General features: G+C 40.4%; 1 protein-coding gene and 1 pseudogene across 10 annotated transcripts; one reads left to right on the top strand and one right to left on the bottom strand.

The window, feature by feature from the left end:
• Positions 1-26,771: 26,771 nt before the first annotated feature.
• Positions 26,772-109,147, top strand: DCUN1D4 (defective in cullin neddylation 1 domain containing 4). 10 transcript variants are annotated; one of them, XM_063663699.1, is made up of 11 exons: positions 26,772-26,845; positions 56,008-56,078; positions 56,241-56,280; positions 66,788-66,902; positions 70,300-70,391; positions 79,054-79,124; positions 84,221-84,312; positions 91,615-91,723; positions 103,376-103,480; positions 105,598-105,700; positions 105,837-109,147. In XM_063663699.1, the coding sequence occupies exons 1-11, from the start codon at positions 26,806-26,808 to the stop codon at positions 105,890-105,892; spliced, it is 894 nt and encodes a 297-aa protein (XP_063519769.1). In that variant the 5' UTR covers positions 26,772-26,805; the 3' UTR covers positions 105,893-109,147. The 10 variants fall into 10 exon arrangements, 8 of the variants coding, with proteins under 8 accessions (XP_063519769.1, XP_063519772.1, XP_063519768.1 ...); XM_063663698.1 differs by lacking the exon at positions 26,772-26,845 and adding an exon at positions 35,589-35,712; XM_063663700.1 differs by lacking the exon at positions 26,772-26,845 and adding an exon at positions 35,591-35,813.
• On the bottom strand, positions 57,653-58,152 carry LOC134739420 (deoxyuridine 5'-triphosphate nucleotidohydrolase, mitochondrial-like; annotated as a pseudogene).
• Positions 109,148-144,179: the final 35,032 nt, after the last annotated feature.

The following is a 144,179-nucleotide window of genomic DNA, read 5'->3' as shown; positions in this document are numbered from 1 at the left end:
ACTCTTTTTGTGGAAACTGCAAAGGGACATTTTGGAGGCCATTGAGGCCTATAGTGAACAACCAAATAGCCCATGATAAAAACGAGAAAGAAGATATCTGTGAAAATGCTTTGGAATATGGGGATTCATCTCACAGAGTTAAACTTTTCTATTGATTCAGCATGCTGAAAACACTCTGTTTGTAGAATCTGTGAAGGGAAATTTAGGAGCCCATTTTGGCCTATAGTGAAAAACTGAATATTCTGCAGTGAAAACTAGAAAGAAATTATCTCTGAAAATGCTTTGTGATGTGTGGATAAATCAGAGTTAAACCTTTCTTTATGTGAAGCAGGTTGGAAACAGCCTTGTTGTAGAGTCTGTCAAGGGACATTTGGGAGCACATTGAGGACAATAGTAAAAAACCAAATATCCCACGATAGAAAATAGAAAGCAGCTATCTGTGAAAATGCATAGCAACATGTGGATTCATGTCACAGAGTTAAATATTTATTTTGATTCAGCAGGTTGGAAACACTCTCTTTGTAGCATCTATGAAGGATATTGGGGACCCTATTGAGGCCTATAGTGAAAACTTGATAACCCGTGATTAAAACTAGAAAGAAGCTATCTGAGAAAACACTTTGCAATGTCTAAATTTATCTTACAGAGTTAAACTTTTCTTTTCACTCAGCAGTTTGGAAACACTCTTTTTGTAGAATCTGTGAAGGGACATTTAGTAGCCCATTCAGGCCTATAGTGAAAAACTAAATATCCCGCAATAAAAACTAGAAAGAAGCTACCTGAGAAAATGCTTTCTGATATGTGGATTCATCTGAAACTTAAACATTTCTTTTGATTCAGTAAGCAGTCTTTTTGTAGAAACTGTGAAGGGACATTTGGGAGGACATTGAGGCCTATAGTGAAAAACTGATTATACCACAAGAAAGACTAAGAAGCTATCTGTGAAAACTCTTTGTCATGTGTGGATTCATCTCACAGAGTTAAACCATTCTTTTGATTTGGCACGTTGAAAACACTCTTTTTGTAGAATTGGTGAAGGGATATTTGGGAACCCTTTGAGGCCTATAGTGAAAAAGCAAATATGCTGTGATAAAAACTAGAAAGAAGCTATCTGTGAAAATGTTTTGCAATATGTGGATTCACCTCACAGAGCCAAGCCTTTCTTTTAATTCAGCAGGATAGAAACACTCTTTTTCTAGACTCTACAAGGGGACATTCAGGATCCCATTGAAGCCCATAGGGAAAAACTGAATATCCCATGATAGAAACTAGAAAGAAGCTATCTGTGAAAAGGCTTTGCCATGTGTGTATTCATCCCACAGATTTAAACTGTTCTTTTGTTCAGGAGGTTAAAAACACTTTCTTTGGAGAATCTACAAAGGATATTTGGAAGCCCATTGAAGCCTATAGTGAAAAACTGAATATCCTGCAATGAAAACTAGAAAGAATCAATGTGTGAAAATACTTTCTGATGTGTGAATTCATCTGAAAGAGCTACACTTTTTTTTGATTCAGCAGGTTGGATACAGTTTTCTTGTAGAACCTGCAAAGTGACATTTGGGAGCACACTGAGACCTATAGTAAAAACAAAGTATCCCATGATAAAAACTAGAAAGAAGCTATCTTTGAAAACCCTTTGTCGTGTGTGGATTCATCTCACAGAATTAAATCTTTCTTTTGTTTCAGCAGTTTGGAAACACTCTTTTTGTAGAATCTGCAAAGGGACATTTGGGACCACATTGAGGCCTATAGTTAAAAACTGAATATCTCATGCTATTCAGAAGATATCTGTGAAAACGCTTTGCAATGTGTGGATTCATCACACAGAGTTAAACCTTTTTCTGATTCAGCAGGTTGGAAACACTTTTTTTGCAGAATCTGCAAGAAACATTTAGGAGCCCTTTGAAGCCTATAGCAAAAAACACAATATCCCACGATAAAAATGAGAAAGAAGTTATCTGTGAAAATGTTTTGTGATGTGTGGCTTCATCTCACAGAGTTAAACCATTCTTTTGTCTCAGGAGGTTGAAAATACTTTCTTTGGAAAATATACAAAGGACATTTAGAAACCCATTGAGGCTTATACTGAAAAACAAAATATCCCATGATAAAATCTTGAAAGAACTTTCTATGAAAGCCATTTGCAATGTGTGGTTTCAAATCAGAGAGCTAAACTTTTCTTTTGATTCATCAGGTTAGAAACACTCTTTTTGTAGAATCTACAAATGGATATTCGAGAGCCCATTGAAGCCTATAGAGAAAAACTGAATATCCCACAATAAAAACTAGAATGAAGCTATCTGTGAAAATTATTTGTGATGTGTGTATTCATATCACAGAGTTAAACCATTCTTTTGATTCAGCAGGTTGGAACACTCTCTTTGGAGAATCTATGAAGGACATTTTGGAGGACATTTGGGAGCCCATTGAGGCCTATAGTAAAAAAACAAATATCTTGTGATAAAAACTAGAAGGAAGCTTTCTCTGAAATTGCTTTGTGATATGTGGATTCTTCTCACAGAGTTAAACATTACTTTTGTTTCTGCAGTTCAGAAACACTCTTTTTGTACAATCTGTGAAGGGACATTTGGGATCACATTGAGGCCTATAGTTAAAAACTGAATATCCCGTAATGAAACTAGAAAGAAGATATCAGTGAAAACGTTTTGCAATGTGTGGATTCATCACACAGAGTTAAATTACTTTTTGCTTCAGCAGGTTGAAAACACTCTTTTTGCAGAATCTAGAAGAAACATTTAGGTGCCCTTTGAAGCCTATAATGAAAAACCCAATATCCCACGTTAAAAACTAGAAAGAAGCTATCTGTGAAAACGCTTTGTGATGTATGGACTTTTCTCACAGAGTTAAACCTTTCTTTTGATTCAGCAGGTCAGAAACACTCTTTTTGCAGAATCTGCATAGGTACATTTGAGAGCCGATTGAGGTCTATGGTGAAAAACCGAGTATCTCCAGATAAAAACTAGAGAGAATCTATCTGTGAAACTGCTTTCTGATGTGTGAATGTGACACAGCAAAAATGCTTTGTGATTTGTGGATTCATCTAGCCCATTGAGTCATATAGGGAAAAACCATTTTTCCCATGTTAAAAATGTGAAGGAAGCTGTCTTTGAAATTGCTTTGCAATGTGTGGATTCCCCTCACAAAATTAAACCTTTCTTTTGATTCAGCAGATTAGAAACACTCTTTTTGTAGCATTCATGAGGGGACATTGGGGAAAACTGAATATCCCATGATAAAAACAAGAAAGAAGCTATCTGTGAAAATGTTTTGTGATGTGTGGATTCTTCTCACAGATTTAAATCATTCTTTTGATTCAGCAGGTTGGAGACACTCTTTTTGGTGAATCTATGATGCACATTTGGGAGTCCATTGAGGTCTTTAGTGAAAATCTGAATATAATGTGATAAAAACTAGACAGAAGCTATATGTGAAAACGCTTTGTGATGTGTGGATTCATCACACATAGTTAAACCTGTTTGTGATTCAGCAGGTTGGAAACACTCTTTTTGCAGAATCTACAAGAAACATTTTGGAGTCCATTGAAACGTATAGTGAGAAATTGAATATCCCGTGATAAAAACTAGAAAGAAACTCTCTGTGAAAATGCTTTGTTGTATGTGGATTCCTCCCACAGATTTTAACCTTTCTTTACACTCTTTTTTTTTTTAGCATTTACAAAGGACATTTCACAGCCCACTGTGACTTATATTAAAAAAGCTAATGTTACATGATAAAAACTAGAAAGAATCTATCTGTGAAAATTTGTTGTGATGTGTGGATTCATCTCAAAGAGTTAAACCTTTATTTTGATTCAGCATGTTGGAAACACTATTTATGTAGGATCTCAGAGTGATATCTGGGAGGCCACCAAGGTCTACAATGAAAAAACAGATATTTGCCAAAAAAAAAAAAAAACACCTAGAAAGAAGCTATCTATGAAAATGCTTTGCAATGTGTGGATTCATCTCACAGAGGAAAATCTTTCTTTTGATTCCACAGGTTGGAAACACCCTTTTTGTAGAATGTGCGCAAGGAAATTTCAGAGCCCATTGTGGCCTAGAGTGAAAAACCAATATCCTGTGATAAAAACTAGAAATAATTTATCTGTGAAAACCCTTTGTGATGTGTGGATTCATCTCTTAGAGTTAAACCTTCCTTTTGATTCAGCATGTTGGAAACATTCTTTTTCCAGAATCTGTGCAGGGACATTTCAGAGCCCTTTGAGGGCTATAGTGAAAAAGCTATATCCCATGATAAAAACTGTATCTGTGAGAATGCTTTGCGATGTGTGGATTCATCTCACAGAGTTAAACCTTTCTTTTGTTTCAGCAGGTTGGACACACTTTTTTGTAGAATCTGCGAAGGGACTTTTGGGAACTCTTTGATGCCTATAGTGAAAAACCAAATATCTTCTGGTAAAACGTAGATAAAAGCTATCTGTAGAAACACTGAGGTTTAGATGCATCTCAAAGAGCTAAACCTTTCTTGTGATTCATCAGGTTGGAAACACTCATTTTTTAGAATCTGAGAAGGGAGATTTGGGAGCCTTTTGAGGCCTATAGTGAAAAACTGAATATCCCGTGACAAAAACTAGAAAGAAGCTATCTGTGAATACACTTTCTAACGTGTGGATTCATCTCACAGAGGTAAACCTTTTTTTTTATTCAAATAGTTTGAAACACTCTTTGTAGAATCTGCAAAGGGACGTTTGAGAGCCAGAATATTCCACAATGAAAACTAGAAAGTAGCTACCTGTGAAAACTCTTCACTATGTGTCAATTTATTTTGTTGGAAATAACACTCAAAATCCTAAGGAGATTGAAAACTCAAACAAAATATTCTTAGCAAAGCAATTTTATTTTTGTGCAGATTTCCCTTGGCCAGTCGCCATGGATCACACCTGAACATTAAAGAATAAAGGATTGATCAGGCATTTGAAGAGAAACCTCATCATATCCCACAACTTTCCCTTTCTTTATTTTTATATAACTCTTTCTCTTCAAATCTTTTTAGCATAATTTGGTTCCGTTGTTCTACTTGATTTTCTAGAAGGAAAAGGTCATTTGAATGAGGGGAGGAGGATCGTAAGAGGTTTTCATGATAGCTTTTTTAATAAATCTTTGTATTAATCCTCAAACACAAGGTATAATACAGCATCCTACAAGAATAAGCAACCCTATTCCGATGGCCAGAAAGATGAGGATTGAGGACACAAGTCTCTTCCATCTACTGAATCAACTTCCCATTAAATTTGGGAAGGGATTGTTTAGTCCAGAATTTTTGGCTAGCTCATTTGATAAGTCAGTAAGACCTTGCAATGCTTTAGTTATGGTCCCACCAGGAGCAGTATTATTAGGGATATAAGTACAGCATTGGGTCCCAATCGTCACACAAACTCCACTCTTCTTTGCTAGTATCATGTCTAATGCTATCCTATTTTCCCAGGCCATTTGACTGGTGGGTCCTAATTGTTTAGCTATCCCTTTAATAGCATCTCCAGTATAATTAATAAATCATTGCTGACTGTAGTGAATGTAATTTATCCAATTCACATTTTTATTTACAGTTAACCACCAGAAGAACATAGATTCAAATCTGGCTGTTATTTGATTTGGGGCTCTAAATTCATTTGGCACTCCTCTTGGGACCCCAATGGCATCTATATAAACATGAGAATCAAAGGACCCATGGGGGGCTTCTTTTGTTTGACGATGTTTGGTTCCTATCTTTTCCAGTTGATGAAATGTCAGAGTGAAAGAAATGGCCAATTGAATTATAGCACAAATTTTGCTCCAGTTACTTGGCAGAGTGACAAGTATTGGTCCACTACAATACCACCACATATTCGCTCGAGGATGGCTAAGGGCTGACTGATAGGTAAGCTCTTGGAAGAGCTTAAGCTCACTACATCCCATTAAGGTTCCTAGGAATGCCAAGTTTTCTCTGTGTCGTGACAGACACGAAGTAAAATTGGCATTGGGAGATGGACACTGAATGGCCTTTGGGGGTGACCCACAGGGTGTGAAACCTCAAGGAAGAGCAGAGAAAGAGCTTGGCGTGATTTGTTGCCCCAGGCTGAGGGTTTTGGAAGAGAGCTACCATACAGCTCATGCCTGGTCAGCTGGAAGACCATCCAAGTGGAAAGGGGACAATCTGGGCCTCTCATCTACCTTGTGCACAAGTGCAATATTCACTTTTGTTTAAAGTGCAGACAGGATATTTAATATATTCCAGCCAAGCATTTGCATCTTGATATCCTGTCTCTAGAGCTATAGTTTGCCTTAAGTTTTCTACCTCCACAACTGTTGCCTTGGTTGGGTCATTTTGGAGATGGGAGGAAGACGTTGGACTCACTATACTTAGTGAGAACATTCGGTTTCATGTGTCTCCTGGACTCCAGGTCTGAATTCCCTTATTATTATTAACCAGTGGTTTAACTAACCTTAGGGAGAAAATTCCTATAGGGTCCTGTCCTTCAATGTCTGCTCCTAACCCATACCGCTTGAATATAGAGGGTTCTTGGTCCATTGTCTGGGGATTATTTATAATCAGCAACAAGGGGTTACAGTGTAATGGCTTACAATTTGGTGGGGTGGGACCATGGACTAGCTGGAGTTTGTTTTTGTCCCCATAACCTGTTTGAAACAGGAGGCTTGGCTGTCCACCCTTTGTACTTAGTGGTCCATCAAACATCTGCCCAGTCACTACAGGGACCTTTTAAAGCTCCATACTTCTACTTGATTGACTCTTTGCAGTATGGACATAGATAGTTATCAACATGGGATAGCTTCCTTTGAGCTTTTGAGCTTGCCCATCTCCACATGGGATGACTGAACAGGCATCGAACTGAAGCGTTAAAAGATGGCTAGCCTGAGTTACATTGATGACAAGATGACCTTCTGTTGAAAAGGGAAAAAAAAACGAGCAAGTGATTATGAAGCTCCTTTTAGAGTTAGTTTGGTGGGGGTAAGCCCTGGAGTGACAGTCCATGATTCTGGAGGTCGTGGCACCTTTTTGACTCAGGTGTGATGAGTACATCCTCTTTCCGCTGTCTGGACTGCAGTCTTGGTAGTTAGAGTCGCCAGGTAGGGACCTTCCCAGGCTGGTTCAAGTTTCTCTTCCTTCCACCCTTTGATGACGACATGGTCTCCAGGCTGATGCTGATGTGCTGGAAACTACCGGGGTGGCACCTGGGCTAGGAGACCTTTAGTCTTAAGGGAAGAGAAAGCAGAGGATAGACCAAGTATACAATTTTTGAGGAACTGATCTTTTGTTTCAAATATAGGAATGTCAGCAGTGGAGTGTTCATAGGGCAATCCAGAAAGCACTTAATAAGGGGAAAGGCCAATATCTCTCCGAGGGGCAGTCCAGATTCTTAATAAAGCAATAGGAAGACATTTAATCCATGGCAATCAAGTTTCTAAAACTAACTTAGTTAAGAGGATTTTAGAGTCTGATTCATCTGTTCTACTCTTCCTGAGGAGGATGGATGCCTGGGCTAACTTCTTAATGACATGTGCATTGAAATGGGTTTCATTATCTGAATCAATATTTTCTACTAGTCCAAATCTGGGTACGATGTTTTCAATTAATGCTTTAACTATATTACTGGCGGTTGCACTTGAGAATGGGATAGCCTCCATCCAGTGGGTAAAGTAGTCTATTATTACTAATAAGTATTTTCATCGACCAATTGGGGGCATTTCAGTATAATCAATCTGGACACTTTGAAACAGTCTTAGCCCTGGATTCCTTCTTCCAAGGGGTGATTTCCTGAGAATCTGCTTATTAGTCCTTTTACATATTAAGCAACTGTCTATAACTTGTTTAGCCAGGGTGTAAATTCCTATACACCCATAAACCCAGAGAACTACATCGCATATTTCTTGGGGTCCCCAGTGGGTCCCCTGATGTAATTGAGACAAGACCTCCCTCATGAGAGGTTTTGACATCTCCCTTTGATCTGGTAATATCCATTTCCCTTCTGCATTCTCTTTAGCTCCTATTCTTATTAACTTCTCTTTTTCAGTGGAAGAGAAAATGGGGGTTGCAGTAGGAGAAGGAAGGCATGGAGTTAAATGAAAAACAGGCATTTTGGAAGAAATGGCAACTTGTTTTGCTATCTGATCTGTGAGATTATCCTCTGCCTCTACTATTGATAAGACCTCTCTCCATACAAATTTTTCCAAATGTGTGTGCCACCCCAAAGGCATACTTAGAGTCAGTATAGATAGTTTCTTCTTGGTTTTGTAAATGTTCTAAAGCTTGGCTGAGTTCAAACAGTTCACATGTCTGGGCAGACCAGTTATTAGGCAGTCTTCCTGATTCTACTTCTTCAAGCGTTTCTCCATCAATCACTGAATACCCATTATGTCTTTTCCTTTCAATTACCCAGGAGGACCCCTCTATGAATAAGTGCCACCCTGTTTTGAAGGGAGTTTCTCCCAAGTCTGGTCAAACTTTTGTATGGTAATCAATAAGATCTAAACAGGCATGCTCTCTTTTTAAGTTTGGATAAAAGCCTGCTGGATTAAGTGAATTATCAGTGGTTAATATTAAATCATCCTTTTCAAGTAGGATAGCCTCATATTTTAAAATCCTTGAGTCAGTGGTCCACCTTCCTGCTTTCTGATTTAAAATATCTCTAACTTGGTGGGGCATACTTACTATCAATTTTCCTCCAAAGGTTAATGTCCTGCTTTCTTCAACTAACATTGCTGTAGCTGCGATGGATTGGATACACTGGGGAAACCCACGAGTGACTAGGTCTAAGGCCTTTGACAAGAAGACCATGGGCTGTCGACAGCCTCCATGCTCTTGGGTAAGCATTCCTAGAGCTACCCTCTTTTTTACATTAAAAAAAAGGTGAAATGGCTTTTCTAGGGAGGGTAGAGCTAGAACAGGGGCATTTATGAGCATTCCTTTTAATTCTTCCATTTGCTGGATATCCTCAGAAGTCCACAAGAGACAATCAGGCTTCTACTGGGCAAGTTTCTCATATGGGAGTTTACCTTTTTGTTTGTTTGAGATGGACTCTCACTCTGTTGCCCAAGCTGAAGTGCAATGGTGCAATCTCAGCTCACTGCAAGCTCCCCCTCCCAGACACATGCCATTCTCCTGCCTCAGCCTCCTGAGTAGCTGGGACTACTGGTGCCCACCACCACATCTGGCTAATTCTTTGTATTTTTACTAGAGATTGGGTTTTACCGTGTTAGCCAGGATGGTCTCAATCTCCTGATCTTGTGATCTGCCTGCCTCGGCCTCCCAAAGTACTGGGATTACAGGTGTGAGCCACTGCACCCAGCCAGAAATTTACTTTTTAATGTATATGAGTCAATCCATGAATGGCAATATTCAATTAGTCCTAAAAATGCCTTGAGTTAGTTTTTAGTTTGAGGCAGGGGTAGGGAAACAATTTTCTCCACTCTTTCAGATCTTATTCTTCATTTACCTGCACTGATTAGGTGACCTAAGTATTTAACTTTAGGTTCTGCATACTGAAGTTTCTATTTTGAGACCCGCAATCCCTCACATTGCAAGTGATTGAGAATATGTGTAGAGAAGTCACCTACTTCCTTTATATCTTTACCGGATATAAGAAGATTACCTACATACTAAAGCAGGCATATCTGCTTAGGGACTGTGACTTTCTCTAGTACTTGTTCTAGGATCTGACCAAAGAGATTGGGAGAGTCTTTGAATCCATGAGGCAAGACAGTCCATCAACATTGTTGTCTCCATCCTGAGTGGGGATCTTCCCACTCAAAAGCAAGTATATCTCAGCTATCCTCAGCCAAGGGGCATGCCCAGAAGGCATCCTATGAATCTATCACTGTAAACCACTGATGATTGTACGAAATTTTGCTAAGAATGGTGTAAGGTTAGGAACAACAGGGTGAGTGGTCTGGACTGTTTGATTAGTAGCTCTAAGGTCTTGCATTAATTGATACAACCCATCTGGTTTCTTGACAGGCAGGATTGGAGTATTGTAAGGAGACATACAGGATTCAAGAAGCCCATTTTCAATGAGACCCTCAATTATAGGCTTTAGCCCTACTCTTCCCTCTAAAGGTATGGGGTATTGCTTTCTCCTTACTATTTCCCCAGGAGTTTTTAGTTTGATAGGTGTTGGAGGGAGTAGGAGTTTCCCTCTATTTCCTTCCTTTGACCAGCCATCAGGAGGAATACATTTCTAATCCACAGCAGTGAGTAAATGTAGTGAAGTGAGGAATCCTTTAGGGCCCACTTGAAGACCTATGCCTAGCATTAACATTAAGTCCCTCTTCCTAATAGATTAGTTTCCACATCAGAAATTAATAAAAATTGAATATGAGTAAATCGATCTTGATATCTGACTTCTCTGCTTTCTAAAATTTTTGTCTTAAATCCTTTTTCTTTTACCCCAGAGACTAAAAGTTCTTCTGAAAAGCAGGAAAGACAAGGTGCAGGGAAACAAACAGAGGAGTGTGAAGCCCCTGAATCAACTAAAAAGGTGATAAATTCACATTTAGGTCCCGCTTCCAAATTTACTAAGGGCTCCTGGTAGGACTCAAAATAAAAAAGGTGGAGCCCCTGACTCCCTTATTGTTCTTCAAAAGTCATGACTGTGAAAGTTTCTCTCTCTTTAGTTCAGGACATTCCCTCTTGAAGTGACCTGTTCTTCCACATCTGTAACACATCCATAACATCTATCTTGTCCTTCTTCCTTCTCAGTCTTAGCATTCTCTCCCCTTGCTCCCCTATACTCCTTAGGGAGCTTATCAAATGAGGGCCTCAACCCTCTGGATGGAGGCTTGGGTCCTCTCAAAGAGGGTTTAGGCCCTTTATAATCTCTGGCCCCTTGAAAGCCCTGCTTAGGGATATATGGATTTGGAGATATCTGTTGGAAGGTGGATAACTAAGTTTTGCCTTTTGTTTTTGTTTTCCCTTGTCTCTTCTTACATATACTTTTTGAGACTCCCTGAGCAGTTCACTTAGGGACGGTCCTCCCAATTTTGTATCTTTTGTAATTTTCTTGAAATGTCTGGCCAACTTTTAGCAATGAAGTTGTAATAATATTCCTTGTCCAAGGAGGTTTTCCAAATCAAGGCCTGCATATTGTCCCATTTGCTCCCTCAATCTATTTAAGAATCTAGCAGGTCCCTCATCTTTTTCCTGTTGAATATAAAATGCTCTAGAAAGATTTGGGTTTGGGGTACTGATTTTTGTATTCCTTTTATTATCATCTCCCTTGGGTCTGGCATGTTTCCCAGTGATTTGCATTGTTATTGTCCCACTAGGGATCGCGAGCAGGAAATTTATAGTCCATAGGAGGAACACTTTGACCAGGAGGGTGCTCACATTCCCAAACCACCATAGCAGCCCTCCAAATCATACTTTGTTCTTCCCCAGAAAAGATGATGCCCAAGATGGACACCAATTCAGCCCAAGTGTATATTTGAGGCCCTAGAAATTTACCAATTTGATCTGCTACTTCATTAGGGTCATCCAGTAGTGACTTAAGCTCCTTTTTAAAATTCTGGACTTCTGAACTAGTCAATGGGGCATTTACAAAGCCAATAGCCCTCCCCTCCCCACACCCATGGTACCTCTTTTAGTGGAAAGAAAGTCGGATCTGGCTCTCTAGGTGTGGAGGGAAATGGAAAGTTTTGAATTTCCTTTTTACATTGCTCTATGTCATGTTGAAGCCCCTTTAATGAGGGATACTTAATAGGTTGGGGGGGCAGGCTCACAAGATGGTAATTCCACAAAGTCGGGATTATAGGGAGGGGAAGCAATATGAGTAGAGACACCACAAGCGGGGGAGGGATCCGCTGCAGCAGTTGGGGGAATAGAACACGGGCAAGTAACACAGGCAAGGGAATGCCCTGAAACGGCTGAGGAGTAACCCGAAACCGCAGCTGGGGGGACGGAAGACACAAGCTGGGGAGTGGCCTGGAATGAAAATGGGGGGAGTGGGATAGGGACAATTGGAAGAGTAATGCAAGATGGGGAAGGGCCTGACACAGAAATGGGAACCAGAGGGGTGGGATTGGGGACAGCTGGAAGAGGGATGCAAGCAGGGGAAAGACCTGAAATGGAAACAGGAACCGGCGGGGGGATGGGGGATAGCCAGAAGAGGGATGGAAGCAGGGCAGTGACCTGAAATGGAAACACTAACTGGAGGAGTGGGATCGGGGACAGCCGGAAGAGGGATGCAAGCAGGGGAGGGACCTGGAATGGAAACTGGAGGAGTGGGGTTGGGGGCACTGAATGAAGGAAGATGATCTACAGGGTCCCATGTGTTAGTGGTTGTAGGTTGTCTAGACATGGGGACACTTTCCCTTCCAGAGAGGTTGGTTTCTGGTTTTCTCCCTCCGGATTCTAAAGGGTTAAGGAGGACAGGCCTCTGCCACCAACAGAAGGTGTAATCCATTTCTTCCCAGGAGACAGGGCTCTTATCATTAACATGCTCAATTAAGAGCTGACAAATCGCTCCTCATTAGACCCAAATTTTGGCCAGAAAAGTCAGGGTTTACGGATGGGTTCTTGAACCCTAATAAAACAATATTTTATCATCTGCAGTTTTCATTTATACTTGGTTCTCTCATTATCTTTCCAATACTTCAGCATAGGCCCCAATGGGCTATCATAAGGAATTTCATCACTATCTAGACTCCTTAGTTTTCCTGTCTTATTTGAAACATTCCCCACCTTAGAGGATATGGGTGGGGGGGCTCCAAACTCTCCTATTAGAGGTGTCTAACCCCCTCTTTCTGTAGGCTCACTAAGGCTTTTAAGGGGAGGTCAAACGTCTCATATTAGAGGTTTCTTACCTCCCAATTTCTGGAGGCTTATTAACATTTTTAAGAGGAGATCCAACATCCCAAGATAAAAACTAATAAGAAGCTATCTATGAAACTGCTTTGTGATGTGTGGATTCATCTCACAGAGTTAAGCTTTTTTTTTAATTCAGCAGGTTGGAAACACTCTTTTTGTAGAATCAATAAAGGGACATTTGGGAGCCCATTGAGGCTTATAGTTAAAAAGAAAATATCCAGCAATAAAAACTAGAAAAAAGCTCTCTGTGAAAATGCTTTGCAATGTGTAGATTCATCTCACAGAGTTAAACCATTCTTTTGATTCAGCAGGCCTATAGTGAAAAATCAAATATCCTGCAATAAAAACTTAAAAGAAGCTAGCTATGAAAACACGTTGCAATGCCTGAATAAATCAAACAGAGTAAAAACTTCTTTTTGATTCAGCAGGTTGTAAAACTATTTTTGTACAATCTGCGAAGGAAAATTTTGGAGCCCAATGAGGCCTGTAGTGAAAAACCAATATCCCGCAATAAAAACTATAAAGAAGCTATCTGTGAAAGCGCTGTTCAATGTGTGGATTCATCTCACAGAGTTAAAACTTTCTTTTGATTCAGCAGGTGGGAAACAATATTTTTGTAGAATCTGTACAGGGCCATTTGGGAGCCCATTGAGGCCTATAGTGAAAAAACAAATATCTTGCAATAACTAAAGAGAAGCAATCTGTGAAAATGCTTTGTGATGTGTGCATTCATCTCACAGAGTTAAACATTTCTTTTGATTCAGCAGGCTGAAAACACTCTTTTTGTAGAATCTGTGAAGGCAAATTTGGGAGCCCATTGAAGCCCGTAGCGAAAAACCAAATATCTGTGATAAAAACTAGAAAGGAGCTCTCTGTGAAAAGGCTTTGTGATGTGTGAATTCATCTCACAGAGTTAAACCTTTCTTTTGATTCAGCAAGTTGGAAACACTCTTTTTGTGGAAACTGTGGAGGTACATTTGGGAGCTTACTGAGCCCTATTGAAAAACCAAATATCCAGCAATAAAATCCAGAAAAAAAACTATCTGTGAAAACACTTTGTGATGAGTGGACTCATCTCACAGATTTAAATCTTTCTGTTGATTCAGCAAGTTGGAAACACTTTTTTTGTAGAATCTGCGAAGGGACACATGGGAGCCCATAGAGGTCTATAGTAAAAAACCAAATGTCCTGCGATAAAAACTAGAAAGAAGCTATCTGTGAAAACGCTTTGCGATGTGTGAAGAAATGAAATTGTTAAACCTTTCATTTGATTCAGCAGGTTGGAAACACTCTTTTTGTAGAATCTGCGAAGAAATATTTGGGAGCCTTTTGTGGCCTATGGTGAAAAACTGAATATCCCGCGATAAAAACTTGAAAGAAGCTAGCTGTGAAAACGCTTTGCAATGTGTGAATAAATCAAACACAGTTAAACCTTTGTTTTGATTCAGCAGGTTTTAAACACTCTTTTTATACAGTCTGCGAAGGAACATTTAGGAGCCCATTGAGGCCTGCAGTGAAAAACTAATATCCCATGATAAAAACCATAAAGAAGGAATCTGTGAAAGTGCTGTATAATGTGTGGATTCATCTCACAGAGTTAAAACTTTCTTTTGATTCAGCTGGTTGGAAACACTCTTTTTGTAGAATCTGTGCATGTACATTTGGGAGCCCATTGAGGCCTATAATGAAGAAATGAATATCCTGAGATAAAAACTAAAAAGAAGCAATCTGTGAAAACTCTTTGTGATGGGTGGATTTATCTCACAGAGTTAAACCTATCTTTTGATTCAGCATGTTGGAAACGCTCTTTTTGTAGAATCTATGGAGGGAAATTTGGGGACCCATTGAAACCTGTAGTGAAAAATCAAATATCTGTGATAAAAACTAGAGAGAAACTATCTGTGAAAACGTTTCACAATGTATGAATTCATCTCACAGATTTAAACCTTTCTTTTGATACAGCAGGTTGGAAACACTCTTTTTGTAGAAACCATGAAGGGACATTTGGGAGCTTGTTGAGGCCTATAGTGAAAAACCAAATATCCGGTGATAAAAACTGGAAAGAAGATATCTGTGAAAATGGTTTGCAATGAGTGGATTCATCTCACATAGTTAAACCTTTCTGTTGATTCAACAGGTTGGAATCTTTTTGTAGAATCTACAAACGGATATTTGGGAGCCCATGGAGGCCTATAGTGAAAAATGGAATATTTTGCGATAAAAACTAGCAAGAAGCTATCTGTGAAAAATGCTTTGCAATGTGTGGATAAATCAAACAGAGTTAAACCTTTCATTTGATTCAGCAGGTTGGAAACACTCTTTTTGTAGAATCTGTGAAGGGACATCTGGGAGCCTACTGAGTCCTACAGTAAAAAACCGAATATCCTGAGATAAAAACTAGAAAGAAGCTACCTGTGAAAATGCTTTGCTGTGTGTGGATTCAACTCACAGAGTTAAACCTTTCTTTTGATTCAGCTGGTTGGAAACAGTCTTTTCCTAGAATCTATAAAGGGACATTCAAGAGCCTATTGAAGCCTATAGTGAAAACCGGAATATCCCATGATAAAAACTAGAAGGAAGCTATCTGTGGAAACAATTTGTGATGTGTGGATTCACTTCATAGAGTTAAACATTGCTTTTGATTCAGTAGGTTGAAAACATTCTTCTTGTAGAACCTGTGAAGGGACATTTGGGAGCCCATTGAGGTCTATAGTGAACGAATATCCTGTGATAAAACTAGAAAGAAGCTATCTGTGAAAATGCTTTGTGATGTATGCACTCATCTCACTGAGTTAAAACTTTCTTTTGATTCAGCATGTTGGAAACACTCTATTTGTAGAATCTGTGAAGGGACATTTGGGAGCCCAGTGAGGCCTAGAATGAAAAACCAGTATCCCACAATAAAAACTAGAATGAAGCTATCTGTGAACATGCTTTGTAATGTGTTGATTCATCTCACAGAGTTAAACCTTTCTTTTTATTCAGAAGGTTGAAAACCCTCTTGTTGTAGAATCTAACAGGAGCATAGAGTCACGATGATAAATAAAATGGGCTTGAGATGTTAAAGACATGGGAGAAAGACCTTACAGATATCTTTGAGAGTGGATGAAATAGGATTGGCAATTCATCTAAGACAATTGAGAGTGATATCTCCTTCAAAATAAGCCAGCTGACAGAAGAGGAAGCAGAATGAACTGTATATCTAAAAATCACACACTTACATAACAATCCATTCACCAGTATGTGAAACACAGTGGTGGGCATTTAGTTGAGAATTAAACAAAAGAGAAATAGTAGTAATATTTTCATGGGAGGGCACTTTATAGTGTCTTGACACAGTTAGATATATATTAGTAGGTTATTTATATCGTAAATGCCTATGTTTTAATGCTTTATTATGTTTTGAGGTGAAATTCACATAACATCAAATTAACCATTTTAAAGTGAACAATTCAGTGTCATTTAGTACATTCACAATGTTGTACAATCACCTCCTCTATCTAGTTCCAAAACATTTTCATCACCCTACAATATAACCCTGTGTCTGTTAAGCAGTTACACCCCATCCCTCCTGACAACTACCAATCCATTCTTTGTCTCTATGGATTTACCCATTCTGAATGTATTATATAAATGGAATTATACAATATGTGACCATTTGTGTCTTGCTCCTTTCACTTAGCAAAATGTTTCCAAGGTTCATCCACATTGTAGCATGACCTCATTCCTTTTTATAGCTGATAATATTCCATTGCACGTATATATTACAATTTGTTTATTCATTCATCCATCCATGGACATTTGGGTTGTTTCTACCTTTTGGTGATTGTGAAAGTGCTGCTATTCATGTAAAAGTAATTGCTTGAGTGCCTGTTTCAAATTTTTTGGGGTATGTACCTAGGAGTGAAGTTGCTGGGTCAAATAATAATTCTATGTTTAAATTTTTAAAGAAATCCCAAATTATTTCCCACAGTGGCTGAATCATTTTACATTCTCACCAGGAAGAGATGAGGCTTTTAATTTCTTTACATCTTTACAAACACTTGTTATTTTCTGGTTTTTTTTTTTTTAATTATAACCATCTAAGTGGGTATAAAGTTGTATCTCCTTGTGGTTTTGATTTGCCTTTTCCTAACAACCAATAATTTTGGGCATCTTTTCACTTGCTTGTTGGTTGTTTGTATATCTTTCTTAGATAAATGTCTATTCAATTCCTTTGTCCATTATAAAATCTGGTTGTCTTTTTGTTGATGAATTGTAAGAATTCTTTATGTATTCTGGATACCAGGTCCTTATCGGATATGATTTGTAAATATTTTCTCTCATGTGAATTGTATTTTTTCTAAATAAATTAGATAGATTTAAAATTATGTTTATATTAACATCAATTTCACTCCCTTGTATTCTCATATTCTTGAGTGGAGACTTGGTTAGGGCCCTGTATACATAAAAACTTATGCTATATATGTTGCAACACTCCTGATCTTAATAAGTCTTTAGGAACAAGTTACTCATGGGAACATAATTTTTTATGTGTATTAGGACAGAAAAATGATTGAGAACCACTTTTTTAGACCAAGTGTCTAGATTCAAGAATAGGATTATGTCTTTCTTATTCCTGGGTCAAAAACTGGTACAGAGGTATGAAATAACGGCAATGAAGGATACCAACTAACCTAACATGAATAGGAAGTCTCCTGTAATTAAAAAGATAGTATTTGAATAGCCTTCAACACATCCTGCTGACATTTCTATCAGAAGTTAAAAGTATTAAGGGAAACTACTTCTGTAAACTTAATGGCTTAAACTACATTGTTTAAGACTGTTTTTTATTGCATTAAGACTCTTAAATCCCAACCTAATGTACTAAGTTCTCAATTATTTCATTTGGATGCAGTTTCATTCTTTCTATCTCTTGGCTCTACCCTCTGCTGGATTGACTCTCTTCTTAGACAGGTTTTCCTTCCTAAGTGCAAGATGGCTCAGGTAGCTCTTCCAGGTTTAATACAGAAGGAGAGATGAAGACTCCAGTACCTCAAATACATGCTGGCTCTGACTGACTTGACTTCAATCATGTGCCTGTCACTGAACCAATTACAATGGCCAAAGAAATTCAATGAGCTCATTGACTTAGGCCCAGGTCTAAGAGGAATTACAGGGGCATATGATAACTCTATGTTTAAACTTTTGAAAACTGTTTTTTAAAATTTAACTCTTATTTTAAGTTCAGAGACACATGTGCAGGTTTGTTATATAGGTAGGTAAACTGGTGTCATGGGTGTTTGTTGTACAGATTATTTCATCACCCTGGTATTAAGTCTAGTACCCACTAGCCATTTTTCCCAGTCCTCTCCAACCTCCTACCCTCTACCCTTTGATAGGCCCCAATATATATTATTCCCCTCTATGTGTCCATGTGTTCTCACCATTTAGCTCCCACTTCTAAGTGGGAAGATGAGGAATTTGGTTTTCTGTTCCTGCGTTAGTTCGCTAAGGATAATGGCCTCCAGCTCCATCCATGTCCCTGCAAAGGACATGATCTCATTCTTTTTTATGGCTGCACGGTATTCCATGTGTATATGTACCACATTTTTTTATCCAGTCTACCATTGATGAGCATTGATGGTTGTTTCCATGTCTTTGATATTGTGAATAGTGCTGCAATGAATGTACACACACAAGTGTCTTTATTATAGAATGATTTAAATTCCTTTGGGTATATACCCAGTAATGGGATTGCTGGGTTGAATGATATTTCTGTTTCTAGGTATTTGAGGAATTGCCACACTGTCTTCCACAATGGTTGAAGTAACTCACACTCCCACGAACAGTGTATAAGCATTCCTTTTTCTCCACAACCTTGCCAGCATCTGTTATTTTTTGATTTTTAATAGTAACTATTATGACTGGGGTGAGATGGTATCTCATCATGGTTTTGATTTGCCTTTCTCTAATGATCAGTAATGTTGAGCTTTTTTTCATATTACTATTGTGCAGAAGCTATTTAGTTTAATTAGATCCCACTTGTCAATTTTTGCTTTTGTTGCATTGCTTTTGGTGTCTTTGTCAAGAAATCTTTTCCCATTCCTAGGTTCAGAATAGTATTGCCTAGGTTATGTTCCAGAGTTTTTATAGTTTGGGTTTTACATTTAAGTCTTTAATCCATCTCACGTTAATTTTTGTATATGGTGTAAGGAAGGGGTCAAATTTCAATCTTCTGCATATGGCTAGCTAGTTACCCCAGCACCATGTATTGAATAGCGAATCCTCCCCTCATTGCTTATTTTTGTTGAAAATCAGATAGTTGTAGGTATGCAACCTTATTTCTGTGTTCTCTATTCTGTTCCCTTGGTCTATGTGCCTGTTTTTGTACCACTACCATAATATTTGGTTACTGTAGGCCTGTCGCATAGTTTGAAGTCAGGTAGTGTGATACTTCCAGCTTTGTTCTTTTTGTGTAGAATTTCCTTGGCTACTCAGGCTCTTTTTTAGTTCCATATGAATTTAAAAATATTATAGTTTTTTTCTAGTTCTGTGAAGAATGTCAATGGTAATTTAATAGGAATAGTATTGAATCTATAAATTGCTTTGGGTACTATGGCCATTTTGGTGATATTGATTCTTCCCATTCATGAGCTTGGAATGTTTTTCCATTTGTTTATGTCATCTCCGATTTCTTTGAGCAGTATTTTGTAATTCTCATCATAGAGATCTTTCACCTCTCCAGTTAGCTGTATTCCTAGGTATTTTACTTTTGTGTGGCAGTTGTGAATGGGATTGCATTTCAGAGTTGGTTCTCAACTTGACTGTTGTTGATGTGTAGGAATGCTTGAGGTTTTTGCACAATGATTTCGTATACTGGGACTTTGCTGAAGTTCTTTATAAGCTTAAGGAGCTTTTGGGTTGAGATCATGGGGTGTTCTAGACTTAGAGTTATGTCATCCGCAAATAGGGATAATCTGACTTGCTCTGTTTCTATTTGGATGCCATTTATTTCTTTCCCTTGCCTGATTTCCTTGGCCAGGACTTCTAATACTGTGTTGAATAGGAATGGTGAGAGAGGGCATCCCCATCTTATGCTGGGCTTCAAGAGGAATGTTTCCAGCTTTTGTCCATTCAATATGATATTGGCTGTGGGTTTATCATAGATGGCTCTTATTATTTTGAGGTCTGTTCCTTCAATACCTAGTTAATTGAGAGTTTTTACCCTGAAAGGTGTTGAATTTTATTGAAAGCCTTTTCTGCATCTATTGAGATAATCATATGGTTTTTGTCTTCAGTTCTGTTTATGTGATGAATCACATTTACTGATTAATGTATGTTGAACCAATCTTGCATCCTGGAGATGAAGCCTACTTGATCATGGTGGGTAAGTTTCATGATGTGCTGCTGGATTCAGCCTGCCAGTATTTTGTTGAGGATTTTTGCATCGATCTTCATCAAGAATGTTGGTCAGAAGTTTTCTTTTTTGTTGTGTTTCAGCCAGGTTTTGGTATCAGCATGATGCTAGCCTCATAGAATGGGTTAGGAAGAGTTTTTCCTTCTCAATTTTTTGGAATAGGTTTAGAAAGAATGATACTAGCTCTTCTTTGTAAATATGGTAGAATTCAGCTATGAATCTATCTGGTTCCGGGCTTTTATTGGTTGGTAGGCTATTTATTACTGACCCAATTTCAGAGCTCATTACTGGTCTGTCCAGGGATTCAATCAGTCTTGGGAGGGTCTATGTGCCCAGGAATTTATCAATTTCTTCTAGATTTTTCTAGTTTATTTGCATAGAAATCTTCATAATATTCTCTAATGGTTGTTTGTATTTCTGTGGGGTCAGTGGTAATATCCCCCTTGTAGTTTCTGATTGTGTTTATTTGAACCTTCTCTCTTTTCTTCTTTATTAGTCTAGCTAGTGGTCTAGTTTATTAATTTCTTTCAAAAAAACCAGCTCCTGGATTCATTGATCTTTTGAATGGTTTTCTGTTTCTCAATCTCCTTCAGTTCAGCTCTGATTTTGGTTCATTCTTTTCTTCTGCTAGTTTTGGAATTTGTTTGCTCTTGGTTCTCTACCTCTTTCAGTTGTGATGTTAGGTTTTTAACTTGAGATCTTTTAAGCTTTTTGATGTGGGCATTTAGTGCTATAAATTTTCCTTGTAACACTGCCTTACCTGTGTCCCAGAGATTCTGGTATGTTGTAGCTTTGTTCTCATAGTTTCAAAGAACTTCCTGATTTCTGTCTTAATTCCATTATTTACTCAGAAGTTATTCAGGAGCAGGTTATTCAATTTCCATGTAATTATATGGTTTTGAATGAATTTCTTAGTCTTGATTTCTAATTTGATTGCACTGTGGTCTCAAAGAGTAGTTGTTATGATTTCAATTCTTCTGCATTTGCTGAAAAATGTTTTCTGCCCAATTATGTGATTAATTTTAGAGTATGTGCCATGTGGCTGAGAGAAGAATTCATATTCTACTGCTTTTGGGTGGAGAGTTCTGTCGATGTCTATCAGGTCCATTTGGTCCAGTGCTGAGTTCAGGTCCTGAATATCCTTGTTAATTTTGTCATGATGAGCTGTCTAATATTGTCTGTGGGGTATTGAAGTCTTCTACTACTGTTGTGTGGGAGTCTAAGTCTCTTTGTAGGTTTCTAAGAACTTGCTTTATGAATCTCGGTACTCCTGAGTTGGGTGAATATATATTTTGTATAGTTATATCTTCTTGTTGAATTGAACTCTTTGTCATCATGTAATGGCCTTGTCTTTTTTGATATTTTGAAAAACTGTTTTCCAAAGCTGCTTTATCATTTTACATTTTCACTAGCAGTGTATAAGGGTTCCAATTTCTCCAAGATGTGTTGGTCTGTAACACTTTTGCCAAGACTTGTTATCATTTGTCCTTTGATTAGAGCCATCCTAGTAAGTATGAAAGGGTATCCCACTGAGGTTTTGAATTGAACTTTCCTAATAAGTAAGATACTGGGAAACTTTCCATGTGCTTATTGGACTTTTGTGTATATTTTTTGGAGAAGTGTTTATTCAGGTCCTTTGCCCATTTTGAAATTGAGTTACTTGTCTTTTTAAAGTTGAGGTGTGAGAGTTCTTTATATATTCATAACACCAATACCTTGCAAGATATATGATTTGCAAATATCTTCTCTCATTCTGTGCATGGCCTTTTTACTTTCCTCATGGTGTCCTTAGAAGCACAAAAGTTTTTAATTTTGATGAAGTTCAGTTTATCTGTATATTTTGTGTCACTTAGGCTTTTGGTATTATATCTAAGAAACCATTGCCTATTCCAAGTTCACAAAAAATGTATGCCTATGTTTTCTTATAAGCCTTTATTTACAGTTTTAGCTGTTACACTGAAGTCAATGATCCATTTTGAGTTATTTTTTGTATATGGTGTGAGGTAGCAGGGCAAATTTATCCTTTTGCTTGTGGATATCCAGTTGTCCCAGCACTATTTATTGAAAAGACTATTCTTTCTCTGATGAATTGTTTTGTCAGCCTTGTCAAAAATCAATCAACCATAAATGCTTACATTTTTATTTCTGTGCTCTGAATCTTATCTTATTGACCTACATGTCTATCATTATGCTAGTAACACATCATCTTGATTACTGTAGATTTGTAGTAAGTTTTAAAATCTGAATGTGTGAGCTTCCAAATTTGTTGTTATTTTTCAATATGTTTTGGCTTTTTAGGGTTCCTTGAATTTCTATACATGATTTTTTATCTGTTTTGCTAATTGCTGTATCCCTAGAGTCTAGCACAGTGCTTGGTACATAGCAAGTGCTCAACAAGTATTGTTAGAACACATGAATGCATTGTCATAAAACAGCAATAATAATTACAAAGTGACATCTTTTAAAAAATTTCCTGCTCAGCATTTCTTTCCTCTATTCTTCTGGAAACAGCCTCATGCCATCTTTGGAGTACTGCCCCTTCTTTACTAACTTTATGTTGTTCCTTTGGGGCTCCCAATCATAGTACCCAATGGCCCCAGAAGAAGTTATATGATTCAGTCCTGGCCAATTCTATTCCATCCCCTACTGTGCCATAGGCTTATATATAAGCACATAATTTAAGCCCTGCCAATCAAGATCCTGAGATCACACATTTTAAAGAGTGACCCTAAACTGCAAGATAATACACCCTTACCAAAATGAGAAGTGTGTGAAACCACACACACAAAAAAACTCAAAACCACCATCACAACCAAAACAAGTCAAAACATACATAGAAGTGGAAACAAGACAGTGAGAGGAATCCCTTTGAGTTCTAGTTCCTGGATCAAGTTGACCCTGAGACTAGATTATGTCTGCCGAACTTGGCAAGATTCTTGGTTGCACACAACAAAAGTGACTGTGGTTAATTTATACAGATGATTCATTTAGTGGGAGAGCACTGGGGAGTTCATAGAATGCATGGAAAGTTTGAAAACCCTAGCTTATGCAAGAACCAAGCAGTTTAGAGCATAATTTAAGTCCTGCCACAGAGATGGGCCACTTAGGATGCTACCACTGGCACCAGGCCAGTGCTCCAGACACTTCCTGCACAATGTTGGACTTTGCAGCTTCTGAATTCTCTGCGTTGCTGTTAGACTCTCAACTTTGCTGGAGTCAAGTGACTATCTCTAATATACTCTTGTACCTTTGCACCACGTTGTAAAAGTGCAAAGTCCTGGGCAAGAGTATCTGCTTTTTTTTTTTACATGGTCCCAGGCAAGCCACTGAGGCCCCTCTCTCAGTGTCAGGGCCAGTGCTCAATAAATAAATTTTCTTCTATTAGCCTACCTGTTTTGCCTTGTTTTGATTACTCCTTCTTTACCTAAGCTATGCAGGTTGAACTTTTATCATTTATAACAAAAGTGATCTGACTAAAGGAAACAAAAATAATAGTGAAAGCCACAACAACTTATGAAATTTTATCAGGTACCTGAATAAATGTTTTACATGCCGTATTAATTTCTTATGACTGCTATAACAAATTACCGCAAATTTTAGTGGCTCGAAACAGCACATATTTATTGTCTTACAGTTCTTGAATCAGAACTCCAAAATGGCTCTCATGGGATTAAATCCAGGTGTTGTCAGGGCTGTGTTCCTTCCAGAGGCTCTAGGGAAAATCTGTTTCCTTGCCCTGTTCAGTTTCTAGAGGTCACCATGTTCCTTGGCTCTTGGCTCCTGGCTCCTTCCAGCAATCGCCTTACTCTGACTTTATCACATCTTCTTGTCTGATTCCCTCTTTCACTTATAAGGACACTTGTGATTACACTTGTGAGGCCCACAGTGAGAATCCAGGATAATCTCCCCATCTCAGGGTCCTTAATCACATCTACAAAGTCTCTTTGCCATTATTCTGTCTTTCCCATTATGCATTGTCTGTTTGAATCCCCACAACAGGCCTGTGAGGCAGGTGGCGCTATTGGGTCATTTTAGAGACAGAAAATCTTGCCTGGAAAGGCCGTATTACAATGTCCTCTGTTGGGTGGAAGAGCCGAGATCAAACCTTGGCTATTTCATTGCAAAATGCAGGTGTAGCATCTTTTTGCAACTCCCACCACCTGGTTTTAATAGATTTGCTGGTTCTATAGTCTTGGGGGAGAAAGTGTGAATAGAGTCTGATGGATGCATTGTCTTCATGTTTATCCTCTTATGAGATGAATTGTGAAAAGAATGACAGATACTCTCGAAACCCTTGGGTCCCAAGATTCTGGGAAGATTAGCAACCTAATTCTATGATTCTTATGCCCAAATATTGGTTTATTCAGCAGCCTCTGTAGGCCAGCCTGGGTCTCAGCCAATAGAGTCTGGCTTATTAAAAAGGGACATGAGTCTCAAATACCAGTTCAAATACCAGCCTCAAATACCAGCCTTTTTAACAAAAAGCCTCAAACACCAGCTTCTTTAACAAAACTAATAGCAATGGTGGTGGCAGCAGCAGCAACAGCATGAGATGCGGTAAGAAACTGAAATTCTTCAGGCCCTGGAGTTGCAGGGGAAGGATATGCCGCAAAGAGTGATTGCCTTTAATCTGAGAATAATACAGAGACCAATAGGAAAGCAGACTGTTGTTGGATGACAAAACCACAGAGGATTTCAAGTTGCCTGACACCTCTAGACAGGGCCCTAGCAGATATTAAGCACAGAGTGAAAGTCATCTTTAACATTCAGCAATAGACTTTCAGATCTGAAAAGCACCTTAACCTAAAGGTGGCCCACTGGCACTCAACATACTGAGACAGAATAAAAGCTGCAGACTCTTTTCCTCATGAAATCAACCACTCTAGCTATCCATAGACAAATTCTAAAGTCATCAGACTCAAATCAGAGTCATCTACTAACATAAGTATAAGCCCGAGACTGCGTATAGAAATATTACCAGTAGAAACCTGTGGATGAACTTGGAGGGTGATGAGAGAAGTACAGAAAAGCCAACCTATCCCTCAATACTTTACCACATCGTCCAGCCATGGTGGACGAAATGACTACTAGCAAAGAATTTGTCAAATCTTGATTTGTGAAATGTTTATTGAGTTTCTATTATCTGCTAGAGACAGTGCTAAATCATCAACAATAGAGTTCTTGCCCTAAAGGAGAGCAAGTCATACAGAGTAGAAGTTTCTATCATGGAAGGATGGGGTCTGGTAGAGATAATGGAGGCTCCCTGGACTTGGGAGGAAGGAGAGTTGGACAAGCTTTGCTCTATGAGCTGTGACTTTCCTGGTTTCAAGGGACAGAAACCTAACTTGAACTACAGAGGGGGATGGATTGCCATGAGACCAATGCCCTGGAAGGGCAGAGAATTGGCCAGGCCTTGGGAGTGATTGAAACCAGGGGCTAGAAAGTCATCAAGACAAGGCCATTGCAGAGGCTGTTCCCTGTGTCTGGAAAACTCTTTCCTCCAACTTAGTTTATCTTTTGCTCATTGTTCATGTGATTCCAGTCACCTCCTCAGTGAAGCCTCCCCCTCCTACCACTCAACTCCCTGACCGGATCACACCCAGATTCTTGGCTGTTCCACTCAAGTGTTTGGGGCAAATTAGAAAAAGGTGATCCCTTTGGCTAGACAGTGCCAGTATGTGAAAAACAGAGTGCCCCTTTTTCTGAGCAAACACAGCTTCTCACCAGGGCTCTTGGCTTGATGAGCAGAGTATGACATTTCAGCCCACTTGGCCCCTTGGCTTATGCTGTTTTGTGCAGTGCACAAATTGCACAACTGTATACAGCAACTGAGCCAGATTCCATAGCTTTCAAAAAAAAAAACTGTGCACTTTTTCATCTCACTACTTGTTAAAATGGTAGTTTTACTTTGCTTACATGATTATTTAAGGCAAGCCCCATGAGGGCAGCAACTGGGTCCATTCTTGCTCAATGTATAATGCCTAGAGCCCAGGACAGTGTCTGACACATTGAAGGCCCTGGATAAATAATGGTTGTTTCATGAATGAAATGAATATGTAAGGAAATGAGTGTTTCTGCCTATTTCTCTTAGACTAGCTTTTTCTATGAGGTGGGAGCCATGGTTGTTGGTACCTATGAACTCACAGCCAGAGAAGGCTGCTTCTCCTTAATTCTAATTTTTAGAATTCCAGGGAAGGATGTTCATTGGTCCAGCTGAGATCACATACTCTCTGGGAGTGGGAATCTCCCTGACTGGCAACCCCTATTAAAACTTTGTTGCATAAATGGTGGAGTAAACAGTTTCCCAATAGATGAAGGAGTCCTTCTCAGCCAAAGACGGGAGGGCTAAACAGAAACAACTCCAGATGTCCCCCAAACAGCCCTCTGATGCCCACAGGCTGGCCATTTATGTGTCTTCCTTTCCTCACCTGTGAAAGGAGAGAATGTGCTGAGCTCACCTCTGAGATTATCTAGCCCCAAGATTCCATTCCCTTTTGTTCTGGTTCTGGTTCTGGTTCTCCTGAAAAATTCTGTTCTAGTGCTGGAGGCAGTAAGTGGAAAAAGACATGACTGTGGGGAGCCTCAGTCAAGGAAGGCTTAATGGAGGTGAGCTTTAAGCTGTGGCATCAAGGTGGATGAGGATTTGTATACCAAGAGCAGAAGTGGGGAGATTTTGCAGAGTGGGAGCCTGGCTTGGGGAAGTATTTTAGGTTTTGGTGTTGAGCCATTTGTTTGTTAGGAGTCTCTCTCTCTCTCTCTCTTCTTTTCTTCTTTCTTTTCTTTTTTTTTTTTTTTCGCTGTAAATCTGTTGGTAAGGGGTAATATCTTAACTCATCTATATTTTTCCCCTAACCGAGAACAGCAAGCCAATCATCCACAAGGATCTGAGGGAATGAGACGTTGGAAAAGCAAGTTTTGATAAGGGCAAGTTAATCAAAATAGGTCCTAAATACAAACATGTCTAGGGTGTCTGAATTAGGCTGATTCCCTTGGGGTCTATACTTCGTATGTGTGCTGGGGGTTTTGGGGGGTGGTAGTTTGTGCTCCAGTAGCACAAACTGAGAGCGCTTCAGGGAGGCAGGCAAGAAAGAAGCATCTCCATTTCATGATGCTAAAAGGACATGAGGCTTTTACACACCCAGCTGGCCCTATACCCTTCCCTAGATCATTAAAATAGAATTATCTTGGTACTCATCTATTCTCCTTCTGAGTCTTCAGGCTCCTTCTCCATGGCTTTCCTCAAGGATGTTGTTCAAGCTCTTTTTAATCTTCTTCAGCCTATTCACAAGTTTAGGGAACAAAGAGTGAAGTTTGCCTTTACCTGCTGAGAATGGGCCTTGTCCGGAAAATGGGAACAGTCTGTCCAGGAGGGCCACCCACCAAGAGCCATGGTCAGAGGCCCTGGGTACCTGGGACAAGAAGCTGGAGAGGGGAGAAGAGGCTCCCAAAGAGGATGTGGGAGAATGGGAGCAAATGACGCACTTCTGATCCATGCACAATGGCAATCCTTTAAAGTCGCATTGCTTGTAACTACACTCTGCTACTTAGGGACCTACTCTTACATATGCCAACTTGTGGTCCTGTTTCCAGATCCTCTAATCTGTTTATCAAGGAAGAGAATAAAGGCCCATACCCTGATATTGGGGAAACTGTGTTTCATGTTGCCCGTAATGGTGGGCAGAGAGAACACAGGAGATTTGCCTTGGACTCCAAAGACTATGCTAGGTGTCTACTGATGCTAGAAAAACAAGCACAGCTTTCACATTAAAGAATTTGGAATCTGTGTTGGGGATGCAGGTAGTGGGTGGGCAAGCAGCCCTCTGTAAAATGTTATCAAAGAGGCAACATAGCACAGTGAGTAAAAATACCGGTCTGAAGCTCATCTGCTAGGATTTCATTCTCTGACTTCCACCACTTACTAGCTGTGTGTCTTTGAGAAAGTTACTTTACCTCTCTGTGCTTCAGTGTCTTCACCCATAAAGTGGGTTTTACAAAAATATCTACCTTTTGGGATTGTTGGGAAGATTAATGACTTAACATGAGTACTTGAGACAGTACCTGGTACAAAGTGAGTGATACTTAAAATGTTTGCCAATATTTCTATTCCCCAATCTGTTATCTGTGGATTTGAAATGTTTCTCAAAGCTAAAGTTATAAAATGTGAATGGAGGTTTAGGAACCACTGAGGTTGTGGTGATGGTGCTTTGAAGCCAAAAAAAGTGCTTGTGAGATGGAAGAGTAAAGAATAAGAGAGAAGCTATTGTGCGGGCCCAAGGCTGGACTTGTAGGCTAAGACTAGCCTGTGGGGTGGGGACAGGGCAGCTGGGAGGTCTGGGGAATTTCTGGGGCTTGAGGAGCTGCTTGGGGCCTCGGGTTGAGGGTGAGGGAATGCCATGATGAGATGAGAGAGATGGCAAAGGAAGACTGTGGGTGGGGGTACCTGTGTCTGGGTGTGGGTGGCCGCACAAGAAGCAGTTCTGACTAGACCCCTGTTTGGAACTGTAAGTGGGTAAAATTTGGAAAGAGATAAAATTTATTCTTGGCATTTCGTCTCCAAGAGCTGTTCACCTCTCTTGCTTCATGTAAAGTACCTTCCCACTGCCTTAAAATACTGCCCCCCCCTCAAGCCAAGCCTTCCACCTCCCACTGCTCCACAGCCTGAAACTGTTCACTTCACCCACCAGCCCCCTAAAAGAATTCCCATCATTTGAGTGCAGGCTCAGATGTCAACCAGACTTGGGAGAAAAGCTAACAGAGTGGAACTAATCTCTCACTAACAAAATTACTGACAGCCATGAATTGTTCCCTAAAGCCCCTGGCTTTTAAAAATAAAATACTTGTTAACTTGAATGTTTAATCTAGGAATTCTTAACTCAGGAGCTGGTGGGGTAGCATGAGCAGGTTGCAGGCCTTTGATAATCATCATTGTGAATGATTAGTAAAAGGGGTCTGTGACCCCTAAAATGTTAAGGGCCATTTGCTTTAACCTGTCTTGGCTGAAGCAGTGTTAACAAAGTAAAATGTAAGCATTTGGGTTAGATGGAAATAAATATTTTTCAATGGGGTAAGCTAGTGGTTTGCATGTGTTTGTGTGAGTGCCTGTGAATGAACATATGTGTGTGTCTCCAAATTTATTTCTTTTTCAATTTTGGAACCATAGATTTTTCTTCAATGCTTTGATTTATTGCATTCCTCCCACCAACATAGCCCCTGTGGTAGATTCAACTGGGGGTTCAGATCTGAGTGTTGGGCAGAATGGGGTGGCTGAGGCGGCTGTAACCCGGTTGTAGGGTCTGGAATCTGCTTACTCATGGGTTTTTGACATACCGCATGCTCTTCCCCCCTAGGACAGGAAGTTCTTACTTCCATAACACATTATCATCACCAAGGAAGTGAGCACATATTTTCCACAGCTCCCGTCCTCCTCTTCCCTCCCCCATTTCCTATTGCTGTCTGCCTTCCCCACCCACTCTCCCAGAATGCTTCACTTTGCCATAGTGAGATGCTCAGCTGCCATGCAGCCGCCAACAACTGGAGATGGATGGGGTCTCCTGTACTGCCCTGAGAGGGATGTTAGAAAGACACTGTATTCATGCTAGCAGGCTAGAGAAGGCAAGGAGAAATTAAGAGCCTGGCAATACACAGAAGCCATTTATCCAAATAAAATGATTATTCTTTCTGTCCAGCCCCTGCTAGCTGGAGTAATTGAAGCAATGCTATATTTATGAAAAACATCATAAAGGTCATGCTTTGTTTAGACTCAGTTGGAAAATTGCACCTTCTGAAATCAAATTTAATGCAGCATCATTAGGACTTGATTAGCTCAATGCAGAATAAGGTGAAAGTACTCAATTCAGAGAAGAACATGTGGTAATGAATGAATACATTTTTATTCAAATACTTTTTTATTTCCCTAGGCAGGTGTGATTTCCATAAAATAAAAGGTCCTGAGTAAAAAGGAAAAGAGTCAGTTTAAGAATTCTATGGCTGTACTGGAATAAAATATTAGCAAAAAGACTTACTAATGCTACCCTGATAGTGATGTGTTAAGAAATCTTAGAAGTTAGAAATAATTTACAAATAAATGATATTTTCTGTATATCCAGGAGAGGCAAAAAAAATCATAGATAAACGAAATTAAAATTGAAACACAGATGTCAAATATAAGTATAATTGGAAAATTCTTAGCTTTTCTGAAAGATTTCTAAGATGGCTGCTTCATAAAGAAAGAAATCAGGATTTTCTAGAAAATTTAAAAGTATAAGGCCAGGTGCTATTGCTCATACCTGCAATCCCAGCACTTTGAGAGGCTTGACGCGGGCAGATCACTTGAAGTCAGGAGTTAGAGATCAGCCTGACCAACATGGTGAAAACCTGTCTCTACTAAAAATACAAAATTAGCCGGGCATGGTGGCACACGCGTGTAGTCCCAGCTACACGATGAGCCACGAGAATCACTTGAACTCAGGAGATGCAGATTGCAGTGAGCCGAGATCATGCCACTGCACTCCAGCCTGGGTTCTCAGTGATATATCGAAGTCGAGAATTTATAACATTCAGCAGAGCTTCATTAGACACTCTGAATAAATAATCTCATTTGCTGTGGGGATAAGGTCAAAAGGGTAAAATAGATAAGAATTTAGTAACCTGGAAGTAATCCTTCTGACCCATACTTTCATCATATAGATCTGTAAAAGGAGCCTGAGTGGCTAGATGTTCATCCCTAGAAAGAGGCTTGGTTTCACTTTATTTATTTATTTATTTATTTGAGGCAGGGTCTCATTCTGTCACCCAGGCTGGAGTGCAGTGGCGTGATCTCAGCTCACTGCAGCCTCCACCCGTAGGGCTCAAGGGATCCTCCCACCTCAGCCGCCTGAGTAGCTAGGATTACAGGCGGCTGCCACCACATCCAGATAATTTTGCATTTTTTTGTAGAGATGGGGTCTCCCTGTGTTGGCCCAGACTGGTATCAAACTCTTGGGCTCAAGTGATCCACCCACCTCAGCCTCCCAAAGTGCTGGGATTTCAGGCATGAGCCACCATGCCCAGCCTGGTTTCACTATCTTTTGAGAGCACGTTCACATCCATATTATTGTATGCTTATAAATAATCTCTGAGGTATATAGGGACATATATTAACCTGATTAAAAAGAGAAGGAACTGGCCAGGTGCGGTGGCTCATGCCTGTAATCTCAGCACTTTCGGAGCTGAGGCGGGCAGATCACCTGAGGTCAGGAGTTTGAGACCATCCTGGCCAACATGGCAAAACCCCGTCTCTACTAAAAACACAAAGATTAGTCAGGTGTGGTGGCATGTGCCTGTAATCCCAGCTACTTGGGAGGCTGAGGCAGGAGAATCACTTGAACCCAGGAGGCAGAGGTTGCAGTGAATGGATATCCCACCACTGCACTCCAGCCTGGGTGACAGAGTGAGACTCCGTCTCAAAAGAGATAGAGAGAGAGAGAGAAAAGGAAGGAAGAAGGGAAGGAGGGAAGGAAGGAAGGAAGGAAGGAAAGAAGGAAGGAAAAAGAAGGAAGGAAGGAAGAGAGGAAAGAAAGAAAAGAAGGAAAGGAAGAAAGAAAGAAACTAAAGCCCAACACAGGAATATTAAAAACACGGAGTCTGGCTACTTAGGGGCATGTTTACTTATTAGCTGGGTGGCAAGTTACCGAAGCTCTTGAAGCTTCAGTTAACTTACCTGTAGATTGGGGATACTATTAGTTATTAGTACTCCATTGGGTTGTTGTGAAGTTAAGTAGATTGTTTTACCAGCACAGTACTATTAGAGTAGTGCCCATCACATAGGAAGCATTAAGAAAGAAGTTGTTATCACTTGGGACAGCAAATTCAGTTGGTCATATTTGGAGAAAGAAAACTATCCTGCCCTCTATGGATAAATTCTCCTTTTGGAAGGGGTTTATTTTCATTTCCAAATACTAGAAACCCACCTAGCCTGACTTTTTATTACTAAAGGAGTTCTACCAACTCTCTCACTGTAATCTAGGGCCAAATTAATTCCTCCCTGTCCTGTGTTCTTTCTTATTCTCTTTAAATCTTACCAGGGACACATTTATCTGTTTGTGCAGGCCCAACTTACTTTCAGTCTTGAGGACTATGCTATTCTTCCTCCTACTCCCAATCCCAACACATGCAGGAAAAAAGCATGCTACAGTGGGCTTAGCAGAATTTAGGGGAAAGCTTAACATTTGATTGAAGAGCTCTGCTGTTTTTTTTTCTCTTACTAGACTTCTCCATATCACATTCTAATCTAGGCTTAGGGCATTTCAAAATATATCTGATTAAAATTAATATTGTACGACTAATAAAATAGAAAAATTCCAATTAAATTAGGTATCATTAACATGAAGTAACTTGCTTCAATATTACCTTAAAGCAGTAACTGGGTGAAATGAAATGGCATAAAGACTGCATCTCCAAATATCTCTACCCATCACAGTCCCAAGATATTCAATTATTAATTTTTTTCTCCAGGGATTCAAATATAAATGTACAGAAGTATAACATTATTATCTCAGTAAACCTCTCCATGGGGATCATGTTCTTTGGGAATACTACAAATGAGTAAAAAAAAAGTGAAGTATTGAATTACATATTGAAAAAAATCCTGAATGAAATACATAAAAAAGAAGGCAACATTTCCACCATGAAGCAGACTTGTATTAGATTGGCATAGTAACTTTCAGGAGGGAAGGGAGAGTAGTTTACCTATCTTTGGAATTTGAAGCTTTGATATTAGACAGTGTGGTACAGGGGATAGAGTTGAGAAACCTGAATTTAAGCCCTGTTTTGTTATCAACTAGCCGAGTGACTCAGATTAAACATTTAACTCCTTTGGACCTCAAGTCTCATATTTTTAAAACGAGGATGTTGGATTTGATAATCACCAATGTTCCTTTCCAGATCTAAAATTTCACTTACAGTAAACATTCATTTTAAGGGGTATGGTTAACCAGTGCCTACCACACTATTTGAAAGCATTGTACTAGGTGCTAGGCAAGTAAAAAGATAACTATAACAAGTTTCCTGATCTCAAAGGTTTATATGGTGTAGATTATTTAAATGACTAGGTAATATTTGCAGAGCATTATGTAGTCATTTTATTATACTTCGTAAAACGTGGGGGCAGTGAGGGTCAGCTAGCTAGGAATGAGCTTTGCCTCTCAATCCTTAGGCTATAGCTGACTCATTATAAAGATCTGGGTAAATTACCTCTAAGTCTGTTTTTTACTTGAAAATAATCATACTGACTCAACTGAAAGCAATGTTGAGAAATAACAGAGGCTGTACATTCTACAAATTTTTATGGACACCATGCATATGCCAGGCCAGTGTTGGGAGCTGGGGCAAAGCAGCCAACCCATCCTTCATCCAGCTTAACTCCTATACACATTATTATAAAGTATACTGCAAACAAATTAATAGAGCAAATGGCTAGCTATAATTAATTGTGGGCTTATTGTAATTTAGAGGTGTCACGAAGGAAGCCCTTTTCTGTGCAAAATAACATGTGTCTCAGCTTTTGAAGTACCATAGTAAACGGTAACAAAAAAAAATCATAAATATTACACACACAAAAGATTTGAAACTTGTATTAAATGACATATAATTTATTATTTCCTAGATGTAGATTAAGCTGAAACATAAATAGAATAAAGAATGCAGGAGCAGCTTCCCTGCTCAGAGTAAGGGTGGATATTCTTACTGCTAGATCTGCCCAACAAGCAATCCCCTATCTCAGAGTCCAGAGGTACCTACCCATCACTGTGGGGCCCCGCTGAGGTACTGTCATGATAAAGGTGATCAATAAGGATGTTCTATGAGAGATTCTTGTCTTGAGAAGGAACCTGAAGTAAATAATAAATAACTTCAGGTACAGTTCTGAGATTCCATAAAGTGATTCATAAATGTTTGAATGATAAAAATATTATATAAATAGTATTATAAGGATGTAATTTATTAAACAGAAATTAGCGATTAAGATGGAGGGAGCATTTTACCATGGGAGTGCTATGGGACACAGAAACTGGTTTGTCTGAGCCCCCTCCAAATAGCATAACATTTGTGTCCTGATTTAAAATCTAAATTTCAGAGCCTCGAAACCCAAAAGCCTCGGCTGTAGAAATCTAAAACCAAAAAGACCATGCGTTCTGTTACCTGTGATTTGTGGTGTCACCTACTCTTTGAGGCTCCCAGATGGCGCAGGGCCTTAGGATATGGGGATGTCTTGTAGGTGTGTTGTTGTTGGAGTTGGTGGCGGGGATGGGGGTGGAGGCAGGGTAGGGTTGGGGTGGGTTGGGGTGGGGGGAATCCTCCGTTAATATCTCGAAATATTGTTCTGTTACCATAATGCGGTGTGATAAGTTAGTTTCAAGTATTGAAAAATCAGGGCAGAACTCATGGAAATGGTGCGAATTCTTGACTTACGGTCAGAAGAATTCACCAAAATTAACGTCTCCCTCTGCCAAATAACAACCAGTTTCCATTTCTGGACGGCCTCTCCGCGGGAGTGACAGGTTTTCTTAGATGCCGCCGGGGGTCTTCCGCGGGCTGGTGGTCTGCTCCCTGGATTCGTCCATGTGTCAGGCTCAGTCCGCAGCTCAGAGCGCGGCCCTGTATTTCTGTCTGATGTCTGGGGCATACAGATGTGTGTGACGGACAATGCTCGTGGCATTCGAAGCCTCTTTAACAGACATTTGTGACTAGAGGAAAGAAGTGTGCGAACTCTGCGAAACAAGTGTGCGGACTCTGGAAAAGAAGTGCATTTCGAAAGTGGGGAGAGGATGGATCTTCGTAGGAGAAATGGAAATTGCTCCCCACCACAAGGTTTGCTGGAAATTAAGACGCGGCAATTCTTAATCCAGTTTCCTGCGGTAGGAAACAGCTGGCAAGAGAAGTCCCAGTCCGAGTTCGGCGCGAACTGGACAAGTGTCGTGGGACAAGTGGCGGGAGACCCGCGCGCTAGGGACGGACGCACTTCCCTACTTCCAGCAGCGGGTACGAGCCGCCCCCAAATGCGCTGCCCTGCTCTATTCTTTGGGAAACACTTCGCATGCTTTGTTTCAGACGCCGACCCATCTTTCTTGGTGGGTCTCCAGCTCCACCAATCCCGCCCGCCACTGGGCGGGGTTTCAGGGTCAAGGTGGACCAATTTCCCAGCTTCGCCCCTACACGCGCTCTAGGACCCCTGGGGGTGACTGACAGCAGCCGGGCCCAACCCGCTGCTCCGGAGCATGGCCTCCGCCAGGGCTTTACGGAGACAGGGACCCAGGACCAATCGTATTGGCCCGTGGGGGGCGAGGCCGCGTTGCCAGCCCCAGACCGGCGCTATGGGCACTCCTTTTGTCAAATGAGAGACGCAGCGGGGCGGCCCCTCAGCCGCGGTTTAGCCAATGGAGAAGGCGAGATGGGCGGGCTGGGAGTGCCCGGCGGCGGGTCCTCAGCTCCTAGCCGAGGTGCAGTGAGCTGGTGGGGGGACCGCGAGGCGAGCGCGGGAGCCTGGGCGGCGAGCCGGGTGTTAGTTGCCTGAAAATGCACTCGGATGCCGCCGCTGTCAGTGAGTAGCGGAGAGCCAGCCAGCGGGCCGGGGCCGGGCGGCTGCCAAACTCACCACTCGGCTCCCGCAGTCCCCGCCCCACGCCTCGGGTCCCGAAACGCGCCGGGAGCCCCTGCCTGGGAACCACCCCTTCCCCTCCCAGGGCCGGGGCGGGCGGTAACGCTGCCGGCGGCGTGGGGCGGGGGCCGGCGTGGGGCGGGGGCCGGTGTGGGGGGAAGGGACCGGCCTGCGGGGAGGGCGGAGGTGAGGGGGGTGGGGACTGGCTCTCTTTCAGTGTTGGGGGAAGGGAGGGCTGGACGTGCGATGAAGGGCCGAGACCGGAGTGTCCGGGGTGCATGGAGGTGGAGGCAGCGTTGGGCTGTAGCTGGCAGGGCCGGGGGTGGGGGGGGGTGGCACCGGCGGGGAGAGGGAGGGAGCGAGCGAGCGGGGCACATGGGTGAGGATTTCCAAAGGGCTGAGCGGTGCGGGCGGCTCCGTGAGAGAGGCGGGTGAGTGCGAGGGGGGCCCGGGGGCGGGGACAATGACAAGAAGGGCTGGTTGGCTGGGGGGGGGGGGGGCGCGGCGAACAATGGGGTGGGGGAATGGGGGCAGCGGCCGAGCGGGGCAGGAGGGCGGGCGACGGGACGAGGGTTGATGTAACGGGAGAGCGAGGTGGTGGGAGGGACTGGGGTGTAATGGTAGTTGGGGAGTCCGGCGGGGCGGGAGGGGCGTTGGAAGGGCGGTGGGTAACGGAGAGTGGTGGGAGGGGAAGATGTTGGGGTAATGGGATGGGGCAGGTGTGGAAGGGTAGGGCGATTGGGAGGAAGAGGAGAAAAAGGTGGGGAGGATTTGGGGTGGCAGAGTGGGGGCAGGGGTAGAGAATGTGAAATGGGGGTGAGGAGCTAGCTAGTCGGGGAGGAAGGGGAGGTGGGGCGGAGTTGGGCAGGAGTACTGTCACGTCCAGATTCGGTCCGGAGCCAGGCTAAGGGGGTGTCAGACTGTGCTTAGGGGAGGTGCTTCCTCTCCCTGTCGAGGCAGGGTCCCTTGAGGGGGGAGTCCAAGCTTCGGGGTGCGGAGAGAGGAGGGGGCGGGGCTGAGGTGGAGGAGACGGGGTAAGTGCCCTAAGGTTGGAACTCGCCGTGGTTCCCCCCGGACGGCGGGAAGCGAGGTCAGCGCTGGCGCGGGCTCTGGCAGCGGGACTAGGAGGCGGGGCAGGGGTGCGGGCTGCGGGCTTTCAGCCCCGGGAGCCGGAGGGGTCGGGCCCTGAAGGCCGGGTCGGGGGCTTGGCGCCGGGGAGGTGTCGGGGTCCCTGGAAGTCCGTGGGTTTGGTAGTCTGTGACGCAGTTGTCTAATTTCTGGCTATCAGGTGTGGGGGGTTGGTGCCATGGAACCCGCTTCCTTAGAGGTATCGCCGGGCCCTAGGCCGCGCGCCACGCCCGGGGGGCGCGACTTTTCCCAGGCGTGCTGGGAGGGCGCTTGAGGGGTTTCCTTTAGGGTTTGTCTCCAGTCAACGGGTGTGAAGGGGAAAGGCGGTCCTGTGGAATTCTGGGACTTGTAGTCGCGGCCGCGCCGGGCCGCGGTTGGGTTGGGTGCACGTGGGTAACTGTGGAAACGAGTCCCGGCATGCAGCGCGCCCTTGGAGCCTCCCTGCTCGGCGAACTCGTGCTTTATTCCCTGGCCAGCTCCTGCGCGCTGTCGGCAGGCGGTTGAGTCCCCAGGGACGGAGGGGCTCCCCAGCCCTTCTCCCTTGCGAGAAGGAGAGCCCACGCCAGGCGCAGCCCTCTCACACTTAGGTTCTTGGTCCCCGAGTGAATTTTCCCCTGCATTTTGTGGCCTTGTGTGGAATAAATGAACCATCATGCGCACAGGCTGTGGGAAAGCATTCAAGAAGCAACAGAATGTAAAGCAGCCTTTGGAATGGTGTATTTAATTATGGCATCCAGTGTGTGTAAGCACTGGGTTCCCACATTGCTTTACATAAATAGGAGAACACAGTGGAGGTACATGTAATCCTTGTAAAGATAATATAAACTGTTGGTATTTCTTGGGGTGTTTGAAAAAATAACTGTCTTGAAGTGAGTGATGGAGGTGGCTTAATGGAATTTAGGGTGGAAATGTGAAGGTGAGCAAAGGTAATATGTGACGTCTTCAATTTTCGAAGAAGCTTGGAAAGCAAATGAGAATAGAAGAAAACTGTAAAAAGTGGAGAACCTTAAGACTTTTTTTGCTTGCTTGTTTTGTTATTAGCTGCAGGCTGCAATTCCTTCTCTCCTTAATATTAGAAACCTTCCTCTCCATAGGTAGACTCCCTAAACATCACATCTTTCACCAGTTCCCTTTACTGTTTACAGGGAAGGGACTCCAGAATCTGTAAGGTAGAAGGCTAAGCTTAATGCAGAGATGATAGATTTTTGTATGTAATATATAAGGTATTATGAAACTACTGGCAACATAGTCATTAGAAGAATATTGTAATTTTTCTGATGATAAAAATATTACCAAGAAGTCCTAAGATTTGTAAACCTTTTGGTGTGGTTACAAATATACTGAACTTGGATACTTGATTGTTTGATGGTTCTTTTCATGATGAGTGAAAAATTGGGCAATGTGTGTGATGTTCTTGTGGAGATCATTTATATCTATCTGTCATATTTTACTTAATCGTGTGGTGAAATATCCAGGAAACTCTTGGTAATATATAAATATGTACAAAAATGTGCATTTAACTCTGGAATTTTTTCTTGCAGAGGGTAAAGTGATGAGGTTGAAAAACATGCAAGAGCTATAATTGTCTTCAAAATGGTGTTTTTGAAGAAAATATGAAGCTAGTCATAGCTTTCCCTTTTTCTTTTGTTCTATTATATCCCAAAGGGCAGGTGCTTTTTATACACATACAGCCCACCTTCCTCCATTCCCCGAAGTCCTAGGCTCCTACACACTTTCTGCTCTGGTTTTTAGGTTCCTTTTTGATTTTTGGCACTCGGGGAGGTCCTTTATTTTCTTGTGAACCTAGCTGCGCATTTAAACAGATGTTTCTTACACGTTATCCAGAATTTTTGACTGTTTCATATTAAGAAGGATTTTTAGGTAATCTTGCCTGTAACATTGCCAGAAAAGAAGGCCTGCCTCATTTTCTCTTAGTGAACTTCACTCTCTTCTTCCTCTGTTCTTAACTCGATGTACCCCTACTGGCACTTAATCAAATTTTTTCGAACTTTATCATTATCTCCTTTTCTGTTTTTATGTTAAGTTGCTCCCAGCAGCTCTTCTTGGCTTATTACCTTCTTCCTGGCTACATGTTTACATTATTATCTCAGTCATCATCTGCTAATTATGACTAATAATTAATAGCTAATAATCCTGCTAACTTAGCAGTATAAAAATCAACCTGTGAGAAGCTGACCTCATGATGATCTCTGTTGTATCAGTTAGGATGCCTTTGCCAATACAATGCTCAAATTAATGGCTTAAATAATAGGGCTTATTATTGTTCGGTAGCAAGAAACCTAGAAGTAGTTGGTTCTAAAGCTGGTGCAGTGGCTTAATGATGTCATTAAGGATCTAGGTTCTGCATCTTTTTCTTCTTCTATTAGTGTTTTAGCTTTTATTCCTCAGGCTCATTTGCCTCATGTTTGCAGTATGGTTGCTGTAGCACCAGACGTCATGCCTGGATGGGAAAGCAGGGAAGGAAGGTGCATATTTCCTTAGAACTCCCTGTTAACAGAGAAGTCTTTTGCAGAAACTCACTTTGGAGAGTTCCATTTCAGTGTCATTGGACTGAACTGATCTCATGCCACTGCTAGCTGTGAGGGAGGCTGAGACAGTGAATGTCTGGCATTTACCAGCATCTCTTGTAAGATATGGCCTTTCATAGGGTGGAAGAAGAGTGAGAAGAATGCGCTGGGTAGGCAACTTGCAGGTTATATCCCTGAACCAGCTACTTTGGCCAGCTGTCTCTGCCTTGGTCTCAACCTTTATGTTGATTTATTTTCTGCCTTATTATTAAAGAATTAGGGGTGACTTGCTAAATATAGATAAAATCCTGTCAAGAGAAGAAAAATTTATATATAGACTTGTAAGGTACACCGAAACACTTGCCATATGTTAGAAATATTTGGCACTGAGCTTCTTAATAGTCAAAGAAGAGAACAAAACTAATAAATTTTATTCATTTGGTAAATGAAACTGCAGTAATTTTAATAACCCACACTGAAATCCTGGACATTTCTTATCCTCTTCTTCCCTGGTCAGTGGCAAAGAGAGATTGCATCTCTTCCCATGCCTGGCCTCTCTTTCCCATACCTATTGCCATGGCCTTATGTCTGAGACAGCCTTTCTTACAGTGTTATAATAACCAGCAATACATTTTTCTTTCTTTTTTTTTTTTTTTAGAGGTTGGGTCTTGTTATGTTGCCTAGGCTGGACTCGAACTCTGGGCTTCAGGGGTCCTTCCACCTCAGTCTCTGAGTAGCTGAGGTTATAGGTGCACACCACTGCACCCGGCTCCAGCTGCCCTCAGTGCTACTGTTTTAGAATTTTTCTTTACTGTGCTCCCTCTCTAGCAGACTCTCCTTCCATGGAATCTCTGAAGCAGTGCTTCCTTCTGTTACTCAGTTTTACGTTACATAACAATAGCTGCTTGTTTACTTTTATTTCCCCTCCCCAATTAGATTATTACCTTTTTGAGATCTGGGACCATGTCTTACCTAGTATCCACTTTAGCATCTAGCATGATGCCTTGCATAGCTACCCAAATATGTATTGAATTGAACTTAAATGGTCAACTATTGAATAACTTGTGCATTATCTAGAAAAATTAATTATTCCTGCTGCTGTTGTCTTTCATTATCTTTAGATTTTTCTTCAAGGAACACAAGCTTTCACCTATTCATTCTTTGCATTTTTTAGACAAAGTCAGTTGTATGCAAACTAATTTAATATTTCTTTTTCAAACATGCAGATAACAGTTTTAGGGAATGTGGCATGGAGAAATTCTCAAGGAGAGTAAAATGCTGGTGATGTGCTGAGGGAACAGAAGGAGTGTTTGTGAATGTGCACACGTCCATTTCTGGTCTCTCGTGTCAGCGTCCTACCTGCAGAAGGTTAAGGCAGCATTAACAGCTCTGATGTTAAGGGGCCTAGAGTGTTTGTCCTTTTCCCTTCTTTTTGTTTTATATCCATATTCTGGTCCTAAGGATTTATTTCTTAAGTTAACAATATAGTGAGATCGCTGAAAGTCTTTCTTCAAGTTTACAGAGTAAAATTTTCTTTGATGAATCTGACATAAATGCTGGTAAATTTTTATAGTTGGTCAACTTGAATTGGTGTTAATTCTTCTCATAGCTTGCTTTTTTTCTTTTGAAATTTACATTAGGAGAAGTACCTCTTGAGAAGTATTCTAAGCAGAACATGTATTTTAAAATGTGTTTTAAGAAGGAAAACATTGAAATGCATTTTAAATAGAATTAGGTATTTTAACAATCATTGTATGACAGTTTTAGATGTAGCAAAGTATCTGCTACTTCAGGTTTGAATTGCTTTTAATCAGAAAATGCTGTTAATGAGTTATGTTCAATCTAGGAAGATAAGCTTGTCATTTGTAACTAATGCACTGAATAAAACACTACATATAAAAAAGACCCCTGCACTCCTCAAATAGCATTACCTGTGGTATGATTTATTTTAGTTCTGCCTTGGAGGATTTTTTTTTCCTTGTGAAATTTTTTGCTGGCCTGTATCAGTAGATTTGCAGAGACAGGGAGTAATCCATTTGTGCTTCTCCCCCTGCCCCACCACCACAATTGTTGGCTTTTAACATATGTCATCTTAGGCCTCCTCCATATTAGTTTATGATTAGTGTCTGTAATGGACACTGTCAGTCCATTGACTCTTGGTCTGATTGGAGAATTCTTACCTTAGCAGGCAGATCTTCTCACACACACTCACCTGAGACTGTGAACCTGAGGCTGGAGGCAAGGAAAGAAGAGTAGTCCATGTGGCCATTTTCTGGGGGGATGCACAGTGGTGGCTGCTGTGCTGCTTCTAGAGGCAAGGTCTAGTTGTTGCTGCAATGATGATGCAGTCTGTTGTGTGCCCTTAGGCATTGTTATGGCCAGGGGGAGATTCTGTGAACTGTCTAATAGCTGCCCCCCACCTTTTTTTAAATCACTTTTCTGTTTAAATTAGCTAGAATTAGTTTCTGATGCTCTCAACTAAGAATTCTGATACTTCAGCATCCAGACTTGTCACTGTCGCTGGTCAGATACGTGGTAGAAGCCCTTGTGAAGAGCAGTGATGTATCTTTTTCATCCTGGCTGCCTGTACACTCTGGTCAGAGGTGACAGAGGACTGGAGGAGGACACAGTCGATATCAGCTGTGGGTTGTGGGAGCTGTGTTTGCTGGTGGTCGGGCAGGACTCCCGAACCACACACTAGCCCAGCCCACTGGGTCTCATCATGTGCCACTCTTTACTGCTGCTTTTTCCTAATTCTTTGTCCCCCAAAAGTTGGGATGCCTAGGAGCTAATACGTAACTCCTTGTGCATTTTTTTTTTTTTGGCTCTGATGTGGGAATATTAGCTACAGAAATATGTGTGTGTGTGTGTGTGTTTTAGTGGAATGTTTATTTTGTTTAGCCAAAAATTACATCTGATGCACCAAATACCTTTTTAGTCAACATTATTTAGGTATAATTTTACATATTATAAAATTATACTCATTTTAAGCGTTGTTTGGTGAATTTGCTAAAGATATAGAACATTTCATTACCCCAAAAGTTCCCTTGTGTTCCCTTGTAGTCAGTGCTTCTCCCCCTGCCCCACTACCACAATTGTTGGCTTTTAACATGTTACCTTAGGCCTCCTCCATATTAGTTGATGATTTGTCACTTTGCTGTTCCTGAGGATTTTACAGTATAATAAAGGCATGATAAATCTCGTTTTTACTGAACTATGAAATCCAAAGAAAAACTATCGGTGCTGTTAAATTATCAATCTGATAAATAATACTTTGCTGCACAGAAGTGTCTTGAGTTAGATGACTTGTTCTGGTGAGCGGCTTTCCAGTGGATGGCTTTTCTGGCTTCTCTGTGGCCTGTAGACATGCAGGGGTCGGGTTTTCTCCCTGGATGTGATGATGTCTTTTAATTGTTATCTGGGTCAGGTTGGGAGGCAAGAAAGCCAAAATGGCTGGATTCAAATCCTTGCTCTGTCATCTCCTAGCCAAGGAACTGGAGTAGAGTTATCCAGCTGCTCTGTGTGCGCTTCAGAGCCCTCACGCCTAAAAATTGCCTGTTGAAGGCTGTTCAGTCACCAAGTGTTTATTGGGTATCTACTATGTACCAGGCCCTGCTCTTCATATTTCATGAAGTTTTACTTTTAGTGTAGGGGAGGGGGCAGATAATAACAAGTAAATTGTGTAATATGTCAGATGGTGATAGGTTCTGTAGAGAAAAACAGAGCAGGGAAGGGGTGCATGCAGGCACCCCTGTGTGTGGGCATGAGGTGGGGTGGAGGGTGTTGTAATTTTAAATAGCGGAGCCAGGAAAGACTTCACTAAGGAGGTTTTAAGCTAAGCCCTGATGGAGGTGAGGGGCCATTCCAGGCAGAGAGAACACAAATGCAGAAGCTCAGAGTGGGGAGCAGGCCTGTATTTGAGGAACAGCAGAGGCTGGGGTGCTTAGAGTAGAGTTGTGGGGGAGGGCAGAGGGAAGAAAGTAGGAGGCAAAATCATAAGTGGTCCAAAGGATTAAATGAGATGAAACACATAAAATGTGTTTGATGCTTACAATTACTGTGTGATGACAGTCTCCTAGGTAGGCTTTAAAAAATAACTCTTGAGAAGAAAAGGTTATAAGAAAGAACAGAACCAAATGAGGCATTCCCTCACTCAGCCATTCAGCAAACATTCAAGGGGATTTTTGCTGCCAGGTGCTGCTGTCACAGGCAGGACTGTGTGGGGGAGACTGGGGCTTCAGGAGCTTCCTTCAGTGAGTTCAGTGTGGAGACAGAAAGAATGGATGCATGGGACGATGATGCCTGCTAGGTTAGATGGATGCCCAGGGGGGGCTTTGAGAACGTGGGGAATGGTTAGCAGTTGTCATGTGAGTTTTAGCTTTTGAAGTTGGATTATGTGAAGAACAGGATCTGTGTGCATGTGCAGGTGGCGCATGGGGTCAGGTGGGAGCTTTCCATGCCCAGCGACAACATGGCATGGTGGGGACAGAGAACTGTGGCAGGAGAGTGGGTGTTTGGTAGGCTAGAGTGGAGGGGAAGGTGAGGTGCAGGGCTAGGCAGGAGCTGGTGGCAGAGGTGGGGTGGGGGTCGGTGGGAAGAACTCAAGAGGCACCAGGGAGAGTGTATGAGTGGAAAGGAACTGAGAGAAGGAAAGAGAAGTCTGAGGTGGGGCACAGGGAGGGAGGAGGAGCAAAGGGGAATGGGGAGGGAGTAACACGAATTCAGTGATGAACTTGGATTTGCTTCAACTGCTTTGCCTGCATTAACTCATTTAATCCTCACAGCAACCATCAATAAGTTAGGGACTGTTATTATCTCCATTTCACAGATGAGGAAGCTGAGGTGTAGAAAGGTTAACTCACCTTCTCAAGGTCACACAGCTTATAAGTGGTGAATTGAGATTCTAATTCAAGCATTCTGACTCCATGGTCTTGGTAACCCTCTACTGCCACTGAAATCATTCTTAACGTTTTGTTTGTGCTTTTCATTGAACCCTGATTGGAACACTGCATGTATATTGGAATTCTTTTTTTTTTTCTTTTGTCACTGGCCTGTGAATGATGATGACAGAGCCAGTTGATGGCTTATCTCTTGGTTCTTTTCTTCTTGGAATGAGTCTCAGCAGGATCAGGATCTGGGATTTCTGAGTCTCTTCTTTCCCATTCTCCTTCATCCCCTCTCATTTTTGCTGGTTTGCTTACAATGAGAGTAGGCATTTAAAAACTGATTTTAAGTGGGAAACTGAAGAATTGTGGCAAAGTATTTGCATACTCTTAACTAATGAAGTAGTCATTTTTAGTCTTCTTAGATTTTATTTAAATAGACTTGTTATTTTTAAATATAGGAGATCTCAACAACATTGCAGCAAAACTAGAAAACAACTACTAACATCATTTTTACATAACATTTTTGAAATTATTTTTCTTTTTTTTCCTGTAGGTTAGGGTAAGTTTAATGTCTTGTCCTACATATGCAATTCCCAAAATTAAACCACAGATCACTTCTTAATTATTAATTAAACAGGAAATGGGATAGTTGTACATGTAAGTCCAATAGCTAGTGAATTAGTAGTTTTAAACACCATCACCTTGTGATCTCTTCTGCCCTGTCTTTTTGTAGTTCTAGGTTCAGTCTGTCTCAGTGTCTTCTACATTCTAATAATAATAGGGATGAAAACAATTAACGTTGATTGGCACATAATATGGACCAGCACTGTGCTAAGTGCTTGACACGCACCATCTCATTTAATAATCCCCACAGTAGCCTCGCAAAGAGGGTTCTGTTATTTCGGCTTTATGGATGAGGACACGGGCACAGTGAAGTTTGGAAGCATGTACAGGGGCAGTCAGTTAGGACTCAGTTGGAGCTCTGATTCCAACCCAGGGCTTTATGTTATCAGAGCTGATTGACATTCTTTAACCAAAATCTGGGCTCATTCAACATTAGTGAGATGAAAGGATTTTTACTGTGAACTACCCAGTGATTCTGTGTTCTTCAGTAGGTAGCACAGATTATTTGTGCTCACCTTCAGTGGGTAGATGGGGTGAGGAGAATGAAGCTAGGGCCCTTTGTACCATGTCACATTGGGAGTGCAGCCAGACCGGGTGTCCTGAAGTGACTGAGTCCCTTGGGATAGCACCAGCAGGCACAGGCAGTGTGGTGGGCGATGGACGGATGCTGCCTCCCTTGGGCGGATGGTTTCTTCTCCCAGCCCCTTTTTTGAGTCCTGCAAGAGGAAGAAAAAGCCGGCAGCAATATGCTTGGATAGCTTTAACTTTGGATCTGTGTTCAGTGAAAATGCTGAGTCACTTTGAATGACCCGTTCCCTTATCAATTGCCTTGGCTTTTGGCTTTTGTGCCTAGTAAATAGCAAATATTTATTGATGAGGAGAATGAAGTTAGTTAACACCTTCCTCACCTGCTACTTTCAATTCTTTTGGTTTTTACCCTGCTTTTCGGCTCTGCAGTCTTTTTCCTGGACCTTGGCCTTTTCATCGTGTGCTGATAGGGTATGGTGAATGAGTTAGATTCCTGTCTAGCGGTGCTGAGGTTGTTCCAGGAGTGGATTGGCTGCTGTCAGGCCAGGGATTGAGTTGAGAGTCGGGGATAGAATCTACTTCTCTGGTTGCATGTTAGAATCACCTGGGCTGCTTGAGAATTACATGGTGCCCCACACCCATTTTTATTTAATTGATCTGGATTGGGGCCCTGGTATTTGATGTTTTTAAATCTTCTTAGGTGATTCCACTGTGTAGCCAATGGTTTCATTTAAATATTAATAGCTTAATTAGGAAGCTGGGTTTATTTTGGGCTGTGGAGATGGGGCTCAAAAGATGCAGTAGGTCCCCCATGGGCACTGCACTGGGCAGATCGTGCAGACCCTTTCTGCTCGCCTATGACATAATAGCCAACTCTTGGTAGTGCTTCCCCTGTGCCACGCACTGTTTGAAGCACAGTGCAGCATTAACTCATTTAATCATCACGATATCCTTATGAGGCAGGCACTGTGATTATCCATTTTGTAGAAAAAGAAATTCCTACTTGTAGCCATGAAGGACATGTAGTATGAAACTGACCCATAAACCTAGGTTTTGGTTTTTCCTAGATTTACAGTATAGAAAACATTTCAGATCTTTGTGTTTTAATAATTTAGCCTCAAATGTGAATATATTTGTTTTTACAAATGAAACTGAGACCTGTGCCATGTCATATAGCTAGTGACTATCAGTTAGCATACAGAGTTGTAAATTGGTATTGTAAATCATTTAAAACATTACTTTTGTATGGTTTTGACATAGATTTTACTTTATGGTACATTTTATATTTCAGGTTATTTGAGATGTACCTCATTTTTAAGGGGATCTTTTTTACTTAAAATTGCATTTTGTACTTTTTAAAAACGTATGTACTGTGATCTTTGAGTGCATATTAGATCTTCACTGACTTGTGATCTGACCTGCCTCTTCACATTCTGGCTACTGTAACCCTCCAGGATACTAAGCAAAACTAATAGCAGCATTTTAAGCATGCTCAAGTCCTGCCGTTGTAAAACCCAAACTCAGCACTCCTTCAAACCCGCATGCATTTCTAGTCTCCCCTTTATAGCCAACTTACTGAACAAGTTGTCTTTGCTTGACATAGTCTGTATTTCTTCATCACTCATACGATCGTCAGCCCACTTTGTTCTGGTCTCAGTTCTGTCATTGCAGTCATTGAGGTCATGGAGTAACCTCCATGTTGCTAAATTTAGTAACTATTTTTAAAGCATTTATTCCCCTATTTATTGGGACCTGCCTTGTGCTAGGTTTGTGCTGTTGTAGGTACAGGTCAGATGTCCTTTATCTGAAAATCTGAAACCCAAAATGCTCCAAAATCTGAAACTTTTTGAGTGCTGATATGACACTTAGAGGAAATGTTCATTGTAGCGTTTCAGATTTTTGGATTAGGAATGCTCAACTGGTGAGTATAATACAAACAACAAAACCTGAAGAAATCTGAAATCTGAAATGCTCTGGTCCCAAGCATTTCTGATAAGGGATACTCCAAAAGATATTGGGATCGAGTAGTGAATAAAGCAAAAGGAAGTCCCTATCCTCATGGAACTTGGGCTCTAGGAAGAGTGACAAAGACATAAATAAATATTTAATATAATGTCAGGATCATGAAAAACCTCCTGTTGTATGACTCCACTGATATAAAATGTCTAGAATAGGCAAATCTATAGAGACAGAAAGTAGATTAGTGGTTGCCTAGGGCTGAAGAGGGGTGAAGGGAGAAATGGAGAATGACTGCTAATAAAAAATGTTTTATTATTAGATTGTGGTGATGTTTGCACAACTCTGAATATACTGAAACCATTGAATTTTACACTATAATGAGTGAATTGCATGCTATGTGAATTATATTTCAACAAAGCTGTTAATATCAGGAAGTGGTAAGTGCTATGAAAAAAGTCTAAATCCACTGGGAAATGGAGGTACTGTTTTGCATAAAGAAGTTAGATGAGACATCTCTGATGAGGTGACATTTAAATAGATATTTCAGGAAAGATAGCTGTTGGGCCTGTGAACATCAAGGGTCATGGAGGCTGAGGAGCACAGTAAATGTAAAGGCCTTGAGGTAGGAATTCACTTGAATATTCACGAATTGTGTGGCTAGAATGGAGTAGGCAAGGATAATGGAATGGGATGACTTAGGTCAGATCGCGTAGAGCCTTGTGAGGACTAGAATTGTTTTTCTTTTATGCTGCAATAGCCAATACAACATCTCAGTGATTCAAGTAAAAGGTTGTTATGCATCCTTTGTGGGTTGGAATGGGTCTCTGCTCCACATCGTTGACATTCCCATCCCTAGTCTATCTGAAACCCATGGGAAAGAGGGCATGTGTTTCTAGAAGGAGGGAAACAAGGCAAATCGAAACAGTGGCTCCCAACCACAGTGCAGCCTTGGCTTTAACAATTTTTGTTTTCTTTTGCCATATCACGTGGTAAAATTGACTTTTCAGGAGGCTGAGCCATGTGACCCATGGCTTGAAACACCCTTAAGCATTCCCTGGTGAATCCCAGTTAGAGAGGCAGATCCCTGTACCTCAATCGTGTTCTTGCTCTGTTCCAGAGACATTTAGATGAGTGCCAAGGTTAGATGCTAACCTTTAATTTTGTCCAATTTTGTTTTGCTTTTTTTCAATAACATGGTCACTATTTTGCCCTTTCCTTCTGCCGCCTTTACAGGTTTATTTCATCATTTTCATCGTCATCGAAAAGCATTTATTAAGAGCATAATACTGTTTAAAACTTTTATACCTGAGAGAATTGTTCAGCTGTAGTTTAATAATAAAACACTTTGATGATGCTTTAGTGACCAGAAGAGTGAATTGTGCTTAAAAATAGAAAGTTAACACTGGTGTTAAATCTTTTCTGTACCATTATTTCCCTGGGGGAAAAATGGTGAATTGTTTTAGATTCAGCCAGTTTTAAAATTTTTTTCTTTAATATTAAATTACTTTAAGTGTGTGCTTGCTTATTGACAGCTTTGGTTAGGAAATGCTGCTGCTTTTTTCCTATTACAGAGTATAAAGATAGATTAATATTTTTGCTTTTGTTGGACATAATTTAGAATGGAAGAAGTAGCCTTGGATTGGGAGTTAGAAGATAAGAGTTTTGCCCAGCGTGGCCATAGCTAGCTCTCTGACTCCACTCAAGCTAATAAAATGAGAATTGGACAACAGAACATGAACCATTGAGTGCCTCACTCACTCTCATCTCTCACGTGCAATCCTGTTAGTTTTTCCTTACACTGCAATCACATTTTATATAGAGGTTGGTTCTAAAGTCCCTATGTAAGGTGAAGATCATTGGTGTTAAAAATACCATTGGAAACACTTGCAGAAGATTCCCCTTTGGAAGCTGTCTCAGAAGAACCCAGCACAGCCCATTCCTTCCTCCAGCACTGGAATAGATCTCTGCCTGTTTATTTGAGCACCAATTGAAGCATCTGGCCTCATCTTCAACTTCAGTTTAGGGACCATGTTTTATGAAAATACATCACTTTAAATACTCGACTCATACCGTGTTGTGAGATGCACAAAATCTGATTGGCATGTGGAAACTGAGACCAACGGAGTGACTATTCATGTGTCATGTCTCGTGCTCATTAAGTAGAAGTGGGGGGGGGTGGGCAGTTAGTGAGACAACTGAAATTTCTTTTCATCTTGCTTCTTCCTTTTTATTTTTTTTACCAAATAAGAAGAGTTGAATTTGTGTGAACTAAATGTCTATTTTCTACAACTCCAGTGTACTCAGAATCTCTCCTCTCCACTTTTACAGCCAGTGTCTAACTTAACGGCCCTAATGCTTTCCCACCTCAGTCACTTCTAGTCATCTCCATAAATGGCCACTCTAGATTCAGATCACCCATGATCTTTGCTGCACACTTGTCCTAGAGTGATCTTGTTAAATAACTCTCCTGATCAGAACACCTCCATGGCACCAAGACTCTCACAGGAGTGCTTCTCAGACTTCCCACCAATGTTTTCCTGTACAGAGTTTGGTGAAATAAGTTGTTTTAGGGTCCTGGGAGCACAGCGTGATGTGGGGATTATGTTTGTTTTCATGTAAGACTGTCATATTATTGCTGATTAGAATTGATGCTGCTGGAATGTGCCATTCCTGTCATTACGTTTGCATGGTCTCTGGTGCCCCTGTTTGAAGTACAGATCCTTAGGAGATTAAACACTCAAGCAGGATTCACAAGTTCTTCATTTTCTGATCTTTGCCTTCCTGTTCAGTCTCCTCTTACCATGACACTTCTCACATTTGAAGATCACTTGAAGTGCCCTGAATGTGTTGAATTTAAGCCTTTGGTGCCTTTGTATCTGCATTTATTCATTTGGTGAATATTTATTGAGCACCTAATATGTGCCAGGTACTGTTCTAGGTATGAATATTATGGGATACAGCAATGGGCAAGATTTAAGTCTTGGCCCTTGTGGAGCTTACATTCTAATGGGAGAGGATGATGACAAATATATGATATAATGTCAGATGGTATTAATGCTGTAAAGAAAAGCAAAGCATGGTAAGATGATAGAGTGAAGATGGGGCTCTGTTGGTCTGGCAGGGTTATGTAAGGAGGTGATTTTTAAGAATTTTATCCTTAATTGACAAATAATTGTATATATTTATGGAGTACAATGTGATGTTTTGGTACATGCATAATTGTGGAGTGATCAAATCAGGCTAATTAACATATCCATCAAAGGTGATATTAAAATGGAAACCTGATGAAGTATGAGAGCAACCATGTTATTATTAGGGGTAAGAGGGCTCAAGGTAAGGAGAACAGCACGTGCAAAGGCCCTGAGGTGGAAGTGTTCTTGGAGTGTTAATGGAGCAGTAGGAAGCTCATTGTGGCTGAGTAGAATGAACAAGGGGAAGATGGGTAGAAGATGAGATTGGAGAGATTAGTAGATGCAGAGTGTACAAGGCCCTGAGCCCATGATAAGTTTTCTTTTGCTTTGAACAGCTTCCCCTTCCATCTGTAACTGTTGGGTGAGGTGGAATTAATTTTCATTTGTTCTACATGCTGACCAGTTGCCCCTCTGTTTACTGAATTCTTATGTCTTCTCCACTGAGTTTGAAATGCCATTTAATTATATGTTCTGTATGTGTATTTATACATATATGTTTATCAGCTCTCTGTCATTGATTTTTCTTCTTGCACACATAGTATAACATTTTAATTACTGTACCTTTTTACCAGGTCTTGGCAAACAATGGCCCATGGGCCAAATCCAGCCCTACCACCTGGTTTTTATAAATAAAGCTTTATTGGAAAGCAGCCATACTTATGTATTGTTTCTGGCTGCTTTTGAGCTACTATGGCAGTGTAGTTGCAACAGAGACTGTAATGGGCCAGAAATCCGGAAATATTTACAATCTGGCTCTTCACACAGAGTTTACCAGGCTCTGCTTTATACTGTGTATTGATATCTCATAGGGCAAGTTCATCCTCATTCTTCTTTTTCAACAATTTCTTGGCAGGCCTAACATGTTTATTTCTCCAGATGAACTTTAGAATCAATCTCCCAAGCTTGCCTGACTTCCTTCTTTTCCCCACCTCTTTTTGGGGTGGAGAACTGGGGAGCCAGCAGAATAGGAATTTTGATTGCATTAATTTGTGGTTTAGTGAAGGGAGAAGTGATTGCTTTACAACGTTGGGTCTTTCTATTCCAGAAATATCTCTCTACATGTATATCTTTCAATAAACTTTAATTGTTCATTCTGAACAATAAAATCATACATATTGGAGTTTATTCCTATATGTATTGTTCCTTTTTGTTGCCATTATAATTGCGATCTTGTCCCAGTTATATTTTGCAAGTGACTATTTATGGTATAAAGGGAAGTTTTTGCTTTTTATGTATTTAAATTCTGTTTCTAACCCTCTTATGAGAGTAAACTGTTAGGACTGATAATTTTTGTTTCTTTTGATAGACTGTCATTGTCTGAACTTACCAATAATTGTTTTATTAATGTTTATGTCCCCACCTATATTGTGTAGTTCTCTTATCTAGAGTAGTTTGGGGGAATGGACTTTGACCCCCTCAGTGGCATTCGTTTTTTTTTCTTTTGTGTAGGTCACAGCAAATGGTAGTTAAAACAAGCAAAAAAAAAAAAAAAAAAAAAAAAAACCCAGACAAGTTTATGCCCAATCAGCAGTTGTTGGTAGTTTTAAGAAAATCCAGAAGATAATCTAGGCAAGCTATTTATCAAGCAGGCTGTGCCTTTGTAGAGCTGATTGCTGGTTTTAATACAGACTGTAGAGTTGCCATGTCACACAGGAGAGTCAGACTTAGCACTGTTTTACTTTGGAGAGCCGTCTGATCATGGAATGCAGTCAAAACCTAGCATTTGTCCTTTGGAATTGAAATAGGAGCAGAAGGAGATTTTTATCAATCAGTTAGTGCTTTCCAGAATACATTCTCGGTAAAGCATTTGATATTTACCCTTAACATCTATGCCTTAAGGAGGTGAAATCTACTGTAGATTTCAAGGGCTATTACTTGCCATGAGCATTGAACAGATGAACTGTAAATCCAATGTGTGTTAACCTTTGTGAATCTATCTTTTAATAACATTTTTGTCTTTTTTTCTCCTGAATTTGTGTCTTAACTTCTCCTTATGTTGATGAGATGATAGAAAAATTATCCACGTTACTGGTTTCATTTCTTCCTTTTTCTTTTTTCTTTTTTTTGGTTGAAGTGATGATGATGTGGTAGCAATAGGGATTGGATATAGAAATGGATAATTGCTGACATATATTATGTATTTGTGAAATGAACCTGTTTACTCTTGTTGCCTTTAGTAAAGTAAAACTTCATATGTGGAACCTGATTTTAAACATAATATCTGTATTTTTTTTCCTGTGTGTTGTGATTATCTGCAGTCAACATTATGAACATCAGTTGCTGGTATATGAGTAGCAGTGCCATTCTTGCATTGCTATAAAGAAATACCTGAGACTGGGTAATTTATAAAAGAAAAGAGTTTAATTGACTCACGGTTCTGCAGGCTTTACAGGAAGTATGTTGCTGGCATCTGCTTGGCTTCTAGAGAGGCTTACAATCGTGGAGGAAGGTGAATGGGGAGCAGGCACATTACATGGCGAAAGCAGGAGAGAGAGAGAGAAAGGGTGAGAGGTGGTGCCACACACTTTTAAATGACTGAACCCCATAAAAACTCACTCACTGTCTCAAAGACAGCACTAAGCCATGGGGGATCCGCCCCCATGATCCAAACACCTCTCACCAGGCCCCACCTCCGGCACTGAGAATTACAATTAAACATAAGACTTAGGTGGGGACATATCCAAACTATATCACCATCATAGGCTAAAAGATGTACCAGGCCACCTGCCTCAATTACAGAGGAAGCTCTGACCTTGGGATCATTGATGTAAGGTGAGAATTGAATCTAGGAAAAGTTAGAGACTATTTTAGACAGCTGTGTGGTATGGAGAATGGTATAAGTAAATATAGTCGGAACTGATGTCTTTTATTGAGCACTTACTATGTTCCAGGTATTGTAATGGGTACCTGACATACCTAGGCATTGTAATAGGTGTCTGATAATATTTTCAACCATACAACAACATTATGAAGGAGAATTTTTTATCCTCACTTTACAAAGAGAAAATTGGTAGACCTGAGATTTGAACCAGCTGTTAGACTCCAGAGTCAGGTCGTGAAGCAAAGTGGATTTTTGACAGGAATAGAGTGGTTTTGTGTGTATGTGTGTGCGTGTGTGTGCAAGTGTATGCACACATTTGAATTCTGTTGGGTGTAGGAAGGGCAGTGGGCAGAATGTGGGGTTGGAAGGAAGGGTTTTGTGGAGTAGAGTGGTGAAAGATGTTTGGAGTATGAGTTGGGCCCAACTCACAAAAGTCCTGGAATTCCAGATTGAGGATAACTTGTGTTTCTTGTCTTTTCTACTTCTTCCATATTTATATAAAGGAGGGAGAAAGATATAACAGTTTTGGTTTATTTAGATTCTCTTATGGGAATTTTGGGAGTTTAATTAACAGCAGGGTGGTGAAATGACAAAAGCACAGCCTGGAGAGTTAGAAGAGACCTCATTGCTGGAATGGCTTTTGGCAAGCCCCTTTTTCTCTGCCCTCCCTTGCCCTCAGTGAAAAGAGAATCAAGAGCCTAAAGTTTTCTCAGTTTTTGCTTTTTGTTTTTTTGGGGGCCCAAGAGTTTAACTTCATATTTTAAGGTGATAATGGAATGTATCATTTGTCTTCCTATATTTAATCTGAGAGAGTACAAAAAGGGGGCTATGGCTTGGTAGTGGATGGGGTGGAGGTGCAAGAATTGGATGTTCAAGCTCCTCAGCACTTCTTGCTGGTCCTGAGAGGCCTCTTGCTGGCGAGAGGGCTGTTGCTTCTAGCTTCTACCCCTGTTCACGTTTAATAAATATAAATGTAAATAAATAAGTATATAATACACATACTTTTCTAAACCTCTGTGCAGTCGTATTTAGATGAAAAATCCAGATTCTGAGCCACATTATGTCATCATTTACCTTAAGCATGGCTAGGCTATTCAGATGCTAAGGAATTCAAGCATGTCTGTATTGGAGGGCCATTTAGAGCTTGAGGCCCTGCTCTGGCTGTCTCTCAGCACAAAATGCTGGTTTTTGGGACCATTCTAGATGGCTATGACTGTGAACAGTGCACGTGCACATGTATGTATACAGGTATGGCCTGCTGTTCCTGACACTGCATGTGAATGTTAGGGGCTCTGCTTCTGCCAGCCCCTCTGCCCTGCAGACCTACTCAGAACTGGATGCCCAACAAGCTTTAGAAGAGAAAGTAAAGCTTTCTGTGAATAGGGAGGCCAGCTTGTTTTCAGGGTTCAGAGTAGCAGCCCAGGGGATCCAGCCCAAGCACAGACACCTGATATTGTAGCACCTGCTCTTTGGATCTGTTTTTTGGATCTGATACGTGTCCTAAATAAAATGTTTCAGTAAAGGGAGCTTTTTTTCTTTCTTTCTTTTTGTCAGAATGGTATAACTTGGGGAGTTACAATATCTTTTCATGGTCATTTTCATACTAACCTTTAATAGGAAAGAAGGAACTAATGTAAATCCTGATACTTTATGAAAATACTTCCAGTGGTGCTTATATATGAAATTATTAATAAACTTTCAGCTTACGTTTTTATTGCCTAATATATATGCAAACATACTTTACTTGAAGTTGAGGCTGCGCGTGGTGGCCCACACCTTTAATCCCAACATTTTGGGAGGCTGAGGCAGGAGGATCACTTGAACCCAGGAGTTCAAGACCAGTCTGGGAAACATAGAAAGACCCTGTCTCTACAAGAAAAAAAAAAAAAGAAAAATTAACTGTGCATGATGGTGCACACTAGTAGTCCCAGCTACCATGCAGGCTCAGGCAGATCACTTGAGCCTGGGAGGCTGAGGCTGCAGTGAACCATGATTGCACCACTGCACTTCAGCCTGGGCAACATAGTGAGATCCTGTCTCAAAAAAAAGGAAAAGAAAAAATAAATACTAATGTTGAGATGCTTTTCTATCATTTTCTTGCCATGAGCTTTCTTAATTGTACCAGTAATTCTAGGGAAGAGAGGGTAAAGTGAACATTTCATTTGAGACTTATCTTTCTATTAAGTTCAAGTTCACTGCTGGCAGGATTTTACAACTACTGAAGTACTTTTTGTTTTACCTTAGAATTCACATGAAAATTTCATGAACTTTTAACATTTGGTTGGGAATTTAACTTTATTGTCAGACTATTTCTAGGAGGTAGGTCACTAATTGCATGTTTTTAAAAAACTTTAGTGTCAGATTAATTGAGATAGTATTTAATTATATCAAAACATTTGTTTATTTTCTGAGTTTGTTTTTTTACAGTATTGGAAATAAATGACGCTGACATTTTTCCTTTTTCTTTTCAAGATTTTCAGCTGAACTCTCATCTCTCAACACTGGCAAATATTCATAAGATCTACCACACTCTTAATAAGCTGGTAAGTCGTTCTTTTAAAGACAGAATTACCAACTGTTTGAAGTAGTCATTTTGTATAAATGTATTTGATAAAAATTTAGATTCTAGATATTAGGATATCAGTTGTTTATGAAAATGCTAACGGTATGTGATTTCTTCGTAATAACGAACATATTTCTTTCAGAACCTAACAGAAGACATTGGCCAAGACGATCACCAAACAGGTATCTGTAAATGCTAACACTACTTAATTTTAAATAACTTCTTAATATTAGGAAAGAGAAATACTAGCTATGAATGTGCTATGTTGTCATAATGTAGTCCATTAACAAATTGTTCCTTGGCTGAGGTTGTTTTTCAGGGAGCAATGAAGGCAGCCATGTTATAGCTTCTTCCCAGTAGGAAATCTCTTCTGGAAGCACTTTTTAATGCCTTTAAAGAGGCTCGAGATTCTCTTATAGTTTCAGGATACCATTTTTTTCTCTACTGCAGTATTTTATTTATACTAAAAAGGTGCTACAGTAATGCAATTTGAAAGGTATTCCACAAATACTTGAGAAATTGAGCTGAAAAATGATTTAATATGATGTGTATGTGTGTGTGTGTGCATGCACGTGTGTGTATGTATCTGTTCATAGTTACTGAAGATTTAGGAATCAGAAATTTGAAGCTTGATTAGTATAAGTTATCCTCTAACCCTGTGGTTCTCAGAGTTTAGCTGGCATTATAATCACCTGCGGGAAGGCCTTGTTTAAAGTACAGATGTTAGTTTCCACCCCAGAGTTTCTGGTTCTGTAGACTTGGGGTGGGGCCCCAGAGTTTGCTCCTATGTGATGTTGATGGAGCTGGTCTGGAGACCACACTTTGAGAACCACTTCTCTCAACTGTTAGTAATCATAAAGTCCAGAAACTTGCATGTGATCTATAGTTACTAAACTCCCAGCAAAAATTATTAAAACACATTTTAAAGTTTTTGAAAATGGCCATAGTAATAGACGAATTGAAATTTGTCTTAGTCTGGGCTGCTATAACAAAAATACCTTAAACTGGGTAGTTTATAAACAATAGAACTTTATTGTTCATGGTTCTGGAGACTGGGTAGTTTAAGGTGAAGGCACCAGCAGATCCTGTGTCTGGTGAGGGTCTGTTCCTCACTGATGGTGCCTCTTGCTCACTGCATCTTAACATGGCAGAAGGGGCAGGCAGCTCCCTCAGGCCTCTTTTATAAGGGCACTAATTCCATTAATGAGGGCTCTACCTTCCTGACCTAATTGCCTCCCAACTCTACCTCTTAATACCAGCAGACTGGGGATTAGCTTTCAGCATGTAAATTTTGGAGGGACACAAACATTCAGGCCATAGCAGTGCTTGTTGGGGAATTTTGAATAGCACAAAAGTAAATAGAGTGAAAAGTGACAGTCGTCTTTTAGACGACTATTTAGACGTCTCTTTAGATGACTAAATAGAGTGAAAAGTGACAGCTGTCACTTTCTGCCAGCACACGGTTTAACATTAGTTCTTTCAGACTTTTTTTTCAAAGCAAAAACTCTTTAAGAAAAAGGTATGATTTCTCATTTTCTATTCTTAGCATAAGTTTTAATTCTTTCCAGTGGAACCCAAACCTCCTGAACCTCTTTCAGTGTCATCCAAAGCTTTGAACTTCTATTTCTGGATTAAGAATTTGTTCACAAATGAACTGCAGTTCAATCACCTTTTTTGACTTCAGACTTTTCTTTGCCAAAATTAAACAGTACAGCACCAGCATTTCCTCTGTAATCTTCCTTTATGACACCACCTCCTACATCTATAAAGTGTTTTGCAGCCACGCCAGCGTGGAGCTACTCTTCCACAACACCTAGAAGGAGGAGGTATCTAAATGTCTGTTCACAAGAGCTTTCTCCATAGGTGGTATTGTATCATCTTAGGCACTGTACAGGTCATAGCCTGCAGCCTGTGCAGACCCTCAGGTCAGGCTGTGGTATGCTTGGAGAGCTGGGCAAGGCAGGGCTGCATGCTGACCTCCCCAACAGACCAGAGAGCTTGCTGGGCGAAATGGCAGGTATCTCTTTAGAGAAGGGCATGGCAGAACAAGAAGGTGAGCGAAGGAGGGAATGAGAGGGTGCAGGATCCCTTCTCACATTTGTATGCATGCGTATATGTTTATAGTCATGGTTTTTAATTTAGCATTGGTGATATCATACTGTACATGTTATAGTGTGTTTTTCTTTTTCATTTAATGGTGCCTTTTGGGGGCTGTTGAGATTTAGGACTGTCCCCACCTTCTCTAAATTGGTTCAGAATCAATTGAAAATTAGGTGTAAGATGGAGACTGAAGTAACAGTGTTTTTGGAAAACACAACTTAGATGTGCAGCAAGAATGCACAGGACTTTCAGCATTTCACCTGAATCACTGTCACAACTAGATAAGCACAAGCCAGCATACCTGCTGACCCCTTCACACCCTGCACTGTGACAGTGGAAGTGTTCATACTCTTTCAGCTTGCTCCACTGGCAGGCAGATCTGAAAGGGAGTTCAGAGGGGTTGGGCTCTCTGTTCATTTCGGGCTCTCTGCTCAGTTCAGTCTCTCAGCACTTAGATCAGGCACTCCTTCTTCCAGGGAAAGGAGTGAGACAGAGAGGCAGAGAATGCGCTAGGAGTGTTCTAGGAGTTCAGGGGTACTAAGGGTCCCTTCACCTGATCCTTCCGTATCAACAAATACAGATCAACTCAAGGACAGTCAAAAACAATTTATTTAATAATTTTAAAAGCAGTATATTCGCATGGTTTTGAAAGAAGTATTGAAAAAATATAAAACAAAAAGTGAAGATTTCTGTCCCAGTTTATCACCCCTAGCTTCCATCCCCCACTAGTAGTCCACATTTGACTTTCCAGAGGTAACTTAAGTTTCTTCTGTTTGTTAACCAAATTATGATGATGACGATGATGATGATGTATTTTTTCCTTAAATACAAGTGTACATTTATATTAGCCACTTTTTCACTCAGTATATCCTCGAGATCTTTTCATATTAACACATTTATAAAGCATCTGCTTTCTTTTTTAATGGCTGTGTAATTTTCTAATCCATGGATATTTTATAATATGTTCCTTCAGCCTCCTGTTGATTTATGTACACTTATGCTTATGTGTTTTAACTTTTAGCCACCACCAATAATGCAGGAATATAACTTTTGGACCAATTTTAATAGTCCTGAACTTTTGAATTAGATAAGTATTGTTACTATAGTAATTTTGCATGTAAATATTTAATCGAAAATGTGGCACTTGAAATTCAGTTAAACGAAAGTATACTTGGACTCACGCCTCCACTTTTGCCTTGGTTACAGTGGATACGTCCAATACTGGGAGTACTTTTCATGGGATTCTTGGGGTGTTGCTTTGCCAGCCGGAAACTTCTGTAGCTGGTGGCACCTTCTGCCTGAGTATTGCCTGTGTCTGCTGGGCTCCTTCCACCTACTTGGCCAGGCAGGCTGCACTCAGCTCGCGCTACCAGCCTGGATCCCACACCTGCCAAGTGCGAGTTAGGCACGGAGCGGCGCGCAGTGTGTGGGTGAGCGAGCACCCGCTCTAATCACTGCACGCAGCCAGGCACGCTGGCTGCTGCAGTGGGGCAAGTAGCTCCAGGTGCCAGCACAGGCGCCAGTACAGGCACCAGCTCTGTGCGAGGCTGCAGCTGGACCAGATGTACTGCACGTGGCTTCCACTGCAGGCACCTGCACCTGGATGAGGGGAACAAGGTGGCGCCCGGAAGCTTGGAGACACCAGGAACCACAGAACACCAAAGAGGGTGTCACAGCCCTGGCTCAAGGAGCCCATAGGTCTAGGCTTCTCAAAGGGCTGCAGCTCTTCTCTCTTCACCGCCCACAATGTAGCAAGTGGCAAGGGGTGTGTTTCAGCCCTGTTTGTATTACAGCTCTTTTAGTCCTGCCATTTGGCAGATCCTGAGTTCCTGTCCCGCATCCAGGAAGAATGAGGTATGCAGACAACTGGAGGGTGAGCAAGGTGTAGAGGAGCTTCATTGAGTGGCAGAACAGCTCTCAGCAGACCCAAAGTGGGTAGCTCTTTTCTGCAGGCAGGTCCTCCCGACATCTGTGCAGCCCTCGGTGGAGAGGAGATCTGGAGTGAGTAGCTCCTATCTGCAGGCAGGTTGTCCTGTCCTCTGCCTGAGTCTGGCAGAGTCTGAGGTTTTTAATGGGCTTCAGAGGGGAGAAAGCGTGTGCTGATTGGTCCATGGGCGGCCATGAGCTGGCCTGGAAAAAGCACCATAAGTTCTCACTCTAGTCCCTGGAACTGGCAGCCCAGCCTCCAGGCCTCAGGCCATTCCAGGCTTGAAGTTGGGGATTTACCGGGGACCCACCCCTTTCTGCCCAGAAGCCTGCTTCCTGATGCCATCAACCTGCCATCCATGGTGCCCATGGTGCTCAGGTTGTTTGTGCCAAGGGGCACCTGCAGGTCTGCGCCAAGCTGCTCTCAGCCCCCGTCGGCTTCACCCTCATGCTTGTTGGTACCCAAAGTTTGAAGGGGGCTGAGGTGGCAGGGGGCTGGTGTGTCAGCGTTGCCCCAAGCATGTGCACACCTGGTCAGGTCACGACAGTGCCTGGGCTCAGCCTCAACTTTACTCTGATAATGGACAAAGCACCAGGAGTGGGGAGATGCCAGGAAGTGGGAGCAGTCACTTTTGAGGCTGTGGGGGCAGGGGGCCTTCTTAGTCCTTGAGAGTGCAGGGATGCCTGGGTCCGCAGCCATAGCTGGGCGGCTGCAGCTGTGCCTGGAAGGGCGAGACTCCTGCCCCACAGCTCAGAATGGGGTGGGGCTCCTGCCTGTTCCAAGCTCCGTGGAGTGTGTAGCCCCTGCTGCCCCTCCCCTACTGCAGCCCACCTCATGGCAGTGATTGCTCCAGACGGGCTGCTGCTGCCATCAGTATAACATGCTGGTTTATTGCCTGGTACCTTGTAAGTGCCCAGTCAATGTCAGTTAGTGTTAGTAATTTCTTGGAGTAGTCAACTTCATTAACATTTGTCATCTGGTTATAGCATCACTTGTGGTTCCTGTACCCAACAGAGTATACTTTAAAAACTGAGCAACATAAAATCTATGATGTTTAGAAATCTGAGATAGTTGAGTCATTGTAGTACTTCTTTGAGTCTCTCGGCCTAACAGTAGTCTGGGCAATGCTACTGTGTGTGGAAGAGCCAAACCTAAGTCACAGAGGTCGGGTATCTTCCTGCTCTGCCCCCTCTCAGGCCTTTCTTTTGTGTGTCCCAATCTTCCTCCTACCAAAAGGAAAAAGAGAGAATGAATTAGTGGCTAATCTTGGAGAAATAGCACAAAATAGGAGTGAATTTTAAAAAGCCAATCAGGCTGGGTGTGGTGGCTCACGCCTGTAATCCTAGGACTTTGGGAGGCCGAGGCCGGTGGATCACGAGGTCAGGAGTTCAAGACCAGCCTGGGCAACATGGTGAAACCCCGTCTCTGCTAAAAATACAAAAATTAGCTGGGCATGGTGGTGCGTGCCTATAATCTCAGCTACTCGGGAGGCTGAGGCAGGAGAATTGCTTGAACCTGCACCTGGGGGGCCAAGGATGCAGTGAGCTGAGTTCACGCCACTGCACTCTAGCCTAGGCTACAGAGGGAGACTCCATCTCAAAAAAAAAAAAAAAAAAGTGAGTAAGGATGATGATGATAGATGTCAGAAGTATTTAGAGAGAGGAAAAAATTCTTTTGTCTTTAGCAGTTCAATGATCTGTTTAAGAAAATGAAATAAAAATATTAGCTACTGGTAAGATATCTTAAGAGGCAATCTATGAACTTAAATTACTGTATCTTTGTGACATTGTTCAATGAAAAGTGAGGTGAAATAGCTATATAAAAAGTACTGAAGTGGCAGAATGAGCTCTGTAAAATGTTAGTAAGTGAAACAAGGCTATGATACAATCAGCTCACTAAAATGAAACATGAGACAGATTTTTGTATTGGCACATCTATTTGTATTAAGTTTGGAGAAGTAAAAAAAGTTCTCTAATTTTGTAAACCTCTTGTACTCTTTTTTTACTTGAGGACCACGAAGCAGAAAGATTAAAAAAAACAAAAAAAGGAAGTGAAGCACATACTTAGGCACTATTTGTTAAGAATAATGTGTGCTATTATGAAAATAGCAAGCTGGATAGATGATAAAGGGCCTTTAGTCTGAACCAGGTGAACTCAAGTTGCCCTTTAAAATGGACTTTCTGTCATAAATACTAGGAAAGACCTGTTGAAAAAATGTTGGCAGTATTTCTGATTAATGTGGGAAGAAAAACTGTATTCATTGACTGATTTATTTGAAATCAGATGGGGTCAGTTAAAAAATATTTAATTTGTTCTCTTGAAACACTGAACCCAAAAGAAATGAACCTGAACTTAATAATCTTTGGGCAAAAATTGCACACAATTTTGATTGCTTTCCTAAGTGTCATGTAAACACCAAAACATTAAGAGCTTCTAATGATAGGAGGATTGATTTCAGATTCACTAAAACATCAGCCTTAATATCTTGCTTCTACCTCTAATGCCAGATGTTCGTACCTAAGTAAGTACTTTAAAATGGTTAAAATAGCTCATTTTCTGAAGCAGATAAATATTCCATAACATTCTTGTTTATATTATTTGTATTTTTTTGTAGTTTAAAGATAAACTTGTAAAGTCAAGTAATACAACTCATACAAGTTCTAAGTCGGTGAAGTCTAAATTTAATGATACAAATAAATACAAATTTGTAGAAATTATTTATATTTAAGTATTTTTATCATAAAAAAATCACAGAGTTGTTTTAAGAAGCAAACATTCCTTGAATATGTCTTTTAAAAAAATCCTGTCTGCCAAGAAACTTAAAGTTAACTGTTTTAGTGACAAATGGGAAAAAATCTGAAATGATGGTGTTTTATTTACTCATAGGTGTTTTAAGTCTCTGGAAATGTACTTTTTTTTTTTTTTTTTAGAAAAATCTGATTTATACATGTTTTAGGAGCATTTATTCAACAAATATTTACTGAGAGTCTACTGTATGACTCAGTAATGGATGTATCTTATTATTACTGTAATAAGATACTGTATTGGCTGCTGAGTGTGCACAAGTGAACCAAACAGGACCCCGCAAAGCAGTATGTGTCTTTGTACGTGCACTTGAGAAATCCTAGTTGTTGCTCTTGCTTAGTTGGGATCCCTGCAACCACTGGGGGAGCAGGTTTGGGGTAAACAGACTTGAATTGGGTGTTCTCTGTGCATTTTGTTGATTTAGTTCATGTTGGCAAATTACTATTTTAAGTAAAGTTGTTTTCCTAAGCATTAAAAAGTTGCTTTTTTTGTAGCCTGAATGGGTTCCAGGGTGGCTCTGCCTTGACCAGCTGTGCTGTGTGGTCCTAAGTCAATTCCCTTCCCTTTCCTGGATCTGAGTTTGCCTCATCCTCCTTGTGAGCCAGCCATGTGAGAGTCAGTGAGTCAGTGCCTGAACTAGGATGGCTGTTGGGGCAGGTGGATAGACACAGTTTCTTTGTGGAAAATGACCCCTTAACTGTCACTTGCTGATGCTGATGATTAGAGTGGAGAGATTAAAAAAAAAAAAAAGTCATGCCTCTTAGGAGATAAAAATTTTAATAAATGACAGAATCACTTGCCAGTCTGGGATGATTTGGGTCTCAGAGATGAGTAACTTTTCCACAGACACAAGAAAAAAAGTATTTGTGAAACTTTTACTAGAAAGCATTTATCATTAAGAAAGAAACATAAGAGAAAGCTGAAAATGTTAGTTAATCTGATGTTTGTGTATTTACCAAAAACATGCTAATCTTGACAAGTAGGATTCAGTGGAAACCAAACGTTGTATAGTGTGTGTCTAGGAAGAAGCAGGTGGTAGAGGAGCTAATGAATGAACTTTTATTGGTGAATATTGGTGTAGACGTTATTTTAAACAGTGTTCCTCTTCTTATGGTTTGAGGAGATAAGTGCATTTTCTTCTGTGTTTTGCGCATGTGGAAGAGGAGGGGTTACTGCTAGACTGGAAGCTAAGAACCAAACCATGACTGCTATTGGAAGAAAATGTCTTTTCTTCCTGCATATACATCTAAGGAGGGAGAAGCCAGCCTTGAGGAACAGGACAGACTCTTCATTTCTGGGCAGTATAACAGGCTTTACAGCTGAGCAGGGCATACTTTTTCATTCTGCAAGCCCTGCCCTAGGGCATTAATAGATATGAATAAATCTTTGTTTTTGTATGTTGGCAGTCTGCAGAAGCTTGCGTCACTGCAATTCTTTGGACCTTTTAGTATGTTTTAGTGGTGTTTGTGAACCAGGGCAGCATTTTACAGGGAAGATGAATGGGGTGTGTGGGGTGGTGGGCAGCACTCCCCCTGACTCTTTCTCTTCCACACCCTGCTGGTGTGGGAAGAGCGATATGGGGATGCCTAGTGTCTCTGAAGAGCCCTCTACTCCAATCCTTGGAAGGAAAGAGCCTGGTTGGTTCCTCAGGAATGGTGGCTGAGGGTCATCTGTTTAGACCTGAACTGGTTTTGTGCTGAAGGAGCGGGCAGGATCCTTGAGCCTGGGCACTGTCCAAGACTGGGGTCTGGGAAGGACCCTCATCTGGGCCAGAGTCCCAATTTATAATGGAAAAGGTGCTTTGAATTGGTATGTTGCTGAAGCATGTCACCCTAGGAACTTAGCACAGTGATAGAAGCCCAGATATGAAATGGGATTTAGGTTTCAGCTCTGATCATTGCTCTTAGCAGGGTTGTGACTGTTGGCTATTGACAGCTGTCTCTGCCTTCAGGGCAGGTATCTGGAAAGAGCTGTTCACATTCACTGTGTCCACTTCCTCACCTCACGTCTCTCATCTCTCCACAGCCCGCTGCAATCTGGCCTGCACTCCCACCAATCCATGGACACTGTACTTGATTGCTAAATCTCATGTGTGCCTTCACTCCTTACCTGAGTTGACCTCCATGCTGCAATTGAGCACTCCCTTCTCAAAGCATGCTCTCCTCCTTTGGCTTCCAGGACATGACACTCTCCTGGATTTCCTCCCTGCCTGGGTTTTACCTTCTTTTCCCAGGGCTCTGTCCTTAGTTCTCTGCTTATGTTTCTGCTTTTATGGCCTCATAGAGGTGGCAGCAAATGGTAGCTGAGAGCTTGGGCTTTGCCGCTGGGCTGCTTGGGTTCATACTGACTTGGCTTTACCTGCTGCTTTCCAGCTGTCACTTAATCTCTCTCCGATTTGGTTTCCCTGTTTGTTAAAATATGGTACATGCTGGTGAATCGTGTCCTGAGAGTTCAGTGAATGCTGAAGGCCACCATGAGCTCAGTGCGCATGCCTCCTTCCGTGGTGCTGCTCGGAACCCATTTCTTTATTTCAGCAACACCCGAACACAGCACTTGGCGCCTAAGCACTTAGTGAATGGATTTTTTTTTCCTTCATAAAACTCCTGAGAGGTAGCTATATAATAATTCTCATTCTTCAAATGGCGAATGAGACCCTAAGTAGGTTAGTGACTGATAGAACCACATAGGTGAAGAACTGGAACTCACTCATTGACTGCAGATCATTCAGTCCCAGCACCCTTCACGCTCTCCTGTCCTCATCACTCCCTGAGAGCCCTGGGCCTTCAACCAAGGGCTTGTGCAAGGAGGAAAGGCATGAGGTTCAAAATTCACCACTTCTCACTCCTGAGACCTCAGGAGGTCACTCAAATGCCTAAGCCTTAGTTTTCCCTGTCGATTAAGTAGAAATAATTATCTTTGCCCTGCCTGTCATTCATGATTATTGTAGGAACCAAATGACATAATATATTTGAGGGCACTTGTACCAAGGTGGGGTATTTTAATCATCTTATAGTTGTCTTGTAATTTATAGCTTCAGACGGCCTGAAGCAAGACTGCCCGGATTCGAATCCTGGCTTTGCTGTTTGCCTAACCCCCCTCCGCCTCCGTTTTCTTATCTGCATAAGGCAATAATAGTTCTTTCCTCATGGAAACTGTGAACCTAAATGAGTTAGTACATGCAAGTGTTAAGAACAGGGCCTGGTTCAAAGTAAGACCTCAGTAAGTGTTCAGTGGCTATTATTATCTGTTATTACATTTTAGTATCAGACAATTACCAAATGAAAGTTATGCTTCCTAACTGAAAACCCTGACTGAACGTGGCAAAATCTTCAAGTGGCAGAAACAAACAAAATTGTTGTGTCCATTTTGCTCAAGGTCATGTCAGACTTCTGCTTAAAAAACCCCAAATCCTGTTTTTTTTTAATCAGATATCTCTTGAAGCTTAAGACTACTGGGACTGATGTGCCTACTTTTAGAGTCAGGGTTACTTGTTTCATGAAATGTGTACATGAGATAGCACTGCAGTGTGTTTTGAGAGAACATTGACATATAAGAGAAACAGAAAGGTTAGATGACTTAGATTAGTATTTTTGGAGAGTAAATTGAAATTATAATAACTTCTATTTCTGGTGTGATTTGGGTTGGTGGAAGTATTAACTTATTTGTGTCGTCGCTAGGTTTATTTCTTGACCATAACATTTTTTCAAAAAGGAACTAAAAGCCCATCTTTTCTTTAACATCTAAATTCTTTACAATACAAGCTGTGGAAGTGTTTAAGTTAGCAGTACTGTTCTTTGGAAGTACAGAGTTAGGATGAAGCATACCTTAATTTTGTGCTCTTTGAATTTGTTTTGTAGGAAGTCTGCGGTCTTGCAGTTCTTCAGACTGCTTTAATAAAGTGATGCCACCAAGGAAAAAGAGAAGACCTGCCTCTGGAGATGATTTATCTGCCAAGAAAAGTAGACATGATAGGTATGATGTAGAGACAGTAGATAAGAATCAGTGATACATACGTCGAAGATGCACATTTCTACCTAATTTAGTGTGGGTCTTCTAAGTGTGCAAATGCCAAGTGGAATGGGCTTTGACAGTCGATTTTTCAAAATGTAATTATTTAATCATGTTTATTTTGTGTTTTAGTTTAAAAACATAGAAACAAATTAGGTAATTTGAATTCTTAGAAGTTAAAGTTTTATCTTAATCCAATGATCGCCCAAAACTGGTGCAGAGTTGATTTCTTTCCTTTTAAAGCCTTGCTGTCTGTGCCTGCTGAGGACCACAGAATTGGTCTCTTGTTCTTTAAGCGGATCTCACTCATTCACTTCAACCACAGAGCTGGAGAGATCTGCCTGTACTTAATGGTCTGTGCCTGCCCAGAATATCAGCCAAGCTGAGGTTTATTCTCACATGGGTGAGAATTCGATAGAACTGTGAAAAACAAGACTCTTTAAATCGCTTCTCTTTCAGATAAGTGGACTTGTTAATTTTGGTAACTCCAAGGTCCTGTTAGATTTGTTTATTTCAAACGTCTTTATTGTTTCACCCTGAGTTTAGTAAGTAGTTTTTTCTTCCTTGTTTTAGAAACAGTGAACGAACACCATTGTCTAGTCTTTTCTACCTTTCTCCATCTTTCCCCATTCTGGCTTTGTGGGTCACATCACTAATGGGCCAGAATTTCCACATCTATTAATCCAGGGAATTTAAGTGAGATTTTTCTGTTTCTTTCTTGCTGTGATTCTTTGTATACTATAACTCAGAGGAATAAGAAAGACTCTGAAAATGTAAAAATAATCTCATTGTTTATATCTCAAATGAATAGAAAATATTATCTGAAAGAAGATAGTAGTGATTTAGTAAATAATCACCAGCAATCTTTAGGCCAGTGATTTTTCAACTTTACGAAGGCAGGCTACTTTGATACTTTTTTGGTGGTGTGGATGTTATTTTCAGAATTGTTAAATTCTAACAATCATATAACATTTTGTGACTTTATAGCACTTAGTATTTTCTCACCACAGACTAACAAAATACAGTATGATAAAGCCAGATTTGAAACTGGCAGTGTAGTTGCAGTTTCTGAGTTTCATTCTTGGCCTTTCTTTTTTAAACAACTTTATTTACATACCATAAAGTTCATCCATTTTAAGTGTACAGTTTAGTGGTTTTTATTAAGTTAACTGAGTTGTGCACACCATCACTACAAACCAGTTATAGAACATTTCCATTATCCCAATAAGATCCCTAATGCCCATTCAGTCACTGCCAGCCCCAGACAACCACTAATCTACTTTGTCTCGACAGATTTCCCTTTTATGGATATGGTCTTTGTGTCTCGCTTCTTTCACTAAGCATGATGTTTTTGAGATTCTTGCATGAAATAGCATATATCAGTATAATTCTTTTTATTTGCTGAATGGTATTCCATTGTATGCTCTTGGTTCTTTTTTATGTATTTTTGAATAATTCATATAGTGTCTCCAAGTTATTGACCATTTACAGGCTTCGAGCTGAGATAGGGATGCCTGGGCCCAGAATTAGAACATATCTATTTGAACACTTGGCTGGTATCCACTTTTGTTTCTAGGTGGTATGGCTACCTTTCGTAGAAGAAATACAAAACTGCTGGTTTGCAGTTTCGGTAACCTAACACCTTATTATAACCATGTTCTTTTTTTGGTGTTAAAACCCAGAAACTGATCAGAGGTATATACTGATAATCGGGTGAGCGTCTAGGTCATGAATCAATGTTCAATAAAAAAGAATTATACCAAATGTCCACCAATGATAGACTGTATCAAGAAAATGTGGCACATATACACCATGGAATACTATGCAGCCATAAAAAATGATGAGTTCATGTCCTTTGTAGGGACATGGATGAAGCTGGAAACCATCATTCTCAGCAAACTATCGCAAGGACAAAAACCAAACACCGCATGTTCTCACTCATAGGTGGGAATTGAACAATGAGAACACATGGACACAGGAAGGGGAACATCACACACTGGGGCCTGTTGTGGGGTGGGGGGAGGGGGGAGGGATAGCATTAGGAGATATACCTAATGTTAAATGACGAGTTAATGAGTGCAGCACACCAACATGGCACACGTATACTTATGTAAGAAACCTGCACGTTGTGCACATGTACCCTAAAACTTAAAGTATAATACAAAAAAAAAAAAAAAAAGGATTATACAGTTGACTGTTGAACAATACAAGTTTAAACTGCACAAGTCTGCTTCTGTGGATTTTTTTCAGCCGAACAGAGATAGAAAATATACTATTGAGGGATGTGAAACCCCACCTGTATGGAGCACTGACTTCTGGTATACACGGGTCTTCCATGGCTGACTGGGGGACTTGAGTATGTGTAGATTTGGGTATAGGTGGGGGTCCTGGAACCAGTCCCCTGCATATACTGGGGAATTACCGAATATTATTTTCATATTCTTACATACTATGAAAATAAAAACTGTATTTATAAATGCTTATATACACCACTAGGTAATTTATATATAAGTAAGGGATACAAAAATGTATATACTTATAATTTTTATATCCAGATCATCATTTTAAAGCTATTGCCTCCTCTTCCCTCTCCATGTAGGGAGTATCACCTTCCTCAGCCCCTGGTTATTATGAAGTATGTCATTTTTGTGGAAGGTCACAGTTGCAACAGGAGGCTGCTGTGCTTCCTGATTCAGTTCTCCAGTTTATGCTGGGCTGTCCACAAGGCTAGAATTAGAAGAAAAAGGCAGAAGCTGGATTCTCTATACTTCTGTCTCCTGAGGTTTCTAAGGTTATACTAATCAAGAAACTACCCAAGGGACATTGTCTTTGTCAGCCTTACATCAAAGTTTATTTTTTTCCCGGAAGCTTGGACATGATTTGGTGTTTCTTTTTATTTGCTTAGTGTTCTGTTGAGTTGTCTAATATTGAGAGATTCTTCCTTAGACTGTGTTCTGTGCCCAGCCTAACTTGTAAGACACAGAAGTCACACATGAGTTGTAGGCTACATTAATGTAGGCAAGACATTTCTTGCCATATCTCACCATTATTTTGTAGTTAGTTCTGGCTGGTGAGGTAGAAGGGCGTATATCAAATACCTGTTCTGTTCGGTTCTTACTGATTATTTGTTAATCAGAGAAAAACTTGTATTAAGTGCTTACCACTTCTATATTAGGAGTGACTATGTTTAATCACTGTAGTTAAAAGCTGAAGCCTGCAAATGCAGGAAATAAAATGTTTAAAATATACTTAAAATACTGATTGAATAGATGTCTGGTTTGGGTAAAAGAATATAAATTATCTGCTACTTTAAAGAACTCAGTATCTTTAAATAACTTAAAACTGCTCTTTCAATTTCCAGCATGTATAGAAAATATGATTCAACTAGAATAAAGACTGAAGAAGAAGCCTTTTCAAGTAAAAGGTGCTTGGAATGGTTCTATGAATATGCAGGTAGGTAATCATTTGTATCATCTAAGACTGATCGTTATGACAATAAGGATTACCTTAGAGATGATTAAAGAATTTAAAAATGTGTACATTTCAAATTTGGGTGTGTGTGTGTGTGTCCCTGTTAGAGGGAGAGAGGGACATAGCTGTAACAAATCACCAAATGGCCTATTTTATAGCCAGCAGCTAAGCCAAATAATTCAGAACACTAGAAAGGAACTGAAAAGATGAAATGACTTGGGAGAAATACTTTGGATTGCTAGGAAACCTATTTGGAATGCTGATAATGGGTGATTATTTGGTCAAAGCACCTGTGTTAAAATAAGCTTTGCTGCTTTGAACCCTTAGTGCAGTGAAATTTCTTTATATTAAGTGTTTATATTTGGAAAGATCATTTGGCAGAAAATGTTTGTTTTGTCACTTAAAATGTCTTAAATTTAGTCATTCTTTTTGCAACTTACTATAATTGGTTGGGTAATATAATGTTGCAACCTGGGGCTTATTTGTTATTGTGGCTTTGTATGGTGTAAAAAAGAAAAAGAAAAAATTTTCAAACAAGCTCAAGCTGAAGGCTCTTTTACCTTTCTTCTTTCTCACCTTATTTCAGGCTCTTTTATAACTTATCAACTGGCTATTCCAGCAACCTTCAAACCGATTTTCCTGTCATCTCTTCTCCGGACAACCTGCCATGTGCCACTGTTGTCTTATTTTTTTAAAACTAAGCTGAGCAGATCATACATACATTCCTTAACAACCCCAGCCACTCCCCTCCAATCCCAACCCTATCTCCTGGCCAAAAAATCCCTGCTATCTGCAGGATAAAAGACAGTGAACTCCCTGTGCTTTTGCCTGAAATGATTTTCTCCGCTTTTCCATCTGACATGCTCTTACATCTTTTAAACCCTTAATTACCTTAGTAGCCTTTTCTGTACTTCCACAGGATAGTGTTTATAACTTGTTATAACTTGTTTTGGTTCCCTTTTATTGGTATCAAAATGAGGAATTCCCCCTGTAGCCTGATCTGGCTATTTTTCTCCTATTCCCATGCAACCCTTTTTGTGATAAGAGCCTTGCACCTGTTGGCCACAGAGATTGGTCTAGGTGGCTGGCACATAACCCAGGCCAGGCCAGTCAGACAAATCTTCACAGGGGTTTTCACATTGAAGCTGGGAGGATCATGTCTTTCTCTTCTGGTGGAGGACTTGAGAGGTTATAGTTCTGATTCCTGTAGTTCTTCTTTGGACTTTTGTGAGCTACCCCAACATCTTTCTAATGGATTCTTTGTCGTTCCTTTAAGGAGTTTGATCTGGATTTTGTTTGTGGGGCATGGACACTAGTGCAAACACATGGTTGCTGTTAGCATTTGTCTGTTTTCATGTTTACAGACAAATTAAACATGAATTTGTTTGATTCATTGAACCCAAATCTCTTGGAAACCTTTAGAATTTCTAGTAAAAGTGATTGACGGCTGGGCGTGGTGGCTCACGTCTGAAATCCCAGCACTTTGGGAGGCCAAGGCAGGAGGATTGCCTGAGTTCAGGAGTTGGAGACCAGCCTGGGCAACACAGTGAAACCCCGTCTCTACTAAAATACAGAAAACTAGCCGGGCATGGTGACATGCACCTGTAATCCCTGCTACTCAGGAGGCTGAGGCAGGAGAATCACTTGAACCTGGGAGGCGGAGGTTGCAGTGAGCCGAGATTGTGCCACTGCACTCCAGCCTGGGTGACAGAGCAAGACTCCGTCTCCAGAAAACAAAAGTAATTGACACTTTACCAGATATTCTGTAAATAGGTTCTGAATGAATGAAGAGCATTCTCATATTATCACGTTGATTATGAAGATCTCTTGCTTTCCTATATTGATTCATATTTATTGTTATGAAAATGTTTTATAAGAAGGAAATTTTAAAAAAAAGTACACTTAATCCCATCACCATAGCATAGCTATTCTGATTTTTTGGTGTACCTTCCTTTATAAGCAAATATGGATTTTTTTCATAATATAAGCCAAGAAAATAGCAAGGTATGACTTTTCTTCTTGTTTGCCTTTCTCTGACTTTAGAAAGGTGACATTTTGGACATAAAGATTAAGCTACATTATTTAGGTTCCTTGAAATCCCTGCTAAGTCGTTCGTTTTAACTCATCCCTTCAAGAAATTTGTGTGGAGGTGACTATTCCTATTTTTAGTCACCCCCTTCTTTTTCCGCCTTTTGTTATAGCTTGTCCATAGGGAAAATAACTGGCATTGGGAATAACTGAAAGCCCCATTGGCATGTGTTTTCATTTTGTGTATCTCAACCACATGAACTGAAACTGTAGGTCAGTATTAGTCAAGAAAAATGAATTGTGAGAAGAACCAGTGTGACTAACAGGTTGTGCTGTAGGATGAGTCTGTGGGAGCAGGCTGTGATGCCACAGGCCCCCTAGATATCAGCACGAAGAGGGCTTGTAAATGAAATTGAGCCATGTTCATTTTCCGTAGAAGAAAGCAGGCTGGTTTGGGCTGAGGATAAATGCTGACTCCTTGCCTTTTAATCTGGAGTAGAGTGGAGTGGAGGGGCAGCGGGGGCCTGGTGTGTGATTATTTCACATGGATGGACCTTCAGCTCTTTCCAGAATTCTCAGTTCCACTTTGTGCCTTGCCCTCTGCTTTCCGTGGCTCCTGAGGCCTGAGCCCAGCTCCTCCAAGTTTCTGTCTGGCCAGTTAACCCCAATCATCCTCTGCACATTCTAGGATGCAGCTTCTCACTTTCTAAAATCTCCACCAGCTCAATTTCTGATCTCCAGAAATGTAATGAATAAACCCTTCTTCGCTGGGGGCTTTTCCTCCTGTTCTCTGGTTGTAGGTTTACTCCCTTTTGCACTTTGGTACTTTAGCTCTCTGTGACTTTAGAAAGGATCGGCTGGGAGATTCAGGGGAAGTGTTTATTTAGACCTTGATCTGAACCTGGAATCCCATTTTGTTTCATTAGAATGAAGACAACCAGACTGGGCGTGGTGGCTCACGCCTGTAATCCTAACACTGGGAGGTCAAGGCGGGTGGATCATGAGATCAGGAGATCGAGACTATCCTGGCTAACACGGCGAAATCCCATCTCTACTAAAAATACAAAAAATTAGCCAGGCATTGTGGCATGCACCTGAGGTGCCAGCTACTCGGGAAGCTGAGGCAGGAAAATCACTTGAACCCGGGAGGCAGAGGTTGCAGTGAGCCAAGATTGCGCCACTGCACTCCAGCCTGGGTAACAGAGCGAGACTCCGTCTCAAAAAAAAAAGAATGAAGATGACCAGTTTACATAATTTATCTAATAACTTTTTGAAATATATCTAAGAATAAGGAATTAAACCAAATACACAGGTGCCAACATTGGTTTTGCAGTTATACCAAAGCTCACATACATAGGTCATAATAGTTCTACAAGTCCTGACTGTAGGCCCTTAGTCTGTTTTGGATTAAGTTCTATAGCAGAATTGTTTGGTTTACCAAAAATAAAGTCAGTCATGGACAGTTGCAACAAATAATAAACTGGTCTGATAGCGAAGGAAGAGATGTTAAAAACTACCTAAGAGACCATGTGTGCCCCATTTGCCTCTGTGATGTGGTATGCTATAATTATGGGGCCAACATGAAAAGGTCAAATATCTTTAGTTAGGGGCCTCTGCTTAAGATGGCAGGGCAAGTGGAAGGACCACTTCTTTCTGGATTATTGTCAGTATATCAGCCTTACCAGATGTACCTCCAGTATCTTGTCACGTAGGGCATTTTATAGCTTATTATTTTAGATACAAGTTAAAAAAAAAACCTTTCTCTTTCAAACTTCACTTCTAACCCACTTTGTGTTAGCCAGTGGTGTATTTGTTAGCTTGCTTGACAGAGGTAATTACCTTAATTCTACAGGTAAATTTAGTGTAAAATACAACTAGAATCCCAACAAATCATGCGATTACAACTAGATTTAAATGTGTGCATGGGAAAGATGAGAAGAAAAGTGTTAGGGCTGGGTGCAGTTGGTCACGCCTGTAATTCCAACACTGGAGGCTGAGGTAGGAGGATCGTTTGAGCTAAGGAGTTTGTGACCAGCCTGGGCAATATAGTGAGACCCCCTCTCTTAAAAAAAGTGTTAGATGGCAGGGTTATTGGTAGCATTTCAATAATGTTGATTGGCAAACTATATTTTAACCTATTTTGGATAAGATATTACTTTGACGGTCATGCCATTGCAAATTATACTCTAAAATCTTGCTCTTCTAAAACACACAGACACATGTATTTATAAGTAGTACAGCAACACTGTATAAAATTGGGAAAAAAGAAAAAGCATTAATAACTTACATAACCACTGCTAGACCTTTGTTGAGGTCTGGGGTGCAGTCAGCAGAAGCACTGTGCTCAGAGTTCATTTTCCCATGTGGCAAACAGGCAAATAAGTAGAGAAACATTATCTTTATAGTGAGCATTGAGAGAAAGAGAAGGCAGTAGCCAGGTTGGAGGATGCACGACGGGGAGAGGAAGCCGGGGAACACCCGAGCCATGTGCAGAGGCATGGCAAATGCAGGCGGCTTGCTAGGCTCAAGAATAAGTTGCACAGGCTGGGCGCAGTGGCTCATACCTGTAATCTCAGCACTTTGGGAGGCCGAGGCGGGCTGATCACGAGGTCAGGAGATCGAGACCATCCTGGCTAACAGGTAAAACCCTGTCTCTACTAAAAAATACAAAAAATTAGTCGGGCGTGGTGGCGGGCACCTGTAATCCCAGCTACTCGGGAGGCTGAGGCAGAAGAATGGCGTGAATCCGGCAGGTGGAGCTTGCAGTGAGCCGAGATTGCACCACTGCACTCCAGCCTGGGCGACAGTGCCAGACTCCATTTCAAAAAATAAATAAATAAATGAAAGAATAAGTTGCACAGAAAGAGCTTGTTTAACTCAGGAAGAATAGAAACCAAAGAGAGAGGAATTTTAAAAGAATTACAAAGTAACTTTCCCCCCGGCTCTATGCAACTACTTCTCAATAAGCCATATCAGTAGATACCAAAAAGTATCTGTTGCTAAAAAAAAAAAACCCTCTTAACAAAATAGGAATAGATGAATATTTCCTTATCAGAATAATTATTCTTTAATCTCACAGCCTAAATACTTTAGTAGAATGATGAAAAGAACTTTGATTCATATAAATAAACACACGTATGTACACTTACAATGGGATAACATAAAATGTATTAATATTAGCTAAGAAGAATGAAGTAGATGTATGGGTACCATCACAGGAAGATTACCAGACACAGTCAGTGAAAAAGACAAGGTGTAGAATTACAAGTACCTCACAAACCCATGTGCATAGATGAACAAATTTGAAAACTGCATTTTAGTATATATTTGCCCATATATAGCAAAAAGGTCCAGGAGGATACATGTCTATCTGGTAAAGAAAGGGAGAAGGCAACTTTCTTTTTTTACTGTTTATTTTACTCTGTATCTTCTCTATTTGAATATTTTATCATGTGAATGAATTGATGTGTGTCTGATATACACATGAATGTGCACATGTGGATATATGCACTCTCAAACCAAAGAAAGCAGGCAATATATTGTATGATAAAATGCTAAATGTCGTATTTGAGTCAAGAATGAGATAAGAATGTCCACTCTCACTACTCTTATTTGCCATTGTTTTGGAAGCTACTAGCCACTGCTGTTAGACAAGAGAAAGAAACAAGGAGTGTAAATATTGGAAAGGAGGAGACAAATGATCATTGCAGATGAAATGATTTAATTATTTTACACTTGGAAGGCCAAAGAGAATTGCCTGGGCAAACTTAGAAACACTAAATAAATATGTATATATTCCATGCATATACAATTCTATAGATGGCTTATTTTGGGAAGTGTTGTTAAAGAAGCTCTTTAATAAATAGTTGTGTCTGCAGAGTAGGGAGGAGTTACAGGGGACAACTTCACTTTTGGAACATCTTTATTTTTTATTTTCAAATGAAACTTTGTATCATGTTTATGTATTAATGTACAAAACTAAAATATTATTTGGTTTTCTTCTGATAATCAAGATAAGAAAACTAGGAATATATAAATATATATATTTATATATAAATTTATATTTTTAAATTTATGTTTATACATTTATATAAAAAGGGGATAGAAGGGGACAAAATCCCAGAAAAAAGTAACAGATTTGAATATACGAAGCAAAATATTGTGTAACAAAGTAGAACATTTGTGATTAAAAGGAAAATAATGGCAACAAGAAAAAAGTATTTGCTTTGGCCAGATTATGAGGAAGGGCCTGAGTTTGAACTTTAGGGGGAGCCAAGGATTTGAAGCAGAAAAATGACATAAGACTTTCCAGCAGGAGCTCTGGGTGACTTTAATGTTCCTCTTTTGTTAAGAACAGCCACCTTATACTTTGTGTTAGTGGAAAGTCTTGTTGTTACTTTGTATTGAAGTTACTCCTGTACTTTGTCTCCCTTCATGGAGGGCAGGGACCATTTGCACCCTAGCCAACTACTGCAGTGTATAGCTCCAGGATGTGTCTAGCAAATGTTATGGGAATGAAATGGATACATACTAAGAAGGTGAATTCTGCTGGACTTGGTGACTTGCTAGATCTAGAGGGTATAGGAGGATTGTAGAGCATTTCCTATATTCTGGTATTCAGCCATTCATTTATTCCTTCATTCAGTTTTATTGGACCAGCTACTCTATGCCAGATGGTATGCTGAGCTTGTAAGAAGAATAAAAGGACTCTTGCTCTTGAGTTTAGAGGGAAAGACAGATGAGCTGGGACTTTGAATGCAGTGTGCTAAATGTGTGAGAACCATTCCTAGCATTGCGAGGGGTCACAGGACTGCCTGACCCAGCCTCTGCAGGTGGGGAGATTGTGAGGACTACCCCTTTGCTCTCAGTCTTAAAGGTTGAATAAGTTAGCCAGGGGAGTTGGGGGAAGGGAGAGGAGGGGACAGGAAGGGAACTAGAGGAAGACAGGCAGAGACACAAAGAGTAATACCGTGCTGGGTGTGTGTTCGGTTGTGGTGCAGAGTGAAGCCACAGGTAAGTAGGTGTTTCTGGACCTTAATTTTTATTCATCCAGCAATATTTATTGATTCATTTATTTCTGAGAAACTTGTTTTGCAGTTGGAAAGATATAAAACTGAAGAGGGAAGAAAGGCACTAGATCATAGAGAACCTTATGTGATAAGCCAAACACTTCGGATTTTATCTTTAGGCTCTAGTGAGCCATTGAAGGATTTTAAGCCAGCATGGGATTGCGTTTGAAGTGGATCCCTTCAGTGGCTGTTTGCAGGATGGGTCGAGGGGAAAATACTCTGGAATTAGGAGATCATGAGGAGACTGCTGTAGTTGTCAAGAATAAAGCCTTGAAAGAGCGTGGTGCAGGAGAGGTGCAATTAAGAAATAATTAGAAGGTAAAATTGGTAGTACACTTGATAATTGATTGGGTGTGAGAGAAAGGAATACAGGATGACTCCCAGGTTTCTCTTTCTGGGTGTGCCACCAGCTGGGACAGCATACAGGAGGATAAGCAGGCCTGATATCGAGAGACGTTGGGCTCCGTTTTAGTGAGGCAGTGTTTGAAAATGTGAAATGGAGGAGTAGGTTTGAAGCAGAAGATGAGTGTAGTTATGGCAGTTAAACAGGAGGTGGAGCAGCTAGTGATAAAGAGGCAAGTAGTTCAAAAGTAAGGGGAAAGTGTGGTCTAGAAAGACATTTGGGTAGGACCCGACATCTTGAGTATGGTTGAAATTTCCTAGGAATAATGTATATAGCAGGCACTAGAAGAAGTTTAAGGATGAATCTTTGCACATCAAATTTAACCATCTGGGAGAAGCAGAAGAACCCATAAAGAAGCCAAAAGAGGGAGAGGAAGGAGGAAAGCCAGATGAGAGAGGGTGCTTCAAGAAGCCATGGGAAGAGACAGTTTTGTGAAGAAAGAACTGCTTCAGAATTTCAGATATCACACAATGGTCAGATAAAACAAAGACTGAATTTGTCTGTTAGATTTGACATTTAGGGGGTAATTGGATACCTTGGCAAAAAGAATTTCAGTGGAGAGCTAGGAGAAGAAGAAACCAAATTCCAATGGTTACAAAGTGAAGGGGAGATAAATTAGAGATGGAATGTGTGGACGCTTCCTTCAGGAAGAATCAGAGCTAATGCTAGAATGGAAAAGGGGGCCTTACTGACTTTATCAAGAACAGAGTGATAACTTGATTTTTTTCTATGTAAAAGAAACATTTATGTCTTTTCTTATTTAATTTTATAGAGACAATTATGTGGTTCTTTGCTATCTTTCCAAAAATTATTTTATGTATTGAAATTATTACCCAAGTAAGAGTAGAACATTAAGCTGTTTTAAAGAGCAGGAATTGAATTCAGCCTTAACTTTAGACAAATGGTATATACCATATTCCAACGATTGAAGGACATGGTGATAAGTTGTTTTAAATTATTGTACAAAGTAGAGTCCTTTAAAGATACTGAAATTCCAGAATACTTTTCAACTTAGACTTGATTTTTTTTTCCAAAAGGAGTTAATGGCCTTTAAATCTTACTTATTGACAGTGTACTACTACTACAGTGGTAATAGTATAGTGTGCATGGTCAGATTTAATTCACATAAGACTGTATTTCACAGGAGCTGATGATGTTGTAGGCCCTGAAGGCATGGAGAAATTTTGTGAAGACATTGGTGTTGAACCAGAAAACGTGAGTCTAACTTAACGAGTTGGGTGAATCAGTTGGTTGTTTTTCAAATCTTTGTTCTTTAGCAAATAAATAAATAATTAAAAGTAGTGGTATGTTAGTTTTTATGAAGCAATCTAAGAAATAAGCTCTAATTCTAGTTTGACTTACAAGCAGATTTTCCATTCTTGTAAGTGATATGGTGTAACTACAGTTATTTTTTCTCTCATTTAATTTCTTGTATGTAAAAGGTACAGTAAGCCAGATGCTTACAAAATGGTGTGGCCACATGTGCCTACAATGACGGATCAACTGGAGGCCACATTGTACACTGTGTACCTTTGTGCCCCTCAGTAGTTGTTTCAGCCTAATATAGAGTCAATCTAGGACTTATAATTATTCATCATGATTTTGAGTAGATTGTAATCATCAAGAATTTTTCACAGATCGTTTACTTCCAATTGAATTTAGCTCAGAAAGTGATTGCTTTTTTTTTTTTGAGACGGAGTCTCTCACTGTCGCCAGGCTGGAGTGCAATGGTATGATGTCGGCTCACTGCAAGCTCCGCCTCCCGGGTTGAAGCGATTTCCCCTGCCTCAGCCTCCTGAGTAACTGGGACTACAGGTGTGCGCCACCATGCTTGGCTAATGTTTTTTTGTATTTTAGTAGAAACGGAATTTCACCATGTTGGCCAGATGTCTCTATCTCCTGACCTTGTGATCTGCCCGGCTCAGCCTCCCAAAGTGCTGGGATTACAGGCGTGAGGCACAGCACCCGGCCATGATTGCTTTTTATAATGTAAAAGCCCTAGGTATTTATTTTTAATTAGAATGATTTTTATAGGCTTAATTATTTTTGCCTAATTCTTAGCATGTTATTGTTGAATATTTTTTCTGTTCCCACATCACCTCTCTTATACTAAAATGAAAAACTATGCTTATACACATGCCCTGCCTCATGAATTATGCAGTTTGATATTACATTAGCTCCAGTTTAACAAATATGTCCAAAATCCTAAATGAATTTATGATCTGGAAGAGATCTCAAGAGATCATTCCCTTTATTCAGGCTGTTTCCAAGACATCTGGTGCCCAGGCATGTATGTCATGCTTTTAAAGAAACTAGCAAAATTCACATTTTTTTCTTTAAACTTTTTATTTTACCCTTACCATTTCTGTGCTTCTGTCATCTATCTCGGCCCCCAGCAATGCTTTAAATTTTCTAAAGAGCCTTTGGAATGTCTTTCACTTATTACATAGATTTTTATCTTGTTGTTTTTTTTTAATGTATTCCAGTTCAGGTATTTCAATAAATTACCCAACCTTGGCATGAAGGTTTGGGGACACCTGAGTCAATAGTATTTTGCCATAGACTGGGCCATAGGCACAAGAAAAGATCATTACATTGAATTTAAGAAGGAAGTTTTGTATGAGAGCTGGGCCAAGCTTGGCAGAGTGTTTTCTAAACAGTGTAGTCAGAGGGCTGAGAGTGAGTTGGGCTTGAGAGGGGCTCCGGAGGTTCCACATGGGTTACCGTAGTAAGTATATGACAGAGAAGTGGCAGCAGGGCCTGGGCTTGAAGTTAGAGGCTGAGAAGACTAGGAAACAAAGGGCTTGCTGGTATGTGAGGGATTAGCTGAGCATTTAGTCTCAGAGGCAGAAAAGCCTGTCCAGGATGGCAGAGCACTGACGTTGATTCTAACTGAAGAAGAAAGGGAGGCATAGCTCTTCAAGTTTCCTCACCCCCAAATACCAGTACTCAATAAAAGATAGTTATTGTCATTCTTTTTTGGCAGTTATGAGTCCTTTAGAACTCTTCTTTCTGGCCTGGCATGGTGGCTCACGCCTGTAATCCCAGCACTTTGGGAGGCCGAGGCAGGCGGATCACCTGAGGTCAGGAGTTTGAGACCAGCCTGGCCAATAAGGCGAAATCCCGTCTCTACTAAAAATACAAAAATTAGCCGGATGTGGCTACTTAGGAGGTTGAGGCAGGAGAATCGCTTGAACCCAGGAGATGGAGGTTGCAGTGAGCAGAGCCGAGATCATGCCACTGTACTCCAGTCTGGGCGACAGAGCAGGACTCTGTCTCCAAAAAAAAAAAAAAAAAATACTCCATTTCTGTAGGAATAGAAATAGCCTTAAAATTTAGAATCATATTAAAGACTAAAAGACCATATTATCCTAGGCCGGACGTGGTGGCTCACGCCTGTAATCCCAGTACTTTGAGAGGCCGAGGTGGGTGGGTAGATCACATGAGGTCAGGAGTTCAGACCAGCCTGGACAACATGGTGAAACCCCATCTTTAATAAAATACCAAAATTAGCTGGGCATAGTGATGTGCGCCAGTAATCCCAGCTACTCAGGAGGCTGAGGCACAAGAATCGCTTGAGCCCAGGAGATGGAGGTTGCAGTGAGCCGAGATCGCACCACTGTACTTCATCCTGGGCAACAGAGTGAGACTCTGTCTCAAAAAAGAAAAAAAAAAAAAGAGAGAATATTATCCAAATATTTATACTGTATGTACTTCAATTCCAAGCTGTCACCAATAGAAGTTGTATTATTTTATATCACTAAGAAAGAAAAAATGTTGCTAAATAAACTCTGACGTGCTATATCAATTGTGGATGCATTCCCATTTCAGAGACATTAACATTTGTAAAACAAGTGCTGAAATAGGGTGTTTTCAAGGCTTGTCTGCATTGGTGGGCAAGCACGTTTAAAGTATTTAAAACCCTCACCTTGCCTGATATTTATAACTTATGAAATTAAGCAGGCTTGTAAAATTCAAGTCTGTGTTCATTTACCAAGATAACAGCAAAATTCTTTATTTAAGTACTTTGTTTTCTTGTTCGTTAACTTATGAGTCTCTTTTTTATGAACGTTCCCATTATGAGTATCTGTTTTGGCTGTTTAGCCATGTTTCATTCATACTTGTGTGTGTGTTCTTGCACCCTCACCATTTTTTTTTAACTTAACAAGTGTTTATGTAGAATTTTTAAATCTTTTTGGCAGAGAGTAGAATAGAGATGGTTTGAGAATACCTAGTTTGCATTAGAACATGTGAGTTGGTTAGTTGTCCTAGGTAAATTGATATACAAGAGTCAGAATTCCTAGAAACCTGAGGGATGAGGAGAAAATCCACTAATGTGTGAATAATTTGAAGAACGGTAACCCCATCTTTTTGGGAAATTCTTAGTAGCTCCTTGGTCTTTTAAGTTACCACTTTCTAACCTATTTAACAATCATTGCCTTTTAAAGCAGTCATTACTAATCAATCAGTCCTAGTAATTTACCTAGTAATCTAAATTTTTTAATCCAAAAAAAACCTAATGACTTTCAAAAAATTGATATGTACTAATTTATTTGATGAAAGATCCTAAAAATTTCATAGGTTCTCACTGATTTTAATTTCCAGTGAGGAAAACCATAAAGTCAGCATCAAGAGAAAGCTTCTCCTTACTCCCCTGGATGTAAATTAGACAAAGCTAGAGATTTTTTAGCCTACAAACTAGCTTATTGGCAGACAGATTAAAAAGAAGAGCTTCTGAATCTCCTAACTACTCTTGTTCTAGAGTTTTTAATGGACATGTTGGCTCTCGGAGGCTCAGAAATCATTAAAAATGATTTCTTGCCTCATGTTTCATGTTTTTATGTCATCCTAGTTCCTTTCACCATAGCCATCATCTGACCCAGTTGGGCACAGGGATGGTGTTTTAATGGTTTTGAATGGTTCTTTCAGTAGCTGAAATGAAGCCTTAGGCTCTATGTAAAGAGATCAAATTAACTGCCAATGTCGGATATCCTAGTCCTTGGAGAAACATGTATCTCTCTACCTATTGCCTTTTTCTGTTTCAACACAGAGAGAGAGCCCATTAACAGTGTATACCTGATCCCCAATTTAGGACTTGGGTGTTCCTTATATATGAATGACTGTCCAGAGATAACCAGCTCTACAGAGTGGCTGGCAGAATGGTCCTAAGAAGGCCCTGTCCCTCTTCTTTACCTTTTTAGGACTGACATTCTTTTTTAGTTACTTCTCGTCTCTTCTGGGATCTTTGAGGTAGATGAGAAGCAAGGCTTCCTCCTCTTGTCCTAATCACGCATGGCCTCCACCCTGTCCCTGTGTAGCATTCCAGATAGCTTAAAGCTGGGTGCACCTTTAAAATGGCATTTTGTCTTTACACCTTTAGGTATTTATTAAAACTCACCATCAGTTCTCTGTGCTATCTTTTCTCTAAAATAACTAAGTGAAAAAGTAGTAAGCAGTGGCATAAACCAGAGTTGTCACTGTTTCTGAAACCTGCATAGTTTCAGAAGAGTCACAAAAGCACAGGTGGCACCTGGGGGCCTGCCCCTCCTTTACAAGTGATGGGACCATGCCACGGACCCTGGGCCCATTCCAGGCATAGTGCTGTCTTAAGTGGAATGTGGGGATACTTTAAAATAATTTCCTACCAGTGTATATAGTGAATTCACAAACGTTAAAGTATGTGTGCTACAACTTCACTGCGTGTCTCCTCCTGTCCACTTTGTTAACGTTTTAATGCACTGTTCTACACCTTGCTGTTTCACTTAATACATCTTGGAGATTATTCCGTGTTTGTCCAGCTAGTTCTACTTCATTCGTCTTAGTGGTGTCATAGTATTCCTTTATATGGAATGTATTCAGCAAAGAAGTATTTAACCAGTCCCTTATTAATGGCCATTTGGTTGTTTTCAGTATTTAACTGCTACAAATTGTACTGCAGTAAATACTGTTGACTATTCTTTGTGTCTGTTTACAGGTAGACCTATAAGATAACTTTCCGTGGGTGGAATTGTCAATAACTGGTTTTACATTTGATATTGCCCTCTGGAGAGGGTAATCACTTTACACCTCCACTATCGTGCATCAGGAGAATACATGCTTCTCCAAACTCTTGTCAGCAGACTATATTGTCAACTTTTTTAGATGTTTGCCGAACTAGAACTCATTTTTGAAGTTAACTCCGCTCATATTTCAGTGATTAAACTACTGTGAACAGAAGCATTTAGCAAAACGTTAATGTATTAATGACAGATCTGTTTATTCTTTTTTAATTTGTCTAATATATTTTTTTAATTGTGTATTTTTTTTAACAGGTAGTTATGCTTGTCCTAGCTTGGAAATTGGATGCACAAAACATGGGTTATTTTACTCTACAGGAGTGGTTAAAAGGAATGACTTCTCTCCAGTAAGTCCTAGGCTGCACTAGTGGGGTCCCTGTCCTTCCCAGGTGGTTGCCTCCTCCCTAGGCCTTCAGGAGGTGATTGAGTGAGTGGAAGGAAGTCAGGTGGTCTGGCCAAGCTTCCCCAGTGGCCAAAGATGTAAAGACTAAGACCCATTTTGAGGACTATTCTGGACAAATTTATAAAGTGTCTATATGTGTATGTGGAGCGAGAGCGTGTGTTGGTATTCTTGTAGAGCAGCTCTCTCCAGGAGAAATAGACCAACATTTTCTCATATGAGAAAGCCACCTATGTAACTTAAGATTTTTTAATAGCCACATGTAAAAGTAGAAACAGGTAAAATCAGCTTTAGTCTATTTTATTAACCCCAAACAATCCAACATATTTTCATTCCAACATGTAATCAATGTTCTTAAGAAATCAATGAGATATTTTTATATTCTTTTTTCTCATGGTTAGTCTTCAAAATCGGGTGTATTTTATGGTCCATCTCCATTTGTATTAGCCACATTTCAAGTGCTCAGTAGTCACATGTGCCCAGTGGCTATTGAGTTGAACGGTGCAGTTTTAGAGCTTAAAAGGCAAAGACTTACTGGCATCTGGTTTATACTTAGAAAAAGTTGAGTAATGTATAACTTGTAAGTTAAAATATTTGATATCTCTATATATTCTGATTTTAGCTTTGGGCAAAATTAAAACTTCATTACTCCAGTGATTTAAAAAATTAATAAAGATTTGGTTTGTGTAACCTGACGCAGGATAAGAAAAATCAGTGGTTTTATGTATTTGCCTTATGTATGCAATATGTGCGTGTGTGCATGCGCCTGCGTGTTGTGTATTTGCTCAGTTTCATTCAAGAAAACAAATTGTCATTCTGTATTAGGCCTTGAAAGATGCAGTTGAAGTGGATGACTAAATGTTTCAAATAGCATTGAAGATGAAGTGCTAATTCTTAACATAGTGATTTTAATCTAAAGTAATTGGGATGACTTTCTTTTCACTTTAGGAATAATAGATCTTGATTTTTACTGGATTAAAATTGGAGTTGAAATGGTTTTATTTAAATAATTTTGGAATTTGTCCACTTTTAATATCACTGTCCATTTGTTATTGTTGAGAATGCTTTCGCATTGTGCTTTAGTAGTTTATGAAGACTGTTCACTGTTCTCCCATTTGAATGCCTCATAGCTACTTTGTGAAGAAGACAGATCAGATTTTATCCTGAACATGTTACAAATGAGGAAACTGAGGCATAGAGGGGATCGGTGATGTGTGAATGTGGCAGAGATGGGAAGAACACTTAAGACTTCTGATTCTTAAATCACATTCTTCCTTCTAACAATATTATCTGATGACAAATGAGTTTTGGGTAAAAGCCAAACCACCCTTTTACAAATATACTTTCCTATCAGAGTGTGTTCTAGAATTTTAGAGTTAAATTCTCTGAAATCTTTTAAAACTTGTTTGTCCTTTTGGGGGAACATCTGCTTATGATTTTAATCCTATTCACTTGTTTTTTCATTATTTTTCTCACTTTTCTTCATTGCTTCCTTTTTCTTTTCTTTTTTTTGAGACGGAATGTCCCTCTGTCGCCCAGGCTGGAGTGCAGTGGTGTGCTCTCGGCTCACAGCAACCTCCGCCTCCCGGGTTCAAGTGATTCTTGTGCCCCAGCTTCCCGAGTAGCTGGGATTACAAGCAGGCACCACCACGCCCGGCTGATTTTTGTATTTTTAGTAGAGACAGGGTTTCGCCATGTTGGCTAGGCTTGAACTCCTGACCTCAAGTGATCTGCCCGCCTCAGCCTCCCAAGGTTGGGATTACAGGCATAAGCCACCGTGCCTGGCCATCATTGCTGAGTAGAGCAGCTGATGGCTGCTTTTTAAAGTGTTCTTGTGATGATGAATGCATGGGCATATCAGGATTTTATTTCAAGCCTTCAGACGAGGCACCATCAACATTTTCAGGTCCATTTTTATTTGTTTTAAGAAGGTGTGATACCCAGTTTGTATAGTACTAAGTTCTTTACAAAAGAATGTCCCGAATATTACCTGATACCAGACCTTGCCCGTGTTTTGAGGGCCATATCTCCTGGGAAGTAAGAAGCAATTTCCTGGAAGAGGTCTGCGTCCGCGTTCTGAGTCCAGGGTACTCCTTCAGGTTGTTTGTTGGGAACCTTGCTTGCCACTTTGTATGATGCAGGTGGTGGCAGGTGGGTTCTCAGGGTGATTGCCACTTGATCCTTGCAATTCAGGGTTTAGCGACAAGCCTGATCCACTGTAAAGGCATGGAGGAACTGCTTGCTTTTTCTGGTATGAAACTCTGAAGTTGGTGTCCTCATCAATGAGGTGGAGATAATTATTTAGAATAACTGTTAAGGTTCTTTGTAGTTCAAAAATAGTCCAACTTCAAGTTTTAAGAACCTCTGCCTACCCTCCCACCCCCACCTTCCAACCTTTCTAGATTAGTCATTTGTTCAGCAAATGTTTGAATGACAGTGATGTGCCAAGTATAGTATTCCAGGCCCTAGGGAATCAAAAACCATGAGTAAGATAAAGTCCATTAAGAGGAGGGGCTTATAAACAATATTCAGACAAAAGATCCAGAAGTAATAAGGTCACTTCTCTTTTTGCCAGTAAAGTAACTAAATAAGCATTGTATTTGTGAAGTATGTGCACCTGGTATACAAGAAAACCCAGAGAGTAAATCATTTATATGCTCTAAAGGCAGAAAGTAGTCTATCTTTAAACTATTTTGTCTTCTATTTTGGATTTCTTTTCTATTTTTGCTCATTTTAATTTTATTAAACCTATCTAATGAAATATTTTGATCTCAAACTAGAATTAACAAGTATAGAACAAAATATTTTTATGTATTCATATATGTCTTAGGCCATTTAGGCAGCTATCACAGAATGTTTTAGGCTGGTTGGCTTATAGACAACAGAATTTTATTTCTCTGGAGGCCCAGAAGTTCAAGACCAAGATGCCATAGATTTGGTGCCTGGTGACGGCCTGCTTTTTGATTCATAGATGGTGCCTTCTAACTGGGTCCTCCCATGTTGGAAGGGGCAAACAAGCACCCTTGGGTCTCTTAATTAATCTCATTCATGAGGATTCTGCCCCCAGGACCTAATAATCTCACAAAGGCACCACTTTTTGATACCATCATCTTTGCGGGTGAGAATTTCAACCTACAAATTTCGGGGGGATACAAACATTCAGACCATTCATTATATTTGGTAAAAATGCTGTTAAAAAAAAAAAAAAAAAAAGGTTACTGTATGATGGGAGTGTGGTAGAAACAGAAAGCCCATGGGCTGTGAAACCAGACTTTTTAATCATTTCTGTCATTTCCTGGGTGTCTCTGGTAGCATTCTTAAACTAGGGTGGTGAAGTATGGCTTATGGCTTATGCCTGGGCTCTCAGAGGAGTTGTGTGCTTGGCTTCCCTAGGGCCTGTGAGCCTGGGACAGGACGTGGGTGGTATGAGAGTTTGGACTTAGGCCGGCAGCTGGTAGGGAACATCTATCCTTGCACTCCTGAGATCATTCCCCTGCCAGGGAAGACACAGCTCCTGTTTTGGTCTGATGAATTAAGCTAATTGTGGTGCTTAAACTTTAAAAAAAAAAAAAAAGTGAGAATTGTAACTAACTGCAATAAACTGATGATGGGCTGGAAAAATACCTTTGGGATGACTAAGTGAAGGGGCAGAGGCCTTTTCCTGGGTAATAGGGGAAAGCTACCTCTGATTTTATAACCTTCGATGATTACTGTATTGATTTCTGTCCTTACAAATCTGTTACAGCAGCAAACTCAAAAAGAAATGATCTTACATTGTGTGCATTTTTTGTGTTGGGAAATGGTGTTCCTTAGAAGCGTGGCACTGTCACTGTGACTTCTGCACGTTTTTTTATACATGGTACACAGAAACGTGGGAAGACTTGAGTTGAAGATGTGACTGCTTTCTGAGGTCACATTGGTGGCTTACATGTCCCAAGCCAGGCTCTAGAGTCCTCTGAAGATGTGTATGTTGAGTGGCCACTAGATGGCAACCTGTGGTTCTGGACAGGGTGACTCAGCAGCCTGTTTCACTACTGGGGGCCAGTCCAGGGGCTTTGTGTGTTGAAGACACCCTTTAAAGTAGATTAAACTCTGTATTGGCAACATTAGCTCCCAACCCCAGGTTTTTAATGGGTACCAGAGTTAGTAATATTACTTGTGTATTTTACGTTTAAAGCACAAGAACTGTTCATTTCCTGCATTTCAGACAGGATCTCTGAGCATCTTTCAAACATAGGGACATCTTTTTGCCAGGATGTTGGGCTTGCTCCCAGGCATGCTGCAGAACTTCGCATTTCTTCTCATAGCTCTGCCTGGAGTTTACAGCTAACTTTATTTTCTTTTAACTATGGGATAGTTATCTAAATGAGTGCTTCCTGCTCTTGAATCTGTTAAAACAAACAACCGCTCTTCTTCTTCTTAGACAGGACTAAACTAAACTACCAGTCAAATCTATGGCTTTGGTCCTTGACCCTCTTTCCGGTGAAGAACAGGGACCTCGACCTTATGTTTTTGGGTTACCCAGTTTCCCTCCTCTTTGACCCTCCCCGATTATTATTAATATTATATTATTATATACACACCATTAAAAAAATCTAACCCTACAGTAGAAAATCTAACCCTATAGTGTGAATTCAGCCCTGCCTCCCAGACTTACTCCTGTTTACTGCTTTCTTGTGTATCTTTCTAGTCCCTGTGACCCCCTCGTTGGGATTCTGGCACTGGCTCTCAATATCTCTTTTCCTTCCCACCAGTGCTTCTCCATGGAGATCAAGAGTGAGCTTGTCAAGATGCAGCCCTGATCATGGTCTTTCTCATAGTGGCAGGTGGCCTCCATTGTTCCTAGGATGTAATTTTAAAAACCCTCACTGTGGACTACAAAAGCCTTTTATGAGACCGACCACATGTTCCTCTCAGCATCATCTTATACCTCTTTCCCACTTCCTCTATCCACTCCTGCGACAGTGGCTGTCTTTTAAGTCTGTTGGACTTACCATACTCCCATCTGCTTCTGGGCCTTTGCATATGCCATTCCTAATAGACAGAGAGCCTTTCCCACCTCTCCAAAATATCTAGTTCCTGCTTATCTCTCAACTCTTAGCTTATGTGTCATTCTCTTGAAGAAGTCTTTTCCGACTCTAAAATAGCCTAATTTTAATCTTTTTTATTTTCCACATTAGGAAGAAATAAAGGACTTTCTAAATTGTTCTGTTTCACAGAAATTAAACATTTAGTCTAATTGCAGGCTTTTAGATAGTTTATCATATCAACAAAGAGATCATAAGGACTTATTTGTAGTTAGGTACAACGAAGGAGCTTTCACAGGTTTGTTTTTAAAAATAGATTAGTGTGCTCTATTATGAACCATTTTAGTTCATACAGTATACAAAATATATTGATAATACTTGGTGTATGTATTATCTGTACTTAGTAGGTTAAAGATCTATAGAGAAACACAATACATATTCAGTGTTGAAAATCTTTAATATTGCTGGTGAAAATGGTGACTCTTGATTCTCATTTTTAAGGGCTAGATATTGCAAACAGAAAATTAGTTTGTAAAAATAACCAATAAGTCTGCTTGCTTATGAAAAGTAAACACTATCACTGGTAAAAACAGGTTATTATCACCAAGGCTCCCTGGAGAAATGGCTGATTTCAAGTCTGGAATAGGGTAAGAACAGGGTAAGCTGTTCCTTCTTGTGCCAGAAAGCAAGGAAATGCTCAGAGACTTGTGGGGGACATGTCAGAAGGAAATTAGAGCCAGCTTTAGGGGGCTACTGCCCAAATGGGGAAAGTTTGTACAATCAAAAAGAGTAATGACAGTAACAGATTATAACACACTGAATTAAACGCAAAAAAATCCTAAGTCCAGAAAATAAGAAGGTCATGTGTGGAGCTCTTCTTTATAGAAGAATTGTAGCCAATAAATGTAGAAGGAATGATAGGATTAGAAAATCACCATCTTGGATCTTCAGATGTTACTGATTCAGGCAGGTATCACCAATGGATGCTATAACCATTGTGTGTTGTCAGGAGTATGTCCTGCTTGTGAGGTCTTTAAAGATCATTCCAACGTGGCCACAGAACTTCCACTGGGAGAGGCATAGGAGATTAAAGGATTTATTTTATTCTCAGGTCCTAGAGAGGGAAGCGTGGCATGCCACACAGGGAGCTATATGGGAGGAGCTCCCAGGGAGTGGGCTCCGCTAAGCAGGTGGGGAACTGAGCGAGCGTGAGGACCCATGGGCAAGTGCCTTCCCTGGACGTCAGATTGGTGTGTGTGGATGTCACTCAGTCATAGTCAGGGGAGGGCAAGAAGGGGACTTTGTGGCAGGGGGCAGACTTATCGCTAGTGGACCTGGTCTCCTGGGTAGGATGTTCATTGCTTATTTGTGGGGATACTGAGGCAGGAGGAAAATAGGAAGCTTAAGTGCTGTACAATACACATTGAGTGAAAGGTTATTGGGGACTGGACATTTATAGTCTCAAGGTATCATCCTGTAGATACTTACTATTTCAAAGAGGAAGAACTGCCTTTAAATGGAAAATGGTGGACACCACCATAACCATAGGAATCCACCAATAATGGAACAGGGACAGACAGACATGATGAAGGACACACACATCTTGTCAGAAGTGTTGGATCTAAATATAATCATAGGGAAATTATCTGACAGATGGACATTCTGCAAAAACAAGTGGTCTGTCTCCAAAAATGACATTGTCAAGAAAGAAAAAGGCAGGGCACTCTTCTAGAGACTAAGGAAATATGACAGCTAAAAGCAGCGCATGATCCTTGATTGGATCCTGATTGAAAACAGCAGCTATAAAAGAAATTGGGGAATAATTGGGAAATTTGCATGTGGTTGTATATCAGCTAAGAAAGTTAACATTGATACAGTAGTAAGACTGATGATGGTGTTGAAGTGTTTAGGGATGAAGTTTCATTATGTTTGCAACTTTTAAATGGTATAGAAAAATGTATACGTATATGAGAGAGAGTGCATAAATATAAAAAAAGTTAATTGCTGGATCAAGGGGATGGTATATGAGTGGTTATTTGCTATTCTTTCAACTTTTCTGTACATTTAAAATTTTTTTTAAGTGTAGAAAAAATAGGTTATGGATGTGTTTCAACTTCAGGGTTTTGTTCTTTCCTTTGGTATTGTGTTTATATTACTGCCTCAATTTTAAAAAATCAATAAATGAACTCAGGTCATAATTTGCCTTTATTCTGTTTTTCTAGATGTGATACAACAGAAAAACTCAGAAATACTTTGGATTACTTAAGATCATTCTTAAATGATTCTACAAACTTTAAACTTATTTACAGATATGCGTTTGACTTTGCACGGGTGAGTTCTCTGGAGCCTATCCAGATGTTTCTCTCTCTTCCCTCCCCTTTTTAAATTGCCTTTTGAGGTTAGTTTTTACATGCCACAGCAAAAAAACTTGAATAAGTTACTCCCAGGATGCTAGTTAGTTTTCTTTCTACATGTCTGCTTTTGAAAACTAAGTTTGATTCTGGGCAAACATTTTGTAGGTCAGCAAAAAGCTCTAGTGGCAGACGTTTACTGGCTCTTGGAATTGGCTTAGAAGTGACATGGGCGTGCAATACACACTGTCTTAAATGTCTCTTAGATAAGGTTAGGAACAACAAACCTCCTGTTGAGTTTACTAGAATAAGCTAATCATATCTAATTCAGATTCACCCTAGGTGCTATTATTGTATTTGGAAATCATGTGAATTTTAGACCTAAGCTAATTTCTTACATTACTTAATGTAATACATTACTTAAATGTATTTTTCTAATCATCATTTTGAAAAGCAATTACCCTGTTTGTCACATAGTGAGTCAAGTCGAAGTATGTGAAAGTGGTTCCCTTGGAGTGAAATAAAAGTCTTACTTTTCAGCCTAGTCTCCATACATAGTGAATTTTGAAGCACCAGTTGGCATCATACTCAATTCAAACAAAATCTATATCCCATACAATTACAATTTATTCTGAAATGATGTTTTCTGTTAGGTCTGTTTGTTTAGTGGATTCAGGTGACTAGGCTTTCTTGTTTGATTGCACTTTTTTAAGTGATTTTTTTTTTAAGGCAGAGAACTCGGTGACAAATTATTCTTTTTTCCTTACCACCATATTGATTTTTTTCACTTTTTACTCTCTTTGGCTCTGCCAGTTCAGCACCAAAGGTTTATTTGATGGTGAATTTTGATGCATCTTGCAATAATGTTCTCTGTGGTGCCCTCATTCATGCATTTTCCCATTATTACAACCTTCTAGTTAAATCACATCATGCATAGAAATTTATTGATGTTAAAAATGATGAGGTGAAATTCAGATACAGTGTCTGATAAAATGGCATTTGCATAATAGTATATCAAAGTTACATGCCAGGCCAGACGCAGTGGCTCATACCTATAACCCCAGCACTTTAGGAGGCCGAGGCAGAAAGATCACTTAAAGCCAGAAGTTTGAGACCAGCCTGGGTAACATACCCTGTCTCTATAAAAAATAAATAAAAAATTTAAAAATTAGCCAGATATGGTGCCTATAGTTCTAGCTACTCAGGAGGCTGAGGTAAGAGGATTGCTTAAGAACAGGAGTTCGAGGTTAAAAAAAGAAAAAGGAAGTTATTTGCCAGATGCTTTTTTTGCGAGATGCTTTTAGAATAGTTGACTGGTTTCTAGGATTAAATAGTTTATTTCGTGAGGTTTTTTTCTCCTCCCAAAGTCAGCTGTTTCTTATAGTATGGGTAGAAATTCATTTAGAAACATCATACCTTCTCTACCCAAATCAGCTCTATTTTCTAACTTCCTTGATTGGGGGGTCACAGTTCTCCCAGATATCCAATGTGCTTTAGATCCAGGTTCTGCTTTACTCCTCCCTGGCTTCCGTCCTGTTCTGGGGCAGTCACCCTGGCCCATCTCATGAGTGCTCCTTTGGCCCCCTTTTTCTTGGTGCCTCCACTGCAGCCTCACCGGTGGAGGCCTTGCTTCTCCTTACCAGCCCTCTTCCGGTAGCCTCATTCTTTCACTTCTTACCCAGCGCTCACATCACTAGGGTGTCATTCGTCTTCCTTCAGCCCCTGGGTCACTCAGCCACCTTCCTGCTCCCCACAGCCTCTGGTACCTCCCCACTGTCTTTATATCGACCCAGCACTTCCCTGTGTATACGACACAGTTGTTCCCACGGCAGCTCTGAAGGACAGCCAGGGGTGGTTTCAGTCTACTTCACGGAGTAAGAAAGTGCGCTTCAGCAAAGGGGAGAAATGGCCACTTTGTTCATAGTAGATCCATGACTTAAACCTAGGCCTTCTGTCTCCAAGTCTAGTACTCCAGACCCTCACAACTAAGTCCCACGCTTCCCCACGCAACGCCTGCATTATGATGAAATTGCACTAACGGTTCCTCACTGGCCCTGCTTCCTGGCCTCTCTGCATTCTGCCTTTGGGAGTGCTGGGCCCTTGCCTAGAGCCGCGTTTGCACTAGCACAGTGTATCCATCCAGGCCCTGGGTCCAAGCCACGTGCTTCTGCTTCCACACAGCCTCCTGGTCAGCCTGTCAGGGATCAGCCTGTCGGGGTGGGATTGTGCTGGTTTCAGTTACATACGCCTGGTGTCTCCTCTACTTGGCTTTGGAGTTTGAGTACGGTACAGGCCTTAATTTTTCCTGGCAGGTTGAGGGACTCTGTAATTTCTTTCTTTGTACATCCTTTGTTTTAAAGGAGAGTCTCAATTAATATTGGTGAAGTAAGCCCTTTCACATAACAATACATAAAAACAACCATATTTAATCATTGCTTAATTACCAGATAGATTCAGTTTAGCTAAAATATGCTCTAAGATAAATTTTTTAATGAATCCTGTTCTTTTTTGCTTTGTTTTGTTGAGGTGTATCTTCACAAATTTTGAGATGTTACATTTTCATTTTCATTCAGTTAAAAATATTTTCTAGTTCCCCTTGTGAATTCTTTTTTGGCCCATTGATTATTTAGAAGTATGTTATTTTCCAGGTATTTAGGATTTTCCAGATAATCTTTCTATTATTGATAGTTTAATTCTGTTGTGATCAGGGAACATACCCTGTATAATTTTAATCTATTTGATTTATGGTCCAGAATATGGTCTGCTGTGGTGAATATTTTATGCATACTTTAGAAGAATGAATATTCTACTATTGTCAGTGGAGTGTTCTATAAATGTCAATTAGGTCAAGTTATCTGATAGTGTCTTTCAGGTCTTCTGTATTCTTCCTGATTTCTACTTGTTCTATCAATTACCGAGAGAGGAATGTTGAACTCTCCACCTGTATGTCTTCTCTCACCTCTATCACCTTTTTGCTCCACATGTTTTGAAGCACTGATATTAAGTTTAGTATTGTTATATCCTCTTGATGAATTAAGATGCTTTACCGTTATGTAATGTCTCTCTTTATCTCTAGTAATGTTCCTTATACTGAAGTCTACTTTGTCCAATACAAATGTATTCACTCTTTCTTTTTATTAAAGTCTGCATGCTATATCTTTTTTAAATCTTTTACTTTTAACCTGTTTGTTTCTTTATGTTTAAAGTGGGTTTCTTATGGATAGCATGTGGTTGGATCTGACAATATGTGTTTTAACTGGGATGCTGAAACTATTACATTTAATGTAATTATTGATATGGTCAAAATTTATATCTCCTATCTTGCTATTTTTTCTCTATGTATTTTTCCTCTTTTCATGCCTTCTTTTTGGATATTTTCACTATTGCCTTATTAACTTTTTTTTCCTAGTAGTTGCTCTGAGCGTTCCAGTATACATTTTTAAATTTCACAGCCTACCTTCATATAATGTTATGCCACTTCATGTATAATGCAAGAATCTTTACAATTGTGTACTTTCATTTTGCCCTCTCATACTTTATGCTGTTTTTGTCATTTATTTAGGCTATAAATCTCGCAATATGCTGCTATAACTTTTGCTTTAAATTGGCAAAAATGTATTTTATTGTTACTCAGAAATACCAAATATATCATATACATCTATGCTCTTTATTTCTTTTGTGTAGATCCAGATTTCTATCTGGTATCATTTTCCTTCTGCCTAAAAAACTTTAACATTTCTCATAGGATAGATCTGCTGGTGATTAATTCTGTAAGCTTTTATTTTGCCTTCAACTTAGAAGAGACTTCTCTGGGTAAAAAAATTCTAGGTTGACACTTTATTCTTTCAGTACTGCAGTAATGTCTCTGCATTGTCTTTCATCATTTGTAATTATAAATCTGGTGTCATTCTTATCTTTATTCCTCTAAACATGTCTTTTGTTTTCTGACTTTTTATTCTCTTTCCATTGCTTTTTAGCAAGTTTATTATAATATTCCCTGGAATAATTTTCTTTATGTTTATTTTGATTGGGGATTGTTGAGCTTTTTGGATCTGTGGGTTCATAGTTTTTATTAAGTTGGGAAATCTTTCTGCTGTTATTTCTCCAAACATTTTTTCTGTTCTGTCTCTGCTCTTCTGGGACTACAGTTATAACTGTGTTAGGTTGCTTGAATGTGTCCCACAAGCCACTGATGCTGTGTTCCTTTTTATTTTTTCAGTTTTTTCTGTGTCTCATTTTTAATAATTTTTATTACTATGTCTTCCAATATTAATCTTTTCTTTTGCAGTGTTTAATCTGTTAATCTCAACCAATGTATTTTTCATTTCAGATACTATATTTTTCATCTTTAAAAGTTCCATTTGGGTCTTGTTTATGTCTCTAGTTTCTCTCCCCATCATGATAATACTTTTTTCTGCTTCTTTGAATTTCTAGAACGTGTTTATAAGTAGATATTTTTATAGCCTTGTCTTCTGGTTCTATCATCTGTTATTTCTGCGTCTCTTTCTGTTGGTTTATTTTTCTCTTGGTAATGTGAGTCACTTGCCCAGCTTCTTTGCATTGCTTGTATTTTTTTTTTTTAATTGGAGCTGGATATTATGAATTTTAGGTATTTGGTTGCTGTGGGTTTTGTTGTATTCCTTTAGATAGCATTGAGTTTGTTTGTTTTTTAAGTGCATAATTTACTTGGAATCAGCTTGATCCTTGGAAGGGCTGTCCAAAGCAGTCTTGATAGGGATGATTTGGTCCCACTACTAAGGCAATATTTTTTTTTGAGGATTCTACCCAATGCCTTGTGTGCTATGAGATCTTTCCATGCTGACTGGTGGGACTACAAACTGTCCCCAGCCCTGAGTAAACCCTGGGGACTTCTGCTCACTCATTTGCAATGTTTCTTTTCAAACTCAGGTTGTTTCTTCACATGTTTATATGGCCAAAGACTGAAGGAGACCACTCTGGAGACCTTCACATCTCTTTGTGTAGTTCCCACCTCACTAGTATTTGGCTGCATAAATTATAGTTATCTTTGCCACCTTGAACTCCAAGCTCTGTCTTTTCCAACTCAGCCAGATTGCTGGGCCCAGTTTTGGGTTCCCCCTCCTTTACTATGGCCTAGAAACCACCTCCACATAGTAAGCTGGTATCAACCTAAGGCTTACCTGATTTATTTTCTTTTTCTTGGGGATCACAGTCCTGTCTTGCCTGTTTTTCATCGTCTGAAGCCGTCATTTCATCTTTTTGTCCAATTTCCTGGTTGTTTTTAAGTGGAAAGGGAAATCTTGCCTGTTAGCCTATCTTGGTTGGAAGAAGAACTCAAACCTCATTTTTTTCCCCTCTCAAATCTTTTTTTTCCTACTAGAAAAGTGGACTCCTGGAGGTAAAAACTCAATTAACCAGCAGTGGACCTTTTAAAAATCACACTTTAATGAAAATTGAGCTTTATGATATAATTTTAATATCCTAAATATTATATTGCAACTAACAATGGTGGTATATATTAAATATTCTGAATTCTGCTTTAATATGCTGGGAAAGAAACTACAGTACACCACCAGAAAATGATAAAATAGCCCCTTGAACAGCTCTCTACCAAAATTGCAGCCCTAAGGGGCTGATCATTTCTTTCTTCCCCTTTGAACCTTGTAGCCAATTTAAAATAGTACTTGGCTATAAAGTTGTGTTATTTTTCTCCTAATTTGTCTTTGACTTGAACTTATTTATAGTTCTATATGATGCTTGAGAGCTGAAAGGATCCTCAGAAGTCATCTGGTCCAGGCCTATCAATGTAGGATGATGAGATTGAGAGCCAGCGAGGAGGGGCAGCAGCAGGGCCCGCATCTGCCCTTGACGTCCAGGCCAGTGTCCTTCACAGAGCCACATTGCGTTTCCCTCCACAAAGCTCTCCTCCTGCTGTGGAATCTTGCTAGAAGAAAACGGTGGGATATACACAAGGGCCAACATGATCAGTTCTCTTCTACAAGTTGGAATTTTGCCTCAGTATTTTTATGCATAGGGTTTTTTGCCCTCAATATAAATTTTATTATATAAACAATTATTGTTATATGGATTCTTTTAAATAAAGCAGCCATTTTTCCTTGCTTCCTTTTTAAAAAAGGACCTAGTGAGAACAAGATTAGATGAAGAGAATAGACTTAAAATACTATATAATTTTTCATTAATCTGAGACTAGTTATAAGTATCAGTCCATTGGACTCTTGTCTCTGTGGTGGAGACAAGCTTGCTGGTTCAAGGGTTGTGCAGAGGCTGGCGCATGGCATTTGGAGGAGGGTGGGTGTGGGGTTGAGTGGGGCGCTGATCAGCAACATTGAGGGCCAGGTGAGAGCAGAGACCACGGATTTGCAGCACTGTTGTTCTCCACAGAGTAGGATGTGTTTCTAGCATTGCAGTCCTGCCTTGATGCAGGAAGGTACAGATTTAGAGTGAGAAGTTTGAGAGGAGCCCTGGTGGAGTGATCAAGGTGAACCAGACAGAATCAGGAAGGAAACAAAGTTAGGAGAAGCTGCTAGAGAGGGAGAGAAAGGGAGGCCTTTCAGGAGAAGGGGAACGAGTGAAAGGGAAGATGGGAGGAGGGCACTGGAGAGGTCGCCTTTTCACTTCTTGAAATAAAACCTTAAAGAAGTCGAATGAAGAGTCTTGTGGAGGCAGAACACTCCAGTGGGAATGGTTTTTACTGAGAGGTAATCTTGTGGCAGGTTAGAGAGCAAGTCTGTCAGCCCCTCCATGTACTCTCTTTCCCAGCAGAACGTGCCAGCTGCTCTTCTCCAGTGTTTCTGAGGCTGTGTTTCAGGAAGCTGTAAGCAGCCACACAGGTTCCAGCTGGAACACTGTCCTCCTCTCTGTACCACAATGGCCAAATCAGAAATGAATAGGGATGTTACTCATAGAATTCACCAAGGAAAATTTTGCTAGGTCTTGTGTTCAACAACCCCTGTTATCAGAGAAATCCTCTTGAAGCTTAACCTAAATCTCCTGCAATCATTTGGATTCACTTCCTCTTCTGATTTGAGTCAGCCTTTCATTTGTTAGTTGATGTATTTGTCCAATTTCCTTCTCCACACAACCCACCCCCGACCTCAAACACACATGTGTCCACGTGCACACTCATACACTCTCCTCACACTTTCCCTCATACTTCATTGTCAATTACAAAGAAAACAGAAGGTAGGCCTGGGTGATAGTAAGAATAAGAATATGATGGAGTCATCTAACCCCAGGTCTATTACACTGAAAATCTTAGTTTTATCCCTAAGATTCCTCTTTAGTTGTTGCAGAGCCAGGCAAATTTGCTTAGCAGTTATTGGTAGAGCCCACTGGCCTGTATGTTTCTTCATATGGAAATCTCTCTTCCCTCCTTACTTCTGAGGGAAGCAGCCTGGTAGGCAGTGAAGAGCTCCAGCTTGGAGTCAACTTCCTAGCTCAAGTTCCAGCTCTACCATTTATTGACTTTATTTAACTCCTTGTGCCTCAGTTTCCTTATTTATAAATTGGGGATTATAGTAGTCCCTGTTTACTAATAGAGGTGAAATGAGTTTAAGTGTAAGGCACTTAGAACAGTTTCTAGCTTGAAGTAAGTTCTCAGGAAAAGTTAACCATAGAATTAGAAATAATTGTTGAATTCTTCACTGATATTAATTACCTAGGTGTCTGCAGACGTCGTTTCAAATAATGACATTTTTTTAGAGTAGTGCTTACAGTAGTAGAATCAGATTGTACCAAATAAAATAATAAAGAAAGCCTGTGCCAGCTGGCAGATGTTTTCCTTTTGTTTTAAAGGAAGTGTCAAGAATTGAGCTTAATTGATTGCCTTGCAAACATTGTTATCTCTAAACTAATGTTAGCTAAGTTCTAAGAGCACAATTAAACTCCCATTCAAAAAATTATTTTGCTATATTTTTGGTTTCATAAACTGAGCCACAATATTTAAGATATGAGCTTTTTACAGCCCTGTATTTTTATCTTTTGGTTACTTAGGTTAGCTGGGTTAAGAGGGACTGCATTTTCTCTATGTCTGTTTTTCCCGTGGCCTCAATTGGAACACCATGACACATGTAATAGGTCTTCACTTAAGGCCTTTTGATTTCATGTACCACTTTCTGACTTCACCATTTATGTTTGGAATTGTGATTGCCTGTATATTATTTCTTGATTCCAGCTAGTCTGTCTTGAAAATCTTCTGGGTTTTTATTTTTCCTGTTGAATTTTTTTCTTTGTAATTTTAATAATTCAGGGTTCCTCTTTTCATATGTAAGTCTTAAGCTGTAAAGTTTGGTATAAATTGGAAATACATCTTTTGAAATAGGGGCCTTTGATTTAGCAGATCTGGATACTCAGATGTTTAAAGGTTCATTTTTGTAATATATTTATATTTACATGTTTACAGTTAACTATTTTGTTTCAGTTGTTAAGTCATTTGTGTCATCTAAGAAAAAAATGCTTAATTGTCACCTCTTAGAGGAGGACCTATACTGAAACAGTAGTATGTAAACAAAGGCACTGGTTTTTTATTTCATACTAGAACTCTAAATCAGATTTTAATAAAATTTCACTGTTCTCTACACTAGCTCTTAGTCTTTAGCTTACGGAGTACATTTATTCCATTTATAAAATATAATGTAGAATATTTAGAGTAGCATCCTTTGGTTTTGCAGCTGTAGTATATACCATTCTATAACTTCTATTTTTAATCTACATTAAGGAAGACCACAAAGAAGAATCTAGTTGTATATTGTGGGGGATTGGTGTATCTTTCGTGTATAGAGCCTGTTCAGTTTGTATTATTATTTGAAAAATGACACAAAACTCCTTTGCTTTTTATCTTAGTAAATTAAAGTTTATGAAATACCTACATACACATTTTGGGTCAAGAGGTGGTTAGGGAGAGATGTTTTCATTTCCTTCTCCTTTAACCTTGATGGGCCTTCTGGGGATGCTGGTTGGCTCTTGGCAGGCTCTTAAGGTACCTTCTGTCTAATTCTGACCTTGGGATCCAGGAATCTGTTGGTCTGCCCCTTGCTCCTTGGTGCTCCATGAGCAGAGAGTCACAGGATTTGTGTTGACAGCATATAATTTTAATTTCTTACAAAGAGCTTTTGGATGTCTTTACTGTACTCCTTGAATTTGTTACGGTGATTTTTTTTTTAAATGCCTATAAAGTTGATGGCTGCCTGATAGCATCCTGGGAGATTCATTTCACTCTTAATTGGGAACCCCTTTGCAGAGAATGTTATTAGGATCATTGTTGTCAGAGAACCCCCTGCGAGTGTCTCCAATTTTGATGTTTAGTAGATGTTTGCTGTGGGAGCTCTCGACTGTTGTTCCCGGGAATTTTGAGTGTTTCCAGTCACGGTCATTTGCACATAGCCACAAGTCCACTCACAGGAAATGTTGGTTATCAGTGAGATGCCACTATTCAGATTGTGAGTGCATCCATAATATCTTTCTCTTATTTGCTAGGCCGAAGATGGTGTTAGTGATTGCGAGCTGCTGGCTGGCACCCTTGCAGAGCAGGAGTAAGTGAGTGCTGTTCAGCTTTCCAGTCCTGTGAGTCTGATGCCTTTCCTCCATGTTTTGGCATCACTGCCAAACATATGCATTGAAATCCTTCATGATCATCAGTGTGTCAGATGATTATATTGTTGCAAAGAGTCTGTCCAGGTCTTCTGTATCTTTTTTTTCTTTTTTGTCACCTTAGTGTATGTCCATTGTGACGGGGACATAGGCATTGATGATGGTGGAAGAAGGCACAATATATATCACAGCAAGACTAGAGATTTGGGGTTTAGTGAATGATTACAAACTCTGCAAAGGGAAAACTCTTCCAGAGCGCCAGTGTTGTCAGCCCAGTGCTGCATGAGCTGTTGTTCAACAAATGGACTTTGGCCGAGTCCTGTGGTGCCGCGTGTGTTTCTCAACAGTTTACTCGTTTATCTTGTGGATTGCTTCATAGTATGGTGTGCTGTTGCCGTCTGCCACACCTGTGTTACAGGGTAAGAGGAAGTTTTCCATTTGCTTGCACAGTGCATCACAGAAGTGTAAGCCCTTGAAACACAACAAACCAATGCAGTTTGGCTGGCAAAAGGCAGGCAGTCTCTAGATCACCTCTTCTGCTGTCCTCTTCTACATTGGGAGTGCGTACTGCAGCCCTGAGCAGGACAGTACATATGGCCAAGGGACAGGCAGAGAACCCTGTGGAAAGGAGGTCCCACCTGTTTGCATAGAACTGTGGAACTGGGATACACCTGCCCTCATCAGACTTAAGTTATGTGACCTCTGAAAGAAGGGTGATGTGGAGCCATCTGACCTGGTCTATTCATGGACAGTCGTTACACTTCACAACTGAGACCAAAAGGCCAGATCTATTGCACATCTTCCTTAGGCAACAAGTTTCCTTGTCTTCATCTACCTTCATTGTTGTTGTTAAGTGAGGCCCTTACATTTGCTGTATTAAGTCCCAATTCAGGGTCATGGCTAGAAATGGTTTGTGTACTAAAGAATACTTCACTGTTAAGAGTCCTTGCAGTGATGATTTATTTTATCAGGAGGTATATATGGCTGCATATGTGGCTTAGGGTGGTGGTCACAGCATCATCCCTTAATTTGAACATTTAGATTCCACTGCACTGGGCTAGCCAGGCACTTTCTCCCTTTGTAAAAAAATACTTTTACAAATTTCCACTGTAGTTAAGATACCACATGGAGGCTAGCTTTGGATATGTAAGGTATGCTTATGGTCCCAGGCCCTCTATTCCTTTCCATGGAAACTGACCACTTGTTCTGGAATGGAAGCATATAAGAAAGACGGAAATGAGAAATTAGGATCCTTAATTGCAAATGTAAGTGGAATGAGCTTACCCTGCCCATATTTAGGTTTATGTTCTTATCTTTTTTCTGGTGTCCTTATGAAATGTTGTCTTTCACTTGGTTACTAGTTAGGAGTATTTTACTAGGAAATTTACATCTAAAAAATCTATCTATCTATCTGTCTATTGAAGGACTGTATTGATAGACTTCCTGCCTTCCGCCAGAGTGGGTAGATGAATATATCCTCTGATTTAGAGAGACACTTCAGAGCCCCAGCATTTGGTATGAGCTAAAGTTAATTCCAGCATGTTTAGGTTCAAGAAAAATATTTATCAATGAAATCAAATTGATTTCATTTAATAAAAAATCGTTTTTATTAAGGAAACCTGATTCCTAATCATAGGCATCAAAACCTTTAAGCTCCGTTGAGTTATAGGCTTTATGGTCAACAATTAGGATTCTGATGATTATCATAAATGTCAAACAAGCAAGTGATTGAGTTACAAGTTTTTATTAATCCCACGAAAAGCCTGTAGAAACTGCTACGACGTAACTAATTGATTTTGCGTTAGGGTGATCATTCAGTTGACAAATCTTTCTCACAGTAAATTTATATAATATCGCAATGCCCAAGCCTTCCATTGTGTTTGACTACCTCTCCTCCCTAACCTTAGTCTGGATGCAGGGTCTTTAAGGTGTATGATAAATGAGCTGTTTACTAATTTCCTGTTGAAGTGAATACACATTTGCAATTATGGGAATTTATTATTTGGGGGCATCTGGCTCATCCTTGTTTTTGTTTGTTAAACAGGAAAAGGACCAGCGCAGCCTAGACATAAACACTGCCAAGTGCATGTTGGGACTGTTATTAGGAAAAATATGGCCCCTTTTTCCAGTTTTTCACCAATTCTTAGAGGTACCAAATTGTTGTTTTATGAAATGTATGTTTGCTTGCTTAGAACTACCAAATAACTTTATTCACCCGTTGTATGTAATTTTTTGTTTGTTGTACGTTTCTGCCTGTGTAGGAATTACGGTGACATAATTGCTGTCAGTCAGCAACTACCTATCTTCCTGGAGTGCATCTGTGTATGCGTTTAATGTTGTGTTGCTTCATTCCACATTAAAAATGCATCCGAAACAGCCACAGCTCTGTCCTTTTCTCTCTTTTCTCATCCCCATTTTAAAGCTTCACTTTCGTTTAGATTTTCTGTTCTTCATAACAATAGAGAAAGAAGATTTACTTTCTTTTGACTTTAGATGAACTTCTACTTTTATTAAGCAGAGGTTTAAAAGACAGTCATCTGCCTTCTTACCAAAATTAGTTTGTAGTATGTTCTTATCTACTCTTATCACCAAGTAACTTGAGGACCTTAGATCAATCTAAGTATTAGGCAAACTGTCAATATCTCCTTCAGTTTAAGTTGTCTTCAGATCAGTATCAAAACAATCCAGCACTTTATTCCATCATTGTTTGTGTGCTTTAAGTATTGATGATCAGAAATTCTGAGCTACTGGTTTTGTTGAAGTGTCATTCTGTGGGACCTGGAAGTATATGGGATACAAGTTTGAGTTACTTGGGTTGTCATATATGGCATCCTCCTTTCCCTCCTGCCCCAAGCCCTTCTAAAAAGTGTCCTTTGCTTGCAAGGATGAGGGTGTTGGGTCTTTGAGAAAATGCTGGGCCGTATGATGACTCTGGCTTCACTCTTGAATAATCTTTCTCACAACTTACTTTATGTAATGGTCCAGAAAATTTTTAATATCTGATAGGATTCTTTGAGAACTGTTATTAAAAATTTCTTTTAACATTAGTAACTGGGACTCCTCAAAAATTTAAAAACTAGTTTTACGTAAGTATCTGTTTACCCAAAGTAGTCCATGTTGACATATGATCTGTTCTAATTTCTCTGACAATCCCTTGAGATGAGTTAGCATTATTTGGAAAAATAAATAGAAATAGTTCCCTGTTCTCAGAGACTTTAGCTGGATTTGCACCTGTGTGTAAAGAGTCTTAAGCTGGAAGACCTGGCCTGGAGGAAATCTGACTTTGCGTAATTCCAGGTGCATCATCAACTGTTTCAGGACTGGTTTTTGCTTTTACTTGCTTAGAAAGTTAAACTTGTAGTCTGTGCTTTGTTCTCTCTCTTACATTAGTTTGCGTTTTTCTTTTAAAAAGACAGTATTCCTCTCATTTCAGCTTTTCTTGTGTTTGCATCCTCAAAACAACCATTGACTCAACTCTCTTTGCTTTTTATGTATTTGTATTGTTTTACTATGTTTCTGATTTTAGTGGGGAAGATTTAAAAATCATTGGTTCTGGATTTTATTTATGAATCTTCATACAGGGATACTGTATTTTTAAATAGATACATGGCAAATTTCTTGTCTAAGAGGAATAGAAAAACGATTTCACAGCTATTCTAGCTTCTTTTATGATCAGATTCGAGTTTTGAATTGTTAGAAGAGCAATATTTTTCTGTGATAAGAACACCTAGTTTTGAGACCACTTGCAGCACTTACCAGATCTCATCAAGTAACCTGCTGCTGCATGTGCTTTAAGCCGAAGGCTTGGCCATGGGCAGTGCTGGTTATGTCAGGGATTATATTAATGGGAGCTACTCTTTATTTAGCACTTACTTTGTGCCAAACACTGAATGAAGTGCTTCACATAAATTAGTAAATGATCTCTTTTAATTCTTACAGTATCTTTATGAAGTAGATATTATCCCCATTTTATATAAAACGTCTTTTGCAGTTTAGAATTTTCACTTCTGGGGATATATAATCATGTTATTTTGATGTGCTTTCCATTTTGTATTGAGACCCTGTCATATTTTTGTAATGACAATTGTCATCTTAAATTCTACTCTTGCTGTCCCTCACCATCCTCCTAGATTGGTGCTTAACAAACCTCAAACGGAAAGAGTTAACCTTACATGAACTTAATTAAGTTGATTCATAAAGCAATTGAAACCGTCCCATTTGTTCATTTTAAGTGTCAGTAATTCATATTACTTTTCCCTCCTTCAGCAATCAAAATACAAAGTTATTAATAAAGACCAGTGGTGCAATGTCCTAGAGTTTAGCAGAACAATTAATCTTGACCTCAGCAACTATGATGAAGATGGAGCATGTAAGTACCGCCGCTACCATTCTGCCATTCATGTACATTTCTATATCATCCTCATTGGGAAACGCTTCAGCTACATTATTATTATTATTGTTATTGTTATTATTATTATTACTACTGTCTCTCTCTTTCTCTCCAGGGCCAGTTTTGTTGGACGAGTTTGTGGAGTGGTATAAAGACAAACAGATGTCCTAGGACTTTATGCATAGCAGCGAGAGAGTCACTGTTACCACAGTTTTGTCACCCATTAGCCATAAATTGCTGTTTGTATCAAAGCGCATGCTGCTTCTCTTGCACTGTTTCCCTTTCGCAGGGACATGTTGGTGTTTGCTATTGAATTGGCCAGCTCTGCTTGCTGTGTGGCATTGTTCTCTTGGAAGGCTGCTTTGCAGTTTGTATTTACACTACAGATTGGTGAATTTGCCAACGTCCTCACTGTGATTATGTGTATATTGCTGTTTAAATTTTGTATATGTGTATAAAAGGAAAAAGCTTCACCTAGAGATTATTTCTGAGAAATGTATTGTAAAAATAATTTTGTGGCATTTCTAGTCCCTTTTTTTGAATGAACCAATTATACTTTATTTGGTCTCCTATGTAGCATTTCAGAAAACAAGACAAAACTGTTACCATGAACAAACATTGCCAGAATTAACCTTACTGTTTAAGAGGCCAACTTCTGGAAGGAGGTAGGAGTCATAACTTTTCAGAGGCATATGCCAAATATCATTTGGTATACTTAACAATATTAGTGTTTTAAAATGATGAGTTATAATTATTTGAACATATAGATATGTAACATGCCACAAATCATTTCCACCACGCAAGGTATATAAGTTGTTTATTTTTTAGTGTTAAAACTATAGTAGCTTGAATATAGGTACCAATGAACAAATTCAAATTGCACCTCTTTTCTTAAAAGAATGGGATTTAAACTCTTGTAAACATTCTTTAACTTTTTTGTTTGTTTTCTTTTTTTCCTTTTGCATTCTTCTAGCCAGTGATTGATCTGCTAATGCTTTCTTTGCCACTCAAAGTAAAATTTATTTTGCCTCCTCAATGAAAATCTCATGGTTTTGCTGGCTGTTTATAACTGCATCGCACTTCTAGTTGTGGCTTGAATTTTCAGTTAAGCTTTCATGGTATGTAATTTTCCAGCCTTTTGAGAAAACAAGCATACTATAAGTGAGAGCTGTTTTGTTTTCCTTGTTTGTTTGTTTCATGCTAGGCTTTTCCTGGCAGCATGTCCATTGCAGGCAGTGGACAAGAAACCACCAGCATTGAGCTAACCCAGTACATGCTAGGACCTGTCCTAGAGGGGCCACTTTTCATTACCTGAGTTATTTGTACAGAGGGGCGATAGCCATTATTTTTGTGGATGAGGAAACAAGAATAAACAGAATGGTGTTTTTAGGTTTGTATTTTATCTTTTTTTTTTTTTTTTTTTTTTTTTGCCATTCTTGAGGAAATATAGAGATGACATGTTTTCACCCCAACTATCTGGTGCTATTGAATGACTAATTCAGTCCTTAAAGTTCTGTGAAAACACAAAAGTCTAATGATTTGAGTGAGTAAAAGGTAATGGTGCATTTGAACAAGTAAATGCTGTCGTGGTCAGCAAGATCCGTGATTTGAGCATGTGATGATTGGAAAAAGGTTTGGGTTATTTGGAAGTCTGGCTAAAACTTCTTTCGGGTGACATGTGATCCTTTAAATGGCATTAAGTGAATAAAGCACACAGACAATGCTACTCTTGATCACTATTTTACCATTTCTTTGCAAACAGTGTTCACATTTTCATATTTTTTCCCTAACTGAACCACCAAAGAAAGAAATTTTGTATGTATATACAGTGTGTGTGTGTATACAAAATCATGATATAGTAGAATGCAACTACTTTCTTTTTCTACCAAACGAAAGGTTTTATTTGCTGTGAAATAAACCAGAAGTTTAAAAAACCCTGTAGTGATTAAGCATACTTAACCACTCCTTGTTTGTAGATTCACTTTCAACCTTAAAAATTAATACCAGTTTGCATAAACCAATATCTGTAAAGAACAGAAAATGTTGATGGCAAGCAACAGCTATTAAGACTGATGTGACGGATGCATTTGTTTTGCAGTGGTGGCTGGCCTAGGCAGGTTTGGATCTGTGAAGAATTGATTCATTTTCAAAATTATTCCATAAAGTTAAAAAGTTACACTTTAAAGGCAACAGGTCATACAGTTCTTTAAATTTGATCAACTGTAGCTTTATTTAAAGCAAATATAAATCATAGATGAAGTTATTTTAAACATTATGTTAGAATATAGAGATTTTTTTAAAATGCTAATAAGCACAGTTAATTCTAAAATGAGAGGATTGTTACAGGAGGGAGATGTTACAGTTAATCCACAATCAACATTTTGATGGTAGGGAAAAAACTGCGTAAAAACTATTGCATTATGTATGATAAGAAAGTAAGTATTCCAAAGGGATAATCTTGCATATTAAGAAAACTCCAAATAATCTTTAAATTGCCTTGAAAAATAAACCTCTGTGACTGCTGAGCGGCAGAGTGCTTACCCTTGGTTGTCTTGATTTTATATAGTTATTTCTAAGGGGAGAAAAAGAGGTCAGACAGAGTAATATGCTACATTTTCTTAAAAACTTCTCTAAGTTGCACAAAATTGAACAATCATCAAGCACTTATTTACTGGCTAATGTTGAATAAATTAGGGTGCCTTCATCTGGGTTTTCTTTAGTACCTAAGTCTACAACCCTTTCTCTTTTTCTATTGTGTTTCAAACTCCACATTGCAATACTCTGTTGTCATGGAATACAACCTTTAGATGTTTACTGCTGAAGTAGGTCAGAAATTGTATTATTTGATTTGCCTCAAACATCCACTGTAATGTTACATGCACCTTTTTTGAAGCATGAACTCTGAATTACGTTTTTATAAATCTGACTAGGCAAACCTAGATTCTGGTTTCACAATGGATTTATTTTGTCTCTCAGTCTCCATTTTAACAGTGCTTCTGAAGTTTATACAGAAAGCTTTAAAAGTTAGTTTGTGCCCTTGGTTTTTATTCTTAAAACTGCTAAAATACCTCTGTAAGCCTTATCCTTTATTCTTTCATATGTTGTATAATAAATGTATAGATTTCATTGACCAACTAAAATGTTGGGTGTCTGTAAATGAGACCAAACCATGGGTTGCTTTTTTCATAAAATAATTTCTATTGGGGGTTACTGTTCAATGACAGCAGGTAACCTATAACTGTGAATGCTTCGTGTCGTCAGTATTTGCATTACATTCATAAAAGTGTGCAAGTCCTGTGACTCCCAGCTTAACTGAAATACTGTTATGCCACCTAACTTGAGTACAGCAAACTGGTTTTAGGTTTCAATGAAATTGATGTAAAATGATATCCCATAAATAAAAAGTATTTGTGTTTGGTTTCAGAACAGATGTGTACATTTTTTCTTCTCTCTTCTGGCTTTCTCTTCAAAAACCATTTAAGGTAGTCTTTAAAGCATTTTTTATCCTTTTTTGTTTGTTTTTTTCCCAACTTTTTCTATTGAAAATTTCCAAAGCTACAATAATATAATGAACACCTGTGTACCTGTCACTTAGATTTTCCACTTGTTAACATTTTACTGTATTTCCTGCCTTACTCTTGGGCTATACATGTGTGTGTACTTCTCACTTTCTGTAAATAGATTCTGAGAGTAAATTACATTATGACACATCACACCTGTTATTTTGGAATAAGGGCATTCACCTATAACCATGATACAATGATCACACTCAAGAAGTTTAATGGTGGTACTATATTATAATAAACAGTGCATATTTAAATATCCCCATTTGTACCAGTCATGTTCTGGATAGCTATTATCTTTTTAATCCAGGGATAAGCATTATATTTAGTTGTTACGTCTCTTTAGTCTCTTTTAATCTAGAACACTTTCAGATACAGTATTTTAAATGTTTCGATTAAAGATAGTGCAGTCACTCCTCAGCCAAATAGTGATTTTAAAAAAACCCACCATGTTTTGTGTGTTTCTACACATTGAGCTAAAGAATTAAGTACATAATATGGGCCACAAGCTAGGCAGGAATGACCACTTTTACTACCCTCAAGGTTGCTACCCAATTAGTCTATAAGTGTGTATTAGCCCTGGCTACCCCTTTCTAAAATTGTCTTACACTGTACTAGAATGTAAGCTTTCTGAGAGCAGGACCTCTGGCACGCAGTGGATGGCCAGAAAATGGAAGGAAGCAGGTAACAATTTCCTCTCTGGGCAAAGAATTCTCAGGACCTAAGAAACATGTAAAGATTAGAAAATCCAAGAATAAATCGAGGAAGACTGATTTTTATAAGCTTGAAAGCAAGAGAGAGGAAATATAAAATAAGATTCCTTAGAATCCAGGTGCACGCTGTTAAAATTGTCAATGTGGATGATTCTTTAAACCATAATTTGGGCCAAAAGCTGAGCATCACACCAAGAAAATATCTCTGCTTCTAGACATCAAGAAAGAGAGGTGGAGATAAAGGAAAAAACTTAATCCCAAATTGATACAAGTGAAAGGCAACAAACCTTAGGACAGGGAATTCTTAACTTGTGGCAGAGCAAACAGTAGAAACTCATGAGACATGTTATCCAATAATAGAAAATAGGAACATGAGATTTATTCCACTAGACAGTACTAGGACTCTACATGTAAATTCATGGGAATTGAAATAAAGTTCTCCGGTGTAATTGGAACAAGATAGACTGAGGAGAGAGTAAACCACGAATGCTGGCTCAAGACAAAAAACCCAGCAGAGGTGCATTGCAGACATACCCATGAAGGAAAAACTTACACAAGGTCACTCTAAAGGAAGGACATTGTTATGCCCTTTGAACCTAATGGGGTGGAGAGGAAAGTGAACTGAAAAAATGAAAAACACCCACAGGAAGAAATTGAAAATGATTGGGTCAACCCCAGGGCTACAGAAGTGAGGAATAAAGTTGGGTATTTCCAGACACTGACTTTCTTGATTTGTTGAACGTATGTGAAAGCAGGACATGCTTTTTCCATGGTTGCTGATCGCATCAAATAGAAATAACTCATTGGAATGTTACCTCCAAATCCTTACATGAAGAGTAAGCAAAAGGTGAAAGCTTTTATGATTCCTTTAGAAAAGAATTGCTTTTGGGACTTTATTATAGCTAGAAAAAAAAAAAAAAAACTATCACACGAGGAAATAACACATCAAGCTTTCTGGCCCGGTAAGGCAGAAGGTAACTCAAAATCGGGCATGTTCACCACTTTTGGCACATTCAGTAGAAAAATGTTTAGTTTTTTCTCTGCCGGAATTTGTTCCTAGCATGTATTTCCAATTGCCTTAACGAAAATAAAATCATCCCATGTATAGAAGTACTTGCTTAGAAATCATGGTGAATTAGTACGTAGGCTATGCTGAGAATAATAATTGGAAACTGAAAAACAAAGATTGACTGTAGTAATTAAGTGGAAACTTTAAAAACCATCATTTAAGATGTAAATCTCTTCTCCAATAAATGTATTCGGTCCTTTGAAAGAAATTCCTTTGCAATCACTCTCTGAAGAATATAGATTGTAAAGAATCCTGGCTGTGAGAAAGGAAGCTGAAAAGGGTTTGGTTTTCCCTCTGACACTTTCCAGCAGAGATATCTCAGAATTGACTAAGTGTGAATATCTAAAATTACAAACTAGTATTCTCTAGAAATCGTAGGATACATGTGTGATGATAAAGAGAGCTGCAGCTGTACTCATTACCAGTGAAATAACTCATGAAAAAGTTTTAGGCCAACTTTCGATAGCATGTTGAAAGCCACTGCGTTTTCTTTGTCTCTACTTGCTTATTGTTCATTTTTGCTTCATTACCTATGGTGGCTTTTGTGTATCCCATTGTGAGAGTAGGGCCTGGACAAGGTTTGTAATCCTATCACACTTCCAAAATTATTGAATAAAATAATAGATGCCTTCTAGCAACCTGTTCTGCGGGTCTGTGTTCTGTGTGTCTCAAAGTGCTCATAAATCCTTCAAGTCCTTATTTTGCCTACATCAGGGTTGATTTTCAGATTCTCAATATAATCATTGTATCAACAAACTTTGTGTTAGGCCGAATTCCTATGTGAAATTGGTAACACAGGCATTAAAGTTTACAAGAGTGCATAGAGAAAACTGGAATAATAGAAAATCAACAGACTGAAGAATTAGGAAAGGCCTATCAATGGGAGGCCTATGCCCGCTAAGTGTCAGTGCCTTCAGACACTTAGAAATGGTAGACCAGAAACACACCAACTGGGTTAGAGCTGAGAGTTCCTTTTGGAGAGTAAGGTACAATAGGAAGAGATCAGGAATCGGTGTGGGGCTCTCCTTAGATGCCACATTGCACACTCATGGATCTGGTTTTGATAATTGATGTTCCAGCACCTGAATGGGTCAGCAAGCTCTAATGGATTTTAGAGATGTAGTCAAGAAGGCCAGTTGGTTGCTTATTGATATCATTTAGCTCCTTTGAGAAAAAGTGTCCAGACAATGTGCTTTACACTGATCTCCTTGAACACCTTTCAACACTTATGTGAAGTATGTAGAGGAACCTGAAGTTGAGAGAATTTAAATAACTGGTCTAAAGTCACATAGCTGGAAAGTTGGGAAGCTGAGGTTGAAGCTGAAGTCTGTCTCCACCCCCGCACCTTGGGGAGCCCCAAGAGATAAACCAAAGTCTGACAAGAGCTAAGAAGATTGAGGTCTGTAAGTCTGTATGCTGTCTAGCTCATTCAAGGTCTCCTAGTGCCCTTTACAGGAAATCCCCTCTCTCCATCCCAAGGCCCTGGCATCCACTGAGTTCTAATTTTTTCTCATTTGCTGGGATGTCATATAAATGGAATCCTACGTTACGTAGCGTTTTGTTTTTGCTTCTTTCACTTATGCTTTTCAGATTAGCCATGCACTACTGATTCATTGCTTTTTATTTATTTTTATTTATTCATTGCTGAGCAGTGTTCCATTGAATGGATGTACTATGAAATGTTGGTGGACATTTGGATTATTTCCAGTTCAGGGCAATTATTAATATTTTTGTGGACATATGCTTTTATTTTCTCGACCATTTTGGGATCGAATAGGATTGCTGGGTCATAGGGTAAGTGTATGTTTAATTTTGTAAGAAATTGCCAAGCCATTTTCCAAAGTCATAACCATTTGGCATTTCTATCAACAATGTATGAGCGTTCTAGTGGCTCCCTATATCCTCATCAGCATTTAGTATTTTCAGTTTTTAAAATTTTAGCCATTCTCATAGGTATGTACTGGATGCTTTCTGACTTGCAAAATATATCAAATACATAATGGTGAGCTAATTAACCCAGGGTTGGTAAATTCATTTATGGTTTGAGCAAATTCAGTTTTCTATAACAAACATACTCTGCAGATTAACTGAATAAATACAGTAACCTGTAACATGTTTTACAAGGCCTGTAGTAACATGTTTCCCAGCTAATGGTTACAATACTTCAGAGGATAGTAGTTGAATATTTTGGAATGTTTCTTGCTCCTTTTCAGCTCTTGTGAAGAAGAGCTATGATTTGATAACTAGAGATTGTCTATATAGATTTCAATGTAAGTAAGATTTTATATTCACTTATCTGGTCCACTTTGTTCACTGTGTCCCTCTAGCCTTCTCTTCCTCATTGGCCCACTCATACGTATTTGGAATTGAAAGGCTGTCCCTAAAATTCTTTCCTCTTTAGTTTTGGAGAACTAAGGATAGATCCATTTCGAGAGGCTTATAATTACATTTCACAGTTGACAAAGTGCTTTTTACATGGTCTTTCATTTTAGTCCCACAACCACCCCATGAGGTAGATTTTATTACTTTCATTTAGCAAGTGAAAACAAAAACCAAAGGAGTCACAGAGTTCCAGTGGCTTATTCAAATTCACACTTAGTAATTGAAAGAAGTATGCCTGGAACCTGCATCTTCTAGTTCTTAATCCTATGTACTTTCTTCCATGCCACCCAAACCCCATGCCCTGTGCTTTAGCAGCTTTCCTCTGCGATTAGTGCTAAAAGCCATAGGCCAAGTCAAATATTGAAGGCCAATTGAGGATGGCCAGGTCTAGCCCTGACATCCTGGAAGCTGCTTTTGGCTCCACTAGGCCCTACCTTCAAAGAGCCTGGAGGATCTCATTGCTGCTCCAAGGAGACGAAGGGGAACATCATTCAAAGGAGCAGAGGAAATGCACAAGGCAGCCCCCAGTATAGTCTGGCCGAAGCCATCTGGGAGCCAGCACAGAAATCTTGACAGCCAAGTACTCAGCAGGCAGGAAAGCAGAAGATGGGCCCTGGAGAAACTGACTCTGTGTCAGGCACAGGGTTAGGGGCTAGGGATAAGACCTGGTCCCCACTCTTAAGCTTAGACCCATGGAGGAGCTCTGAATGGTTGTACCCTGTTAAGTCAAGCTTGGGCAGAGGATTCAAAGGGTGCTGTGAGGCAAGGTGGGAGGTTGGGTGGGTTATATTAGTATTCTGAAGAGTAATAGAACCAATAGTGTGTGTGTGTGTGTGTGTGTGTGTGGGTGTGTGGGTGTGTGTGTGTGTACCATATGTAGGTAGAGGGTGGTGTTATTAAGGAATTAACTTATGCAGTCATGGAGGCCAAGAAGCCCCAAAATCTGCCAACCACCCTGTAAGTTCCAGTTTGAGTCTGAAAGCCTGAGAACCAGGAGAACTGGATGTAGTTCCAGTCCAAAAGCCAGCAGACTCAAGACCCAAGAAGAGCCAATGTTTCGTACCAAGTTTGATTGCTGAAAAAGATTCATGTTCCAGCTCAAGCAGTCAGGCAGAAAGGGTTCCCCTCTTACTCTACTCTTCTTTTCTGTTCAAATCTTCAATTGAATGGATGAGACCCATCCATATTATTGAGTGCCATCCACTCAAGTCTGAAGATTCAAATGTTAATGTCATTCAGAAACATCCTCACAGACAAACCCAGAAAAATGTTTGGGCAAATGTCTGGGCACTCCATGGCCCAGTCAAGTTGAAACACAAAATTAACTATCACAAGTCCACCCCTTGTCAACTTGGAACCTATACACATCTCTTTAAACCATAAACTCCAAATAAAGACAATAACAATGTCGTAATTTCACCTAACGATAATAACTACCTTGCATACAACTGAAATCACACCAACTCCTTTCCCAGAAGAGAAGTTGAGGTATTTGAGTGATATTTACTCTTCTCCATAATATCCCATTACTTGAATAATATGATATAAAATTAATACTTAAATACTATTATATCAATACACCTATTACAAGTAAGAGAATAAGAGGAGGAAGAAAACAAACATATAGAGCATGTTAGGGACTGAATGTTTATGACTCCCCAAAATTCGTATGTTGAAATCCTAATCCCCAATGTGATGGTATAAGGCCGTTTGGAAGGCACTATGTCATGAGGGTGGGGTATGCAGGAATGTGATTAGTGCCCTTACAGAAAGAGACCCCAGAGAGCTCCTCAACCTCTTTCTGCTATGTGAGGATATAAGGACAAGTCAGCAATCTGCAACCTGGAAGAGGGCCCTCACCAGAATCCAACCAAACTGGTATGATCTCAAACTTTCAGCCTCCAGATCTGTGAGAAATAAATTTCTGTTGTTTATGAGGCACCCAGTCGGTGGTACCCTGTTACAGCAGCCTGAACTAAAACTAAAACTGACACAAAGATCCATGACAAGATAGGGAGGAAATACTCATGAGAATTACAGTCTTCATTCCTGTTACTAGTCATGTGGTCGTAGGTGGTATTTGTGACTGACTACTTTTTTCCACTACCCATGCTTTATTCTCTTTGCCTTAAGCAAGCACCTTAGCTGGTCATGGTTCTTTACCTGGCAGGGTGACCCAGTCTATTTCTGAAGGGTCTTGGCCACTACTTGGCCAAGTCATCTTGCTTGGATTGGGTTGTACTTTTCCATTGATCTTAATCACAGGACTTGGTAATACTAAGAGATGCTTTAGGGGATCTCCCGTATTTCAGACATACTCTTCCTTGCCTCCATTGTGTAACAGAAGTATAATTTCCCCTTGGTAGGCAGGATCAGTCACCCTAGTTGGCATTGTAACTCCCTTCTTTGCCTGTCGATTCAGAGAAATGGGGAATCCAAAGTGGCTCAGTGGCAGTCTTAACTTTCAGTTCAATGGAATCATTGTTCTGTCTCCTGATGGAAGCATTCCTCCCTTTTGCACAAGGATCTCTAGTCCAGCAGAGCAAAGGGCACAGGAACAGGAAGCAAAAATTTTGCTAGTGGATCACTAGTGTTGTAGTGATTTGTGCCACTCCCATTTCCACCCCTTGATTCCTAGGCCAGTGAATCCTTGTTATGGAAGAAACAGCACCATATATAGGATGCTGATTCAGAAGATGTAACCCTTCTGAAGAAGCTTGCCCCAGCCCTGCAAGGTACTGTGCCCACTTTGTCTATTCAAAAGGCCACTCCATGATTCTATCAAGACACCTGCTTCAGAGAGTGAATTCCTTGAGCATGAGTCCATTGCTGCACATCTTTTCCCATGAAATGAGTTCCTTGATCAGAAGCAATGCTGTGTGGAATACCGTAACCACGGATGAGGCAATCTGTAAGCCCATGGATAGTAGTTTTGGTAGAAGCATGCAGGGAAGGCCAATCCATATCTAGAGTGTCTATTCCAGTAAGAACAAAATGGTGTCCTTTTCTTGATGGAAGTCATCCAATGTAATCAACTTATGGGCAGGTAGCTGGCTGATCACCCTGGGAATGGTGCCATATCAGGGACTCTCCGTGTTGGTCTTTGCTGCTGGCAGAGTGGGCACTCAGCAGTGACCATGGCCAGGTCAGCTTTGGTGAGTGAGAGTCCATGTTGCAGAGCCCATGCACAGCCTCCATCCATGCCACCATGGCCACTTCGTTCATAAGCCCATTGGCAATGACAGGGGTGGCTGAGGAAAGAGGCTGATTAGTCTCACAACAGTCATCTATCCACTTATTCATGTCCTCCTCTGCCGAGGTCACCTTTTGGTAATAGCACACAACTTCATGTTTTTTCCCCATTCAGAGACATCTAACCTCATCCCTCTTCCCCATATTTCCAGGGGAAATATGTTGGTTGCCAGTTTTCCAATCATGTTCCTTCCAAGTCCCTGACCAGTGAAGCCATTGGCCACAGTCTATGAATCAGTATGTCATTGGCTGTTGCTCTTCCAAGCAAAGTGAACAATCAGGTACACTGGTTGGTGTTCTGCCCACTGGGAGGACTTCTGTCCACCATTGTCCTTCAGGGATGTCCCAGAGAGAGGCCATAGTGCTTCAGCTGTCCACTTTCATGTGATGCCTGCATATTGTGTGGGATCATCTGTAAACCAGCCCTGAATCTTCCTCTGTCAACTGATCATAGGGTACTCCCCAGGAGGCCTTAGGTAGAGGCTGGAAGAGAGAAGGCAGTGCAGCAGAAGTGTGAAGCATGGGCACTTGTCACTTCATGTAACTTACTCGTGCTATCAGGGCCTGCTCAAAGCCAGTCTCCCATATATACCACTTCCATTTGATAATGGAGTACCTCCGTGTACACTTAACTTTATGGCTTGGTGTGTCAGAACACCAAGTTCATGATGGGCAGCCCAGGTTTCATGGTAATTTTTTGGCCAATGGTTAACCATTCCAGCTTTCTTAAGGCCCACTAGTAGGCCAATAGGTGTTTCTTATAAGGGAAGTAGGTGTTGTTGTACCTCTTTTGGTTGCAGGAGATACTAGATGCAAAAACTTATCTTCCACTTTAGGAAGAATCTCAACAAGTCCCACACCACGAGACCCTGAAAAATTTCACTGAGATAGAAGGCTCCTAAAGTTTTGTGGAATTGTTTTCTGACCTTTGGCACACAGATGTCTCACCAGTAAGTCTAGAGTAATTGCTACTTCTTGTTCACTAGATCCAGTCAACATAGTGTCCTCAATGTCATGGACCAGTGTGATGTGTGGAAGGGAAAAGTGATGAAGAGCCCTGCAAACTAAATTATGACATAGGGATGGAGAGTTTATATACCTTGAAGTAGGACAGTGAAGGTGCATTGCTGAATTTGCCCACTGAAAACAAACAGCTTCTGGTGGAGATTGTTGGCAGGGGTGGAGAAAGGAATTTATCAGATCAATAGCTTCCTATCAGATACCAGGTCCATGTTTCAGACAGCCAACCAACCAAACTGTCAGAGACCTGCAATAGTCAGGGTTCTCTAGAGGGACAGAACTAATAGGATAGATGTATATATAAAGGGAAGTTTATTAAGCAGTATTGACTCACACTATCACAAGGTTAAATCCCACAACAGACTGTCGGCAAGCTGGGGAGCAAGGAAGTGAGCCTGAGTTCCAAAACCTCAAAAGTAGGGAAGCCGATAGTGCAGTCTTCAGTCTGTGGCTGAAGGCCCAAGAGCCCCTGGCAAATCACTGGTGTAAGTCCAAGAGTCCAAAAGCTGAGGAACTTGGAGTCTGATGTTTGAGGGCAGGAAGCATTCAGCACAGGAGAAAGATGAAGGCTGGAAGTCTTAGCAAGTCTGCTCTTTCCAACTTCTGCCTGCTTTATTCTGGCAGCTGATTAGGTGGTGCCTACCCAGATTTAGGGTGAGTTTGCCTCTCCCAGTCCACTGACTCAAATGTTAATCTCCTTTGGCAACACCCTCACAGACACACCCAGGAACAATACTTTGCATCCTTCAATCCTATCAGTTTGACACTCAGTATTAACCATCACAAGACCTAACTCCCAGAACTGCAACATTAAATGCAGAATCTCTGCCTAGTGGGGCTGTGTCAATCAGACACCAGAGGATGTATTTTGTGTCACCCCAAAAAATGGGCTCACAGGCTCCAGCCCCAAACTTAAATTGGCAAACCTAAAAGGCTTTGGGCTTTGGACTCCTCTGACCTGGAGGAGTTCTTCCTCTGTACAAGCTGCTGACACAACTCCACTTTGGACGTGCCTTCTGAGAAAAAAGGGAATCCCAGCAAAACCATGTCCACTGTCTCAAATCATCATATATCCTTGAATACTTGCATATACTTTGCATTGTTTATTAGGTGAAGGGATGGTAAATAAAATGGAAGTTTCCATAGTTCAGTCCCCATTCCCACCAACCTTCAAAATCATTTGTGTTAATTTGCTCAAGCAACGAAACCACATCTGGTACAGCAGCTGCAATTGCAATCACCACCTGGTTAAACTTATGATAACCCATTGTTATTCTCCAATATCTATTGATTATTTGACCTCCATAATCCCCTACTGTGACTGGTGAGCCACAGTATATATAGATATTTCGAGTCTTCTGGAATTAGTGTCAGTTCAGAGCCAGTGTCCAGTAGTCCCACAGAGATGTGATTATTTCCTTTTTTCAATGCACAGTTATCCTGGTAAAAGATCATAGGCTCCTTTGGGGAAGACTGGGAGATTAATAGCGTAACCTTTTTTTTTTATGAGATGGAATCTCTGTCACCCAGGCTGGAGTGCAGTGGCATGATCTTGGCTCACTGCAACCTCTGCCTCTGGGGATTCCAGCAATTCTCCTGCCTGGGCCTCCCGAGTAGCTAGGACTACAGGCATGCACCACCATGCCCGGCTAGTTTTTTGTATTTTTTAGTAGAGATGGGGTTTCACCATATTGGCCAGGCTGGTCTTGAACTCTGGACCTCATGATCCACCCTCCTCGGCCTCCCAAAGTGCTGGGATTACAGGTGTGAGCCACTGTGCCCGGCCTTAATAGTGTAAATTTTTGACAGTGTACCGGAGTCCTTCCTCAAGGGGATTTAGTGTCCCCTTTATTCAAGGTGTTCTGGGTCTGTCACTAGGGTTAATAGTGAATTGTTCCACTCCCTTTTCTACTCTTTGACTCCTAGACCCACGAATCCTAGTTAGCCGAAATCTGGGAGTTGATTGAGTAGCTGTCACTCTCTGTTTTTATGATTCAGGTTAGATTTTTGTTCACCTGACCTGGAAGTTTTCTACTTATACAGATAAGGTAAGAATTTAGTAGGTTCTTATCTATTTCACTTCTAGTACACTGTGATCAACCAGTCAATAGCAGAAGTTAGTGAGAGTCAGACTATTCTGATTGCTTCTCTGACTCTGTTGTTCATTATTGTTACCAGGCCCACCTACCTTTAGTCCCTGCCCCACCACTTGGCCCCTGCCTCCCTGGGATCCAATTATTCCTACTGCATTTAGGTTTCCCAGTTCAGTGGCTGAAGTTTCCATGGTGAGGTCCCACCTACAGAGAAGAGCAATCACAAACCTTTTCAAGAATGTTGGGCTCCCCTCACAAATTCATTTCTCATGTTATTGGTGAAAGGTATGATTTCTGGATCCTCCCAGGGTGAATGAGTATGTCTTAAGTAACAAATCCATTCTAACATACCAACCTCCCTAAACCTTCAAATCCCTGCCTCTGCATTAAACCAGGGCAGGTAGGGCACTTCCAGTTTGCTCACTGTGGGCCATCTTTTGGTCAGTGTTTCAGATATCCAACCAAACCAATTTTTAGAGCTCCTTCTAACTCCCAGAACTGCAGCATTAAATGCAGAATCTCTGCTTAGTGAAGCTGTGTCAGTAAATTTAACCTGATCCTTCTGTTACTTCCACCATTAACCCACACCTTTTTTTTTTTTTTTTTGAGACAGATTCTCCCTCTGTTGCCCAGGCTGGAGTGCAGTGGCACAAATTCGGCTTACTGCAAATTCCACCTCCCAGGTTCAAGTGATTCTCCTGCCTCTGCCTCCCAAGCAGCTGGGACTACAGGCATGCACCACCATGCCCAGCCAATTTTTGTATTTTTAGTAGAGATGGAGTTTCACCATGTTGACCAGGCTGGTCTGAAACTCCTGACCTCAGGTGATCCACCTGCCTCAGCTTCCCAAAGTGCTGTGATTACAGGTGTGAGCCAAGGTGCCTGGCCCCCACACCCTTAATATCCATTCCCACACATTCCCCAGATGTCTATCTCTATAAATTAGAAAACTCGAGTAGTTTTTTTGGAGTGTAGCTCACATCCTCATGGGTCATATTTGTACATCTCCTTTAGGGGCCCACTGGGACTTGAGTCTAGTTATAGGTCTAGAAGCAAAGAGGATTGGTAGGGATGGGTCTTGAGGAGACTCAGCATTGTCTTGCATGTCAACTGCCTCAGGAAAGATCATTGTAGTTTCCTCAGTCATTGCAGGGTTAATCTCCTCAGTCGGAGGTGGAAACGCCAATGCCACTGGGGGTGGGAAAACTGCCTCTACTGGGGATGAGGAGAACTCTTACACTGGCAGAGAAGACTCGTCAGAATTTTCATGAGTCTTCAAACTCACTGATGAAACTCAATGTTCCCAGCTTCATCAAGGTTTTCCCACATGTCACCATTCCAATTTATAGGATCTCATTGTTTCCCAATCCCAATGTACTTTAACAGTAGACACTCTGCAAGGCTGACAGTTCAACCTGCATTGTAATTCAGTCAGTTGCAGGATGAGATTCTGCATGTGATTTGATATTTCAATTATCTCAGCCTTGTGGCTACAGAAAACAAGGGTTTCTTTCAGGGAACACACAGAGCCTTCAGGTCATGTATATGGCACTTGAGTTGGAATACAAATCCCTTAGCTTTTTTTTTTTTTTTTTTTTTAACCACGTTTTCCAGTGCCATTAAGAGCAACCAGCCAAACTTAGCATATTCATTAATTTTTGAAAAATGTTGGAAAGTATCATATACACAATTACCCAGCTTCTTGCTTCTTATAAGCAGCAGATTAGGAGTATCCAATGCAGGTATTTTGCATATCTCTATTGCCAGATTACAGCATGGACAATCAGAGCTTTCTTTACTACTAGAAATATATTCATTAGCATCTTTAAATCTAATCACATTAGAGAGCTGATTCTAGAAACTCCAGAACCAATTCAAAAAACACTCTTTAAAAAATTCTGTTCCTCTAGAGCCACTCCTGGTGCCAAAATCTGTACTACTCAGGATTCACCAGAGAAAGAGAACCAATAGGAGACTATATATATATATCTCATATATATATCTCATATATATATATATCTCATATATATATCTCATATATATATATATCTCATATATATATCTCATATATATATCTCATATATATATATCTCATATATATATCTCATATATATATCTCATATATATATCTCATATATATATCTCATATATATCTCATATATATATCTCATATATATATCTCATATATATATCTCATATATATCTCATATATATATCTCATATATATATCTCATATATATATCTCATATATATCTCATATATATATCTCATATATATCTCATATATATCTCATATATATCTCATATATATCTCTCATATATATCTCTCTCATATATATATCTCATATATATATCTCATATATATATCTCATATATATATCTCATATATATCTCTCATATATATATCTCATATATATCTCTCATATATATATCTCATATATATATCTCATATATATATCTCATATATATATCTCATATATATATCTCATATATATATATATAGTTAGAAGGTTAGACCATATGTATGTACACATATATATAATGTGGGTATATACATATAGTCTAACATTCCAATCTCCCATATATATACATATATATTTTATATATATAAAGAGATTTATTTTAAGGTATTGGCTTCCATGATTCTTAAGGCTGAGAAGTCTCACCATCTGCTGTCTGTAAGCTGGAGACCCAGGAAAGCTGATGATACAGTTTGAAAGCCTGACTGCTGAAAAGCCAATGGTGTAGATTTTAGTCTAGGTCTGAAGGCCTGAGGTCCAGGAGTGCTGAAGGTAGGAGAAGATCCATGTCCCAGTTCAAGTTGTCAGGCAGAGAGAGCAAATCCTTCTTTCCTCCACCTTTTTCATCTATTCAAGCTGTCAATGGATTGCATCATGCCTTCCCACATTGGAGAAGGAAATCTGGTTTACTGGGTCTACCCATTCAAATGCTAATGTATTTTAGAATCACCATAGATACTTCCAGAAATAATGTTTTACCGGCCACTTGGCCATCCTGTAGCTCAGTCAACTTGACCCAGAATGTACCATCACAGGTCCCTATCTTTATGACTTCATTTAACTTTAAACCTCCCCAAAGGCCCTGTCTCCAAATACGGTCACATTGTGAGTTTTGGCTTCAACATATGGATTTCAAGTGGACATATTTTAGTCTATAATGGAGGGAGGAACGGAGAAGAGGGTAGAAAATCCAAGGAGAAAGGTGAAAGTTTGGAAATGCCCCTGAAAAGAGTAAGAAAAGATAAGGAATAAATCTAATTGCCAAGTCAGAAATAAAATGGAGAATTTAGACTACGTATGTAACTGTGGTACAGAATGAACTTATGAATTCAAAACCTGGACATTAGGTCAAGGTGACATGAGCTGATAGGCTGCAGCCCAAAACCTAAATTGGCATTAAAGGCAGCAGGAGTTGGGCTTTGAACTCCTCTGGTTTGGAAAATTTCTCCCTCTGTACAAACTCCTGAGACCACCCAACTTTGAACATGCCTTCTGAGGAAATAAGGGAGTCACAGTGAAACAATGTTCACTAGCTTGAGCCATCATGTATGTATCCTTGAATACTTGCATATACTTTGCATTGTTTACTAGGTGAAGGGATGGTAAACAAAGTGGAAATTTCCTTAGTTGAATTGAACTCCTCCTCCCACCAGTCTTCAAACTCATACCAGCCCTGTGTCCAGCACAGTCCTTGTGGAATGGTCAGCAGGCTTGGGCAGAACGACCTCATTTGTAAGAAAGAGCAGGGAAAGGCTGAGGCCAGCATGAGAAAGTTTCTAGGTTACTGGAGTTGTGTAATCTAGTTGGTAACTTTCCATAGCTGCTGAGCTGCAGGCCCAGTGAAAGATGGGCATCTGTGGGATTATTCTGGGGCACTGGAGGGGATGACCCGGTGGGTTAAAGTAGAAGAGTGGGACAAGGTTCATGCTGCATCTTAGCACTGCAATACCAGGAATACAAAACTTCTCACTAATTTGGAATAAACATCAAAAGAGGTCAAATTCTCCAAAGGATACAGTAAGCCTTAGGGAATGAGATGCTAAGGTAGAAAGACACTGTATGGCCACTTAGGTAAGGAGGACTCACCTAGTGGTACCACAAGTTTCCTCCCTTGGATCATCTCCAGGGCTGGATTCTCACTTGGCGATTAGGGGATCCTAATCACAGCATAGATGATTATCACAATTTCAAAATCAAATAAAAGAAACCAGACACAATTCATTCCCTGTGATTCTGTTTATGTAAGGTTCAAAAACAGGAAAACCAACTTAAGGTGTTAGAAGTCAGGACAGTGGTTACCTCTGAGATGGGGTGAGGAGAGAGTAATGGATGGAAGGTGGATTTCTAGTGATTTGTCTTAGGGTGATGGTTATATAGGTTTCTCCACTTTGTGACAGTTCATCAACCTGTATATTTAATATTTGTGCCATTTTCTGGTATATGCATTCTACTTCCATAAGAGAGTTTATATTAACATGATAGCATACAAAGTTGCCCATTTTACTGAAGTTCTAAAACCTTTGAATCACTATATAAATACTCATCATGTTTCTTGTTCTGTAAGGCAGCAACAATTTATCCTGCAACTGTATAAACCCTAATGTAACTCAAGAATGGGGCCAATGAGTACAATGTAGAGCTTTAGAAGTGGTATGGGAAGCATCCAGATAGATCCCTGAGCCATCACAATGGAATCACAGAGCTGTCAGGGATCTCAAAGAACAGGCGAGAACAATTTTAGAAAATCCATTATGGGGTAGGGGCTTTGATAAAGGCTTGGTTAACAAATACCCTACAGAACTCCCTAATGTCCCTCTCTTGATGAATCATAGAGGGCACCTCCTGGATCACAAGTAATTGAGAGGAAATGTTTGACACCAAAATAATCATAGGTAACATCTGCTGAGTGCTTTCTATGAGCCAGGCCCTGTTCTAAGCTCTTTGAAGGCAATAACATACTTAGTCCTCGCTATACTATGAGGTAGATATTAGGCTATTATTATTCTTACACAAAAATATAGACTTTATTAATCTCATTACACAGATGAAAAAATCAGAGGCACAGAGTGGTTAAGCGATTTCCCCAGGATCACACATTAAATAATAAGAGGCAGCAAGATTTGAACCCAGGCAATCTGGCTACAGAGCCCATACTCTTAACTTTTATCCACACAGCTAGCTCTTCTAAGCTAATTAGCACCTTCAGAAACTGCTTTTGCATACACACTCAGTAAGGGTATCAAATACAATTTTTTATGCAGTGGAAGAATGTTCTTTCTACCCAAAGAAAATATTGTGGGGTTTTTTTTCCCTCCACTGGCTGTGGTTAGAAACTCATCTGTGTGGAAAGCCTTCATTTTGGCAGCTTTGCAATAAAAACCCTTCCTGCAGCCTAGTCACAGGGGAAATTTGGAATCGGGGAAGCCGCTGACCAACTAGAAGCTTCTTGACTTAAGAGGAGCTTGGGCGTGACAATAAGTAACTCTCCCAATCACAGCAGTGGCAGGATCCCTCTCCTGGCAAAGCCCTTTTCTGCTTAAGACTGGTCCAGTGTCAAACCTTAAGTCCCTGGGAAGAAGGGAGGTTATAGACTGCATGTCATTTTGTAACATCAGAGTTTTCTCACTGAGACCCTGTAAGTTCTAAGCAACTAAATAGAAGATGTCCAAGGAATGTACTAACAGTTAAGATATTAGCATTTCCTACCATTGGACTCATTTCTTTCTGTAAGTATGTGCTTCTGGAAATGATGGTTTAAAGAAACTAAGAGAAGACAAATAGAACCCTGACCTGGCTCAGACTGTCCACAGGTGCCAGGATGTATGGGGACTCTATGGTTCCAGCCCAGGTAACAGTTAGGTGTTAGCAGATGGCAAAGTGTTTGTTTGCTAGAATGATGCCTTGAATGAAGCCATCATGAATTTTTGTAACCCGTGCAGTATTTCTGCTTGCCTGGGCAGTGATCTCAATATGTGAGACCTGATAATTACGGCTCATCTCATGCAACTTAATTATATGAAGACTAATTTTAAGGATACTCATAGATGTCGACTTGGTGCCGCAAACAACTCAAAAATTTTCAGTCATCAAATAAAGAAGATTCATAAAAATAACTCTTTTTATAGTAAGTCATCACTTCTTGACTTAATAATTTCTGTTTCTTAGAGGAGAGCTGTTTCAGATTCTCTCAGTGGGACAGATTTGGTTTCTGTTGTTTTGATGCTACGTCCCCCAAATGCAGCAACAACCAACAACATATGACTGAGATGCTTTGCCTATTGTTCATGACTTAGTGATCAATAAGATTCTGTGTTCTTTCCGTAACTTTAAAATTTGTTTCATGCTGGGCATGGTGGCTCACACCTATTAATCTCAGCACTTTGGGAGGCTGACGTGGGAGGATCACTTGAACCTAGGAGTTTGAGACCAACCTGGCAACATAGTGAGAACTCATCTCTACAAAACCAAATTAATTGAACAAAATAGCTGGGCATGGTGGCATGTGCCTGTAGTCCTAGCTACTCAGGAGGCTGAGGCAGGAGGATCCCTTGAGCCCAGTAGTTCGAGGCTGCAGTGAGCTATGATGAGGCCACTGTACTTCAGCCTGGGTAACGGAGTGAGACCCTGTCTCTAAATCAATCAATCTATCTATCTATCTATCTATCTATCTATCTATCTACCTACCTACCTATCTATCTAAAATACTGGCTGGGCACAGTGGCTCACCCTGTAATCCCAGCATATTGGGAGGCTAAGGCAGGCAGATCACTTGAGGCCAGGAATTCGAGACCAGTCTGGCCAACAGGGTGAAACCCCATCTCTACTAACATATATATATATATATAAAAATATACTAATATATATATTAGTATATTATATTATATATTAGTATATTATATATATACTATATATGTATATTATATTATATAATATATACTTACATATTATATTATATATATATACACACACTCACACACACACATATATACATATATACACACACACACACACACACACACACACATACACATCCAGGTGTGGTGTTGGGTGCCTGTAATACCAGCTACTCGGGAGGATGAGGCATAAGAATTACTTGAACCCAGGACATGGAGGCTGCAGTGAGCTGAGGTCCTGCCACTGCACTCCAGCCTGGGCAGCAGAGTGAGACCCTGTCTCCATTAAAAAACAAAACAAACTATATATTCATCAAAATAATAGACAAACACAGTCATATGAATTGTATAATTCAGAAAGTCTTCTAGCAAAAACCAAGTCATCTGTACCACTCATTCTCAGCCCAGTCCACTCCTTATCATATTTTTAATATTCAATCACTTCCTCATGTTACTTGATGGTTTATTCTCCAATTATCTCTGTTTACTACTGAAACATTTTATTCAGTTGGTTTACTGTGGTCTTGTTCTTGAACATTTTGGGCTTTATTTAAATGAAGAGTGAGCTGTCAGAAAACCTGCAAATTCACTACTGTTCTTGAGTCTCCCAGGGAGCAGGGGTTGCAAGGCAAGCAACTAACTTGAAATTTAAAAATCAACAGGCATATCCAAGGAGGAGTGGGCCATGAACACTTCCTTGCCCAGGGCAGATGCTTCTAGATGCCATACAAGTTGGCAAGAATAATTCAACTAAGATTTTTAATTAATTGTTAAAGGCAGAGTGTGAGCTAGCATAATAATATAGAAATCTCAGAAGGTACAGGATTTGAACCCACTTGCAAGTTCTTCACTAAACCTGACCAGGCACTCACAAGAAAAGTTAGGGCAGGTTGAGGATGGTTTGTATAATGGCCAAGGAGCACTAAGCTTAGAGAGTTGACCTCTTTCACAGCAAGTCTGCTGTCTGTCTGGGGCAAGATGTTTCCTTACCCTTAGGCTGCTCCTTGCAAACATAACCCCTAGGAGTGGCTGAGACAGGCATGAGAGCCTCACACTCTTACCACACCCAGCAAGAACTGGCGGGGACCCACACAGCCATCTCTTCTCCCAGCATGTCCAGAACCAGCCTCAGAGGACTCAGCATGGGGAGTTTCTTCCATTAAATAAGGAAGTTATCTTTAAATAGGGACGATCCCTTTTCTGCCGGTGATGCCTGGGCCACAGGTTTGCTGCTGAGAATAGGAGGATATGAAATAATGGGAGGGAAAGTTGGAACCTGCCCCTTCCGGCCTTGAGGGATTGTAGGGGGCGATAAGAGAGGAGGCGAGATGGCCTTTCTCAATACAGACGTAGACGTGTGGGTTAGAGCAGACCAGGAAAATGCTGACAGCATCAGGACGCTGGGAAGCTGACCACCTCAGACACTCACCCACTCACCAACCTGGGGCCACCACAGCCAAGAAAGTCCAGCGGTTCGGTGCAGTGAAGGTGAGGGGGGCTGGAGGCCAGCTGTCCAGAGCTGCTCTCTGCTCTACTGTGGTGTGGCTTCAACCCAGACCATCCCACAATGACCCAGGATGAGAGTGGACTAGGCCTCATTTCTCTGCCTCCCCAGGTTCACCTGGCCATGTGCTCCTGGACCCACTCATGAGGCTGTGGCCAGCCATGGGAAATCCTTTCCATTTCTTCCCCTCATTTCTCATTTTAGGTACCTTGGGCTAGTAAGGGCTGTAATTTGGCCAGCTTGGCCTGGAGGAGCATGACTTGCCCCAGGTGATGCTATTGACCTTACCTCCTAACAGCCTGCTGTGTGCCCTATGGGAGCTATTGCTGCTGAAGCCAGAGCTCCACCATGTTCAAGGTCAGATGCAACATGGTTCGACTTCCCTCAGTGCTGCCTGGAGAGGCTAGGAGCACGGCAGAAAAGTTTTGTGCATCACCTTGTATCTGCATTCCCTTGGCCCCTACTTTAGTTACATTTCCTTTCATTCTGGCTTCCTCAGGATTGACCCCCTGCCCCAGTAATACACTAACTTTTAAAGTTTTACTGCAGACTCTTTTTCCAGGCAGCCCAGCCTCAAGTGGCATGTGTTGAGGTTAGTTAAGGGTTGGCCTGGGGACCTTGTCAAAGAGGATCTCCACGATGAGGGTCAGGTGGCTTTAGGGATGGGAGTGGAAGAAAGTGAGAGTCAGACCTCTTGAGTCACAGTGCTTATGGGAGTCTGGGTGGGGGCAGGTCAGTCAGGGGAGGTCACCAGGTCTTGACAAAGCCAGAACAAGTGACAGCTGCTTTCAGCCAGAGACTGACAATAAGATGAGCAGCCACTGGGCAGTCCAGAGACACCTCCTGCAAAGCCACATCTGAGAAGCCCTATGCTTCAAAGCCTCAAAAACAAAGTGTGCCCTCATATACTCAGATGCCAACCCCAGGAAAAAAAAATGAAGCAGAAACAGAACCCAGAGAGGTGAGTCATTTCAGGGAGGCTGCTTTGACCAGTCCTAAAAGAGAGAGTTCAGTGAATTTTTAAGATTAAAATTGGAAATAGAGAGGAAACCATTTAGATTGGAAGAGAGAGAAATATTTTTCATTGACAAACCTGTTGTTTCTGCTATCCAGGGTGGTGGGGACCCCAGGAAGACGATCAGTTATAGATGAAAGTAAGAAATTGCATTTACTCTGCAAATCTGTGTGCCTTGTGAGTAATGTTGTGACTCTGCTATAATTCACCGGAGTTGTGGAGGAGAGCCTTTGCTGTTGGCCAAGATTACAGACATAAGGAGCACCCAGAATGGAACTAGACAGGCAGACAGGAGACATGAGCGTTGCTGTTACCTAACTTTGTAACTGGAAGTGAATGCTTTTTTTCTCTTTAAACATGGCCATTTGACCAGATCTGTGATTCTAAAGTGGGGGTTGCAAACTGCAAATGCCCACAGGGGCCAGGCAGATAAGGTAAAGGGATGAAGTGGACCAGATGGGAAATAATGGGTGAACTGGAGCCCTTTTCCCCGCATGTACACATCTGCATGTACACAGAGCAGATGCTGCTTGACTCCTGCAGGAATAAAGTTTGGTGTTCCCAGATAATAGGTTATGTTTACTAAGGGTTTAATATGCGTTAAACAAATCGATGATCTCATTTTAAGCTCACAATAACCCTATTCAGGAGGTACTATTATTATCTCTATTTTTCAGATGAGGAAAATAACTGGAGTTCCTTCCAGTCCTGAGGCACAGAGAGGTTAAATAACTTGATGAAGGTCAAAGAAGTAGAAAGTGGCAGAACTGGGATTCAGACCCAGGCAGTCCGGCTGCAGAGCATGCTTGATCATGACGGCACAGTTCTCCTGATTTTTCATGATTAGTGGGACATTGAGATTTTTTAAAAATTAAAACCTTGCAATTAAAAAATGAAAAGTTAAAAAAACAAAAACAAAAACAAAAACTCAGCGAGCTGCAGAAGACCAAAGTGAAAACTGAGCGAGCTTCAGAAGGTCTGTGGGTTGCCAGCTTGTATTTGGTGTTCCAAGGCAATGAGTCATGATGTATTGTTGGAAAGCAATGATTTTGTAGGGTTGTTTTCCCCAAATATTCATACCAGAGTTTAAACTTGTAGATTTTCCTTCAGAGCAGTCAAGTCGGGCACCTACACACTGTTTCAGATAATGCTTCTTTGGCTCAAAATATTTTCGAAATTCCACATTTGGAATTGCCTTCAGAAAGTTTCACAAATCAGTTATATTATCTTGTGGTCATGTCTCATTTGGTGAGATATGGCAGAGAGTGTGTGTACATAGGCATACACACCTGCGCTTATGCACACACACACACACACAGCGTGGCTGCTCATGTTTTGCTGATGGATACACAGAGGCATGTAGAGAATATCACATTTCCAGAACAACAAAGAATTAGTGGAGGTGTCAGAGGTGTTTGAACCAGAGTGACTCCATCTTGAATAGGTGCGATAGGAATCAACAGGAAGAGTTTTGCAAGGCCGCAAAGACCTCGCTGGTCAAATGAGACGTGGTAAAGAAGCTGGCCAAAACCCACCAAAACTAAGATGGCCCTAAAAGCGACCTCTGTCGTCCTCACTGCTCATTACAAGCTAATTAAAATGTATTAGCATGCTAAAAGACACCCCACCAGTGCCATGACAGTTTACAGATGCCATGGCAACATCCAGAAGTGACCATATATGGTCCAAAATGGAGAGGAACTCTCAGTTCTGGGAGCCCCCACCCCTTTCCCAGGAAACTCATGAATAATCCACCCTTTGTTTAGCAGATCATCAAGAGATAATCTTACGTATAATCAGTCAAGCACCCATGCCATTGCTCTGCCTATGGAGTAGCGATTCCTTTGTTTCTTCTTTAATGAACTTGGTTTCACTTTACTCTGTAAATTTCCCCGGAATTCTTTCTTGTGTGAGATCTGAGAACCCTCTCTTGGGGTCTAGATCAGGACCACTTTCCAGTAACAGAAGAGCTAGGAATAAAAATCCAATCCCTGCCTCAGTAAAGCAGTTCGTTACCACTACTCTATATTTCCCTTCCTCTCATTCACAACCTCTCTCCTCCCCTGCCCTCATTCACAGAATATATGATTCAGAATAGGGCTGCAGTATAGTTGGGTTGGGGGAAATTATCATAGACAATAGGAAAGTGTGGGGAAACTGATGTAAGGAGATTTACCTGGAGCATGGGGGGCCAAATATAATGTTTATTGAGTAAATGAATGATGAGTTAGAGTGAGAACAGCTTGGAGGTTGTCTCAGTTCCTGGCTATTATAACAAAACCTTAGACTGGGTGATTTGTAAACAACAGGTATGCATTCCTCACAGGGCTGGAGCTCGAGAAGTCCAATATTAAGGCTGTAGCCAATTTAGTGTCTGGTGACGGCTTCTCTCTGCTTCATAGATCTGGCACCTTCTATGTGTCTTCACATGGCAGATGGGACAAACAGGTTCCCTCAAGCCTTTTTTAACAAGGGCACTAATTCCATTCATGAGCCCTCATGACCTAATCCCCAAATCCTCCACCTCTTAATACTATCACACTGGGGATGAAGTTTCATGTCAAAGTTCATATGAATTGTTGGGGGGACACAAATATTCAGACCACAGCATTCCACCTCTTCCCCCCACTAAATTTATGTCCATTTCACAGGCAAAATAGATTCGTGCCATCTCAACAGCCCCCAAAATCTTAACTCTTCCAGGATCAGCTCAAAAGTCTAAAGTCCAGAGTCTTAATCAGATGTGGATTGATATGGTTTGGATATGAGTTCCTTCTAAGTCTCATGTTCAATTGTTATCCCTAGTGTTAAGAGTTGGGACCTGCTGGGAGGTGTTTGTTTCATGGAGGCAGATCCCTCTTGGTTTGGTGCTGTCCTGGAGATAGTGAGTTCTCATGAGATCTGGTTGTTTAAGTGTGTGGCACCTCCCCCCTCACTCGCTTGCTCCCACTCTGCCATGTGAGATGCCTGTTCCTGCTTTGCCTTCCACCACAAATAAAAGCTCCTTGAGTCTTTCCCAGAAGCTGGGCAGATGTTTGTGCCATGCTTCTTGTACAGCCTGCAGAACCATGAACCAATTAAACCTCTTCTTTTATAAATTGCTCAGTCTCAGGTATTTCTTTATAGCAATGCAAAAAAAATGGCCTAATACAGAAAATTGGTATCAAGGATGTGGAAGTGTTTTTGGAATTGGGTAACAGGCAGAGGTTGGGAGAGTTTGAAAGGCTCAGAAGAGAACAGGAAGATGAGGGAAAATTTGGAACATCCTAGGGCCTCGTTAAATGGTTGTGACCAAAATGCTGATAGTGATATGGGCAGTGAAGTCCAGGCTGCTGAGGTCTCAGATGGAAATGAGAAATTTATTGCAAACTGGAGTGAAGGTCATGTGTGTTGTGCATTAGCAAAGAGCTTGGCTGCATTGTGTTTATGACTTAGAGATCTGTGGAAGTTTGAACTTGAGAGTGGTAATTTAGAGTATCTGGTGGAAGAAATTTCTAAGAGCAAAGCATGCAAGATGTTGTCTGGCTGTTTTCTAACAGCCTAGGCTCTGATGCTGAAGCAAATAAATGACTTAAAGTTATAACTGATATTTAAAAGGGCAGCAGAGCATAAATATTTAAAAAATTGAAGCCTGGCCATGTGGTAGAAAGAAAAGCCCATTTTAAGGGGAATAATCCAAGCAGGCTGTGGAGAAACCACTTGCTAGAGAAATTTTCGTAACTAAAAAGGGGCAAGGTGCTGATAGCCAAGACAGTGGGAAAAAGGCCTCAAAGGCATTTCAGAGACCTTTGTGACAGCCCCTCCCATCACAGGCCCAGAGGCCAAGAATGGAAAAATGTTTCCATGGGCCAGGCCCAGGGCCCCTGCTGCCCTGTGTGGCCTTGGAACACTGCTCCCTGCATCCCAGCAGCTCCAGCCCCAGTCTCAGCTCAAAAAGCTCCAGATATAGCCATAAGCCTTGGTGGCTTCTACATAGGGTTAAGCCTGCAATTGCTCAGAGTGCAAGAATGAAGGAGGCTTGCCAGCCTCTGCTTAGATATCAGATGATGTATGGGAAAGCCTAGAAGTCCAGGCAGAAGCCTGCCACAGGGACACAGCCCTCACACAGAACCTCTACTAAGGCAGTGAAGAGGAGAAATGCTGGGTTGGAGACTCCACACAAATTCCTTACTGGGGCACTACCTAGTAGATCTGTGAGATGGGGAACACCATGCTTCAGACCCAGAATGACAGATCCACTGGCAGTTTGCATCCTGTGCCTGGAAAAGCCACAGTCATTCAACTTGAACCCACGAAAGCAGCCACTGGGGCTGACCCCTGTAAAACCACAGGGGAGTGGAGATGCCCAAGGTCTTGGGAGCTCACTCCTTGCACCAGTGTGCCCTGGAGGTGGGAAATGGAGTCAAAAGAGACTATTTTGGAAACTTGAGATTTGATGAATGCCATTCTGGGTTTTGAACTTGCATGGGGCCTGTAGCCCTTTTCTTTTGGCCAATTTCTTCCTCTTGGAACAGGAATGTATACCCGATGCCTGCCCTTCCGTTGACTCTTGGAAGAAAACAACTTGCTTTGATTTCACAATGCTATCTCCATTCGTTTCCAGATGAGACTTTGGACTTTGGGACTTTTGAGTTAATGCTGGAATGAGTCAAGACTTTGGGGGAACTATTGAGAAGGATGATTGTGTTTTGCAGTGTAAGAAGGATATGAGATTTGAGAGGCCAGGGGCAGAATAATATGGTTTGTATCTATGTTCCTTCTAAATCTCATGTTGAATTGTAATTCCCAGTGTCGGAGTTGGGACCTGGCGGGAGTTGTTTGGGTTATGGGGGCAGATCCCTCATGGTATGGTGCTGTCCTAGAGATAGTGAGTTCTCATGATATCTGGTTTTTAAGTGTGTGGCACCTCCCTCTTCACTCTCTTGGTCCTGTACTGCCATGTGAGATGACTGCTTCTGCTTTGCTTTCTACCACAAGTAAAAGCTCCTTGAGGATTCCCCAGAAGTTCAACAGGTGCTGACACCTTGCTTCCTGTACAGCCTGCAGAACCATGAGCCAATTAAATCTATTTTCTTTATACATTACCCATTTTCACATATTTCTTTTTTTTATTATTACACTTTAAGTTCTAGGGTACATGTGCACAACATGCAGGTTTGTTACATATGTATATATGTGCCATGTTGGTGTGCTGCACCCATTAACTGGTCATTTACATTAGGTATATCTCCTAATGCTGTCCCTCCCCCATCCACCACCCCATGACAGGCCCCAGTGTGTCATGTTCCCCTTCCTGTGTCCAAGAGTTCTCATTGTTCAATTCCCACCTATGAGTGAGAACATGCAGTGTTTGGTTTTTTGTCCTTGCAATAGTTTGCTGAGAATGGTGGTTTCCAGCTTCATCCATGTCCTTACAAGGGACATGAACTCATCCTTTTTTATGGCTGCATAGTATTCCATGGTGTATATGTGCCACATTTTCTTAATCCAGTCTATCATTGATGGACATTTGCATTGGTTCCAAGTCTTTGCTATTGTGAATCGTGCTGCAATAAACATACATGTGCATGTGTCTTTATAGCAGCATGATTTATAATCCTTTGGGTTTATACCCAGCAATGGGATGGCTGGGTCAAATGGTATTTCTAGTTCTAGATCCTTGAGGAATTGCCACACTGTCTTCCACAATGGTTGAACTAGTTTACAGTCCCACCAACAGTGTGAAAGTGTTCCTACTTCTCCACATCCTCTCCAGCACCTGTCATTTCCTGAGTTTTTAATGATCACCATTCTAACTGGTGTGAGATGGTATTTCATTGTGGTTTTGATTTGCATTTCTCTGATGGCCAGTGATGATGAGCATTTTTTCATGTGTCTTTTGGCTGCATAAATGTCTTCTTTTGAGAAGTGTGAGTTCATATCCTTTGACCACTTTTTGATGGGGTTGTTTTTTTCTTGTAAGTTTGTTTGAGTTCTTTGTAGATTCTGGATATTAGCCCTTTGTCAGATGAGTAGATTGCAAAAATGTTCTCACATTCTGTAGGTTGCCTGTTCACTCTGATGGTAGTTTCTTTTGCCATGCAGATGCTCTGTAGGTTAATTAGATTCCATTTGTCTATTTGGCTTTTGTTGCCATTGCTTTTGGCGTTTTAGACATGAAGTCCTTGCCCATGCCTATGTCCTGAATGGTATTGCCTAGGTTTTCTTCTAGGGTTTTTATGGTTTTAGTCTAACATTTGTCTTTAATCCATCTTGAATTAATTTTTGTATAAAGTATAAGGAAGGGATCCAGTTTCAGCTTTCTACATATGGCTAGCCAGTTTTCCCAGCACCATTTGTTAAATAGGGAATCCTTTCCCCATTTCTTGTTTTTGTCAGGTTTGTCAAAGATCAGATGGTTGTAGATGTGTGGTATTATTTCTGAGGGCTCTGTTCTGTTCCATTGGTCTATATCTCTGTTTTGGTACCAGTACCATACTGTTTTGGTTACTGTAGCTTTGTGGTATAGTTTGAAGTCAGACAGCGTGATGCCTCCAGCTTTATTCTTTTGGCTTAGGATTGACTTGGCAATACAGGCTCTTTTTTGGTTCCATACGAACTTTAGAGTGGTTTTTTCCAATTCTGTGAAGAAGGTCATTGGTAGCTTGATGGGGATGGCATTGAATCTTTAAATTACCTTGGGCAGTATGGCCATTTTCACGGTAGTGATTCTTCCTATCCATGAGCATGGAATGTTCTTCCATTTGTTTGTGTCCTCTTTTACTTCATTGAGCGGTGGTTTGTAGTTCCCCTTGAAGAGCTCCTTCACATCCCTTGTAAGTTGGATTCCTAGGTATTTTATTCTCTTTGAAGCAATTGTGAATGGGAGTTCACTCATGATTTGACTCTCTGTTTGTCTGTTATTAGTGTATAAGAATGCTTGTGATTTTTGTACGTTGATTTTGTATCCTGAGACTTTGCTGAAGTTGCTTATCAGCTTAAGGAGATTTTGGGCTGAGACAATGGAGTTTGCTAAATATACAATCATGTCATCTGCAAAGAGGGACAATTTGACTTCCTCTTTTCCTAATTGAATACCATTTATTTCTTTCTCCTGCCTGATTGCCCGGGCCAGAACTTCCAACACTATGTTGAATAGGAGTGGTGAGAGAGGGCATCCCTGTCTTGTGCCAGTTTTCAAAGGGAATGCTTCCAGGTTTTGGCCATTCAGTGTGATATTGGCTGTGGGTTTGTCGTAAATAGCTCTTATTATTTTGAGATACCTCCCATCAGTACCTAATTTATTAAGAGTTTTTAGCATGAAGGGCTGTTGAATTTTGTCAAAGGCCTTTTCTGCATCTATTGAGATAATCATGTGAGTTTTTTGTCTTTGGTTCTGTTTATATGCTGGATTACATTTACTGATTTGCATATGTTGAACCAGGCTTGCATCCTAGGGATGAAACCCACTTGATCATGGTGGATAAGCTTTTTGATGTGCTGCTGGATTCAGTTTGCCAGTATTTTATTGAGGATTTTTGCATCGATGTTCATCGGGGATATTGGTCTAAAATTCTCTTTTTTGGTTGTGTCTCTGCCAGGCTTTGGTATCAGGATGATGCTGGCCTCATAAAATGAGTTAGGGAGGATTCCCTCTTCTTCTATTGATTGGAATAGTTTCAGAAGGAAACTCCTTGTACCTCTGCTAGAATTCAGCTGTGAATCTGTCTGGTCCTGGACTTTTTTTGGTTGGTAAGCTATTAATTATTGCCTCAATTTCAGAGCCTGTTATTGGTGTATTCAGGGATTCAACTTCTTCCTGGTTTAGTCTTGGGAGGGTGTATGTATCCAAGAATTTATCCAGTTCTTCTAGACCTTCTAGTTTATTTGCATAGAGGTGTTTATAGTATTCTCTGATGGTAGTTTGTATTTCTGTGGCATTGTTGGTGGTATTCCCTTTATCGTTTTTTATTGCGTGTATTTGATTCTTCTCTCTTTTCTTCTTTATTAGTCTTGCTAGCAGTCTATCAGTTTTGTTGATCTTTTCAAAAAACCAGCTCCTGGATTCATTGATTTTTTGAAGAGTTTTTTATGTCTCTATCTCCTTCAGTTCTGCTCTGATTTTAGTTGTTTCTTGCCTTCTGCTAGCTTTTGAATGTATTTGCTCTTGCGTCTCTTGTTCTTTTAATTGTGATGTTCGGGTGTCAATTTTAGATCTTTCCTGCTTTCTCTTGTGGGCATTTAGTGCTATAAATTTCCCTCTACACACTGCTTTGAATGTGTCCCAGAGATTCTGGTATGTTGTGTCTTTGTTCTCATCTGTTTCAACGAACATCTTTATTTCTGCCTTCATTTTGTTATGTACTCAGTAGTCATTCAGGAGCAGGTTGTTCAGTTTCCACATAGTTGAGCAATTTTGAGTGAGTTTCTTAATCCTGAGTTCTAGTTTGATTGCACTGTGGTCTGAGAGACAGTTTTTTATAATTTCTGTTCTTTTACATTTGCTGAGGAGTGCTTTACTTCCAACTATGTGGTCAATTTTGGAATAAGTGCAATGTGGTGCTAAGAAGAATGTATATTCTGTTGATTTGGAGTGGAGAGTTCTGTAGATGTCTATTAGGTCCACTTGGTGCAGAACTGAGTTCAATTCCTGGATATCCTTGTTAACTTTCTGTCTTGTTGATAATTCAATGTTAACAGTGGGGTGTTGAAGTCTCCCATTATTATTGTGTGGGAGTGTAAGTCTCTTTGTAGGTCTCTAAGGACTTGCTTTATGAATCTGGGTGCTCCAGTATTGGGTGCATATATATTTAGGAGAGTTAGCTCTTCTTGTTGCATTGATCCCTTTACCATTATGTAAGGCCTTCTTTGTCTCTTTTTATCTTTGTTGGTTTAAAGTCTGTTTTATCAGAGACTAGGATTGCAACCCCTGCCTTTTTTTGTTTTCCATTTGCTTGGTAGATCTTCCTCCATCTCTTTATTTTGAGCCTTTGTGTGTCTCTACATGTGAGATGGGTCTCGTGAATACAGCACACTGATGGGTCTTGACTCTTTATCCAATTTGCCAGTCTGTGTCTTTTAATTGGAGCATTTAGCCCATTTACATTTAAGGTTAATATTGTTATGTGTGAATTTCATCCTGTCATTATGATGTTAGTTGATTGTTTTGCTCGTTAGTTGATGCCATTTCTTCCTAGCCTTGATAGTCTTTACAATTTGTCATGTTTTTGCAGTGGCTGGTACTGGTTGTTCCTTTCCATGTTTAGTGCTTCCTTCAGGAGCTCTTTTAGGGCAGGCCTGGTGGTGACAAAATCTCTCAGCATTTGTTTGTCTGTAAAGGATTTTATTTCTCCTTCACTTATGAAGCTTAGTTTGACTGGATATGAAATACTGGGTTTAAAATTATTTTCTTTAAGAATGTTGAATATTGGCCCCCACTCTCTTCTGGCTTGTAGAGTTTCTGCTGAGAGTTCTGCTCTTAGTCTGATGGGCTTCCCTTATGGGTAAACTGACCTTTCTCTCTGGCTGCCCTTAACATTTTTTCCTTCATTTCAAATTTGGTGAATCTGACAATTATGTGTCTTGGAGTTGCTGTTCTCAAGGAGTGACCTTGTGGCATTGTCTTTATTTCCTAAATTTGAGTGTTGGCCTGCCTTGCTAGGTTGGGGAAGTTCTCCTGGATAATATCCTGCAGAGTGCTTTCCAACTTGGTTCCATTCTCCCCATCACTTTCAGGTATACCAATTAGACGTAGATTTGGTCTTTTCACATAGTCCCATATTTCTTGGAGGCTTTGTTCATTTCTTTTTATTCTTTTTTCTCTAAACTTCTCTTCTTGCTTCATTTCATTCATTTGATCTTCAGTCCCTGAAACCTTTTCTTCCAGTTGATCGAATCAGCTACTGAAGCTTGTGCATTCGTTGCGTAGTTCTCGTGCCATGGTTTTCAGCTCCATCAGGTCATTTAAGGACTTCTCTACACTGGTTATTCTAGTTAGCCATTCATCTAATCTTTTTCAAGGCTTTTAGCTTCTTTGAGATGGGTTTGAACTTCCTCCTTTAGCTCAGAGAAATTTGATCGTCTGAAGCCTTCTTCTCTCAAGTCGTCAAAGTCATTCTCCATCCAGCTTTCTTCCATTGCTGGTGAGGAGCTGCCTTCCTTTGGAGGGGGACAGATGCTCTGATTTTTAGAATTTCAGCTTTATTGGTGTAGATGTCCTTTCTGTTTGTCAGTCTTCCTTTTAACAGTCAGGACCCTCAGCTGCAGGTCTGTTGGAGTTTGCTGGAGGTCCACTCCAGACCCTGTTTTCCTGGGTATCAGCAGTGGAGGCTGCATAAAAGCAAATATTGCTGAACAGCAAATGTTGCCACCTGATTGTTCCACTGGAGGGGCAGCCGGTCGTGTGAGGTGTCAGTCTGCCCTTACTGGGGGGTGACTCCCGGTTATGCTACTCAGGGGTCAGGGACCCACTTGAAGAGGCAGTCTGTCTGTTCTCAGATCTCAAACTCCATGCTGAGAGAACCACTACTCTCTTCAAATCTGTCAGAAAAGGACATTTAAGTCTGCCGAGGTTTCTGCTGCCTTTTGTTCGGCTATGCCCTGCCCCCAGAGGTGGAGTCTACAGAGGCAGGCAGGCCTCCTTGAGCTGCGATGGACTCCACCCAGTTCGAGATTCCTGACCACTTTGTTTACCTACTCAAGCCTCAGCAATGGCAGGCACCCCTCCCTGAGCCTCACTGCTGCCTTGCAGTTCGATCTCAGACTGCTGTGCTAGCAATGAGTGAGGCTCCATGGGTGTGGGACCCTCCGAGCCAGGCGTGGGATAAAATCTCCTGGTGTGCCATTTGCTAAGACCATTGGAAAAGCACAGTATTAGGGTGGGAGTGACCCGATTTTCCACGTGCCATCTGTCACAGCTTCCCTTGGCTAAGAAAGGTTATTCCCTGACCCCTTGCACTTCCTGGGTGAGGCAATTCCTCGCTCTGCTTTGGCTCATGCTCGGTGGTCTGCACCCACTGTCCTGCACCCACTGTCTGACAAGCCCCAGTGAGATGAACCCGGTACCTCAGTTGGAAAGGCAGAAATCACCCGTCTTCTGCATCACTCATGCTGGGAGCTGTAGACTGGAGCTGTTCCTATTTGACCATCTTGGAACCGCCCCCACCACATATTTCTTTATAGCAGTGAAAAAATGGCCTAACACATGGGTGAAACTCAATATTCATCTTGAGGCAAATTGCTCTCATCTGTGAACCTGTGAAATCAAACAAGTTATGGGCTTTCAAAACACAATGATGGGATAAGCATAGTAGAGACATTCCCACTTTGAAGTGGAGAAATAGGATGGAAGAGAGGTGTAACTTTTAAAAAATAAATCCAAAATGAAACAGGACAAACGTTAAACCTTAAGACTTGATGATCATCTTCTCTGACTCCATGTTCTGTCTTCTGTACACCCAGAGGCAGGAGTTGGGCCCCCAGGGCTCCAGGTGGCTGGGCTCATCTCCATGGCTTTGCTGGGCACAGCCCACACTGCAGACTTCATGGGTTGGAGTCACTTACCCATGGCTCTCCCAGGATTGAGTTGCACACCATAGGTTCCATGCTTCTGAAACCTCGGGGAGGCTCTACAAGATAATGTCTCATCATGGGTAGTGGAGGAGGGGATGTTCCCTATGGTGCCCCACCCCTCTGGCAGTTCTCTTCCTGGGCCCTTGAGGCCCTCCAGGGCATCCTTTGAAACCTGGGTAGAGGCAGCCTTCACCACAAAGCTTTGTACTCTGTACACCAGTGGAGAGAGCACTGTGTAGACACTGCCATGGTTACCACCTGTGACTTCTGGAGGGCCAGAGAGGTGTCACACCCAGGCCTGTTTGAGTCCCACAACTGGAACAGCCAAGGAGTGCTGATGTGGTTTGGATTTGTGTCCCTGCCCAAATCTCATGTTGAATTATAATCCACAGTGTTGGAAGAGGGGCCTGGTTGGGGTGATTAGATCACAGGGGCAGTTTCCAATGGTTTAGTGGAAAACCATTGGAAAAAAACTCGTGCTGTCTTGTGATAGAGTTCTCCCAAGATCTGTTTGTTTAAAAGTGTGTAGCACCTCCCCCACCCCCTTCCTCCTGCTCCAACCATGTAGGACATACCTCTTTCCTCTCCACCTTCTACCATGATTGTAAGTTTCCTAAGACCTCCACAGTCATGCTTTCTGTGCAGCCTGTGAAACAGTGAGTCAATTAAACCTCTTTTCTTTATAAATTTCCCAGTCTTAGGTAGTTCTTTATACCAATGCTAGTGCTATACTGGAATGTCTGGAGAAGAGCGATGAGATCATTCTGCCCCAAAATGCTCTGGCATTTTGGGCCTGTGATAGGTGGGGAGACCCAAAGATCTCTGAAATGACTTCAGGGTCATTGTTTCATTGTCTTGATGAACAGCATCTGTTATCCCCCTGATCCATACTAATCTCCTTATCACATGATCACTTGGTCACACCCTTGGTCTTCTCTCTTGAGCATGCTTCTTCATTCTTTACAACATGGCCAGGCTAAGACTTCTCCAAATCTTTAAGTTTTGCTTCCCTTTTGATTATAAATTCCATATTTAATTAGTTTCTCCTCACATTTTACTATAAGCAGTCAAGGGAAGTCCTGTCATGCCTTGAGATGATATTTCAGGTTGAAATAATGATCATAAACTATTTAAAGATGTATTATAAACTGTTATCTTTCAGTGAAAGGAAGTGTTTAACAAACAAGCACTTGTGAACCTGAAATAATCAAAAGAGTCAGGATCCAGTTTTAAAGAGTTTCTTCATGTGAAAATCTAGGAATGGATATTCTGGGACACAAAACTCCAGAGAAACAGGGTCAGTTCTCCAAAGTTGAAAGTTAAATTCTTGCATGTATAGGAAGAACACAAAAAAATTTTAACAGGGTTACAAAATGTTCTATACAAGACTAATTTAAGAATTACAATAAATTAATTAGTTACAGTCCCCCTTCCCCTTGAGGATTGTTTTCTCTTTTTTATATAACTTGTCTTCATTTCCTTTCCAATTTAAAATAATTTAAGGCAATGTGATAGCCTTGAAGTCTTTGTTTAAGAAGGGTAAGAGAGAAGTTGGACTGTCATAAAAGTCAACTCTGGAGAGGAAAGAGGGTCTTCCCTGGTACCCTTAGGCCATTTACAATGTTTTACAAAACAATGCAGGTAAGGGAAAAGGCTTAATCTATAATCAAAGAAACAAAATATTACAGCTTCCTAGGTTATAGCTGCCTGTCATAGTAACTCAGATTCCATAATCATATTTTTCTAAGGCGCAAAATAACTTAGAGTTCCAACATCTTAGATTTTTCAAAAGTTTATTCACCTATTTTTTAAAAGACGATGCCTCAGTATGTTGCCCCGGAGATGACGTCTCAAATTCCTGGTCTCAAGTGATCAGGTCCTGCCTTGGCCTCATAAGAGCTTAGATTTTGAATTACTTATTTCAAAATTTTGCTTAGATATTTCTTCTACCAAATATCCTAGTTCATCACTCTTAAGTTCTACCTTCCACACAACACTAGAACACAAGCACAATTTAACCAAGTTCAGTGCCACTTTATAATAAGGATGCCCATGAGGAGTATGTTATTGGAAACTGGAGGAGAGGTCATCCTTGTTATAAAGTGGACCTTTCTGAGATCTCATCAGAAAGGTCTACTGTTCATATTTCTATCAATATTCTGATTATGAAATCTTAGGGAATCTCTAAGAAGATTAAGGTGTTTTCTCCAGCTCTCCTCTTTTTCTGACCCTCACCAGAGTCACCCTTTATAGTCCATTCACAACAATACAGGCTTTTTCCGGCATGCACTTCAAAACTGTTCTAGCCTCGGCTGGGCATGGTGGCTCACACCTGTAATCCCAGCACTTTGGGAGGCTGAGGCAGGTGGATCACGAGGTCAGGAGACCGAGACCATCCTGGCTAACATGGTGAAACCCTGTCTCTATGAAAAATATAAAAAATTAGCCAGGCGTGGTGGCACATGCCTGTAGTCCCAGGTACTCAGGGGGCTGAGGCAGGAGAATGACATGAACCCGAGAGGCAGAGCTTGCAGTGAGCCAAGATCACACCACTGCACTCCAGCCTTGGTGACAGAGGGAGACTCTGTCTCTACCTGTTACTCAGTTACAAAGCTGTATCCACACTTTAAGATACATTTTACAATTTATTAAAGCAGCATCCTACGTCTTAGTTTCTATCTCAGTCTGTTCAAGCTGCTATAACTAAATACTTTAGACTGGGTAGTTTATAAACAAGAGAAATGTATTGCTCAAAGTTCTGGAAGCTGGAAAGTCCAAGATCAAGGCTCCAGCAGACTTGATGTCTGGCGAGGGCTGTTCTTGGTTTCATAGATATGGCACCTTCTATGTATCCTCACATGGTGGATGTGTTGCCAGAAAAGGAGTCTTGATCCAGACCCCAAAAGAGGGTTTTTGGATCTTGTGCAGAAAGGAATTCAAGGTGAGCCACAGAGTGTGGTGAGAAGAGAAAGCTACTCAGATACAGAGCAGGGCTTCCTCAGAAAACAAGAGGAGGAATGCATGGCCTTTGTTTTATATTCTTCTTATGTAGGTTTTTGTTTCTTTCAATCAACATAAAAGCTAAGCTAAGTTATGACTATGTGTGGGTGGGCTGACAGTATGAAAAAATGTATTACTTCGTTGATATAAAGAAGGTTATCCTTGGCATTTTAGTGCATAAGTACATCAAAGAATGACTATAATAATCTTAAAAGCATATATTGTTATATAATATTTGGACATCTGGACATTCTGCTGTTGTAGGAGTTTGCGCTTGTAGTCATTATTAGGCAGATTCCTTAGCCGTAAACATCTTATTACCATGGGTTGTGACTGGCAGGGAATGTGCCTTGCTAGTTTTAAGATGGGGTGGGTTTTAAAACGG

The sequence above is a fragment of the Pongo pygmaeus genome, chromosome 3, assembly GCF_028885625.2.
Source record: "Pongo pygmaeus isolate AG05252 chromosome 3, NHGRI_mPonPyg2-v2.0_pri, whole genome shotgun sequence".
NCBI classification, from domain to species: domain Eukaryota; kingdom Metazoa; phylum Chordata; class Mammalia; order Primates; family Hominidae; genus Pongo; species Pongo pygmaeus.
Note: the sequence above shows the minus strand (reverse complement) of the source record. Positions and strands in the feature narration are given on the sequence as shown.

Bases quoted from the DNA above. Each gene is read 5' to 3' on its own strand.
- DCUN1D4 (XM_063663698.1), top strand. From the start codon at position 35,607: ATGAGAGACGCAGCGGGGCGGCCCCTCAGCCGCGGTTTAGCCAATGGA. The intron at 35,713-56,007 runs GTGCAGTGAGCT...TTTCTTTTCAAG, and splicing joins GTCCTCAGCTCCTAGCCGAG to ATTTTCAGCTGAACTCTCAT. The intron at 56,079-56,240 runs GTAAGTCGTTCT...TATTTCTTTCAG, and splicing joins ACCACACTCTTAATAAGCTG to AACCTAACAGAAGACATTGG.